A 119,190-nucleotide genomic window follows, 5' to 3' on the forward strand; every position below is an offset into this window, starting at 1 on the left:
CCTTCCAGTTCTAGGAGATTGGTATATCTCCATTAATTCATTAATTTTATTTATTTTTACTTGTTTTTTAATGATCTATCTCTAAATTTTGCAAAAATAAACCCTTCCTCCCTGCCCCACAGCATCCCTGATCCTGCCCCACAGCATCCCTGACTCTTCCATGCCCCACCCCACAGCATCCCTTATCCTGCCCCACAGCATCCCTGACTCTTCCATGCCCCACCCCACAGCATCCCTGATCCTGCCCCACAGCATCCCTGACTCTTCCATGCCCCACCCCACAGCATCCCTGATCCTGCCCCACAGCATCCCTGACTTTTCCATGCCCCACCCCACAGCATCCCTGATCCTGCCCCACAGCATCCCTGACTCTTCCATGCCCCACCCCACAGCATCCCTGATCCTGCCCCACAGCATCCCTGACTCTTCCATGCCCCACCCCACAGCATCCCTGATCCTGCCCCACAGCATCCCTGACTCTTCCATGCCCCACCCCACAGCATCCCTGATCCCATGCCCTGCCCTTGCCTTGCCCCCTGCATCTATCTGCTGCCTTGTTGGCCTTTGGGAGGCAGCGTGGTCGAGTGGATGGAGCAGGGGGCTGGTATTGGTGCATGTGTGTATCAGAACATCTGCTGTCTGTTCCCAGCTCTGCTGCTATCCCTTCATGTCTCTGTGCCTCCTTCCCTACCTGTGAAAGGGGATACGACACCCAGTCCACACCCCTCGCCCGCCAGCAGCTGTGTGGGTTACTTAGTGCTGTGGAAGACATGGGTGCTAAGCCCCGCTGCTGTTCCCTGCTGGTGGGCTGAGGCCTGGCACGTGCCGGTGCCATGGGAGGGCTGCAGGGGGGGGACAGACGTTGCAGCTCCAAGAGCTCAGGATTCTGTGCACAATCCCTGCTGCCCCTGCTCTCACGAGGCAGTGACTTCTCCCCTCCCCTGCCGTCCCCGGAGAATCCCTGGTGCTCCGGGTGCATCACAGCACTGTGACATCAGTGGTTGCCATGGCAAACGCCTGCCTGCCTCTCGGCATCCCAGCTTTGATCTGGGCCGAGAGGAGCCTGCTTCTTGTGGCTCCTGAATGAAAAGCAAAGCCGGGGAACCTCCTTAGCCCCTGGGCTAGCACCCGGGGCAGCAACAGGAAAGGGCCAGGTGGGGCCGCAAAGGACTAAATGAGGCTGGAGAGCAGAGGAGGGGGTTGGTGCTGTTCTGACACGGTGGCCTGTACTTCTGGTGCATGGAAGGTTGCAGTGCTGCTCAGGTCAGGCTTCTGTACCAGATGTGGAGCGGCTACAAAGCTCCTTCTGAGTGCGATACGCACCAGATGTGTTCAGTGTAAGATCCTTTAATGCTCTGCCAGGTGGGGCTAAGGTTAGTCTAAATACGGGGTGTTACACACAGCGCCACCTAGTAGCCGACCAGTGTAATAGTTTAGCATCGCATTCCATCTTCCCCTTTGTGTTCTGCATTTCTGCCATTGACAAAGTTTATATCCTCACCACCACACTGTCCTTGAGGTTCAGCACGGATCGGTCTGTTAGGCGTCTCTGAATTGCCCTGGTTTTTTAATTACACAAACGGAACGTGTAACAACTTAGCCATCTGCCTGTCCATTAGTTGCCACGACGGGCTGTGGGGTGTTTGGAATCCTTATGTCATCTTTTCTGCACCCGCCATCCGTAGCATTTTCTCTGTTGATTGTTCTTTCTGAGGAACAAGCTGTAGATGTTGATGGTTTCTGTTGAACTCCCTACTGCCAGTTTCATTCGCAGATTGGCCCTGAATTCTTTTTCTGTGTGACAGCTGGAGTTCTCTGTCCTTTTTCACGTGACACACACGTGATTGCCAGGTTCTAGACCTGGCAATTCTCTGAGTGACATCGGTTATAAAAGTGTTCATAATTTCTTTCTGCTTTTCTATCCAATTTGGCTGGTCTCTCACTGTCTGGCCACTTTGGAGACAGATTCTTTTCCAAAGTTGGAATGGTAGTTCTGAGTTGTTTTCCTATCAGCTGTTGCACTGGACTATATCCAGGAACTGTTGTAGATGTTGATCTGTAGCTCAGAAGAGCAAGGAAAGGATCTTCCTGCTGTAGTGTTTTCATGGCTGTCTGTACATCTATCTCAGCTTCTCCATTTGTTCGTGGGTAGTGTGTGCTGCTGGTAACATGATCAAAATCATCTTTCATTTAGAATGACTTAAATTCTGCTGCAGTGAATTGTGGCCTGTTGTCTGTCACTAGTTCTTCTGGAATACTAAAGTGAGCAAAAATGCGTGTCAGTTGTTCAATAACACTGTGTCCCAGTTATGTCCTTCAAATACATTATTTCTATATGCCTGGAAAAATAGTCCACTATGACCAGATGATATCCACTGAATTGCCATCAGGGGCGGCTCCAGGCCCCAGCATGCCAAGTGCGTACTTGGGGCGGCAAGCCGCGGGGGGGCACTCTGCCAGCACCGCGAGGGCGGCAGGCAGGCTGCCTTCGGCGGCTTGCCTGCGGAGGGGTCCGCTGGTCCCGCGGCTTTGGTGGACCTCCTGCAGGCGTGCCTGCGGAGGGTCTGCTGGTCCGGCGGCTTTGGACGCTGCCTGCCGTGCTTGGGGCGGCAAAATCCCTAGAGCTGCCCCTGATTGCCATAAATCTGTAGCTAGTCTCCTCCACGGTCTCTGGTGTTTGTAGGTTCAGCATTGTCTCTTAAGTTAATTTGTCGGGGATCCCCTTTCCAAAGTCCAGTATCATCAAATAATCCACTGAGTCCTTTTGCTGTGAAAGGTTTTTATCTGTTAACCCTATAACCAGCCTGTCCCTGATATTTTCATGTTTTGCCGTCCCCAAATCCCAGTTTGCAGTGAATGCATGGAGAGCTCTTAGAAAACAGTCAACATTTTCCCTCGTTTCTTGAATTCTCTGGTGAAATAAAACGTGCTCTTTCATAAACCACATTTCTCTGAGGTGTAAAGTATACATGAAATGTATCCAGGACCCTGTCCTAGTCACCTCTGTGACTGGTGTCAGGAAAGGGAAAAGATTTAAAGATATGCTCTGCTTGCTTCACCGGCGCATCGAATAAAGAAGATACCTGAATATCATCTGTTTCCTGGTGGCGCTTGGAAGCTGCAAAATCTTGTTTCCAGCCTGTCCACTCTGAAGGTTTCTTGGGGGCACTGGAGAGGGACAGGTTGGTGAGAACCTGCAGCCGTTGTTGCTTTGTTCCTTGTCGTTTCTGTTCTCTGGCCCTAGTTACTTTCAACGCCAGGTCACGCTCCTGTGCCAGATATAGGCGAAGAGCCTTTCATGTTCTGCCCGGTGTGGCTGAGGGCAGCTTAAATAAGGTGTGTTGCACCCAGCTCCACCTTGCGGCTGGACTGTGTAATACAGTTTAGCATTCCATTACTGTACCACGGGTGGGGATTTCCCCGTTCTGTGTTGGGGGGAGACAGGCTGTGCAGGAAAGAGATGTGTGGGCGTGTGTGTGGATGGCAGGTGTATGTGGTGGGGTTGTGCTGATGTGGGTGTGTTTGCGTACATGTAGGTAGCACACAGGCATGTGTCAGTGGCCATGTTGTGAGGGGGGTGTCTGGGGGAGCAGGTGTGAGTGTGTGCAAAGGCCCTAGAGTCATGCCAGTAACTCTGTGTAATTTCACATCTGTGTCTAAGCTGCTGACGGGCTGGGGCAATGGGGCAGTGGGGCTGGAGAGGTGCATTTGTTAGCCCGTTGCGGGAGAGCATGGGAATCTGAGCAGGTGTGGGACTCAGCCTGTCGGGCCTACGGCTGCTGGCAGGGCAGTGGAAGAGGCACCAGCCGTAGCAGGGGAATGTTCCTCGACTTTAGTGCAGGCACAGGCACCCCCGTGTACAGTGACACACGCACAGAACCTGCCACTTGTGCACCCCACCGAACACACAGAGTGGAGCCTGCATCTGCGCCCCTCAGCGCATAGACGTGCACACCCAGATGCAGTTGCACCCGGCACCACCCTCTGATATTCCCAGGGGCCTCCGAAGAACTGACCTTCATCCCCTCATGCCACACGCCAGCAAACAGCTCTTGCAAAAATATTCCCAAACAAGGGGAAAAGTAAAGAGGGCTTGCTGCCCGCTGGCTGCCCCACGCATGCTGTGGGCTCACGCTGGGTGGGTGCCAGGCCTCCAAGCAAAGCATCATGGGATGGGCAGCCTTTCACCCCCAGCCCAGGGGCTGAAAAGCAGCTTTGCCAGCTGCTGTGCAAGGTCACTGTTTTGCTTCCCCTCCCCCACGCGTCTGTCTCCCTCCTGCATGCTGGGGTTAGGGATCTTTGCAGGGAAATGCCACTCGCTGTGCCCGACCTTCTGGGCAAGGGAGGGGATCCGCCAGGGCTCTGCGTTTTGTTAGACGTTTGCGTAGGTGGGTTACACCCGCCGGAGAAGCTGAGAGTGCTGCTCCCACAGGACTCCGAACACGAGGCAGGGTCACCGGGGGCCGATGTTCGACATGGCTAGGGTCGCTTTAAGGGCAGCACCTGTGCCTTGGGGAGAACCCAGACGTGGGCAGCCCAGACACCCGCCCGGGCCACGGCGCCGATAGCAGTCTGACCCCGAGGAGAGGTGACAGACCAGTGACGCAGGAAGAGGCCCAGCAGGGCTGCAGCTTGCCAGGATGCAGGGAGAGCAGAGCTGTGGGATGCTGCAGGAGCCTTCCCCAGCCTGGAGTGAGCTGTCGGTTTGCCCCGGCTCCCTACTCAGAGCCTGGCGTTCTCAGCCTCCCCCGCTAGGCAGAGGGCTGGCTGGCTCCCCCAGACGAGGCGCACGCCTCTCCATGGTGACCCTAGCCTCTTCCGCTTGTGGGTCTCAAAGACCTTCAGAAACCTCAGCCAGTGAGGCCTTACGCGCCCCCAAAGAGAGAACTGTCCCAGACGTGCCCCAGGACCTGCACTGGGCCAGCATGGGAGCGAGAAATAGAACCCGGGAGTCCCCCTAGTCCTGGGTGTTAGCAGCCATAACTCGCCCCCAGCTGCGAGGCTCACGCGGTGGCACCGCTGGTTGGGAGCTGGAGGATGCTGAGCTGCGGCCATTTGTCTCCTCCCAGCTGGCAGAGGGGGCAGGGGCAGAGCCTGTGCTGGGCTGTGGGGTCCGATGCGCTGGCTGGGCACTGTGCCACCTGACGCACTCCCTGCCTGAAATCCCCCCGGCTGCTCTGTGGCTGCGGCAGTCACGGTGCTGGCAGGAGCTGCCATGGCACGGAGGGGGGAGCGGCTCGCTGACCCCTCTCTTCTCTTCCCTCTCCTTGCAGAAGGAGCTGAGCCTGCCCCGCCGAGGAAGCATGTAAGTATGAGCGGACGGGTGCCTGCCCTGCCCTGCTTTTCAGCGTGGCCCAGAAGCTCTGGGACGGGCTGTCTCCTGGGGGAGAGTTCTGGCCCTTCCCTTGTGCTGCGGCGCCCAGCTGGGCCTGGGACGGCACCGTGGTCCTGCTGGAGTCAGGGGAGGGGGGTGCCTTTTTAAGGGTGTCATTTTTCTTTGCTCAACCCCTTTCCCTGCTGGGACGGGCCCTTGCAGTGTGGAGCTCCAGCGACACGCCTCGGTCCCAGCCAGGCCCGGGGCACTACCCGCGTCAGGGCAAGGCTGGGGTGGGTGCAGCAGGGGGCTGTGTTGAAGAGATTGGTGGTGGTTTGCTGTCTCCTTCCGGGCTGCTCTGTGCTCAGGGCGGCTCCATCCCACACTGGCTCCAGCGCAGCCTTTCCATGCCCAGACGGCGCTGAAGGCTCTGGCCGGAGGCTCTCACTGGTACCTTGTGGAGGGACTGACACCAACGGGAGTGACACCGGAGCTGCCCACTCGCCCCGGGCACTTTGCTCTGAGCTGGGGGAGCCTGGGCACTGAGACAAATCCCTCCTGGCATCATGCAGTGGGGTCGATCCAGGGATGGGTTTGATCCTGTGTCTGCAGTGGCACCTCAGTGCAGTGCCAAGGCCTGTGCCAGGAAGCAGGGAGCCCGCGGGGCCGGGCCCGTTGGACTGTGAGCGTGTTTGGCCCCTGTTCTCTTCTGATGCATGGTGGAAATGCTGGTGACTCTGAGGGATGAGTGTGACCCCTGCGCTGACTCCCGCCTGACCAGGGCCTGTGGGGGAGACCCTCACGGGGCTGGTGGCCAGGGGCTGGGAGCAGCTGGCCTCCCGCGGGGGGGCAGATTGCTGTGGGGCCCAGACTCTGGGTCTGTATATGGCCCAGGCCCTGCGGGAGAGCGGGGGTGGGGGGACCTGGACCTTGCACAGCCGGGGGCTCCCCTCAGGTCTGGGGGGGGTGCCACCCCCTGGCCCCCCAGCCGTGCGCGGTGGGTGCTGGGCCTGAGCCCACTCTGTGCAGCGCCAGCTCTGGGCCCTCGGGGGCGGCCCCGGTGCGCCCGGCCGCGCTGGGGGCGGGGAGGGGGGACGGAGCCGGCCCCGCAGAGCGCATCGTCCCTGCGCCGGGCGGGGGCCGCCTCCCCCTGCGGGAGCCGCAGCTCCTGAGCGACGGGCGGGGGCGGCCGGTGCCCAGATCGCTCCAGCGCAGCCTGGCGCCTGGTGCCGGCCGCTGCGCGCTGCTGGGAGCCGGGCGGGGAGGGGCGGCTGCCCCAGCCATGAAATCGCGCAGGGACCGGCTGAAAATCCCGTCCCTGACCTTGGAGTGAGTCCGGGGGCGCGCAGGGTGCGGGGCTGCGGGGCGGGGCGGGGGCGGGGGAGGGGGAGGGGGGGCTGCGCGGTCCGACGGGTCCCCGGGCTGCCCCCCGCCCCCTGCGCTGCGGAGCCGCCTGCAGCCGCGGTCCCGGCCGGGAGAGCGCAGGGTCCGGGGCGCGCTTCCCTGCGCGGGGCCGCCGAGGCCTGGCTGGAGCCCGGGCGGGGGCGGGGGCGAGGGCGAGGGTGGGGGGGACCCGTTCCGCTGCCCCTCGCTCCAGACCCAGCCCGCCCGCTGCCATCCAGCCCTGGGTCCCCCTCCCCCCGCTGTGCCGGTGCCCCCCACTCCCAACCCGCAGCCCCCCCCTTCCCTGGTCTCTTCCCCACCCCCCGCTGCGCCCCTCACTCCCAACCCGCAGCCCCCTCCCTTCCCCAGCCCTGGGCTCCCCCCCCCCGCTGTGCCGGTGCCCCTCACTCCCAACCCGCAGCCCCGTCCTTCCCCCGCCCTGGGCTCCCCCCCCCCCCGCTGTGCCCATGCCCCCCACTCCCAACCCGCAGCCCCCTCCCTTCCCCGGCCCTGGGCTCCCCCGTCCCAGCTGTGCCCATGCCCCCCACTCCCAACCCGCAGCCCCCTCCCTTCCCCAGCCCTGGGCTCCCCCACCCCACCTTGTGCCATTGCCCCCCAGACCAAACCTCAAGCCCCCTCGGTCCCCAGCCCTGGGCTCCCCCACCCCCCCCGCTGTGCCGGTGCCCCTCACTCCCAACCTGCAGCCCCCCCCCTTCCCCAGCCCTGGGCTCCCCCGTCCCAGCTGTGCCCCTCACTCCCAACCCGCAGCCCCCTCCTTCCCTGGTCTCTTCCCCACCCCCCGCTGTGCCGGTGTCCCCCACTCCCAACCTGCAGCCCCCCCCTTCCCCAGCCCTGGGCTCCCCCTTCCCCGTTCTGCCAGTTCCCCTCACTCCCAACCCGCAGCCCCCCCCCCTTCCCCAGCCCTGGGCTCCCCCTCCCCCCCGCTGTGCCGGTGCCCCTCACTCCCAACCTGCAGCCCCCTCCTTCCCCAGCCCTGGGCTCCCCCCTCCGCTGTGCCCGTTCCCCTCACTCCTGACCCAGAGCCCCCCCCTTCCCCAGCCCTGGGCTCCCCCCTCCCAGCTTTGCCAGTGCCCCTCACTCCCAACCCGCAGCTCCCTGCCAACCCCAGCCCTGGGCTCCCCATCTGCTCTGTCCAGGCCCCTCGATCCCTGCCCGCAACCCCCTGCAATTCCAGTTTTGGACTCATTGCACATAAACGGCTGTGCGGGTGCTTCTCACCCCTCGTGATAGTCCAGCCCTGCCCCACCCCCGAGGGGCCTCTTAGTCCTGACCCTCAAGACGCCCCATAGGAAGCCCCACTGGAGGGTCTGTGCAACCTGGAGGAGTGTGGCCTTGAGTGGCTGCTGGCCAGCACCAGGGTGCACGAGGCACTGGCGGGGGCGGCATTTGAATTCACACTGGTCTGGTGCATCTTGCTTTACAGTTTGTCTCCAAGTAGCCAGAGCCCGACCCTGCTGAGCCCTTGCAGCCCCTGCAGCCCCTGCAGCCCGTTACTAACCCTGCATCCCTGGAGGTAAGACCCTGCGGTCCCCTAGCACCACCCGGCACAGCTGGGGCCGGGACATATCTGAAAGGGAGCAGCCCTGGGGCATGCAGCAGGCTGTAAACTCTCTGGCTGCTGTTCCGAGTGGGAGCCCTTCGCACGGGGCAGCAGGGCGCAGATCAGTAACCCTAGCGCCCTCCCGGGCAGGGCAGGCAAAGGAGGTTCCTGCTGCAGCGCTGAACGCGCCTGGCATGTCCGAGTGCCGCCGTGGGCTGTGTTCTGCTGCCACGCAGCATCCCTGGTACCTTGGGGGCCGGGGGGGGGCGTTCCAGCCATGCCAGGACAGCCGGGGAGCGCGCCCCCCCCCTCCGCTGCACCTGGAACCTTCTGCCTGAGGCTGCTCGTGAATGGCCCCAGGGGCGGGGGGTGAGTCAAGGGGGTCCAGCCAAGGGGCCCACTGTGTTCTACCCGGGATCACCTGGGTCAGTGCAGGGCCCAGCGCCCTGCTGCACCCCACTGTCACTGCGCAGTTCTCCTGCCCCCTCCCCTCCAACAGCTGGACGGGGCAGGGGCAGTGAGGGCTGATGGGAAGCCTGCAGCTGGAGCCGTGATCCAGTGTGGCTTGTGCTCCCCCTGCTGGATAACGTGTGGAGCTGCAGGGCACTGCTAGCACTGCCTGTCGGGACGGGCACTGCAGGGCTCAGATGCGAGGGGCCCTCGCCCACTGGGTGCCACCCTCGCTGGTGGCAGGAGACCTTGTTTCTCTTGCTATGAAACGGGGCCAGTGCCCGAGTGCCAGCGCGCCTCCCGGCCCAGTCTGTGCATCTCTGAGGTGGGGGGCAGCCTGCCCCACTGCCTTCTCCAGCCATTCCCACTTGTCAGCAACTCCCCAGCTCTGAGCTCTCCTGGCTCTGGCCCCACTGGCCCAACTCTGCGGGTCGGGCTGGGGGTCCTGCGGGGCCTGGGCTCTGCTCCTGGCTGTGCGGGTCGGGTCTCTTCAGGCTGTGTGGTTTGGAGCATCTCTGTGGGGGGACTGGCTCTCGGCTGTGTGGTTCGGGGCATCTCTGGGGGGGGACTGGCTCTTGGCTGTGTGGTTCGGGGCATGATGGGGGGGCATCTCTCGGGGGGGACTGGCTCTTGGCTGTGTGGTTCGGGGCATCTGTGGGGGGGGACTGGCTCTTGGCTGTGTGGTTCGGGGCATCTCTGGGGGGGGACTGGCTCTTGGCTGTTTGGTTCGGGGCATCTCTGGGGGGGGACTGGCTCTCGGCTGTGTGGTTCGGGACAGGCCGGGGGGGCATCTCTGTGGGGGGACTGGCTCTCGGCTGTGTGGTTCGGGACAGGCCGGGGGGTCTCTGTGGGGGGACTGGCTCTCGGCTGTGTGGTTCGGGGCAGGCTGGGGGGGCATCTCTGGGGGGGGACTGGCTCTTGGCTGTGTGGTTCGGGGCATCTCTGGGGGGGGACTGGCTCTTGGCTGTTTGGTTCGGGGCATCTCTGGGGGGGGACTGGCTCTCGGCTGTGTGGTTCGGGACAGGCTGGGGGGTCTCTGTGGGGGGACTGGCTCTCGGCTGTGTGGTTCGGGACAGGCGGGGGGCTCGGCTGTGCAGGTCAGTCTAGGAGGGGCTGGCCCTGTGGGTCAGACTGGGGTTCCCCGCTCTCGGCTGTGTGGATTGGATTGGGCTGGGTGGGGGGGCAGCTGTGTGCATCAGGCTAGCGCGGTCTCTGCATTATGGGCTAATAGTTCTCCTCCTCCTCTTGTCTCTGATTCCAACGGGGAGAGACTGTTCATGGGGCAATGGGAAGGGTTTTGTCTGACAGGTTAATTCCCACCCGGCCCCTGCTCCATCTGAAATGGGGCATTAATGCTGGACTGCAGCTGGAGAGCCAGGCCGTGCCTGCCCCCCACACGCAGTGGCTGTGTGCTGGAGAGAGACCAGCTGGATTGAGAGCAGTCGGACCCCAGCTGCCATTAGCCGGACAGGCGCACATGTAACAGCAGGGAACTGTACCCTCTGGGTGTCTCTGTAAGTGCCCCGGCTCCCTGGGGTGCTGCTCCCGAAGCCTGCCCAGCAGCAGAGGGGGTGAGGGCATTTCCGGTGGCAGGGGCTCGGGGAGCAGGGTGTGGGGAGAGGCTGGGCAGCTCCTTTTCGTGCCAATGTGCCTGTTTGCACCAGTTCCCTGGGCACCGATGGGTGGCAGGACACAGCCTTGTGTGGAGAGGGCGGAACGTGACCTGGGTATTGCAGCGTCATGGCAGCAGGGACGATGCACCAAGGACTTGGGCTGTTTCCCAGCCGTCTGGCTCGGCTGGAGGACGCTGGTGCTGCTCAGTAGGTGGCAGCACTGGTGGGCCCCATGGATCCCAGTGGTTTTCAGGCACTCCGGGGACCCGCTGCACCCAGGCCAAGCGCTGGTGGCTGACCCGGTGGAGTCGTGCTCACTCCCAGGCTGCAGGGAGCATTTTCTGGAGCCGAGTTCCCTTCCCAGTAGCCGTGTGCCCCCCGGGAAGGCTGGGGGTTCGCGCCGTCTGGCGGCAGCTCCATCAGTCTGACCTGGCAGGGGCTCTGTGGGAGTTGGGAACATGTCAGCCCCACCCCCCCCAGCCAGGCTCACAGCCCCCCAGGGAGGGGCTAGGGTCCCCAACTTTCTAACTGCACAAAACTGAACACCCTAGCCCTGCCCCCTGCCCTGCCCCGCCCACTACATTCCCCCTCCCTCGCTGGCTCGCTCTCCCCCACTCACCTTCACTGGGCTGGGCTTGGGGTGCGGGAGGGGGTGAGGGCTCCGGCTGGGGGTGCCGGCTCTGAGGTGGGGCTGGGGATGGGGAATTTGGGGTGCGGGAGGGGCTCTGGGCCGGCGCATTGGCTTGGGGTGCGGGAGGGGGTGAGGGCTCTGGGCTGGGGGGGTGTTCTCTGGAGTGAGGCCGGGGATGACGGGTTTGGGGTGCAGGAGGGGGCTCCAGGCTGGGGGATGGGGATGAGGCATTCGGAGTGCGGGACGGGGCTGCGGGTTGAGGCATCCTCTCCTCTGAATGCAGCAGCCCCCGCTGGTTTGCGTGCGGGAAGCCATGTGTGCGCTCAGGTTTCTCCAGGCAGGGCACACAGCCTCGTGTGTGCAGGGCTCACATTTCTGAGTCCATCTGAAGCAGCATCATGGAAAAACAAGGGTTGCTTAGCAGTGCTCCCCTGCAGCAAATCCCAGGCCTGGGGAGAAAGGGCTGCGTATGCGCCTCGCACCTCTAGCCTGGATCTGTACTTAGTTCATTCTGGGCACTTGGGAGGGATTTCAGCCCAGGAGCCAGCCAAGAGCTTTGTCTTGGGAGGCAGGGCCTGGCCCCATGGACCGTGGAGGCAGAGCTTGGGGCTGAACTGAAAGCCCAGAGAGCGGACGGTACTTATGGGCCTCTGTCCCACGGAGGTACCTTCCCCCAGACGATCATGCCGGGTCACTGCTGAGCTGAGTGACATGAATTCAAGAGCAGCAGAGCAGAATGAGCACGTTTCAACCCTGCCTCGGCCAGGCAACGTTGGGTGCAGTGTGTCTTGCAGCCGTAGTGAGGGGCGGGATGAAGTCAGGGAGAGCTTCCTCAAGGGCTGCCCCAACTGCCCCGGGCAACGCGGTTTGAGTTCTGTTACTTTCCTAAATCCCAGGATGTGCTCCAAATCCAGCATCCCGTAATGTTGGCGTGGCCGCTCGGGCGAACCTGAGGCTGAGCCTCTGGCCATGGGCTGCCCTGACCTAGGGACCCTGTTCTCTGGGATTCAAAGTTCTCTGGTTTCAGGTTGGCCAAAAAGGGCAGAGAAGCAGGGAATGGCCAGTAGCAGGAAGGGAACCCCTCAGCACAGGGAGCCTGCAGGCTCAGGGCTTGAGTGGCTGCGTTTTTCCTTTGCAGTCTCGTAAAGAGGCACTTTCCTGACTGAGCACCAGGCTGGGAATGAGAAGGGCGGCTTCCAGGGCAGGCTGAAGATCTGCGTTTCTCATGAGGTCAGGTTTGGTGGCAGCAGAGTCGAGGGTCTCAAAACCTTACAGCTGCAGTGGGTACTTGCTTACAGCTAACGGGAACGCTTTGTGCACGTGCGTGTGCACGCTCTCTGCTCTGTGTGCACGTGCGTGTGCACGCTCTCTGCTCTGTGTGCACGTGTGACTTTATTCTGTGCATCCTGTTGTACACGCTCTATCCCAAAGTGCTTTGCTGAATTGATGCATTTACCAAGTGTAACTAAGGACAGGTGGGGAAGGAGAGAGGTTTGGGGCAGGGCCAGGGAGAATGGGGCTGTGTTCAGCTGAGATCTGCTGGGGAACAGAGACGTAGGGAGGCTGATCCAGATGGAGCCTGCTCCTGCCCCAGTGATGGTGATTGTTGAGTGAACAGAGTGACGGCGGAGGGGCACGGAGAGAGACAAGGTCCAGAAGGTGTTGCTGTGGTGGTGAGGTGGGTAGGACCCTGGATCCTGCACACGCGAGAGTGTGGGGTGTTGGCACAGGGCAGGCCTTAGTGATTGGCTGGTCTGCACCAGGAGGCTGCATGTATGTGTCTGTTACACTTGGTGTTATAATTTTCCAGACAAACCGGTTGTGATCCCCAAATCTGGCATTAGTGGTGCAGGATCAGGGCTCTGAAGCCCCTCCCAAAAGGCATCTCTCCTACATTACAGGGTGCAGATACCTGGTGCCAGTGGCACTAACCTGCTAAGCGGGTCTGAGTGACACAACACATGCCATGTGTCAGGGGCATCAGCAGAAAGGCTCATGCTCCTTCTCACCAGGATGTTAGCCTAGGAACCCTTTTATTCCTTCTTCTCGTGCTAATTAGACTTGAGTGCATATTGAGCGCAGTCAATTCGCTGTGTGTGCGTGTGTGGCTGTGCAGACTCCATTTGTGCCAACCAGCCCAGCATATGCTGTCGATAAACCAGAGGCTAGAGGCTTTTTGGTTGAGTGCATTTTTACATGAGCAAAGGTGGGGGATCCATGGTGCTTTGCTCTCTCGTGGTCCAGCAGAGGGAGTTCTGCTGGCTTGCACCATCCAGCATCTTGCCATTTTCCTCCTTGAGGAGTCTCCCAACGTGTAAATCCAACCCCCCACTGTGGGACTGACACTTCTCGTGGGAAGAGCAGGTGTGGGAGTGCAGAGAGCCCTCAGAACATCCTAAGAAAGCAAAATTCTAAACCTTCTCTGAGCTGAACCCAGGAGAGACCCTGGGGTGCTGGTGGCTGTTCGACTGGCTGTGAGTTTCTAAGTGGTTTGTGTTTCTGCATCAGTAAGTTGGCAGTAGGGGCACCAAGGTCTGAAGGGATGAGCTGCCATTTTACAGAGAAGGGATTCAGTGAGGTAACTGCCCAGAAACAGTCAAACTAAGAATCACCTCTTCTCCGCTGAGCTTCATTGTCCTGCTAGAGAGTTTGATGCCAACCTCTGATTCTGCTTCATTATGGCACAGAATTATGCAGGTGCTTTCTCCGGTAGTTATTGTTCTTTCCACCGGGGAAAAGATGCTAAACCAAACCACACTGGGGAGATGCTGCAGTGCCACAAAGCTTATTCCAGATGTCTGCATTCAACTTCTCTCCAGTTTCAGAATGCACTGCAGGGAGATGGGGACTCAGATTGGCTAGTCTGACCTCCCACACATTAGAGCCTGGAACCTCACCCAGCCACTCCTACAATAGACCCCTAACCCCTGGCTGAGTTCCTGAAGTCCTCAGAGCATGGTTTTAAGGACGCCAGGTTATGGAGAATTCACCATTTACACTAGTTCAAACCTGCAAGTGACCTGTGCCCCACGCTGCAGAAGAAGGTGAAAAGTGTTGCTTTCTTGAGTGAAACTTCCATAGGAATAGAATCCTGTGGGTGGCAGGTGGTTGTTTTTGAGGATTTTGTTGCTGATGTTTAGTTCTTAGGCCTGTTTGGTTTCATTCTTATACAAGTAGGATTATGGGACCAAATTCTCTTAAATCAGTGAGGTTGCACCTGTTTACTCAGGCAGAAAATTTGGTCTAGGTAATCTGCAAGCAAGATAGTAGTTCCAGAATGATTCTTCAGTGGTTCAGGCCACGAGCCTGACCTTTCATGGCCAGAGAGAATTCCCTTTAAAGTCTCTGCCCTGCTCTACACCACAGAGTTAGGTAGATGCAAGTTAGCTTATGTCGACCTAACTCTGTAAATGACTACATCAAAATTTCTCTCCCACTAACGAAACTCGCCTGCTACATTGACTTAAGAACTCCACCTCCATGAGAGATGTCGAGTCAATGTCGATGTAGTTAGGGCAACACAGTGAGAATGTAGACACTGCGTTGCTTACATCCACTCTTGCTGGCTTTCAGAAGCCGTCCCACAATGCCCCACACTGACTGTGCAATTGGTGCAAGCGCTCCTGGTGAGGACACGCACCGCCGATGCAAGGAGCAAAGTGTAGACTCACACAAGTAATGTAATCACTGCAGCGGCTGTATGCCGACATGAGTTAGATCAATTTAATTTTTGTAGTGTAGACGTGGTCTCTGTGCCTACAGAGATTCAAACCATGTTGGAAGCTCTCTAGAGAACCTCTGACACTTAACTGCTCTTGTTCATGCTTTCTAGATACTTGCCCTGTTTGCTGCAATGTTTTGATTTGACAGTTGATGTTTAAAAGGCTATAGACTGTGCTTTTCAGGCAGCTGTTGTATATTTTCTGAAAAGGCGGTAACAAGCAATTTACACTTGGGATCACTTAGCACCTGCCCTACTAATCAAGCCAGGAGATGAATTAAAACACGGGGCGGGAGATTATCTCTCTGTTTTTCCTTTCCCTATTGCAGGCTTTCCAATGTAACAGAGATCTCACTTGATTAATATAAATGCATGAGAGAATTCTCCAACTAGGATGACCAGACAGCAAGTGTGAAAAATCGGTACAGGGGGTGGGGGGTAATAGGAGCCTATATAAGAAAAAGCCCCAAATATCGGGACTGTCCCTATAAAATCAGGACATCTGGTCACCCTATCTCCAGCACAAGTATGTGATACTGTGCCCAGAAGCGGCTGTACAAGGCAGGGTGAGTAAGGGAGGTCTCTGATGATAAGTGACCCTGCCAGCCAGTCAGCAACCAGTTTAATCATAAATACAGCAAGAGTCATCCAAACTGCACTTTGCAGGATATGAATGGCTGAGGCATGGAATCTGTCTGGTCTCTCAGGCTGTGGGAAAGCAGCAAGCCTACAAATCTTTTTTGTTGACCTCCACTGTAATAATCAGATTCATGGGTCTCAGGAAGGACATTTATTTTGCATACAAAAAGAAACTTTCTGGGCATGACAATAAAATTGCCACTTGCTTTCTGCACAAAGGTGGGGAAGTGTTTAGCAAGGGCCTGGGCTGCTGAAGTGCAGGCTCTAGACATGTCTACGCTAGGGGCATTCTGTAAAGATTGCTAAAGCCAACTCAGTGCCACAGGTGTTGGCACAGCTGCCTGGGAGACCAGTGTGGATGGCTCTGTGCAGGGTTAGATCATCATAGAATATCAGGGTTGGAAGGGACCTCTGGAGGTCATCTAGTCCAACCCCCTGCTCAAAGCAGGGCCAATCCCCAGGCAGATTTTTGCCCCAGATCCCTAAATGGCCCCAAGGATTGAACTCATAGTGCTGGGTTTAGCGGGCTAATGCTCAAACCACTGTGCTATGCCTCCCCCTTAAAACTCTAGCTGGTTATGTCGAATCTTCTGAGGGACATGAAATTTCCCCAGTGTAGATAAGGCTCAGGAGCCATGTTTGCACAGTGTGGGAGGACTCCCTTCTCTAGGTGCAATTTAATCCAGGTACAGTACTTGCTCCTCTAGCTACCTTATTGCAGGGGAAAGAGTGGTGGTTGGAAATTTACTTTGAAGGTTTTGTCCTCCCCAGCCCTTGAGCAACATACATGAAAAAAGGCAAGCTGAAGGCCATAAGAACGGCCATGCTGGGTCGGGCCAAAGGTCCATCTAGCCCAGTATCCTGCCTTCTGACAGTGGCCAGTGCTAGGTGCCCCAGAGGGAATGAACAGAACAGGGAATCATCAAGTGATCCATCCCCTGTGGCCATTCCCAGCTTCCAGCAAACAGAGGCTAGGGGCACTTCAGAGCATGGTTTTGGATCTCCCAGCTGGAGGCCGCTGGGGCTGGTCAGATCATCATGTGCTAATTGTTCCCTCCCTCAAACTTACTGACATGTTCACTAATAAAAACCCTCCGATGCTTCCCCAGCCTGGCTGCTGAAAACCCATTGCTGGCTCTCAGGAACATGTCAATGCAGATGCTCCTTTCTGCATTAGCGCTCTAACTGCGGCACCAGAAAGAGTGTGATGGAGGAAGTTGTCATGGTGACGCAGTGCTTCCAGCATAAAGGGTCTTGCTAGAAGCACAGTGATGACTGGGTGGGGGGAGGTGGCTTGTATTATATAGGCACAATGTGGCTGAGCTCTGGGTGTCTTGGCAGCCATCAGAACTCCCTTGCTTTAATGACTGTGTGTCTCATTGTTTGCGTTAATTAGGCTGCACCCATACTGCCTTTTGCTGTGATCTTGTCAGCTCTCAAATGAAGCAGGGCTGGGCCTAGCTAGTGCCTGCATGGAACCAGGGCCGGCTTTAGGAAGTGCGGGGCCCAGTTCGAACAGGTTTGACGGGACCCCGGCAGGGATGACTAAAAAAAACAAAAACACATGAAAAAAAACATGTGGGGCTTGAACTCACCGGGCGGTGCTCCGAGTCTTTGGCGGCACTTCAGCGACGGATCCTTCACTCGCTCCAGGTCCTCGGTGGCACTGAAGGACCCGCCACCAAAGACCCAGAGCAAGCGAAGGACCCACCGCCGAAGTGCCGCCGAAGACCCAGAGCGAGCGAAGAACCCGCCACCGAAGTGCTGCCGAAGACCCAGAGCGAGCGAAGAACCCGCCACCGAAGTGCTGCCGAAGACCCAGAGCGAGTGAAGAACCCGCCACCGAAGTGCTGCCGAAGACCCAGAGCGCCGCCAGGTGAGTAAAAATTAAAAAGGCGCCTCTAGCCAGGGAAGGGATTCTCACTGGGCGCGGGGCCCTCTTAGGCACGGGGCCCGATTCGGGAGAATTGGTGGAATAAGCCTAAAGCCGGCCCTGCATGGAACCCTCCAAAGCACCCAGGTTCAAGCGTGTGTGTCCCTTTCCTGCAGTCATGAACAGATGCTCCAACATGCAAAATACTGTTGGGGGTGCTGATTTGGGGATAAGATGTAAACTGAGGTCTTGGCCACTTGTAGTCATTAAAGATTCAGGGGCACTCTTGGTAATTGTAGTGTCCTGGCTAAATTCCAGCATGAGTAATTGCTTCCTGCCTCCCTAAATCCCCTGTGTCATTTTCCTTGGCTATGGTATTCGTCTTCATTTCCTGCCCTGCGAAGTTGTGTAGTGTTGCTCTGTGTTGTTAAACGCGTGCTGCGTCCTGCTCGGGAGGAAACTGCTGGTCAGTCCAGGGCGAAGTAATCCCTATAGGCCCTGATCCGGCAGTGATGTTGGCATGGATGGATTCCTGGGCATGCTCAGCGCCAGTGGGGCCATGGACAAGCAATGGGGTGTGTCCATGTGGTCAAGCCCGCCAGGAGAAATTTGAGGCCCAGGCGCATCGTGTTCGCTGAGGCCTCACCACCTTCAATTTCACCCCAGTCAGATGTTTTGGGGGCCCTCCTGAGTGTAGGGCCCTCCTGAGTGTAGGGCCCCAATACAGTTGTTCCCCTTTGTCCCTGTTTCTTCAGCACTGCATGTGGGTCACGCAGCAGAGTCAAGTCCATGGTTTGTAAAATGCACTGGGAGATCCATCTGGCTGAAAAGCATCGGACACTCTTCATTGTGTGTGATTGTCAAGAAGTGGATTTCTCATTAATGTAGCTATAAGAAGGCTGAGATTGGGTCCAGGTTTCTCTTTTAATTTAGATTTCTAGGCACTAAACTCCTGGTTGTATAGGAGCTAAACTGTAACAAAGGAAGAGATGGGAGGCTACCAGTGTTAATTGTAAAAAGGGAATGGTTGGAACAGACGCCTCGTAATTGGAGAGCCAGACTCGCTTGGCACTAAGCTTCACCGCCTCATCGATCTCTGCCAGTAGGGCTGAGTTTGGCTTGTTGCATGGGGATTGTGGTTCCTCTCAAGGGTGAAATGCAACAAGAGCAGTGGGAAGTTCACAGCTTTCTGGAGGCCTTGTCTAAACACGAAAGTGGTACCCCGTTAACTGTGCCAGTGCAGATAAAGCAGAACAGCTCCCCAGTGCAGATAGCGTATTCCCTTGATGCTAGTATACTGGTACAACTGCATCCACACGGGGATTGCACCAGTATCACTATTCCAATAGAAACTCACACCTCTAGCCACATAGTGACAGACTGGTACAAATGCTGTGTGTAGACCAGGCCTAAGAAAAGAACATGCAAAATCTGTAACGTGCTGGCTGGAGCTCTTCTGCCAATGAAGGAAGAAGCTAGGCAGAGTTAAGTTGCAGAAATGTATTTTTAAGACAATCCACACTATGTGACCACAGAGTGGAAAAGCCTCCTGCTCTTGCCCAACCCAGTTCCCTCGCTGTGGCGGGGATTGCTTTCCTGTGGCTCTGGGGTTCTGTTCCCGCAACGACCCATTTGCTTAATGCCTCCTTCACTGAGCAGACGTGTGCTTAAAGGAGACTTTTCATCCCTAGCAAGCCCAAAATAAGAGAACATTTATGCAAACAGCAGTTTAACTTTCTTGTAATATTCGGTCTCCTCCTCCTACCTTAGTGCCGAAGATCCTGCAGTTGGCCCAGATGGGACGGCTTCTCTTGTGGGAGTGCTGCTGCACTGAGTATTACATCAGACGGTCGCTGTGGAGACAACTGGGATGTCACAGATTCAGTATTAATTAGGATTTTGAGGAGAGGAAAAAGGGAGATTGGGCTTAAATTCTCTCTCTCTCCCAAGTATCTTCACTGACTAAAATCCAGGGACATCTGTGCCAGTGCTGTGGCCAGCTGAGACAGTGCGATTCCTGTTGGTGAGATGATTCCAATTCCTCGATTGTTTTGATGTGGTGATGTTTCAAATGACATTTTGCTTGTGTTTGTATCGTGTGCCCTGCACTGAGGGGCTGAGGTGGACGCTGTGAGCGGTAGAAATATGAATGTTATAGGCATGGCAGCAGCAATACCTGTGCTTAAGGTTCCTTTACATGACCCGTTCTAACCGTTTTTCAGTTGCTTATAACTTTAGCAAACTGATTAAGTTGAAATTTTCCAGGCTTGGTCTCTGCTCCAGGTTGAATTTTTTGTTTTAAGGTTTTTGGAGTTTTGCTCAGTTGCTTTAAAGAACGAGGTTAGTGAAAAATAGGGCTCTGTGTGATAGACCAACGCCCTTTGGAGCCGCTGGGAAGACTGCCATTGGGTTCCGTGGGAGTTGGCTCATCCTAATGGGCCAGGATTTTCAGATGGGCTCAGTATCCACAAATGGGCCCAGCTTTTCAGAAGTTCCCACTGAGAACAGTAGGCGTCGAGGGTCTCTGAAAATCTGGCCCTCAAAGGCAGTACGTGGTTGCCTGAGCAGCCTTCCTTCTGGCATTTCCTAACTGGAGTGCTTGATTTTTGTGCTCTTGTGCGGTCTTCCTGTCACCTGGCAGTTTGTCTGGAATTAATGTCTGTCTGTAAGGCGGGAAGGGCCCTCTTCTGCAGGGTGTCTGCTGGTCCTTGCTGCACAGGGAGAGGCGAGGGCTCCGTGGAATGATGTGCATGGGAGCAGCGCGGAAGTTGTAAAATTTGAATGCACCCCGCTGTGATTTCAGTGGAGTTCCACTAGGTCCTACTGCTGCCTGAGCATGACCCCTGGGCCTGGCTGATTTGCCTGCGTGGGCGAGAGCGCTGAGCAGAATGTGGCTTGCTGTGGTACTTCTACAAATGTGTTTGTTTATATGTGGCTCAGACAGCAGGAAATACACAAACGCCACACGGTGTCCATGACAATCGCTCCGGCTCTGCACATACACCGCAGCAAGGTGGGTACAGCCAGTGGGGCAGGAAGGGTGGATGGGTGTGGGGTGGCGGACAGTGCCTCCAGTGACCCCACTTGCCAGCTCCCCCCTTCCGCAGCCACGGGGGCAGTGTAGCCCCTCCTGGGCGGCAGGAGCAGCAAGCCTATTAGCCGGGGACTGGGAAAGGAAGGGGGCATAAGATCAGCCTGGGGGCAGGAAGGGGACCGAGGGGCTCAATGGGGGAGGAGGGATGATGGATGGAGTCGGGGGGCCTAACAGGGCTCAGTTAGAGGGGGGATACTGGGATGGGGGGGGCTGGGAGAGGCCAGGGGCTCAGCCCCTCACATGGTGAGAGGGAAGCTTCAGCTGTGGGACAGCGTGTGTGTGGCTGGGTCTACATGGGCTGGGAGAGGAAGGGGGCTTAATTAGAGGGAGTCTTAGGGCTGCAGGGGGTGGGTTGGGGCTCAGCAGAGGGGGGCTGGGAGAAGAAGGGGTCTCAGGCCTTCATATGGAGGGGAAGGGGGTTCACTTGGAGGGGTACCAGGACTGCAGGAGGGGCTCTGGGTTGGGAAGGGGCTCAGTGTGTGTGGGGGGCTTGGGGGTAGGCTCAGCCTGGAAGGTGGGGTGTTGTGGGGGGAAGGCTCAGTGGGGGCAGGCCCGGAGGTGGGGGGCGACTTGGAGGCACAGTGGTCTCGTGATGGTCTTGGGGGCAGGCTTCGATTGGGGTGGGGGGCAGAGGTCCTGGGGGGGAGGAAGGGGGGCTCAGAGGGGGGCAGAGGTCCCCGGGGGGAAGGGAGGCTCAGAGCTCAGAGGCGGGTAGAGGTCCCAGGAGAGGGGGCTCGGAGCCCGGGGGGGCAGAGGTCCCAGGGGGAAGGAGGGGGGCTGGGATCCCGGAGGGGAGGGAGGCAGGATCCCGGGGGCTGGCCGGGCGCGGAGGGGCAGAGGTTCAGTGGGGGGGGGCAGAGGTGCGGGGGGGGGCTGGCTGGGCGCGGGGGGCCAGAAACGCGGGGGCTGGCCGGGCTCGGAGGGGCAGAGGTTCGGTGGGGGGGGGCTGGCCGGGCGCGGGGGGCAGAGGTTCGGGGGGGGGGGGCAGAGGTGCGGGGGGGGGATGGCTGGGCGCGGGGGGGCAGAAAGGGCGGGGCTGGCCGGGCGCGGAGGGGCAGAGGTTCGGTGGGGGGGGGCTGGCTGGGCGCGGGGGGGCAGAAACGCGGGGGCTGGCCGGGCGCGGGGGTGGGGCAGAGGTTCGGTGGGGGGGGCTGGCTGGGCGCGGGGGGGGCAGAAAGGGGGGGGCTGGCTGGGCGCGGGGGGGGCAGAGGTTCGGTGGGGGGGCTGGCTGGGCGCGGGGGGGGCAGAGGTTCGGTGGGGGGGGCAGACAGGGGGGGGCTGGCCGGGCGCGGGGGTGGGGCAGAGGTTCGGGGGGGGGGGCTGGCTGGGCGCGGGGGGAGGCCCCTGGCGGGGGCGGGCTCTGAGGCGGCAGGGCCCAGCCCCGGGGCGGGCCGCGCCGCGCTCGGAGGCTGCTGGGCTGGGCCGCGCCGCGCCGCGCTCTGGTGCCGCCCGGGCCCGGCGGGGATGTCGGACCCGAGCTACTGGGGCGCGGCGCCGCCCGGCTACCGGGGCCAGCGGGGCCAGGGCGACCTGCTGCAGCGCTCCAAGAGGTGCGGGGGGGGGGCTGCGTGCGGGGGGGGGTCGGTGCTAGGTGGGGTGACCCGACGGCAAGTGTGAAAAATCGGGACGGGGGGTGGGGGGTAATAGGAGCCTATGTAAGAAAAAGACCCAAAAATCGGGACTGTCCCTATAAAATCGGGACAACTGGTCACCCTAGTGCTAGAGGAGGGGGGGGGGCTGCATGCAGTCGGTGCAGGGGGAGGAAAGGGGGCTGCATGCAGTGTAGGAGGAGGGGGGTGCTGCATGCAGTGGGGGGCAGTGCTAGGTGCTGGGGGAGGAGAATGGGGGAGTGCTGCATGCAGTGGGGGGCAGTGCTAGGTGCTGGGGGAGGAGAATGGGGTGCTGCATGCAGTGGGGGGTGAGGTGTTATCACTGCAACGTGTGGGTGGTGCTCACAAGCAGTGGCGCGAGTTACATGCAGCATTGGGGTTACATGAAGAGGGGGGCTCTGTACCCTGGGGGGTTACATGAATTGTGGGGGGGGGGGGCTCTGTACACGATGGAGGCTACACATAGGTCCTGGAGCTGGGGGGGCTGCCGCACCCCCCCTGGTTTGAAGTAGTTTCTATCACATACAGGATTTAGAGTTTGGTTCAATGGCTCTCAGCACCCCCACTATTAAAAACTGTTCCAGTGCCCTTGGGGCTACATGCAGTGAGGAGTCTCTGTATGCAGGGGGGTTACATGCAGTGGGGGGGTATGTGTGATGGGTGTCTGTGACTCAGGATTTGGGGCCCCTGAGTCTTGCCACCTTGGGGAGAGGATGTTCCAGGTCTCCGGACTCAAGCTCTGGCTCAGGCTGGGTTCCTCTCCTGCTTGGAGCTGCTGAGCTCTGGGCTGGAGGACGTGGGGGCAGAGCAGTGGAGGTAATTGCAGGGGGATTAAAGACACTTCAGGGTGCCCAGCTGTAGAGCCAGGGTGATAAGAAGCAGGATGGAGCTCAGGCTGGGGAGTTGTGCTCTGGAGGGGGAGCCACTTCAGAGTCAGGCCAGTCCCCAGCTAAGGAGACAAGTAGGAGGATTCAGCAGTGGGGCATTTGGTCTGTAAGATCTTTGGGGTTTCCCAGGCAGGACCGTTGCCATCCAGGTCCTATGCACACTCCAGCTGGAGCGGTGCTAGCCACACCAGCATCTCTGTCCTTATCGTCTAGAATAGATTTCAGTGCTTGGGACAGGAATTTCTGCCCAAATTAGGCTGGGTTTAAACCCAGCCATTAAAATAGCCACTGTTAGCAAGGTTCCTGCCATGTGGATAGGGCCTTAGCAGTGCACTGCTCAAGGCAAGTTAACGCTTAAAATGCTGCGTTGGCGCAGCAGCCGCGCTTTATTGAAGACGCTGTACGCCAACAGGAGAGAGCTCTCGCGTCAGCGTAGTTAGCCCGCCTCCCCGCGAGGCGGTAGGTGTGCTGGTGGGAGGAGAAGCTCTCCCACTGACATCGCCCTGTCTACACGTGGGGTTAGGTCAGTATCACTGTGTCGCTGAGGGGTGTGGATTTTTCATACCCCTGAGTGATATAGGTCTGTGGTGCAGACCAGATCTCAGTTTTGCAAGTATTACCCGTGTTCCTGCTCTCTCCCCCAGCCAGCACCCAGGCCAGAGCATTTCACCCCTCTCCCACCAAGCAGGTCTAGTTCACAGACCAGGGGAGCTCTGTTTGCCCTGAGCAGTGGCACTAAATGACTGGCTGCTGCTGGAATGGCCAGAGCTCATTTTTCCCAAAAACATTAATCTTTTTCTGTTGTGTATTTTCTGATGGTCCCCGGGACTAGCCTGTGTGAGGGCCGAGTGGCTTCACCGTCTAGTTAGACAAGCTCAGAAATGCTTCCCTAAAAACATGGAATTCAGATTTTATTCAAATTCAAAAGGGTGATTAATCTACTTTTTAAAATGTTTGCTCCCTAAAAAGGGCTCCTATTCATTATTTGTATTATCTTAGTGCCTACGAGCCTTAGTCAGCGGCTAGGACCTGTTGTACAAACACAGAACAAAAAACCCCACAACCCTGCCCCAACAGTTGGAGCATAAGCCAAGAGACAACATGTGGTTACAGACAGGGGAGTGCAAGGAAACAATGCGACAATAGTGGTCAGGGCGACAGGCAGTGATCTCCGCACGTCATGCCAGCAGCCTAGCCATTGCCAAGTTGTTTGTAGCATCAGGGCAAAGGAGAGCTTTGAGAAGGGGTTTAAGGAGAACTGGGAGGGGGCTTTGAGGATGTGTACTGGGTGTGAGGGGCAGCCTGGAGGAAAGCACGAAGGTGCATGTTTGAAAATTGAACAAGTGAACAGTGGGGGCAACATTTCGATAGTGAGCGAGATTTGAAATCTCTGGTGCCACATTTAATCCAGGAGTGAGCATCTTTGATATGTTTATACAATGTGGGCATTTGACTCACTTGCACACAGACTGAGAGACAACTGTAAAACTGCCTTCCTCAGTCTCAAAATGGCATTGCTTTTTATTATAAAGAGGAATAGGAGAGTGTATTTTCTTAGCAAATTCACTGATCCGTCCGGTTCTAGGGCCCAGTCCTGCAACCCACAGCTTTAAAGACTTTGTCTCTTTGACCCACATGTATAAAACTTGATGAGTGTTTGCAAGTTTGGGGACAAAATGTCCCAATTAAATGATCCGGGGGGGGATGACAATTTCGGGATAAAGTGTCAACTTCAGTTGTATTGGAGGGAGTATGACTGGCACCGCTGTATCTTGTATAATAATAATTGTCCTCATGGAAGCACATCTGTGAAATGAATGTTCCGTGAAATGACTTTTTAAAAATACACATAATCAGAGTGATAATTTAAGGAGTCATGTGCATCCAGCTGAACCTAAGGAGGCCGTAATTCTCCCCAAGGTCTTGGGCAGTGCTCTTGTGGTTCATTGGTATTGCTAGACCCAGAGACACAATTACAGTGCAGTGTATTTTATAATAGCTAAGAAACATACTGTGTTGTTTGGTACCATGAAGCGCCCTGTAATGTTTGAGGAATCCTAGTTTCCTGCCGCGTGGCTGTTGAAATGGCTGGTGCGGTGCTGGAACAGCTCAGCAGAGCAGGAGGGAGCAGCCTCTGAGTGATCTTCGTTTATCTTGATATTTAACTGACCCTTTTTTCCAGCATGGGTGTCAGAACTGCATGTTGGTGTGACGACAGTACAGCACTCTGACATCAGCCTCTCTTATAGCAAAATCTTGCTATCACATCGGAACTCTAGTGTCGTGGGCAGGTGGCTGCAAGATGTTTAGTCGTGCCCGTTGTGTTAGGATGGGGTTTGATTGATTAAGGCCTCGGGACTCAGCAGCAAAAGTAGGCCCTGGTCTTGCAAGCACTTAAGCATGTGCTTTAGCTTTTGTTCAAGTAAGTTTCTAGCCCTCATGGTTGCAGATAAAAGCTTGAAAATGTGACCAAAGTGTGACCTAAAGGCTCTCCCCCTGCCCCCCAGTTAGTGCAAAGAACCTGAAACACATTTGTTTTTAGAATCTCATGAGTTTTAAGCCCATCTCGTGATTTTTGGGGGTTCTGCCTCATAACTTTTGGACAGTTGGAGTTGGTGATGCTGCTGCCTGCTCTGTGCTGTACTCCATTATATTCCAGTAGGCAGTTCTGAAATTCTTTGACCATGCAGACTGTTAAAAAGTAAAGAAGTCACCATGCGGAGGGAATTGTCTGAACCCACTGTTGAGTTAGAACAATGTAGAGAGGAGTGTGTGATTGGGCTGGGACTAAGCACGTGCATCACAGCTGCTGTCTGTAAATTGATCTGAGGTGAATGGCCCAGACAGCATACTTTTTCAGGCCTGGGTAAGCAAGCTAGCATCTTTCTAGTGAGCTACAGTTCGTGCTAGAAGGCGGCTGACACTTTCCCTGAATGGTGTAGACAGGGCCTGAGAAATCGGTTAACAGGGCCAGCTGAGTTACACTGTTCTCTTGAAGGCAATAGTTTGGTTGTGACTGACAGCATTTTGCGATCGTTAGCCATTTAAACCCTGGTCTATACTAGCAACATTACCTGTTGCACCCTGATCTGATTGCCTGATGCCAGTTTCGTTTTTAAAAAATGATCTACTTGACATCGTGCTTTTAGTCCGGCCGTCTCAACGCTCTTCACTTGGATGTTGCCATGTACCCATTTCAGAAGTAAGGACACTGAGGCACAGAGCGGGGAAGTGACTTGCCCAAGGTCTCACAGCGAGTCAGTGCCGGATTTGTGAATCGAACCCAGGAGTCCAGACTCAGCGCCTTGTCTTGTGGTTACAGTGTGAACTCATTGAGACCCTGTTTTTTAAATGAAGGTGTAATTCTCCTGTGATATCAGACTGGACATATTGAAAATGTGCCTGGGTGATTCGTGTGGTTTGTATTATGTCCCATGCACCTATGTGACGCTCAGAGGGGGAGGAGATTGGGCTCATCGGAGTGGGGGCATTGCAGGGAAGCACCTGGGATTACCTTGCAATCCTCATCCAGCAACAGTGCGCACTGTGCCTGCGGAGTCCGCAGTTGGGTCTTGTGCAGCAGATGTGGTTTCACTAACTTGAGTGGACTTGCTTGGCCCCTTGCGTGGCTTTTACTTGAACTAAAAATGTTTGGGTTGAATTGAATGCTGGTGAAATGCGCCAGAGTTAAATCCTCCAATCAGAGTCAACCTGGGCAGCCGCAGTGCAAGCTTCACTCTCTGCCTCATCCTGCACTGGCAGGGCCACCGGTGCGGGAGCTCTGTGTCCAGGGCTGTTGGACCCAGAGCTCCAGGCTGGGCCTGTTTTGAAGGTAGGGCCAGCACATCCCTCGGCCCGTACTGCTTCCCGCAGCCCCCGTTGGCCTGGAGCGGCGAACCGCGGCCAGTGGGAGCCACGATCGGCCGGACCTGCGGACGTGGCAGGTAAACAAACCGGCCCGGCGTGCCAGGGGCTTTCCCTGATGGGCCACATGCCAAAGGTTGCCGATCCCTTGTCTAGACCATCCAGTCCTTTCCCACAGGCCACTAGACAGCAGCCAGCTGATAACAGCTGGTCACCTTGTGACCAGGTTTTGATTTGAGCCCATGTCCAAGGCAAAGGGGCCTGTGTCCTGTTCCTCTGAGCCAGCCCGGCCTTGTGGTGCATTGGAAGATGTTTTTAACCAGATTCTTATTTCTTTAAACATTTAATGGAGAAATGTGACAGGCCCCATCTTAGGCCTGGCTCTGTAGGAAAGGAACAAGACACCTGAACGCATTGTGCACTGATGTTCTAGCTCTCAGACTCTGCTTCCTGTCTCGCTTGCGAGGCAGCCTGGGGTGGGATTGCCTTGCTTATATTCATGAAATAAATCTACTACTGATGCTGTGGACATGGCCTGGGGCTGTGATAATGAGATAGGTCAGATGATGCAGTTCTCAGCTTGCTGCAGTGTTTACTTCCTGTCTTCTGTAGCAGGCTTTCTTGTGCTCTCACAGGTTGTTGTGAGGGGCTTTTGGGTCACAGTTGCTGTAACAGTTTCCTTGTCTGTGAGAGTGCGCTTGATGGTGTGATAGTTGCTGTGGTGCTGCTGGAAGGTGACTTTGGAGATGTGCCGCACTGAGGGTCACATTCTTCTGTAAATAACCTGATTTTTGCTGACTGCTGTTTTCCACTCCATTTTTAGCAAAACTTACAAATGTAGGATTAGAGCCAGGACATTGGGGGCTGGGTTGGTGCCCCTCACTCCTAACTTTAAGAGTAAGAAGCAGTTTTTGCACAAGGCTTACTTGTTTTGGAGGAAGGGAGCCAGATGCAGCTGATACATCGGGCAGGGTTAAAATGGCGCGAGATAGCTGTAGCACCGAGGGTGGAGTGCGCAGAAACAGGAAATATCATCAGAATCTGTCTGTATAGAGATTACTGGAACTAACCTAGCTAAAGGTTTGTGTTCACTTTACAAATAAACCTCCCGAGAGGGAGCGTGCAGGGTGATCGTGTCGCTACAAAAAATGATGCATCGTATTGCAAAAATCAGTGAGTTGTACCAAGCTCCTCAGAATTTACATGCTGCCGTTGTAAAGATTCTTTTGGGGAAGTCCTGTGGCCTGTGTAATACAGGATGTCTGACTAGAGGATCACAATGGTCCCTTCTGGCCCTGGGATCTATGAATCTCTGGAAGATAGCAGTGGCGTTCTGCACATGTTCGCTGTCAGTCTTGATTTGCTGTGATTAACTATTTACCATTTCTCTGGAGCTGACATCTTGACATGAGTTAACGAGGTGATATGAGAGCTTGCTCGTTTATTAATCAAAATCACTGCAAAACATCCATTTGAATTTGTTTTGTTAAGACAAGCATGTTTATTATTCTTGGGGTATCTTATGTATGTCAGTCAATCTTCATCTCAGTGTAGCTACAAATTAGCATTAGAAATTTGCTAACGTGGAGTTACAGTAAAAGTGAACCCTCACCAGTCCATGGGTCAGTATTTCAAACCCTTGGGGGGCAGAGGGGAGGGGTTTGCTATTGTAGCTGCTATAACTTGTTTTAAAAAAATAAAGTCAAATACTAAAACAAACCTACTGGAGTGGGCCAGGAAAAAATGGTGGTGGAGGAAGATGGGAACTTCCAGAGCACCAGTCTGGTGCCCTGTGGCAATCCCTAGCTGCTTTGGAGGAAGGGCAATAAAACTTGTGGCATAGGGTTCCTCCAAGGTTTTTTCTTTACCCCTGTTAACTAGAGGTCAGCTTATGTCTTGCAGCAAGACCCGTAAAGCCATTCCAAACGTCTTCTTTTACCCGCATTTACTGTTGTGACTCTGGATGTTCTCGTTATCCACACAAAGGTCCAATCCTTTTCTTGCATTCTGCTGGGCTCCTGGCCTCCCAGAGCTCTGTGTGGGCTCTGGAAAATGCCTTTACAGCCAGGGGAAACTGTCTTTTTAGGCCAGGCATTAATATGGGGAGCACTGGGGATATACCGGTAGCTCCAGCGAGGTAGGTACCAGAGAGACTGCAAACCCAGTCATCACTGCAGCTGAGAAAAGGCTGCTGATGCCTCACCCCTGGGTAGAGAGGGAAATGCTTAAAGACACATATCTAACCCTTGAGTTAAAGTATTTCTCTCCTTGCATCCCTCAGGGCTGGTGCTGCAGCATTGGCTCTCTATGCTGCATTGTTCCATCAGCTGGGTAATTAAAATATGGCCTCTGATAGGAATGGCAGGCACCACAAGGGATTTGCAGGTGAGAAATGAAGAGAATGAAGTGACAGTGAAGATGCAGGCAAAGGTGTGGGAAGTAGGAAAAGTGGGTAGAGCCTGCGGAAGCTTCCTGCCCATCCTCCAGTGACTAATGAATATTATTCAGAAAACAATGAATGTGCATGGAAAAATATTCACGCAGTGCCCTGTGGGTACGCTGTGTGTCTGCGTGAAGCCACAGCAGGTGTTCCTCCTGCCGGGGGGGTGTTGGGGTCCCTGCATGGCAGGACAGACTAATGACGATGAGGTGACTAGGTCAGCCACTGACGTTCGTTTAGTGTAATCAGTAGCAGATGGAAATTTGGTGGTGCGCTGATGCAGCGAGAATACATACAGCAGTTATGGAGGGTCCGCATGGGGGTTGCTAAACATTAGCTGTCTGGAGTTAAAACATCGTATTGCCTTACTCCTGGTGTAAATAACTTCTCTGCATTCATGATTAGACCCCACAGAGAGTCTTCCCAGGCTCCTTGGTTTTCTTTTCTCTCTTTGGAAGCTCTGAGCTAATGTGGGTACCTCATGATGGTAAACGGAGCTAATTATTTTTAGTGTCCATGCGAGGGTTTCTGTTCCCAGCTTTGAATGGAAATTCTGCACTGCCTTTCTACTGAGCAGTCTAGGGTAGCAGCAATCCCGGAGACACAGCTTGACTTACGTTATTTAAATCTGGCTCTCGGGTGTGTTCGTGTTTTCATGGAAGACGTGTCCTTGGTCTGACATCTATGGAAATCTCCCCTAATTTTAGTTCGTGATGCTGTAGATTGTGTTTTCCTGCTTCCGGTCTGCTCTGAGTGTTTGCTACTTTTTATTCATTGTTAAATAATAAATATTCAGTGTGCCCAGAAATATGGCAGGCAGTCTCACTAGCACGCAGACACGGGTCTGGCCCCCAAGCACATACTGACTGCTTAAGAGGAGAGGAGAGGAGATTGGAGCAATTTATCAGTCGAGTCTGTTTCATTATATGCTCCTCACATCAAGCATCTCTGTCGAGGCACTGAAGGGCAGCTTTTTATGCTGGCCACGCAGGTCTGTGATGCAGCGAGGCATTGGAAGTTACTGATGCTGGAGGTGAAACTCGTTCTCCTGCGTGCAATAGAATATACTGGATTTTTAATAAACCTCATGCAGCTAGCACCTATTGTTGCTGAAAAGGGAAGTTATTTGTTACAGCAGATCCCAAAGGAGACGACTGAGCTAGATCATGCAAATGGATCCTCACAGGCCCAGCCCTCTTGCTGTGTCTGTTATCCTGCTCTCAGTACTCGATACACTCAGGCCTGGTCTACAATAAGGGGGGGGGGGTCGAACTAGGGTACGCAAGTTCAGCTACGCGAATAGTGTAGCTGAACTCGAAGTACCCTAGTTCGAACTACTTACCCGTCCAGACACCGCGGGATCGACGTCCGCGGCTCCAAGGTCGACTCCGCCACCGCCGTTTGCAGTGGTGGAGTTCCGGAGTCGACCGGAGCGCGCGGGGAGTTCGAACTATCGCGTCCAGATTAGACGCAATAGTTCGAACTCCGAGAAGTCGAACTCACCGCGTCGACCCGGCAGGTAAGTGTAGACCTGCCCTCAGATGTTCAGCCCACCACTGGTGGTGTCTCATGTGCCCCTTTTCAGCAAAATGGAGGGAGGCCTGGAAGGAACCACTAATTATAACTGAATTTCAATTTAAAAAATTTACAGCTTATGCACTGCAAGAAACGCTTAAGGTTATGGGAATGGCTTTATATTGCACTGTGTAGAATTTATATCACAACTTTAAAAAAAAAAATAGAATGCATTGGTCGATTGTTAGTAGGCACAAGCAAGATGAGTGAGTAATTGTATCAGGAATCTCGTGATAATTGGTATTCAGACTCCAGCTGCTAGAGTCATGTGAAATTAAATATATATTTTTTTAAATAAGTAAATTTCTAGCTCTTACAGAGAACACCATGAAAATGTGACCTCATGTATCCTAAACACTCAAAAACCTGACCTCAGACCTTACTTCCTCCTGTGCCGCAGACATGTCTGGCAATCCAGTTCCTCCCCTGATTACGGTCAGTCACTAGTTGTGATATTTCCTCCCAGATGATACCAGTGTCTTCAATATCCTCTGGCACTGTCTTCTGCTAGTTCTCCCCTGGCCTTCCTCCCTTTCTCTTTCCCCACTCAGGCACCCAGTTCAAGGCTGGCTTAGCACGTCTCCCATCTTCCATGTGGGGTACGTGTCCCGACGTCCTGAGCCGTCTTTCTTTGATGATATTTTCTAACTCGTCTGGCTCTGACAGCTCCTTGACTTCCATTTGTTGTTTTGTCTTTCCAGGAAATGTGTAGCATCTTCCTCAGCCATCTGTGATGGGCCACCTCCAGCCTCTTCTTGTTAGCGCCTGCCCTCGGCCAGGTCTCTGCGCCGTGCAGTAGCGTGCTCAGCACAGTCGCATGGTATAATCTGACCTTTAGTTTGGAGTGGACACCTCTGCTTGGCCAGGTGTTGTTCATCCTTCCAAAAGTGGGGTTTGCTTTTCCTGATCTCCGACACGTATCTTTATCCCAAATGTCATTGCACTGTACAGAGAGAGGGACTTGGACCTGTTTGTTTTCATTTCCATCCACTCTGTCAGGAATCAGGGCCTGCAGCAGAGCTAATCTCTGGGCATCCCAGCACACCCAGCGTTCCTGTAGTAGGCTGCACACCAGCTCCTGAGCCAAGCAGCAGCAGTTCGCCTGTGATGGTTCTTGTGCGTGCTAGTTCCCAGCCGTGCCCCTTCCTTGCCGCACTCTAGGTGACCTGGCTCTGACCGTTGTCTGATTCCTGACCTCTGTGTCCTGCTCTGACCCTCGGCTCAGAGTCTGGCTCTGACACTGGGTTCCTGTTCCTGGCTTCCGACTCCTACTCTAATCATAGATTCCAAGGCCAAAAGAGACCACAGTGATCATCTGTCTGACCTCCTGTATAACACAGGCCAGAGAACTGCCCCGAAACAATTCCTAGAGCAGCTCTAGGAACCACTAGGCCTGACTGCCCACATCACTGTCTCTGACACATGTTAACCTTCACATCCATTCTCCAGTTTCCTGCCTTCATAATCTTGGTTTTCTCTACATTTACTTTCAGTCCAATTTTTGCTCCTGTTCTACCTCTGATAGAAGGGCAGTCGTTCTGTTCCACGTTGTGCTTTGTAAAGCAGTGTCGTTGGCAAAGTCAACTCATGTACACTAAATGATTTTACTCCTTCAACAATGCCTGTTGTTGTCTGCTTCATCACCCAGTCCATCGATAGTACAAGGCAAATTGTTGATAACAGACACCCTTGTCTAAGTCAAGTCACAATATCGAAACACTCACCCAGGACTGTATCTGATCCTACTGCATATTTGCTTCCATCATATAAACTCCTTATTATGTTGATAGCTTGTCTGGTATCTCATGGCTTCTAGCAATATTTCATGGGACTCTCTATGGACACTATCAAACGCTTTCTTAAAGTTAATTAAGATGGGTTTGCCAAGCAATAGCTTTTTCAGTGATCTGTCGAAGAGCGAATATCCGTTCATAACATGATCTACCTGGACAGAACCCAGCCTGTTCTTCTTGTAGTATGGCATCCACTGTCGTCTTCATTCTGTTCAGCTGATGGTAGCTAATACTTTGCCTGGCATTGATAGCCTTACAATACCTCTCCTGTTCATGCCCTGAGTAAAATTCCCCCCTTTTTTGGCAATGCCACGATGATACCATCTTTCCAGTCTTGTGACACTTGTTCTTTCACCCATGTTTGGTTAGCTTTGTTAACTGCTTAGTCAGAACATCGCCTCCTGCCTTCAGTACCTCTGCTTAAATTCTGTCAGTCCTGGGAGCTTAGACCTGTTTGAGGACTTCGATGGCTGCTATAATTTCATTGGGTGTTACTGGTCCAGCTTCTATTTCTAACTTAGTGTTGGCATTTCTCAAACCGGTGCATAATCATCAGCTCTGTACAGTTTAATATTCTTTCCGTTGTCTGGCTTGTTCTTCAGATGTTTTCAGCATCTGTCCATGAGAGTCCCTGAAGGGCATCACAAGGGATGGTCTGGTTCTTCCTGAGAGGTTTTTCACTAATCTGTAGAGATGCTTGAAAGTTTCCCTTCTGTGCTTCTGCAACTTCCTGACCCCAGACATTTCTCTCTTGCCTGCATCTCTCCTTTATTTCTTGGTCCCTGTCTGTCTTTTGCATCCACCTCTAAGAGTTTTGCCTGTCTTGCACTGTTCCTTTTTTGCCTTCAGAGCTTTGTCAATCATTGCTCACGTTCCAGATGTAATCCACACATCTTCCTTCTGCCTCCTTCGGTGGCCCACTACTTCCTCTGCTGTCTCAACTACCATCTTCTGTCAGTTTGACCATCTGTTTTCCAGGGTTTCATCATCCGGGTCCTGTAAAACACTGGAATGGTTGCTAAGTGCAATCTGATCTGTGTTTCTTTGTCCTTGAACTTCTCTATTGCTGTAGCACTCCTGTTGCCCATCTTTGTGATCTTTTTTGAGTCTACGTTGTAACATGACTACTAAAAGATAATGATCTGAGCAAACATCTGCCCTTCTGCTGATTCTGACATCCTTCAAAGAAGATGCCCATCTGTTAGTTATACACTCGTGGTCTGTCTGATTAACAGTCACGTTGTCTGGTGGTCTCCCTGTCAGCCTCGGAGTACTCTTGTGTTGGAAGAGACAGCCTCCTCTCTTACAGGGGTTTGTGCCACAGAGATTCAAGAGCCGTTGGCCATTATCAGCTTGGATGCCTTCTGCTGCTGAAACCCTGACTTCTTCCCAGCCAGTAGAGTTGTTGCCATTTTGTGCTTGGAAGTCTTGCCTGTCATCAGCTTGATGTTGTGGTTAGGCATGACATCCAGGACTGCTGCACCTGCTTGTAGACTGAATCCTTTTCACTGTTGCTTGCTGTGTGTTTGTTGGTGCACGTCCTTGGATTATTGTTCCCTTGACATGTCTTGTTTCAACCTGGTGGTTGTTCTTTCACTGGCTCCCATGCCAGCAGGATTTTCACTGTGATGTTGTCCAGCATAATTCCAACACTTCTTTTCTGTGTTCCTCCTGAGTCGACTATTGTAGCACCTTCAGATATCATCTTCCCACTCCCTGCCCATCTCGTCCCACTATTACACCAAGTACGGTCAGATGGTATTTTTTCATTTCTCTTGTAACTTGTGCCAGCTTTGCTGTATCATACAAAGTAGGTACATTCCACCTGCCTAGTCTTGTTACAGCTTTGGTCATTAGGATTCCATGTCTCAAGATCTCAGCTTCCTTTTGGCTTTCACTGAGCTCTGTCAGATTTGGGTTTTGAGTGTCCTCTGCACCCACTTCCCCAGGTTTTGGTTTAACTCTTTCTGTGCAGTAAAGTTTTAGCTGAGTGGGTTGCAAACCTAACTGCAGAACCCTCCTCTTTTATCCAGGCCTGGGACCAGCACTGTGGCTAACAGTGGCAAAGTTCTCAAAAAGAAAAACAGCAACAACAAAAAGAATCCCCACATGTACAGCTTGAAAATCATGAGATTTTGTTACAGTCTCATGATTCTTGGACATTTCGTGTTGGAGACTCTCTGTTAAGGGCACTTATGGGGGGATCCCAGCACCCAGGGACACAGCCCATGGGTCTGATTCCAAGATGGTGAGCCTTCCTGGATTTGCAGGCTGCAGTGCCTCTCCTCTGTGCTGTAAGAGCTGATATAGGGATAAGTCAGAAGATTGCCATGGTATAGCCATGGTTATAACACAGTGATTCCTTTGCTTGGATTGGATTCTCGAATGGCTTTCCAGCTAGCAAAGGATTCTCCGCTCCCTCCTGGCCCTGTTGCACCCTTGGTTTCTTGCTCCTGCTTTCCACATCCTTTGTTTAAAGAAGGCTCTCCAGATTTAACCTCTGGCCGGGGAGGTAGTCACCAAAGTCCTAGTGGTTGAATACAGACACGGAGCGCAGCTGAAAGAGGAAATGGATGCTGTAGTTGTCTTTTATGAAGCAAAAGCCAGCATAGCTTCACCAGTGGTGTGTCTGCAGCTGTGGCGATAGGGCATGCTAGTCCATTCGGGCTCACAGGTTTCAGAGCAAAGTGGTTTAAAGTTAGACCATAAACAACAGTGATTTACTGCATTTTTTGGTTACGACGGTGAATTTGGGAACCATCAAACTCTCATTTATGGGCATGAAATCACTTGGCAGTTTCTTCTTTGCTGCCTCTTTGTTAGGTCCTTTTGGCTCTTTTCTATTCTTATTTGCTGGATATTGGCTGTCTGTGAGCTCCATCCTTCCCTAGGTCCAGCTGGAACTGCAAGTGGGACCTGGGGGAGACCAGCTTCCTGTTAAATACAGTCACGCCAGCCCTCTTCAAAAGCATTCGAGAGGCCATGCTCTCCCCTTTTGCTGGGCTCGTCATGCTCTGGTCTGTTATACCAGAGGTGCTGAGCTCGGGGGCTGGTGCTCCTCTGGGGCTCTCCTGCATGAACTGGGGTTCGATGGTTGTAAAGCAAAGCACTTGGACTGTTGAGATGGTTTATAAATCCCAAAGCCTTATAAACTTGTGCACCCCCTTTGCTTTGGGATCTGGGAGCCGTGCAGCAATGACACTGTTTTCCCTTTCTAGCTGCCGGAGCAGTAACAGGAAAAGCCTGGTGGTGGGAACACCGTCTCCAACCCTCTCACGGCCTCTGTCCCCGCTCTCCGTGCCTACAGGTAGGGAAGGTCTGAGCTCTGGGGAGCAGGCTCTGCACCTGCAGTGGTTTTATCCTGGTTCCATGGCCCTAAGGCACCTTGAGGGCAGCTTGCTGGCACCTTCAGTCCTTGCAAGACCCTTCGTTGGAAGGGCTGGAGAGGCAACACCACGTTGCCCTTGTGGGTTTTTTTTCTTATTCAGATAATTATGAAATCCCTTCTCGGTGGTGCATGTGCTGTGTGAAGATGCTGTGTGCCAGCAGTGTTGGTTTCTCTATTTTAGCAGTAACCTGGGTGTCAGCCCCTTGGGACGGGTGTGTGTGTTGGACTTGGGGTTTGTATCTATTGCAGAGTGGCAGCTGCACAGGACATGGGTTAATAAGTAAAGATAGAAGTGGGAGGAGGCCATGTTTTAACTTTGTCCTTGTAGCGGTTGTTGTGACAGTAACAGGGACAGTTACCTTCCCACAGGGTGTCTCCTGTCTTCAGGGAATGGGTTTATTTTCCAATAGGAATATAAGAAATCTTTACATCACAATTTACTTTGTGACCCTGACCTTAAGTAGCCCCTGCTGTCAGAGGCGAAATCCCAGACAACAAGCCAATGGGCTGGATCAGATGTTGCATTAACTTCTCTCTCTCTGTCTGCAGCTGGGAGCAGCCCCTTGGATAGCCCACGAAACTTCTCCACTAGCACGTCTGTCAGCTTTCCCTTTGCTCGCAGGTAAGCTGGGGCTTGCTTCCTTCTTCCCTCTCCTCCCCGCAACAGAGCAAGTAAATACCAGCAGAGTGTTGGACTGAGAGAGAAGTGAAAGAATCCGCTCTCACTTACAGTATTGCTTTCATGGCAAAAGGTGGTGCAGTGGGTAATCGCTGGCTGCTGCCTTTCACCTCCGAGAGCAGTGTCCGCATAGTGCACGTGCTCATGAGTGAGAATGTGCTTGGGCGTCTCATCGTGTTCTTTAATTAATCCGTGGCCCAGCTCAGTATGATAATCTGTCTCTGAACAAGAGTTTCCCATGGGGCCAGGGGAATTTGCAGGGCTTGGACTGAGGAGGTCCAGTGGCAGAGTCACTGCACAAACCCTGCCTGCTTTGCACCTGACTCAAGCCAGAACTAACATAACAGAGGAAAACTCCTTATTTTGGGTTGTGGGCGGGTGTTTAGAGAGAGCCCCAGCTGGGTAGGAAGGGGAGGCCCTCTTTCCTGAGTCCCTTCAAAGCACTTCATCCCCAGAGTTCTGCTGTGTGCAGATTTCCCCCTTAGCTCTTTGGAGACTGCGTGAGCTGTGATGCCTGCTAGAGCTGCCACTGTTCCCACGAACAGAGAGAATACGGTAACCCTTGAGCCTAGGAAACGACAGCAAGCCTGGGAGTGTGGTTCTCGGTTACCGTCTTGTTCTTTTTTTCCTTCTTTTTGTTTGTCTCTTTCCTCTGCCACTGTGTCTCGCTCCCTCTTCCTGGCTGATATTCTCCCACCACCCTGCAGTCATGCTGCTCGGACTGACAGGTAATTACGAGAAGGAACCAAGCCTTTCCAGAGAGAGGTGCGGAATGGAGGGGGCCTGTGTTCAGTGGGTAATGCCTGCTCCACTTTGACGTGCCCCTTGTCTCTGTGTGCTTGTCCTGAGCGTAACCCCCATTGTGGCAGTGCCCGATTTAATCAGGCTGTGACTGGCCTCCATAATTCTCTGTGGCTCCAGGAACAGACCCGGCTCTGTTCCCCTCACGCGGCCGTTGGCCAGGAGTCCAGACCCAAATTCTGCCCCTCTTTAAAACTTCTCACCAGATTATAAACAGTGTCCTGGATTCTAAACAGCTGCTCCTCTGAAATCTACAGCTAGGTCACAGGAACAATCGCCAATGCATGTGCAGGGTGGAGATGGGAACAGCGCTCTCCAGGCCCTGCTGGGCTGATGCCATTAACCTCCCTGGTGTACATAGGCAGAAATAAACAACCAGGAGGTCAGGTTTAATTTCAAGAATCATTAGGGAAAACGGGGAGTGTTAACTCCTTGTCTGCCAAATGGGAAAGAGCTAGGATGGAGCAAAGAGACTTTGTTCTCAAGCGGCTAATGATGGGAAAACAGAAAAATGATAATGCCAGCAACGTACGAGGCTGAGCTGGCTCCTGATGCGAGAGCCCTTGGCACTGCTAAAGGCCTTCCTGTGGGGGCTTGGCCAATTCTCCTAAGTTATCCCGGCGAGCTGCTGGGATAATGCGGGAATGTGCTGTAATATTTTCATGAATCCTATGTGTGCCTCAGTTTCCCTCTGTACTTTGTATTGGTACCCAGTGAAGGGGAAAGGGTCACATCTGCTCTTGGGGACAGCGCAGGACATGGGGTCCCCTTGCTAGCTGGGCTGGAGTGACTAAGCTCCTTAAGAAACTGGTTGAAACTGACCCAAATCAGCAGAGATCCAGCAGGACAATGGAAGCCCCAAGGACAGAACAAAGCTCTGGGACGGGGTGAGGGTGAACTCAGCATGGCCCTGCCTGGAGACGAAGGACTGGGAGGTGACCAGCAGGGGATAAAGAATAGGCTTCTGGAAGAAGCTGGCAGCTCTCACCTGGGACTGGCTAAGGAGTCTGAGAGAGAGAGAGAGAGAGAGAGAGAGAGCCTGCGATGGAATTCGCTGCAGTTTGGCTGGTGGATTGCCCTGGCTTGGCTGGAATGAACTATTTTCACCTTCATTTCTCTGTGCTAATCTAAGGACTCCCAGTGCCGCGTTCCAGTTGACTAATTAACCCTACTGTGTTTGAAAAACACCGTGTGGTGTCCTGCACATCCTGGCTGCAGTGCCTCACTCCCTGGGGCATGTACAAGTCTCGAAGCAGGAGTCTGTCAGTTGGACTCCCTGAGCAGAAGTCCCAGCATGAAGCAGGATGGCTGAAGCCCAGAGGCTTCGTCTCAAAGGCAGTGTGGCTGCATGGCCGTTCCTGAAGGAACAGTGAGAGTCCTTGGGGGTCTGCATACAAAGGGGATCCTCTGAGAGACTGTTTAAAAGCTGGGGCATAGCACCAAGCCTGTGGATCCATGGCAGCTGGGGAAGCTGAGGCCAGAGAGGTGAAGTGACCTACACAGTGAGTGAGTGACATAGGGATGTAGAGCCCTGGGCTGGGCTCCCAAGCCCTTAGTCTACTAGAAAACTCTCCCAGCAAAAATACCCGTCTAGGTTTTAAATTTCTGGCATCTTGTTTATAGCGTGGGCGGGGAGGGGGCGCGTCCATTGTGCGTGTTCACTTTTCATACGCCCGTAGGAATCGTGCTGTTCTGCAGAATAAAATCCCAGGGGCCCAAATTTGACTCTCATTAAAAATCCCAACCTAATGTTTTTCCCCTCCCTAAGTGAATTTGTTCAAGCGCAGTCATGGAAAGAGCACAGACTAGAGCTGTCACATGGAGTTGTCACCCCGCTCGCTGCCTGAGAAGAGCACCAGTTCATAGGGACACGTGCACCAGTTTGTCCCTCTGCTGCAGCAGGGGACATAACCTAGTTTCTAGGATTCTGGCATTACATTCCCCTCAGCCATAAAATGAATTGTACAGAGTCGTTATTACTTACGTGAAGTGATATCAAAACGCATTTGGCATAAGAGGCTTTGGATTGCAGCTGGCTGGGCCAGAGCGAGGTGCCTGTTCCTGCCCACAGCACTTTGACATTCATTGTTCCTTTGTTTGCATTTAAACAAAGTTTTCCCTGTGTGATCTGTGTGTTTCCTATTGCAGGGCTGATGGCAGAAGGTGGTCACTGGCTTCGCTACCCTCGTCTGGCTATGGGACTAACACCCCCAGTTCCACTGTCTCGGTAAAGCTATCCAGTCGTCTGTAACAGGAGAGGGAAATAGTGGCTACCTGGTGTGCCTGCCTCGGTTTCCCCTTCACTTGTTCCCAGAAATAATCTAAACACTCCTTGAATATAAATACAGCCCTTGAAGGGTTAATTTAATACAAACAAAAGCCCTTTGTGTACAGACGGTAACAACACAAGTCCCCACAGTCCATCCACGAACCTCAGCATCTCTCACCACGCTCTCCTCTCTGGTATGGTGCTCGTGTCCCTCCCCATGCCTCGTGCCTGGGCTTCAGCTGCTCTAAGGTCCTCTGGCTTCAGCTCTACAGCCCAGAGAGCCAGCAGGCGTCTCCTGCCTTCTCTGGCATGGGAAGATCCAGCAGGCTAGCCCCATCTGGTCTCTCAGCCCTTCTCAGCTTCCTGGCTCTGGCTCTCTGGCACCGGAAGGTGGGCTGGGTGGCCCCCTCCACTGGCTTCCTGACCATTCCTCCCTCTTCCTCGGGAGGGCCTCATGATCCCAGACACGTTCTCCAGTCTCTGGCCCTCACCTGACTCACCCAGTCTGTCTCCTCAGGCCCAGGTGCCTCTTTTAAGCCTAACTGGGATTCAGAGACTCTGGACTCTCCTCCCTCCGAAGGGGCCAGTGCCACCATGTGACGTGGGGTTTAAATCTCCCCTGAGCTCCGTAGTCTCCATTCCTCAACAGTGCATTCTCTGGGGCTTCTCTGCATGGCCAGATGTTTTGTTCAGATGTTATTTTTACAGTGTGCTTCTGAGTTAGCTGCAGCACTTTGTAGTTGGCGGGTTCTTTTTTTGCAAATGAATCCTGGGGGCTGCATGGCTGGGTTGGGGTGTACTGTGGAGCTGTTTAGGGAGCCCAGAGCTGTAACAGAAGAGGATGCTACAGACTAGGACTGAGGGTCTGTAGGGAGCTCGAATAGCAGAGGAGTCGCAGGTCAGAGCTGACAGTGCCTGATCTCGTGGTTGAGGTGGTGAATGCAATCCATTTTTCACACTTATGTGCAGCAAATTTGGGAGCGTTTGTAAAAAGCAAGGCCCACGGGCTGCCCATCAGTATTTCCAGTCTAGTAAAAGGGTCCGAGGCAGCTGTTTCTAATGAATTCTCTGTTTCCATCCTGCTCCAATGGAGGAATTTAGCTATCTCCTAACTGCTTGCATTTGTTGTTCTATTCAGTCGTCTTCATCCTCTCAGGAGCGGCTGCACCAGTTACCGTACCAGCCCACCCTGGATGAGCTGCATTTCCTCTCTAAGCATTTCCGCAGCACAGAGTGTGTCACGGACGAGGAGGGGCGCCGTTCCCCCTGCCTGCGGCCACGATCCAGGAGCCTCAGGTATCCAAAGCCTCTGGCTGCCCCGGGCTTTCCAAAACGTGTGTGTGTGTGTGTGCGAGATTTTGTGTCGGATGCCTGTAAATGGTGCTGGTGAAGGAGGCATTTCATTGTCCTAGGCACTGCCAGACAGGAGCAGGCCCATCTCTGTCTGACGCAGGCTGGCACGTGCGGCTTCAGAGGAAGGTGCAAGATGCCCCCTAGTGGACAGTTATGGAATAGCCCGGTCACAGATTGGCTGTACCACGAATGCTGACCACGAGTCTGACTCTCTGCTCTCCGTTAGAGTCTGGTAGTGTGAAACTTGGTACTGCTTATGCTTTACTACACAGACACTGTTCTTCAGAGATGCCACTGCTTTCCCTGCAGCGCTTCCACGAATGGAAAATGGCAGGAGTTTGATCCCAAAGCACAGTGCAATAAATCTCACGCTAATCCTTTTGGCGCTCCCAGGCCTCTCGGGAGGCTCTCCTCTGGACTTGGTGTACCGGCCATACACAAGTCTGCTAGCCTCAGGCTTTTGGTACTGGAAACTGTTTATGCCTGAGACGCAGGCTCTTGAAGCTGAGATTACAGAAGCTTTGTTTGAAGTGCCTTGTTACGTTTGTTTTGTGTCCCTCCGTTGGGACTCATGCCTTCACGCTGACCCTTGGGTGGGTCCCAGCACACTGAGAGGTAAATTCTCAACTGATCCTAAGATCAGATCAGGGCATACCTGAAAATCTGCCCTTGCAGACCCTGCTGCAGGTTAGGATCAAAGTCAAGAGGCCAGGAATCAGACTTACCGTTGAAAGATTTAAAAAAATCTGTTTATGTAACTAGATCTAGAAGCATTATGTGTATTAAATAAAAGCTAGGTGCTCTGGGTACATCTGTTTGCAATGCCTTTTTTCTTCCCTCACCCCCGTTCTCCACAACCATTGCTTTTTCAGACCCAGAACCGCAAGCAGGTGTACAGCATTCTCACAGATTTCATGCAGTGTATTTGTGTGTAGATGCATCTGTCTGTTCCCTTCTTATACATAGGCACATTGCATGAAATTCACAAGAAAGGTCCAGCATGGGAGTGCAGCAGAGAAGTACAAGCCAGAGTGCCTGGCAGCTCCTCCTCAGCTTTTGCAACTTAAAATAGACTAAACATGCAGACCTCCTGAGTCTGACAGTGCCCCTTCCTACACTTGCAGTGCATTGGAATGTCACGTTTCCATTCATTGGTTTGTTCTCCAGTTGTCAAGTGCAGCAAGTTTGCATCCTTACAGGGAATATTTAAGTTAAATACTTTTTCCCGTTGTGGAATGTGTTTAGAGGCCTCATTTGTAACCAGGCTTCCCTGGGTTCTTATTGGGGCTGTAATTGGTCCTGGGCTTTGTCGCCTGAAATTTCATTAAAATTAGATTAATTATCTCAAGGGCTTTACAAGTGGATGAATGTTTTACCAAAGAAATGCTAGTTGTATGGCTGCCATCACTTGTACATAGCACGTACAAAGAGTCCCTTGCTAAGCTGTGGCTTACTTCTTAGTCACTGAAATGAGAACGGGGAGAGAGTTGAAACTGGTTTTGAGCTTGGCATTTGTTATATCTTGGTTAACGAGTTGGTGGCTGCTCCCTGTAACTGGCTTTGTGTAGCAGGATTAAGATTCCGGTGGCAGCGTTGTGGCCAGGGGAGAAAGGAGGGTCCGCTGAATTCACTGGTGGGCTAAAACAGATAAACAGTTCACGTGAAGATCCCTCTGTGCCCTGCAAAAAACAAAACTCAGTTGTTTTGCTGCCAGCGGTGAAAAGGCAACTACAGCAGCAGCTCAAGAGACCCCGGGTGTCTGTCACACTGCTGGCCTGCTCACAGTTGGCTGTGGTCTAGGCATCTCTCCAGTGGCGTTATACTTGGCTGGGACTGGGGCAGGAATTATAACCCCGAGGGAAAGCAGAAGGACAAGCCCTTTCTTTAATGGGCGCATTAGTCTCTCAGCTCTGGAGACCTAGATTCAAAGCTACCTTGGCTTATAAATGCCATGAGTTTGGAGGTCGGAGTAGCTTATTGCAGACAGTTATTCAGATCAGAGAGCTGCCAGGCAGTCTCTTCTGTCGGCCAGTCTCTCCTCCTGGAGAGCCCTGCGGTAGGGTAACAGGTAGGGGTGCCGGTGGGGGATGGTCCACAAGTCAGGAATGACGAGCAGTTCCAGAGGGGAAGCTTCAGGGGCAGCAGTGAGTTGTGATGCTGTTGGTGCCATTGAGGTGCGTTGGGGAGCTGTATTTGGGGGTGGAGGTGCCTGTCGGGATGCTGAGTGCTTGGTGTGAATGTGCTTTAGTGGCTTGTGAAACGTGGCAGTTGACTAGAAAACAAAGTGTGAAGAGTCTCCAAAGGCACTTAAGACTGCACAAACCCATAATTACCTGGTTTTCTGAAGATAAACCTGTTCTTTCCCCCCAGCCCTGGACGAACAAGTGGAGCTTTTGATAATGAGATCGTTATGATGAATCACGTCTACAAGGAACGATTCCCAAAGGTAACTGCCCGGAGCTCAGAAAGATGATTCAAACATAATGTATCTTCGGCTTTTCAGCAGTTCAGTCCCCAGCAAAATAATTTCTGTTCTTTGTCCTGGGACACAAAGTGTTCCTTACAGGGGTGGTGTATGAGGGGGCTGGAAACCTGGTAATTCACTGGGGGGAGAGCAGAAGATTCATAATGTCCTCTCCTGGTCACCGTGGAGCATGTGTTACTGCAGCAACATGAAACTGTCTCAGTAACAGTCTCTGGAGACCACTTCTTGGTTAAAACAATGTCCATGTGAACACGTGAATATTGTGCTGAGATTTTCAAATGAAACAATATCAGTGCAGTTGCAGCACAGTCTAAAATAGCAAGACATAATATCACAAAAGTAGGGAAATTCTCATTCCGGCTGTTTGTACAGCTGCACTGGTCCTAGGGTGCCATGGCACAGTTCAAAGTCGCATACATAAGAGGAACATTCTTTCCAGCACATCCCTAATGTGAGGATTAGTACAACTATTTTGTACGCCGCTGGCATGCTGCAGTCATAAAGGACAGCCCCATGCGTGCCAGCCTCTGGTTCTGTGCTAGCTGGGATCCAGCTTATGTGCTGCATTGCTTGGGCAACATAACTTCCAGCAGCAGGCGTTTCCATTTTGTCAGCTGGCAATTTCCCGGCTGCGGGCCTGCCCGGGGAGAGAATAAACAAAGCAACAAGCCCCTTTGTTTTCATCCTTCCTGTGGTTTCATGTGTTTCTACTTAAAGGTTTATGTGGGGAAAGAGCTGGTAACTGCTGAGTGCCAGATCACTTGGAAATGACCCATCTCAGATGCACTGTCATACTGAGAGGCCTGTCCTGCAGCTAGGAGTGTTTGGACCACAAGGGTCTGCTCTGCAATCTTCTCAGAAGGATGTTCAGGAATGGCCGCGCTCTCTCTCTCTAAATGAACACAGGCTTGGGTGTGCACTGGGGCTTTTAGCCAGTGAGGTAGCTGCACCTGTGCAAACCACAGGGCCCCAGCCTCGCCTGGTGTAAACTGCCATAGCTCCAAGTTCACTCCAGCTGAGGATGTGGCCTCTAATGTAAATGTGCTCCACTTATGCAGGTCATGGCTTGCCCCGGGGCAGCGCACTTGCAGTAGGAGTTTGCACGGGGTCAGCTGTGCTGATGGCTAACACCCGGATGTAAGCTCAAGGTCTCAGTCCCACTGTAGTCATCTCCTGCTCTGCCCTGCAGGCCACGGCGCAGATGGAGGAGCGCCTGCAGGGGACCATCACTAGCTGCTCGTCGAGCAGTATGCTGCCCCTTGCTGATGGCGTGCTGGGGTTCATCCACCATCAGATCATTGAGCTGGCCCGAGACTGCCTGGCCAAGTCCCAGCAAGCTCTCATCACATCACGCTACTTCATGGAGCTGCAGGAGAAACTGGAGAAAATGCTCCACGATGTGAGTGTTCGGGTGTTCTCACAATCCCCCCTCCTCCCAACCCTGGCCCCCCACTGACACTGGCTGTTTGGTGACCTGGGCATTTGCCTCGTTCTCTGTAGGCCCAGGAGCGTTCAGAGAGTGAGGAAGTGAGGTTCATTGACCAGCTGGTCAGGAAGCTGCTGCTAATAATATCCCGCCCTGCTCGCCTTCTGGAGTGCTTGGTAAGTAGTACTGCGTGGCCTGCCAGGCTGTGCGCATATGCAGGTCTCTGTCATAGGTATGCCTCATTTGGAAAGGGAAGTGCTCGTTACTCATGGAATAAATTAGAAAGAATCACTTCCCGCAAAACAGCTTGATCCACATTTGTGCACCCAACAACTGAACAGCAGTGCAGCTCCTCTGTTGTGTGCGCAGTAACTGTGTAACCCTAACACAAGCTTGACTGTACTCGCTAACCCAGCCACTGGGCTTCAGACTCACCGGTAAGGAACTTGGTCAGGGACCAGAGAGAGATGATGACGACATTCAGATCTTTAGCTCCATGAGTGTTACAGTACAGGACGGTGCTGGGTTTCCTTGTGAGGTGGGAATGTCTAATCTGTTTTTCTTTTCTTGTCCATCTCTACCTTTTATCCGTTACACTTAACCTCCAGCACACATTCTCCTTTGGTTATTAATCCACCTAGAAAACCTAAAGTGATTGGTGGCACATTTCCAAATCTCTCTCAGTAGGGCTAGTCTGAGAATCATTTACAGCCGGAAGGAATAGTAGGTGTGCCAGCTCAGGCATACAGCCAGCTTGCCCCCTGAATTCTGGGACACGGGCACATGGCTGGATTTTTCAGCCAGGAGGGATTACACTGGAAACGCAGACACAAACCCAAGATCAGGGGAGCTATGGTTCTCCTGCAGAGTTCTGATGCCCAGGTAGCATCCCGTAACTCCAGAGCTAAAGGGAACCCTATCATTGCAATCTATGATAGTGACTCTAATTCCGTTTACGAATACGTACGTGCCTGCCTACTGTGATGCCTGGGACACAGCGTCGTGCCTGGCCTGCTGCTGGGGAAGTGGCCTGTGTGGTGGTGGAGGTGCTGTTATTTAGGGACACACAGGCAGAACTCACTTCTTGACTGCAGTTTTTCTCCTTTGGCTAGGAGTTTGATCCTGAGGAATTCTATCATCTTCTGGAAGCCGCAGAAGGACATGCTAAAGTAGGCCAAGGAATAAAAACTGATATCCCGCGGTACATCATCAGCCAGCTGGGGCTTGCCAAGGACCCTCTGGAGGGTAGGGATGTTTTACAGCTCTTGGACTGTGTCTGGCTGAGTGACCAGGCAGGGGATCAGGAACAGGAGCAGGAGCCTCTCACACATGGCTGCTGCCAGTTAGTCAGAGCTAGCATGTGTTGGAAGGTCTCTGCTACTCCCATGCTTGGAGCTGCCCAAATCCCAAAAGTCACCGCTGCAGTTAACGCTAATGGCAGCTTTGCTGGCATTCTCAGCCAAAGGAGAAGGACCGAACAGGCTCTTCTAAGGGTGGCGCCTCCAAGGCAAAGCGGGGTGGTGGCGTGGCAGCATGGTGTGGAGACCTCTGTGCTGCCCCTGCCTGTGCTGAAAGTGCTCCCGGACAGACCGAAAGCTTGTCGCTCCAGCACATCTCGCTGATGGGCAGAATGACAGAGATGGACCCGCACTATGAAACGAAACCAAAGCAGATGTGGCAGGACTGTCAGCAATCGCTACGCAGCCAGCAGGGCGGGTCTAGGTAGCTGTTGGTGTATCCTCTGGGCTGCCCTTTCCCCTCAACTCTGGTGAATTGACAGTACAGATGTTTCCTAACGTGTGCATAAGGCAGTAACCCCCTCCCAGTCCCACAGTGCAGGTGACTGCTGCAGGATGAGATTTGTGCTTTCTCCCCACGGGATCTTGCTCTTTGGTAAGAGTATAAACATTGCATCCCAAAATCCGTGTTCATGCAGAATTCAGACTGCGATGTTACTTGCCCAAGTGTTAAGGTTCCGATAGCATCGTTAACTCCGCCTCCTGTTCCTTACACATTGAATTGGAATAGATGCTTATGAGGCCAAACAGGAGATCTCTCAGACCAACAGGTAACTCTTTCTTCAGCAAGTTCTGACTGATATTGATTGGAATTAGCCTTGAAGTTGTTGTTGTTGTTGGGAATGTACCTCTCTCCATGCTGTGGTAGCGAGGGTTCAGATTGCTCGTCCAGGGATTAGCGCACAGTGCTGAAGCAGGGATAAAAGTGCATCAGCTTCCAAACTCACCCATGCTTGGACAATGGCAGTGGAGTGGGATGTACATTCCAGGACTGTATCCAAGTCTCTCCATGCCAGAACCAAATTCTCCTTCATTATCGCTTGCTACATATTAAATACAGTAGATTACTTTGAAGAACACTTAATCCATGGGAAGCCAAGGCGTGTGGGGGAACGCAGAAAGGACTGTGCAGAGTAGTTAGAATTATATAAATGTTTAACCCCTTGATGCCAGGACCCTGAATTTCCCTGCATGAATGGGGCTCCAGGCAGGCAGACATCAGAGGTTGGGCCTACAGAGTTGTTAATGGGTGTGTGCAGAAACATCGGAACACAGATGGGGGAGGGATAGCTCAGTGGTTTGAGCATTGGCCTGCTAAACCCAGGGTTGTGAGTTCAATCCTTGAGGGGGCCACTTAGGGATCTGGGGCAAAAATTGGTCCTGCTAGCGAAGGCAGAGGGCTGGACTCGATGACCTTTCAAGGTCCCTTCCAGTTCTAGGAGATTGGTATATCTCCAATTATTACCTTACCTTTTTTTAGAGTGGGGGATGGGTGGTGACACTGTCTACTTTTGGCATTAGTTTTTGTTAGTGGTAAAGGCCTCAATGAGCATGAAGCTTCCATTCTGCTAGATATCTGTGAGTCAGGCTGCCCGCTGCCCGCCAAGCTTCCTCGTGGTGGTTTGGTGCTCCCAGCCCTAGGAGGAACTGAGCCTGGACTTGCAGGGGATGGGTGAGAGACCAGAAGTTAGTCAAGCACTTGAGGATGGCAGAGGCTCGATGTGAGCAAAGTTTTGTATGTGTTCTTTATCCAGACCAGTTTGCCGATCCCACATTTATAGCAGCCCATCTCATCCCGTTGAGCAGTGAGAATATTGGCTGCAGAGGGGTTGTGTGTGCAGCAAACCCAGACAATGCAGTGGGAGTAGGCCAGGAAAAACATCTCTGCGGCTTTTGGTGAAGTTGGCACCCAGTGCAGGTTGCTCAGTGAACTTGTGCGAGGCATCTTTTGTGTGTAGACGGCACCTTCTGCTAGCCCGATGCTAGCTGAGGCAGCAGTGTCAAACCTATGTCTGGAAAAGGTGGTCAATTTTTTAACAAAAAACTTCTCCAGAAGGGAGCAGTGTGCAAATCTCAGTGGAGTTCCTTTAATCCAGGATAGATGGGTTTCAGTTCCTCCTCCCTCTGAAACAGCAGCAGCGTGTCTGTGTAGTCTGTTGAATTCCTGACAGCTAGCTCTTTCCGTTTTTCTGCAGAAATGGTTCAGCTGGATCATTTTGATAGTGGGAATACCATGACCCCAGAGAATGACGACTCCCATGAGGTAAGGCCGTCCAGCCTGAGTTAGTGTTCGCATTTCCCAACCAGCTTCTCTGACACTGAGCAGATTAACTCTTGGCATCCCGTAGAAGGCAATGCCAGGAGGCTGTCTGCATTCCCGGGGAGCTTGGAGTTTGAATTGTCCATCCATAGAGGGTTGCTGAAACTGTGTGAATTTTTGAAGGTACATGTCTCATGGACACCCCTGTTCCTGTACATGGATCCTCCAGTTGGCACCTGGACACGTGGAACGGGCATGTGCTTGAGGCAGTTTTGACTTGACAGTCCACAGTTTGCAAAGTGCAGTTGATTTCTGATGTGGTGGCTTCTGAGGATGCTGAGCAGCAACAGCCTGCTTTGAGTGTAGGTTTAGGTTTGCTTTTACTGGTCACGCTAGCCCCTTTGTGTGATGGGCAGCATAGGGTAGGGAAGGGTGGGCAGGAGCGTTTCCCAGGGCTAGCGAATGGTGGAGGGGACGCAAGCACTGTATTTACAGTCACAGCGCCGGGATGTGCAGAAAGATCAAACACCCCTTTGTGTGTGTCTCACGCAGAGCCGGGCATCAGCTGCCACTTCTCGGAGGAAACCCTGTGAGAGTGACTTTGAGACCATCAAGTTGATCAGCAATGGGGCCTATGGGTAAGTTGGAGAGAGAGCCTCTGCTTCAGTGCAGGGCGCTCAGGAGCTTACCAGCCTGGGACTGCGCTGAGCAATGCACTCATGGCTGCAAACACTGGCTTCTTTTTGCAAACGATCTAAGTGTGAACTAATCACCTTAGTGTTGGGCCTGGTCTGAGCAAGACCAGCTCCCCTGGAAAGAAGGCACAATGCTGATGAGTGCAGAGAGGGACGGAGCAGGCCAGGTATCTTGTTTACTGTGTTGGTCTTGGCACTTTAACGCGACTCCATTGAGTGTGTCGTTACAGCTACTGCACATAAATCCTCCTGGCGAGGAGCAGCTTGTCACGTCTGACAATGACGCCTGCCTCGCTGCTGGGGTTGTAAATAAGGCCAGTGTTCAGTAAGAGTATGCGTCTGGCAGCCTGTTTGCAAATGCCCATTGTAATTGACTTACTTGTCAAATATCACCCTTTGCACGTGAGGAGCGCCGTGCTTGGCAGGTTAGCGGCTAACCTCCCGAAACCCCATGCCAGAGTCCTGAGCGCCTGCTCACTCTCACTGGGAACTGCTCCGGGTGGTGGGAGACGCAGGTTTCTCGATGCTTTACAAGTGTTTTGAAGCAACAAGTCCAGCTGTTCTGGTCGATACACTTGACAGCAGCTGTGGGAGCCCCATGCACTCAGTACTGACCCCTGCGGTGCTTGCAGCGTGGAGGGGGTTATCATCGCTTTCTCCCCTCCTAGGGCCGTGTATCTGGTGAGGCACAAAGAGACCAGGCAGCGTTTTGCTATAAAGAAAATTAACAAGCAAAACCTCATTCTGCGGAACCAGATCCAGCAGGTGTTTGTGGAGAGGGACATTCTCACCTTTGCCGAGAACCCCTTTGTGGTCAGCATGTTTTGCTCCTTTGAAACCAAAAGGCACCTGTGCATGGTGATGGAATACGTGGAAGGTGAGAGCCAAGCTGGTCACCCAAGGGCCGAATGGTGGCTTTATACTGTGGTTGTTAGAGCAGATTTAAAAAAAACAAAACTCTTAACCTGCCGTCCTAGGGTAGGAAAACAAAGATCCCCAAAGTGAAGGCTGCAGCCTGAGAATGCTTTTAGCTGTCATGGCCATCAGGCCCCTCGGTGCTGAGTGTCTCTGTGATGTCCTGTGTGAGCACACGTCACACTGCCCTCTGTTCCCCGTGCCTGTCCTGTTCCTGCAGGAATGGAGAATCCTCCTTCCTTCGCAGAGCAGAGACTCCAAAACCATCTGCTACCTGTTGAGAGAGGAGCTTGGTCTGTGTAAACGACTTGGAGACAGGAGCTCCTTCGTGTTACCCTCTCTCTGCCTCCGTTTCCCTCTCTGTAAAAAATCCTCTCAGGGTTCTGCGTGCGTGCGTGTGTGTGTGTGCAGGGCGAAGTGGTGTTAGCCACTGGCATTGTTTTGGAATAGAGTAAATTAAAAATACCCCCCTGCTTTAATCTAGTCTTTCTGAAGCAGTTCTGTGAATGGTGATTTAATGTCTCTGGTCTGTTCCCTCTGCCAGCCTCTCCTGTCCATCTGCATCCAAATACGTAACAAACATGCATTCGCCAGGTAACCAACGTCTTTGAGCTGCAACAGACCCTCCTTGCTGGAGTGGCCTCTGATGTGTCTCAATCTTAGACCTGCTGTTCTCCGCTTGTACCAGTGCAATATCCCAGAAACTGGAGAGCTGAGTGCTACCTGAAGCAGAGCAGCAGTGGCCACGCAGGTTCAGAAAGAAAGGCTTTTCTGCCATATGGAATTGGCCAGGGATACTGTTCCTCTTTCTAGCATTGGGTTGCGGCCACTCTGAGGCAGTATCCAGGACTTCACAGCTCAGGGTCTGATTTGGTGTAGGGATTCCTACGTTCCTGTTAAGAAGAGGTTGCTTGAAATACATGAGGATGCCCTCAGCCCAGTCCTGCACGCTGCACAGTTGCCTGTGGCTCATGGAGAGTTTGTATGTTTCTGTAGGTGGGGACTGTGCCACGTTACTGAAGAACATGGGTCCTCTGCCAGTCGACATGGCCCGGATGTACTTTGCAGAGACTGTTCTAGCTCTGGAATATCTTCACAACTACGGGATTGTGCACAGGGACCTGAAGCCTGACAAGTAAGGACAGGAAGGGGGCTCAGGGTTGGAGGAGCCTGGGCAAGAGGCTGTCAGATTCTAAAGTGAGGAAAGGGGTGGGGGGTTCCTTTGTGTGTCCTTTCCCCACTGAGAGTGATGGGAGCTGCTTCTGCCTGAGTGATCCCAAGTCATGAGCAGAAAGCAGCCAGCCTTTTCAATGTAATTCTTGGAGTGGGGCCCTGCTTCCTACCAGGCTCGGCTAGGGAGCGAGCCAGTGAGATTACACGTGCATCTTCTCTCCTGCAGTTTGTTAATCACTTCGATGGGCCACATCAAACTAACAGACTTCGGCCTGTCAAAGATTGGGCTGATGAATATGACCACAAACTTGTATGAAGGGCACATTGAGAAGGACACTCGGGAGTTCATGGACAAGCAGGTACGTCCAGGATCTTGGTAGGCTCAGATCCCACACTGTAGTGCGTGGGGCCATTGGTTCAAACAATCTCTCTTGGTCCCCGGGGGAGGGTGGGAATGCTGTATCCATATCTCCCCATCTCGGAGACAGCATAGTTCTGGGCACGCTGCAGCAGTACCTGGGCTGCTGTGGCGAGCAGAGGTTCCAGTATTACCAACACCTCTTTGAATGCAGGTGTGTGGCACTCCCGAATACATTGCGCCAGAGGTGATCTTAATACAAGGCTACGGGAAGCCTGTCGACTGGTGGGCCATGGGCATCATCCTGTATGAGTTCCTCGTGGGCTGCGTCCCCTTCTTCGGAGACACCCCAGAAGAGCTCTTTGGGCAGGTGATCAGCGGTAGGTCTCTAGCAACTATCAGTACCCTGAGCCATCCTCTTGTCTTCGTTCCGGGAGCTTTCTGGGTCTGAGTGTTCCTAGCCCTTCTTTTTCTTGTGTTATATCAGCACCAGGTATGGGGCATTTGGGTATTCGGGTTAGTGCTTCCGGGACACTGAGACTCTGAACCATGCGGGCACCTCTTCCTGTTATAGGCCCCGGAGCACAGCTCATCTGCATATTAACAAGATGAGATTTTGCCCTTCTGTAACCTCTTCCAGCCAAGGTTCTCAAAGGGCTTTACAAACGCTTACCAATGAACATTTGCCTGCAAGGGTTCCTGGGCTTCTCTCATGATTATGGCTGGGTGTAGGAGCAGGTTAGAGTGTGCAGCTGGCTCGCAGGTGGCAGGTACTGGGCCAGGCACATAGTCTTTTGAACTGATTCAGTGGCCCCAAGGAGGTTGGGATCCTCTAAATGAACAGATTCCTTTTTACTCCTGCCTCCTTTTGACTCCAGGCGAAGGAGGAAGGACAATGTATTCCCTACCCAGGACAGGATGAAGAAAGGAGAGATGTTTTGGAAGCTGGCTTAGGAGAATGCACAGCCTAATTGTTGCCTGCACTCGAATGCTGTTCCTTAGCATGGTGTGCTCTGGAATGAGGGTTGGGCCACAGGGATGTTTCATCATCTGATTTAGACATGGGTGTTCTCGTAGTGTAGATGGGCCATGTCTGGTTGGGTTTCGCTTCCCTCCCAGGCTTTGGGGGAAGCATGGCTTGCAAGGCTGTCCTTGTACAGCTGCCATTTCACTTTTCTCTTTTGATTGCTGCTTAATTTTTCTTGTAACAATAACTCTTCGGATTAGGTTGTTGGGCGTCACCCAGGTCTTGCAGCACCCTCACTATATGATTAGTGAATCAGAGAGATAGTTGTGATGTAGCTTTAAAGTCACTGAATGTGGACATGGGAGTCCTAGCTTTCCCAGAGTTAGGCGACTAGCACATGCTTTGCATTATTCTGTGGCATTTTTCTTGTGCAAAAATAACTTCCCTAGCAAAGGTACTTCGCCTTAAGGTTCCAAGTCATAATGACTTTCCTTCAACTCGCTCCTAACGGAGTGGGATGCTCCCTGCAGCCATAAGGGAAGGAGGGCTGAGGTGCTCATGGTGAGAAAAACAGGCCGTGAATCTACAGCTTTCTGCCCCCTCCTATCCCAGCCAGCCTTGGAGTGCCCGCTGCATGAAGTCCCAGCCCACTAGCTATGCGGGGCCCCAGGAGGTGTAGTGCAAGTCATCAGTTACAAGTCTCCAGTCGGTGTGTCTATGATCTGCTCTCTGCCCTGGCTGTTCTGATGCAAACGGCCTTTTGCTCTCAAAGGAAGGGTTCACCTCATCATTTTCCATTTTGTTTCAGATGAAATTATGTGGCCTGAAGGCGATGAAGCTCTTCCTGCTGATGCTCAGGATTTGATCACGAGGTTGCTGAGGCATTGCCCGCTGGAACGATTAGGCACCGGTATGCGCTTACTGTACCCTACTTTTACAGCTTACATCTGCCAGGCAGCACAGGGCATGGTCACCGGCGAGATGGCTGGAGTGGCTCCTGGCTGATCAGCATTTGTCTGTTCAGTTGATGTCTGTCTCACCTTTGAGATGGCTGCCTTAGGCAATTAGAAGTATCCCCAGCATGTTTATAAGAGCTCTTCTTTAGCGTCTGGCTCATGGGCTTTGCTCCCTCATGGTGGTACTGCCCATCTCAGCCTTGAGCACAGCTTTTCTACAAACCATATTCTGCCGTTGGGGTGGAAACATTCCCCTCCCCTCCAGAGGTCCGCTTCCCTGGAGAATCTGGGTAGTGCTGACTGCATGTTGGCACCCTATGTGGGTAGGTATTTGATGGGATTAAAGCATGTTCCTGATGCCCTGTGGCCACCTGGTGCTTAATAACCCACAGCTTCTGCTCCTGGCTCCGGCAGGTGTTGAAATGTTAGTGTGTCTGTCCTGAAGAGCCCTACTTCTCTCTCTGGTTCCCACCTAGTTTTTTGTTTGCCTTTCCTTTCACCTTCACCTTCCTGCATTTGCCGGCTTAGCACAGTTGTTACCCCTCTGTTGGTGTATACAGCCCAGGGCATAGCTACAGTTCTGTGCCACTGTCTTTTCCGGCCTTAGTGTCCTGCTGTCTCCTCCTGTTCTAGCCATTGCTCATTGTTCTCTGCCTTGCTAATGAGAAAACTCCAACAATAATTTTGACAATAGGCCAGATCCTGCCTCTGTTCCTGCCTCATAACTCTGTAAATGTCAAGGAACTACTCTGGATTTCCCTTTGTTGGTGTAACCGAGAGCAGAATCTGTCCTGTTGTTAGAGACGTGCTGGGGAGGCCAAGGCCAGATTTTGGTCTTGTGAACCTTGTTGGTTGGGATTGGGTTTGGGAACCTAAATCCAGGCTGGTTCCATTCTGTCCAAGCCATCTGCCCTGGGGGTTTGTTTCCAAAGTGAGAGCGCCTCCTGGGCTGTGGGGACAGTTCTGGGACCTGAAGTCAGGCCTGCTCTAACCTACGTGATTCTGTGCTGGACACCAGGTGGCGCCCATGAGGTGAAGCATCATTCCTTCTTCCACAACCTGGACTGGAATGGGCTGCTGCGGCAGAAGGCTGAATTCATTCCCCAGCTGGAGGCTGAGGATGATACCAGTTACTTTGACAGTAAGGCCAATTCTTGCTTCTCCTCTTTGACTCCATTGTCCCAGCAGTGAGTCTGGGTAGAATTATCCAGAACAAAGAAACCCTCTCCAGGAAGCTATGGGCAAATTTCTGACAGTGACTTTGCTGTAGAAACGAATGATAAAGTCACTGCTGCGTGGAGTGAAATTCTCCTGGTCATTCCTCAGGCGGCAATGCCTCCAGGTGTGCCAGCTCCTTCAGTTTGCTCAGATAAGCCCTTTGCTGATGGAGCTCTGGCTCACAACCTCCTTGACGCGCTACCTGCCAGGCACGGCGGGAGGGACTGGCAGATCAGGCTGAGTGCAGAGGGCTATGGCCAGAAGGGTTCACTTGTGGGATTTTGCACACAGACACTGGTGCTGCAGATAAGACTAAAAACAGGCACCAGGGTGATGGTTCCTAACGAGCAGTAGAGGGACTTTATGGCTACACCTTGCTTTGCTCCCCTCAGCTGCCTTGGGAAGTGGAAAAGAAACATCTGTGCATCCCTGCTGGGAACCCCCAGCCCTCAGCAATGTGTATAGAGAGGAAAGCTTCCGCTGCTCTGCCCTGCATGCCAGAAGGCATTGCTTTCTCATGGACCTGCGTAGCTGGCAAAAACATGGTGCATCAGGAGTTAAGCTGGAGTTAAATGAGTGCAAGGCTGAGTGCACGGTAACCTGAGGCTCACTGGAGGTCACTTTGGGGGTTGTAAAATGCATGGTTAATTCCCCCACTCCTGCAAGCCTGACATGGATGACCTAATTCTTTAGAAATTTGGTGTGTTTAAAGTATGGGCTGTTCACACGCTGAGGAACATGGGACTTGCTGGACCAGATCAGACCCATGGTCCATCTAGTCCAGGATTTTGTCTGACAGTGGTCAGAACCAGACACTTCATAGGAAGCTGCAGGAAACCTAATCCCCGATTATCTAGAGACTGGCATAAGCCCTGAAGCATGAGCTTTAAGATCCATTCCAAAACTTCCTAACATCAGCAAAAGAAAATAACTTTCACTTCTGTGCCAGGGCTTCCCTGGGATTTAAACCTTAGCCCTCTGGCACTGTAAGCAAGAGGTCTGCCCCTGTGCCATTTGGCCAGCAGGGCCCCTCTGAACGGGTCCCCATGTGACAGTGATGGTATCCCTGCATCGGCCTTTATTTCTGCGGTGAGGGGCTCCGGCAGAGAGCAGGGGAGATGTTTTTATTTTCTGTAAACAGTGAGTGTGGCCAAGTTGGTGGGTTTGTAGCTCCCTGGAGGAGTGACCCACCTTCATGGGAGGACTAGTCCTGGCTGCATTATCACTTCTTGCTTTCAGCTCGCTCTGAAAGGTACCGTCATTTGGGATCCGAGGATGAGGAAACTAACGATGAGGAATCATCTGTGGAAATCGGCCAGTTCTCATCGTGCTCTCACCGCTTCAGCAAGGTACTGGAAATGCCCCCGTGGAACCAAGTGGGCTTGGGGGTTTAGAGAGACCTTCCCTCTCTCGTGGGGCCAAAGCCCCCAGCTGTCACTCTCTGCCAGAGCACCCTGAGAGGGGCTTTCTGAGCTCTCGGGCAAGGGAAAGCCGAGGGAGTCGGCTCACCTGCTGCAGGAGCACCATTGAAAGCTCTGCAGGGAATGCTCTGGGAAAGGCTGCTGGTGATTCACCGGGGGGCTCTTCCAAGTGGGCACTAACCCAGCACCCCAGCATGGTGCTAAGGAGGAAGATGTTGCTAGAGGTGCTGCCCTTCATGAGAACTCAAGTCTGGATCCTGACTTTTCTGGGATAAGGATCCCATGGCACCATGCCCCAGGGTAAGAGAATTAACCCTGGAGTGTTCACCAGGGTCCCATTTGGCTGGTTGCTCTCTAGAATCCTCCTGGATTTATTATTCTTCACTCTGTCCTGAATTGTTTTGTGGAGTTGCTGTGCGCTGTGAGATGTGGTAGCTGTTTGACCTCAGAGGTGGCTGCATTTCATTGGTGGGTGGGTGATTCCTGTAGACGTGTGGTTAGAGTCTCTGCTTCAGTAATTCAACAGACTTTGGTGGAGCCACACCGGCAGAGGCAGGACCGTAAGGTGTAAAGTGCTGTGGGTTCCTGGCTGAACTCTGCCTTCTGCTGGCCTCTTTGCTACAGGTTTATAGCAGCTCTGAATACCTGGCAGCTCACTCCAACTTGAGCTTCTCGTCCTCCGAGCGCAGTCAGAGCGAGGAGAAAGAGGACAGGACAGAGCGGTGGGACAGGAGCTCAGGAGACGAAGAGAAGAGCCGGCTGTCGGGCACAGAGACCAGGTGGTGCATACTGTCCAGATCTCCCTCCATGGAGCACGAGGCTCCTGTGCCTATAGGGGAAAGCGGACTCCCGAAGGCAGCAGGGATGAGCGGGGTGTGTGGACTCTCACACTGTTATGGCTTGGCAGCTCAGCCAGCCCTGGGCACTGCTGCTCATTTGTACTGGGCTTTGCTTCTGCTCTAGGTAAAATACAGGGGTTTGCTCCCAGCAGTCGCCTGACAGAGGGTGGGGGAGTCCCCTTGCTGAGGGGGCGGCAGGAGATCCAGCAGTGGGTGAGTCCTGCTCCTAGAAGACTGGTTGGAACCACGATGAGATGGTGAAGTCCCCAGAGCAGGGACCTTGGCTGCTAGCAGTGCAGTTAGCCCTGAAGTTGGAGAAGTGGCCCAAGGGGGCTGTGCCCTATGGTATGGTGATGGTGCTGTGTCAGTGGTGGTGTCCCCAGCCTCGGTCAGTCTCTTAGACCATCTCTCCCCATCAACAGGCTCCGATCGTGGACGTCCTGCGGCTCGACGGCCTACTCCTCCCGGCATGAGCGAAGCTGCAGCCCTGCCACCCTCACCAGCACCTTCAGCCTGGAGACCATGCCGAAGTTTGCGTTCTCCTCCGAAGATGAGAGCCCCTGCCCAGGCTCTGTAAAGGCTGAGAGGCCGATGTTTGTGCTGGGGGACCCTGAAGCAGGGGCAGGAGGAGCAGCAAAGTCCTCAGCATTATCAGGTACGTGGGCTGTGGATGGCGGAGCTGGGTATTAAGGACACCGCAAGCATCACCTTGGTCATTTGGCAAAGCTCTGTGCTAAGTCTGGGACACAGCGTCGTGTCTGGCCTTCTGCTGGGGACGTAGCCTGTGTACATTGTGTGGGGCATTTACGCTGGATTGGCTGGTAGAGGCCCAGGCCATTGGGGAGCCTGCAGGTAATCCTAGCTCCAGGGCTCCCCGTTGCTCCCCATGGTTCCAGCGCAGGGGAGAGATGCTCTGTATTTATGCCCTGTTGGCACAGCACGCTCTCCTCTCTCCCCCGTCATTTCCCTGCCTGTCTTGACGGGTACAGTTGGAGACCTCCAGAGTAGGTGTGTTAAGCTCAGACCAGCCTGCCCTGTGCAGAGTGGCCGGGCGTTCGAGCTTGCATCACTCGGTGCTAGGGGGCTCCTCACGTGTCCCAAGGGGACGGTGCGCTAGCTCCTCTTTCCTTGATCCCTTTTGGGAGGGACGGGGAGGCAGCGTGTGTGGTCTGTGAGGGTGCTGGGTGTGCCCCACCCACGCCCCACATGTACCCTTGAATGGGCACTGACAGGCTAGGGAGGGAGCAATTGATGGAAGAGGGAGCCAAATGGGGGATGGGCGTCTGGGGAGACAGCCCTGTGTGGGAATAACCCACTGGGCACAAGCTGGCCCTGGCTGGGCATTTGCTTAGCAGCAGAGTCTAAACCTTGCCAGTCCCTGGTTACCTGTGAGGAGGGGGAAGTGACAGTAAGGGCTGTGGCTCTGAGACTTGCTACTGCTCCAGTGAATGATTCAGGATCATCCCCAGCTGGCCAGCAGCAGAATGGCACTGCAGTGGCATCATTGCCCCTAAGAAGTACCAGCTTGCTGACCCCCCTTCCTCCCTATTTGTCCAGCTGATGTTTTCAGTCTGAGCCGCATCCGCCTGCGGAGCAACAGCACCGGCACCAAGAACTCCACCCCAAGAGCCCTGGAGCCTGGGCTGGGCCGCAGGCTGGGGAGTCCGAAGAACACACCGGAGAAGCAGAGAGTGTCTTCAGGAAGCAGAGTGCCGAAATCTGCTTCTGTCTCCGCCCTGTCCCTGATCATCACCTCAGGTCAGTGGGAAGCAGCTAGTGAAGCTGATGCACGGTGTTAGCTGCGTAATTAGCGAATGCATGTTTCCGACTGGGACATCGCTACCATGCACTCCTGCACTTTGGTTCCAGCTGCCCTGCCCCAAAATGGCAGCCCTTTGTAGCTCTTATTGTCTGTGGTACACTTTCACCAGCTTGAGCATTACCAAGAAGGCCTCCCAGGCAGTCCCTGCTCAGTTATGCCCTCTTGGGTTCCTCTGTGCCCCTCGGCAGTGGGACCCATGTAATGATAACACCGAACAAGAGCCAGAAAGTGGAACCAGCTCTTGGTAAGAGGGAAGCTGGCAAATCTGCCCTCTGCCTAAGCTGAGAGAGTAGCAAAGGGAGACAAACTGCACAGACAATGGTAAGGAAGTGAGATTTTTAGGCTCCTTTGTGGGGTGGACTGAGGTGCTCCTCACTCGGGCAAAGAAGTTTCTGTGTCTGGTTGTCTGCCAGGCCAAGTCCTGTTAATAACAGCAGCGCTTGGCAGCCCTGTTACTCTTTGGTGTGAGAGGCCCGACTCCGTGCTGCTCAGAGTGCTGGCAGGCACGGGGGATCCAAGGTGAAATGGACACTGCCTGTTGTTTGCAGATGACTGTGCCAGTGGAGCCCTCATGAGCCCCATCTCCCCACACTCTCTCTCTTCCAATCCATCCTCTCGGGACTCGTCCCCGAGCCGGGATTCCTCCCTCAGCATCACCAGCCTGCGTCCGCCCATCATCATCCACAGCTCTGGAAAGAAATACGGCTTCACCCTGCGCGCCATTCGTGTGTATATGGGGGACAGCGACGTGTACGCGGTGCATCACATGGTGTGGGTAAGTGACTGGCTGGGGATTCTGCACGTGAAGGGAGCAGCACTGTGCTGCACAAAGCGCTACGCTCTGCATGCCGAGCAGCGGTGGTGGAAAGGGACTAATGGTCTCTCAAGAGGAGAGGGAGGTGGCGCCAACAGGCAATGAAGCTTAAACGCTGTGTGAATAATCCTGAAGATCTGCCTAAGTAACATTTCCTGGTTCTTCCGTTCCAGAGCGTGGAAGATGGGAGCCCTGCTCAGGAAGCTGGGCTGAGAGCTGGGGATCTCATCACACACGTGAATGGAGAGTCTGTGCTAGGGTTAGTTCACATGGATGTTGTGGAGCTGCTGCTGAAGGTAAGCAGCCTGCGCTGGATGTAAACGTGACACCGGGTGCTTTGCTGTCTTTGTGCAGCTTCTTCTAACACTTTGCTCCCCCTGCACACGCCTCCTGAGCCCCCAGGAGTGAGCTGCTGGTCAAGACTGAGCAGCAAACTTTTTGTGTAATTGTCTGAAAGAGAGAGAGGGAATTCACAACTCAGCAGGAGTCCAGTGATAACCCCCTCTCTGTTGTTGCTTGGCTTTGCCCTATGCCAGTGTGGCTCTGACTTGCATGCTGTGTCTGCTGCCCTGGAGCAGAGTTCTCAAATGTGGGCTGTACGGAGCTGGCAGGTCACGGGGGCCTGGCTGTTCCTCCGTGCTTCCCACCGGCAAATTCTATTAAAAGAAGCTGAAAATCCAGCAGAATGTAGTCTCCCTGTAAGCACTGGTTGGAATTGGCTTAAGGATTGCGAGGGGAGGTGGGTGGGGCTGCATGATTGCGAAGGGGTGAGAAGATTGTCATGACTGCAGGGCCAGCTGCCCCTCTCTGGTCTCTTACTGCTCCCCTCAGGTGTCGGGCCTCACGACTTTGCCTATCCCAGGGGGTAATTTCACATTTCTCTCACTCTTAGACTTGGCTCTGGGCTAGAGCACCCTGCGTACAGACCAGTAGGTCCAGGTTCAGACACCCAGGTTCTTCCCTTCGGGATTGTGTGACCAGAGCCGTTCAGTGACCAAACAGCCTTCTTAAACCTATTGCTTATTTTAACAGTAGGAACAAAGCTTCTTCAGAAAAGAGGATTTTAAATGCATGTCTGTGGCTTACGACCCCAACAGTACTGTAGCCAGGACTAACTTCTTCAGACGCACCCAACAGGTGTCTGAACTCTGGTTCCCCAGAATAACTACCCTTCTCTTCAGAGCGTCTCCTGTAACCTGCGGTAGTCCTTCTGCGTTCCTGGGCTTTGGCCCTTCTGGACAAAACCCGTCCTGTAAGCTCAGCAGGGTATCGAGCCTGAGTCCTCAGAGCCAATGGCCCATAAGAGCCCACAAGTGTTGGCTGAGGGGCAGTTTCTCTTGAGCCATTTTTTCACTTCCTGCTTCTTTTTCCTTACAGCCCCCTGTTAAACTAGACCAATGTGTGCAGACAGTAATATCCCAGTGACCAGGTCCGCGTACAGTGTGGCTAGAGTATTACAGAACCGCTGCACATCCAACCCCATGCTCTCTAGAAACGCTGTGGAGAAGTTTGAGAAGCCCCTTGCCCTAGAGACCGCCTGGTGGAAATGCAGCTCTCCCTGTGGATGCTGGCTGCCCAAAACACCTGTCTCTTCAAAAGGCAATTCTCGCGGGGTGGTGGGGACCTTTGTGCTTCACAGACTGGGCCCTGAGGAGGGGGGGTCCGCTCCCTTATAGTCCTGTCTCCTCACTCAGCGACCGTGAGACAAGCGTATGTACGTACCGTGGCCCACGGACAAGATATTTAATGGGGTTTACATCCTTCCTCGATATGGTTAATTATGGGGGGACCCTCAGGGCAATGGTGCTGGAGACTCAAGCTTCAGTGAGCGAGCACCATTGAAGCGGAAGCTCAGCCTTCTTACTAACATACGTGTGATCTGGCAGTCTGAGCAGTGGACAGGGAGCCAAGACTACCTGAGTCCTGATCCCAACTCCAACAATGACTCCTGCTGTCGGCTTGGTGGACCAAGTCACTTATTCCGCGGGAGGTCAGACAAGATGATTCTGATGGGCCCCTCTGGCCCTAGAATCTGCTGTAAACATGCTTGTGTCTTGCGCGTCGCAACAACTCGCTTGGTGCATTTCACAGAGTGGCAACAAAGTAGCGCTGCGAACCACCGCCCTCGAGAACACATCCATCAAAGTCGGTCCTGCTCGGAAAAACAGTTCCAAGACTAGGATGGCCAGAAGGAGTAAGAAAAGCAGGAAAAGGGACAGTCAGGACCGGTGAGTAGAAATAGACTGGGAACAGGATGACTTCCATTATTGGGCATCTCTGTGTAGCTCTGACGAGAAGCCGGCATGCGAGCCTTGAAGTATCTTGGGGAGCTATGAGTTTATTCACCTAAGATGGGGAAGGAAAAAGTCTAAATGCTGCCTCAAGCAGGGAGAACGGTACTTCTCAGTGTTAGCCAAAGAGACCAGCGCCTTCTGTGTTTGCTCTTGGGCCAGCATCCCCTTGCTTCACACAAACAGAAGGGGAGGGAATTTACTCAGCTTCTTGAAGCCACAGTGCCTGGTAGTGCCATGTTATAGCATGCCCTGGGGAACAGAGGTCGAAGGCTCAGTGAAACAGGCTGTGGATGTCAAGGGTAAAGAATAGAGATTTTTACTTTAAAAATGCCCTGGATGTTAATGGCTGCAGCAGCTTTTAATGGTAAGGTTCCTGTATGTGCTTGTTGGCAGATCTGGCTCTTTGCAGCTTGCTAAAGAATATTTTTATAAGGCATCCTTTGTGTGAAATGGTGATGCAGTAAATTCCTTTCCCCATTGTTCATAGTATGCAGAATCCTGAAGAGTTGAGTTCTTGGCTGAAAACTCAGCCTGGAGTTGTAGACCTCCCTAGAAGACAGACTTGGGAGAAATCTTGTTTTTTTAATGCCCAAGGGGAATAAAAAGAGGTTTTGTGAAGTTTATTTCTAATGGGCCCTTCCGTATAAACCCTGCCCCTGGGGCTTTTTTCTTCTCAAAGGAGAAAGTGCCTTTTCAAAAAGATCTCCAAGCAAACGACTGTACTGCACACCAGCCGGAGCTTCTCATCTGGCCTCCATCACTCCCTGTCATCAAGCGAGAGCCTTCCAGGATCTCCCACACACAGTCTGTCACCTGGACCTACAACTCCCTGCCGCAGCCCTGCTCCAGACCTCCCACTAGGTAGGGGTTCTGATCACGCACCCAACTATAGCTCCTGCTACTTGTGAGATGGTCTGCCCTGTGCTCTGTCCATTCCAGGGGTGGTGTAACTGGCTGTATAGCGTGTGCCCTCAGGCTGTTCCTGCAACAGGATCAAGGCTGGGAATGCAATTGGGTCACCAGGGTTCACTCGGGGGTTTGTGGATGCTCTAAGCCTGCTCCCCCAGAGGAGAACACGTATGCGAACTTGTACAGATGGGTGTCTCTCTCACTCATGCATTTATGGTGACAGTGCTGTGTGCCAAAGGGCTTGTCTGCCCCAACTGCTGACTTGCCTTTCGAAAGGTATTTTGACATGTTGGAGGATCGTAGTGGCTCTTGGGAATAATCTTCCAGAGTAAAGGAACATTTCCCTGCAAATTCACAGTAAGGGGCAAGGAAGGAGAAATGCAGTGTATAAAGTACAGAGTAGACTGACCAGAGGGAGCACTAGGTCAGCTGCGGTGATTGGAACCTGTGGGTCCCCCTGTAACCTGCAGTGCTCCTCAGAGTAAGGTAGCCAGGTTCCAAGCCATTCAGGAAGTGTCCTGATTTGGCGGATGTCTCATGCAGGCCCACTGTATGTGAGGCTGATGCTGGAAATGCTGACCTTGCCCAAGCCCTGTGATGTGTAGGGAATGTGAGCATAGTATTCCTCTCGGGTGAGCTGATCTCTCTCTCTCTCTCTCTCTTTCTCTGGCAGATTCTGTCTCCCCACAGAGCACCTCCCCATCCTCTAGCACCCCCACCTCTCCTGCAGGACACATCAGACCGAGCTCTCTTCATGGGCTAGTGCCAAAGCTCAGTGGTCAGCGTTACAAGGTGGGGCGCCGCAAGTCCACCAGCAGCATCCCCCCATCTCCCCTTGCATGTACTCCTTGCTCAGTCCCACAGCCGCCTTCTCCTCAGAGGTCTCCATCGCCACTACCAAGTTATACCAAAAACATTCATTCCTTCCAGGGCAAGACCCTGTCTCCCCCCACCATTGTCAGGCAAGTGTCTCGGCCCAGGAGTGCCGAAGGCCCCAGGTCCCCTCTGCTAAAACGAGTCCAATCTGCTGAGAAAATTGCTACCTACCTAGCAGAAAAGAAAACCATCAGCAGCCGGAAGCTCACACTGGAAATGCCTCCAGGAGATGGGATGGGGGAGGCTCTGGGGGAGCGGGAGACTCCTGTCCAGGTGGGAGAGCTCTGTGCTGTGGCTTACCCAGGGACCCCCCGAATGAGAGACTGGACAGGGGAAAGGCACGACCGCGACCAGGAGGTCGTTGTCATGAGGAGGCTGAACCTGTCGGAGCGCAGAGACTCCTTTAAAAAGCAAGAAGCTGTCCAAGAAGTGAGTTTTGATGAGCCAGAGCTGGTGCCTGTGAGTGAGGATGGCACGAAAGCAGAGGCCAAGCTGGACAGGGAGCATGCACCATGGAGACTTGCCCCTCATGCAGCTTCCTGGGTGGAGACCAGACCAAGTTCAGCATCTGGTAGCTTTTCAGAGCCCCCAGACCCAGAGCAGATGCCTACTGTGGTGCCCCAGATAGCAGTTCAAGGGTCAGAGAGTGATGAACAGGAGACTAACACAGCTGAGTGGGAATGCCAAGGGTCCTACCCTATCCAGTTGATGGCCAGGGTCTATACTGAACAAATGGATGGAACTACAGCAGTGGAATACAAGAGTGTCTCCTCCCAGTGTAGAGAGAACCGGGAGCAGAGAGAGCTCTGTGCGGGACAAGAGCCCTCACCAGCTCCTGGGTCCCCGCATAGGACATGTTGTGGTAAGGACATGGTGGGCTCACCCCAGCTGAGCAAAGCACCTCCAAGGCTGAAGTTGTGTGGGAGCTCAGGAATGCAGGAGAATGAGTGCACTAAAGCTGAGACGCTCAGAGCAAATCAACAAAAGATGCATGATCAAGCTCGTAAAAAAGTCAAGGATGAGTAATAGCCACACGTTAAGCAAAAGGAACTGCTAAAGGTGAACAGATGATAAAGTGACAGGGCTTCTTCAGCTCTGCATGAACTCCACAAGGGGTCAGCTTCCAGAAAAAGCACATCTGTGTTGGAGACTGACATATCATCCAGCTGCTGAGATGCACTCTTCAAATTACATACCTGCATTTTGTGAGAGTAAATGCATCTGAAACATTTTTAACATCAGACCTGGCAGGGGGTGGGGAATAATTTGACGAATTTACTTACAAAAGGTTTTTGTACTAACTGGAAAGATGTTAATATTTTTGTAGAGCTAAGGAAGCTGCTCTGTTGTGATGGCATTTCCTCAGCAGGACCCTGTTGTAAATAGAAAGGATTAGACGTGAATCCTTGTAACTAATTTATTACCTTTATAAGCTAAGAGGAGGCATCTGAGGGCATCTCAACTGACTTGTGCTAGAAGAAGCATTACCGCTGTTTTGTAAGTGTTTATAATCCCACCTCTGAAATGCACTATATGTTTTCTGTCATTTCTAAGAACCACTAGTTTTGGCCCTTTTGTTGTTGTCAGTTTCAGGTGGCAATGCACAAAGAAAACAGTTAAGAGACAAGCTTTACAATACCATTTTTGGTAGGGTTATGCACAACAGGGTATGTCTTGGTGCTTTGATCTTCATACAGGTGTCTTATTCCTCCCAGAAGAGCTGGTCTTCATTAAAGGTAAAAGCAGTAACTTCATAATGATGGGATTCCTGTTCTGGAACAGACCAATGGTCCATCTAGTCCAGTACCCTACTCTTGCCAATGCCAGATGTCTCAGAATTAGGCATAAATTTCCCTCTCCCCAATATGTTTGTTTGGGAAGAATTTTTGCTTTGGTGTTTTATGATGCTCCTGGGCAGGGGACACACATGTGATTGATGCCCACCAGGAATGTATGAATCAAGTATTACAAATCCCAGACAAACCTTGTTGAACAGTTTCCATATCCTGGCCTTGTGCTGTCGCTGGCATTGAACATTTCTCTCCCAGAATGTCATATATACATCTCAAACAACAGCTCCTCTTTAGTGTGTATGCTGAACCATTACTCTTCCACTTCTTCTTCTTTGACATGTTGACTTGGCCAATTCTAGGACACAGTGGTACTGATAAAGGGCAGCACGGCTCCAGGCCTCTGTGCGCGTTTGCCAAGATCGGATTGATTTTGTGAGTGAGAGTGAGAACTTCCTTGCTGTGTGTGGCTGGTTCCCATCTATGTTAATTGATGCTGCATATAAGCCATGGTGTTTGGGGTAGAAAATGAATGTTTTAGTAACCTACAGATGTTGCCTCCGGTTCTTTCCACATTGCAGTTATCTTTCTTGGCTTAAGTATCAGAGGGGTAGCTGTGTTAGTCTGGATCTGTAAAAGCAGCAAAGAGTCCTGTGGCACCTTATAGACCTACAGACGTATTGGAGCATGAGCTTTCATGGGTGAATACCCACTTCGTCAGATGCATGTACAAAACGTCTGTTAGTCTGTAAGATGCCACAGGACTCTTCGCTGCTTTCTTGCCTAAGTGAGTTTGGGTGGTAACATATTCAGGGCCTGCCCGTGGCTTCTAGCTCAGCCAGAGGGGTTTCTGCAGAGGGAGGTGAGCTACTCCCTCCTTCTAGGTGCTGATTGTGTTTCCTCCCCACAGAACAAGAGACTCTGCTGAGAATCTTACCATGTCTGCCTCATGGCAATGAGAGGGTCACCAGGCTGACTCATCAGGAGTGATTTTATCATGTGAATCTTAGTTGCAAGAGATCGAGCTTGGGGATCTCCTGGCATTTGGTGATTGATCCAAATTGCTCTTTAGCAGCTGAGGAAGTTGAGGGATTTTCACTTGAGGTGCTGCTGGCAAGGGGGGATGCACCAAGGGATTAGACGCCTTTAAATCATGTGAGCAAGACGTGATGTATTGGGCTAGAATATGCCTTAGTGTGTTAATTTATAAGCCGCTCCAGGATTCCGTCTGTTGGAATCAGAAGATGACGACACCTAAGAAGCAGTTTGACAAAAGCTAAAGAACCACAAAACTGGGATTAGCCCATGAGCAATATCTATCTCCGCATGTCACATTGGTAGGTCCTGTGTTCCCTGGACTGGCTAATGTCTTTCGGTGCTTTCTGCCTTTCCTTGAATCTGCAGCATGTGAGGACTGTCGTTATTCAGCTCAAGGCCCTGTTGTAAAGGGTGAGCCTACAAACCCTGCCCACTGGCTTTACATGCTGAGTAAGCAGCCAAGTACAGGTTACCTCTTGGCACCAGATGTCTAACCTTGTTTAACTGATCCTGTTTTCCAGCTGCTCTTGGCTAGCCTGGTCCCATTCAGATTGTGCTCCCATGTTAAAGGGAAACAAGAAAGACTATAAATTTGACTTGACAAAAGTCACCTTCTTAAGCTTTTTACTGTGAGTAGAACCAGGAATGGAGGGAACATTAAGAGATTTCTTTAGAGGAACTTGCAGATTTGTCCATTTTTCATTTTAAAAAAAAAAGAACATCCCCCCCCCCCCCCACACACACACACAATCCCTCATTCAAACTTCATCACCAACAAAGCTGCTGTAATTATTTAATGTGTTCTCTGCCCCAGGTATGTCCTTTTCCTCTCTTCTATATAACCATCCTCTCTCCCATATAACCTCCCAGGAGTAGGGTAGGGCAGTACCACCTGCCAGTCTAGCTTTTCCAAACTGAAGCTCTCCTAACTCATTTGGAAAGTGTATATTCTTTAATAAACAAAACACAAATAGAATGTATCAGTGGCTATTTCTATTGTGTCAGACTTGTTCAGGAGCTAGAACAGGAACTCAACCCTCAAACTGAAAATAATAGCTGGGGATTTGCATGGTGTGCTGGGTTTCTAGTGGGGGGTTCTTTTTATGACATCTGGGCAGATTATGTGAGCTTTCAAGGACTCACTGGTGCTCCCCTGGCACTTGTGCATTCCTGCCACATTAACAGCAGCTCAAGATTTGACTCTTTTTTTTAACTTCCAATTTTAAACTTTTTAAAGGAAAAGAAAAAGAATTCTCATGGTCTGACTTCCAAAGACTGTTTGAGCTTGGGCACTTCTAAATGTCCATGCAATGGTCAATTTGTACTTTCAGACATGTAGGCAAAACCTAGATAGTTGTAGAGGTTTGTAAGAACTTGTATGATCACCCCATCTGGTATCTCATGCATGAGAACTACAACACTGTACTGCTTATTCCTAGTCTCTGAAAGTATTTGTTTTTTCAGGCTTTGTGTAAGCAATAGGATTGCCAATGAAGATGTAATAAGTAGGCAAGCTATGGGTTTGATAGATCTGTCAGACCTCAAAGCTCATTCAGGGACCTGTGTGTCTGAACCAAATGAAAATTAGCTGAAGGGTTACTGATTACTTGGGACTGTTTAGAAGGGGGGGGACAGGACTTGTTTTCAGACCGCCTGTTTTAGACAAGATTGATTTTTATAATCATATAGAGGGTTTTTGTTTGTGTTTAATGCCTTTTTTTTCTTGTAGCGAGAGATTTAAATAGCTCTGAGCCAAAATAAATTAATCCGTTTGATCATCTTTTCTGAGATGTTCCACATGAGAGGGAGTTGGTTAGGAAAAGCACAACTGGAATTTATCCATCTGTTTCCTTCCTTCCCTGGGCCAGGTTTCAGTATCTTCATGCAAATATTAACAGAGTTTTTGTCTATTTTCAGTGATTTAGTTTCTCTGCTGTATTCTGCATACAGCTAGTTTCTAAAACCTTCCCCAGGATGTGCTTTCAGAACATACAGACATTCCACAGAGGTTTCTGAGTGAACGGAACATTTAATTAGAGCCCTACATTTTTAATAAAAATGTAATAAACTACACTCTGTGTTGTCTCAGTTGTCTTTAGTTGTAATTTCTGAACTCCCTTTCCCTCTTGTGCTGGTGGATTTGTATGAAGAGTCCCTCTGGCATTTTCCAGCATTTCTAAGGTTTTATATGATGTAAATGTTTACATTTGATAATGCATGTGTGTTTTTTCTAACTGCAGTGTTTGCAGAAACTGACAGTGCAAGTATTGGGCTTTTATGTCAAAACACTTATTTATATCCCTCCCTGTATAGTTTGTATTGCGATATCTAACCATGTGCGCAAAGTTGCCAGAAAGGTATTTTTTTATTATTATTTGTATAATGCTAATGTTTATGCCATTTTGTAGCACCAATCCCACCGTAAAGTGATTCCTTTTCCCACCCCAGACTTGAGAGTAACTGGTGATGCTAGCTTTCTATTTTGATTGCTTATTTAAGCAGAATTTGGGGTTTTTTAAGTTTGTGTGGCTGTTTTAAATTGACTGCTTCTCCTGTGTTAATCCTTGTAGTAGTTTACCCAGAAAACAAGCAAACAATAATGTTGGTGGCCAAGAGCATGTATTAATTCCACATCATCAGCCTGTGGAGGCACAGAAGCACTTTCTGGTTTTGGGGTTTAGTGAACGAAATGGTTTTTTGCTAGATGACAATGCAGAATGAAGTGTTTTTGCTTCTGAAATGATGTTGCCAACAATTACTCTCTGTTGTAATCCTGTTTCTGCGGAATCCGTTGTTATTTCCTTTTTTTTTTTAAATTTAATCTCGCTTATTTAGGATAGGTTTTCTGCTTGCTTCCTCTGCCTTCTCTATTAACCACTCAGGAAGTTAGCATTGTTGTTTTGAAAAAACTTAAAAATGGACATCTCCTTTACACTGAGCAGGTGTAAAAGGGTCTCAACAAGACAGTGGCTGAAGAACTATTATGTAAGAATAAAACTCATTTCAGAAGTTGTATTCAAAGGATTTTTATGGAAAATGTCTTAAAAGTAAACAGGACCTTGTCTTCCTGTATTGTACTGAACACTGGTCTTGGTATGAATATATTCAGAAAAAGTTTCATGTTGTAATAAAATTGTTCCTTGAGATGGAATTGAAGTTCATAGTCTTCTGTTCAAGGGGGGGAACTACTTAGTTCAGAACTGCTGATACTGAAGCTTTTAAAAAGCATTTTGGAAATAAATGTATTACTCCTGCATGTTCACTACCCAATCTTCCTGATGTGTAACACGAACTAAATGACATGCAGTGTAACAACTGCTTCAATTCCTTCCAGATTTTGCAATTCCATGCCTGTGACTCCACTGCCTGTTTGTTCCTTTGTGTGAAGATCTTGTTGAATGGCAGTTCACATCCCAACTTCAGCCAGTAGATTCTAGAGTAAAATCCTGAAATTAGCTGAAGCACTAGCTGATGCTGTCAACTTAGCCAGCAGGCTCAAGGCCAGGATTGCATCTGTGGCATTGACAACTGGTCTGCTCAAGTAAAAGGATGCACAAGAGTGACCAGCCCAAGGAGCTAGAGTATAGTACCTGGCACCACCAAATATTTCCCATTCATGACCTCCTTCCCTTCCTTTGCTCTGCCTGTAACAAGCTCACTGCATCCCATGATTTACATCAGGGGTGCACAAACTTTTCCAGTCGTGCCCTCTTTACCATTGGTCACCCTCCCTCCCCCCTATCACTTTTAATCTGAAGTAATCCCTTCTGCGCTGCTGCTGGCGGCGGCGCTGCCTTCAGAGCTGGGCGGCTGGAGAGTGGCTGCTGTTAGGGCATTCATATTTTTTCCAGTACGGGAGGACTATTTTTTTTTTTAAGCCTGCTCCTGTCCCGCTCTGCAATACCTACTCTTTTTATCCCACTCCCGCTATTATGGCAGTGGGTTCTGTAGGATGTATGGGATTCCAGTTCCTTTGTGCCCCCAACCTCTTTCGCCTCCCTGAGGGCATGCCCCCACCCCCAGCTTGTGCACCATTGACCTCCATCTCATTTCCTTTGTCTCCTCACGCTTTCTGAAAACCAGTTCTCTGCCTCGCTGCAGACTCTTTTTGCTTCCCTCACCAGCACTGCTGTCAAGCTTCTCTTTCATTTCCAGCTACTCTCCCATGGCATCTTCTACAACCCAACCAACCTGCCTTACTCTTCTCTCCTACTCCTGTGGGTGGCTGTCATATCTCCCACCCCATCCTCCAACCTCTCTGATTTGATGTCTTTCCCTTTACTCTGCTGAACTGCATAAGGCCTCTTAATCATGGCCTGGACTGACTGATAATCTTGGTGACTCACTTGATGTGGTCTTCATCAAGCACTGCATGCTCTCTCTTTCCCCATCTCCTCCCCTTTCATCTCTGTTCCCTTATTTATTTGTAGAGGCCCCATTCAGGGACCATGGCACAAGGGTGCTGCACAAACAGGAAGATGGTCCCTACCCAAAGAGTTTAATCCCTTTCTCCACTCACTGATTTCTTTCAAAATTGGGCACACTCTTCCACCTCCCCTTGCACAGTTCTGTGACCTCAAGCCTATTTCCCACACCACTGATCCAGTCATTTCCCTCCTCTCCGGCCTTGCTCAGAGCACCTGCGCTACTCCAGCCTTCGGCGTGTGAGATCTTGTCAACCACTTTTTCCCCCAAACCTAAGGAAAAACCCTTCCCTTACTGCCTCCTACCCATTTCCTCTCCTCCCTTTCCCCTCAAACCTCTTTGGGGATGTGTCCTCTATCCACTTTGTTCTGGCTTCTCTCATTGGGGTCAGCACTGACCACCTGGACAAATCAGAAAGCCTGTTCGCTATTCATTCCACTCCAGATGTTTGAGCCAGTGTCTTCCCAGCTTACTCTGTTTATGAGTGGTTGTCATCTGTGGGAGGCCTGAAATTAATTTAGGATGGACAAACGGACTCTGGCAGCACCCTGGATCCTCAGAAACTTGCATAAATGACAAAGTGCTCACTAAACATGGGCCAGAAAATTGGATTTTGTATTTATCCTGGACAAAAATAAAACTCTGCCTCTGTGCATTCTGAAATGTATTTCCAGTGAGCCTTGTCAGCCAGTTCCCAAATCCAGTGTGCTTTGCTGGCAGGTGAGCAGCATCTCATCAGCATTCATTTAAACATGGAACTGGGCCTGTTCTCACAAAATATGTAAAATATGCTTTAGCTGAATCTAGCTGCTCTGCTTTCCCACCCTGCAAGAGTCATCAGCATGTGCAAGACTGAAAAGGCAAATCTTCCTCTTCCATATGTACACAATTACCTGTCTGACACCTACCAGCTGAGATGTGTCTGCACAAAATCACGCTTCCAGCTGCCTGTCTCGCATTGGATGGATTTCAGTACAACTGCAAAAGAATAAAAGACAGGCTGCTCCCACTGCTACCACGAAGCTTCCATTCTGCGGGGAAAAGATGTTACTTAAACCTTTTGGAGCTAATCATGTCTTTTTTTATTTTCCTCACTGCCTTGTGGGATGGTCGCTGAGCTGGGCATGGCAAGACTTGTTGCCATAAGCATCAGTGCTGGAGTTAGGCCAGAGCTGAGCTTCAGTAGATTAAGGAAAAAGTCAGACTAAACAAGAGCCCCAGTATCTCGTGGGCAAAAATGACAAGAACATAAGAACGGCCACACTGGGTCAGACCAAGGGTCCATCTAGCCCGGTATCCTGTCTTCTGACAGTGGCCAATGCCAGGTGCCCCAGAGGGAATGAACAGGACAGTTAATCATCAAGTGATCCATCCCGTCGCCCATTCCCAGCTTCTGGCAAACAGAAGCTAGGGACACCATCCCTGCCCATGCTGGCTATAATTGATGGACCTGTCCTCCATGAACTTATCGAGTTCTTTTTTGAACCCTGTTATAATCTTCGCCTTCACAACATCCTCTTGCAAAGAGTTCCACAGGCTGACTGTGTGTTGTGTGGAGAAATACTTCCTTTTATTTGTTTTAAACCTGCTGACTATTCATTTAATTTGGTGACCTCTAGTTCTTGTGTTATGAGGAGTAAATAACATGTCCTTATTTACTTTCTCCACTCCAGTCATGATTTTATAGACCTCAATCATATCCCCCCCTTAGTTGTCTCTTTTCCAAGCTGAAAAGTCCCAATCTTATTAATCTCTCCTCAGAGAGAAGCTGTTCCATATCCCTAATAATTTTTGTTGCCCTTTTCTGAACCTTTTCCAGTTCCAATATATCTTTTTTGAGATGGGGTGACCACAACTGCACGCAGTATTCAAGATGTGGGTGTAACATGGATTTATATAGAGGCAATATGATATTTTCTGTCTTCTTATCTCTCCCTTTCTTAATGATGTGCAACATTCTTTCACTTTTTTGACTGCTGCTGCACACTGAGTGGATGATTTCAGAGAACTATCCACAATGACTCCAAGATCTCTTTCTTGAGTGGTAACAGCTAATTTAGACCTCATCATCATTTAATATGTATAGTTGGGATTATGTTTTCCAATGTGCATTACTTTGCATTTATCAACATTGAATTTCATCTGCCATTTTGTTGCCCAATCACCTAGTTTTGAGAGATCCCTTTGTACATCTTTCCAGTCTGCCTGGGACATAACTACCTTGAATAGTTTTGTATCATCTTCAAATTTTGCCACCTCACTGTTTACCCCCTTTTCCAGATCATTTTATGAATATGTTGAATAGGACTGGTCACAGTACAGACCCCTGGGGGACACAACTATTTACCTCTCTCTATTCTGAAAACTGACCATTTATTCCTACCCTTTGTTTCCTGTCTTTTAACTAGTTACCAGTCCATGAGAGGACCTTCCCTCTTGTTCCATGACAGCTTACTTTGCTTAAGAGCCTTTGGTGAGGGACCTTGTCAAAGGCTTTCTGAAAATCTAAGTACACTATATCCACTGGGTCCCCCTTGTCCACATGCCTGTTGACCCCCTCAAAGAATTCTAGTAGATTTGGTGAGGCATGATTTCCCTTTACAAAAAACATGTTGACTCTTCCCCAACAAATTATGTTCATCTATGTGTCTGACAATTTTGTTCTTTACTATAGTTTCAACCAGTTTGCCTGGTACTGAAATCAGACTTACCGGCCTGTAATTGCCGGGGTCACCTCTGGAACTCTTTTAAAAAATTGGCGTCACATTAGCTATCCTCCAGTCATTTGGTACAGAAGCTGATTTAAATGATAGGTTACAGTCTATAGTTAGTAGTTCTGCAATTTCACATTTGAGATCCTTCAGAACTCTTGGGTGAATGCCATCTGGTCCTGGTGATTTATTACTGTTTAATTTATTAATTCGTTCCAAAACGTCCTCTAATGACACTTCAATCTGGGACAGTTCATCAGATTTATCACCTAAAAAGAATGGCTCAGGTGTGGGAATCTCCCTCACATCCACAGCTGTGAAGATGGATGCAAAGAATTCAGGTAAAGGGAAGAGCCTTCTGTCCACCTGGGAATACTGAGGAGTCTTTTTCTGCCTGTTAGTTTGCTGATCTGAAAGAAGACAGGATCTTTAACTCTGCCCTTTACAATGACTTGTTTGGGTGAGCCTTGTAGAGTATGCTTCAGGCCCAAAGTTGAGCCAGTAAAAGCTGTATTCAGCCAGTTTCCAGTGCAGTGTGAGTGGTCCCATGTAGTGTGGGAAGTTTGTATGTGTCTAGCTGTGCATGTCTGTGCAGCGCTGCCATTGCTGGTGATGATTTTTTTTTTTAAACCAGTGAAGGGATTTGCTTGGGGCTGGAGCCAGACCCTCCACGATGCATTGAGCTGTTCCAGCCTCCTAGTTAAGTTAACCCTCTTGGGTTAAGGTTAGAGGCGAGAGCAACAAGGGTGATGTCATGGTGGGCGTGTGCTATAGACCACCAGATCAGAAGGATGAGGTAGACGAGGCTTTCTTCGGACGACTAACTGAAGTTTCCAGATCGTAGGCCCTGGTTCTAATGAGGGACTTCAGTCACCCTGACATCGGCTGGGAGAGCAATACAGCAGTGCACAGACAATCCAGGAAGTTTTGGGAGAGTGTTGGGGACAACTTCCTGGTACAAGTGCTGGAGGAACCAACTAGGGGCCCTGCACCTCTTGACCTGCTGCTTACAAACAGGGAAGAATTGGTAGGGGAAGTAGAAGTGGATGGCAACCTAGGCAGCAGTGACCATGAGATGGTTGAGTTCAGGATCCTGACAAAAGGAAGAAAGGAGAGTAGCAAAATACAAACCTTGGACTCCAGAACAGCAGATTTAAACTCCCTTAGGGAACTGATGGGCAGGATCCCCTGGGAGGCTAATATGAGGGGGAAAGGAGTCCAGCAGAGCTGGCTGTATTTTAAAGAAGCCTTTTGAGGGCACAGGAACAAACCAACCCAATGTGCAGAAAGAATAGCAAATATTGCAAGTGACGAGCCTGGCTTAACACTGAAATCTTGGGTGAGCTTAAACTCAGAAAGGAAGCTTACAAGAAGTGGAAGTTTGGACAGATGACTAGGGAGGAGTATAAGAATATTGCTAGAGCATGCAGGGGTGTAATCAGGAAGGAAAAAGCTGAAGTACTCAATGCTTTTGTTTGCCTCAGTCTTCACAGACAAGGTCAGCTCCCAGACTGCAGAACTGGGCAACACAGTATGGAGAGGAGGTGAGCAACCCTCAGCGATGAAAGAACAGGTTAAGAACTATTTAGAAAAGCTGGACATGCACAAGTCCATGGGTCTGGATCTAATGCATCCAAGGGTGCTGAGGGAGTTGGCTGATGTGATTGCAGAGCCATTAGCCATTATCTTTGAAAATTCCTGGCGATTGGGGGAGATCCCAGATGACTGGAAAAAGGCAAATATAGTGCCCATCTTTAAAAAAGGGAAGAAAGAGAACTCAGGGAACTACGGACGGTCAGCCTCACTACAGTCCCTTGTAAAATCATGGAGCAGGTCCTCAAGGAATCTATTTTGAAGCACTTGGAAGAGAGGAAGGTGATCAGGAACAGTCAACATGGATTCACCAAGGCCAATTCATGCCTGACCAACCTGATTGCCTTCTATGATGAGATAACTGGCTCTGTGAATATGGGGAAAGCATGGATATGATATATCTTGACTTTAGCAAAGCTTTTTATACAGTGTCCCATAGTATTCTTGCCAGCAAGTAAAAGTAGTATGGATTGGATGAATGGACTATAAGGTGGATAGAAAGCTGGTTAGAGTGGTGGGCTTAACGGGTAGTGATCAACGGCTCAATGTCTAGTTGGCAGCCGGTATCAAGTGGAGTGCCCCAGGGGTTGGTCCTGGGGCTGGTTTTGTTCAACATCTTTATTAATGATCTGGATGATGGGATGAATTGCACCCTCAGCAAGTCTGCACATGACACTAAGCTGGGGGAGAGGTAGATATGCTGGACAGTAGGGATAAGGGTCCAGAGTGACCTAGACAATTTGGAGGATTGGGCTAAAAGAAATCTGATGAGGTTTTGTGCAGAGTCCTGCACTTAGGATGGAAGAATCCCATGCACCACTACTGGTAGAGGACCGACTGGCTAAGCAGCAGTTGTGCAGAAAAGGACCTGGGAATTACAGTGGATGAGAAGCTGGATATGAGTCAGCAGTGTGTCCGGGTTGCCAAGAAGGCCAACGGCATATTGGGCTGCATTAGTAGGAGCATTGCCAGCAGATCGAGGGAGGTGATTATTCCCCTCTGGCACTGGTGAGGCCACGGCTGGAGTATTGCGTCCAGTTTTGGGCCCCGTGCTACAGAAGGGATGTGGACAAATTGGAGAGAGTCCAGCGGAGGGCAATGAAAATGATGAGGGGCCTGGAGCACATGACTTACGAGGAGAGGCTGAGGGACCTGGGCTTGTTTAGTCTGCAGAAGAGACGCGTGAGGGGGGATGTGATAGCAGCCTTCAGCTACCTGAAGGGGGTTCCAAAGAGGATGGAGCTCGGCTGTTCTCAGTGGTGGCGGATGACAGAACAAGGAGCAATGGGCTCAAGTTGCAGGGGGGTTGGTCTAGGATATTAGGAAACACCATTTCACCAGGAGGGGGCTCTGAGGGATGGACACTGGGGGGGGTCACAGGGGAGTCGGGTGGGGTGCTCTGAGGGGAATGTCTGGAGGGTCACTGAGGGGAGCAGGGGGGGGGCTCGGAGGGGAGCGGTGGGAAGGGGGGGCTGTGAGGGGAGGGGTGGGGGAGTCACTGAGGAGAGCGGCTGGGGGGGAGGGGGGCTGTGAGGGGCGGGGTGGGGGAGTCACTGAGGGGAGCGGCGGGGTGGGCTGTGAGGGGCGGGGTGGGGGAGTCACTGAGGAGACCGGACGGGGGGAGGGGGCTGTGAGGGGCGGGGTGGGGGAGTCACTAAGGGGAGCGGCCGGTGGGGGCTGTGAGGGCGGGGTGGGGGAATCACTGAGGGGAGCGGCCGGGGGGGGCTGTGAGGGCGGGGTGGGGGAGTCACTGAGGAGAGCGGCCGGGGGGGGGCTGTGAGGGGCGGGGTGGGGGAGTCACTGAGGAGAGCGGCCGGGGGGGAGGGGGGCTGTGAGGGGCGGGGTGGGGGAGTCACTGAGGGGAGCGGCCGGGTGGGCTGTGAGGGGCGGGGTGGGGGAGTCACTGAGGAGAGCGGCCGGGGGGGAGGGGGGCTGTGAGTGGCGGGGTGGCGGAGTCACTAAGGGGAGCGGCCGGGGGGGGCTGTGAGGGGCGGGGTGGGGGACACACTGAGGGGAGCGGCCGGGGGGGGCTGTGAGGGGCGGGGTGGGGGAGTCACTGAGGAGAGCGGCCGGGGGGGGCTGTGAGGGGCGGGGTGGGGGAGTCACTGAGGAGAGCGGCGGGGGGGGGGCTGTGAGGGGCGCGGGGGGAGTCACTGAGGAGAGCGGCCGGGGGGGAGGGGGGCGGAGGGCCGGGGTGGGGGAGTCACTAATGGGAGCGGCCGGGGAGGAGGGGGGCTGTGAGGGGCGGGGTGGGGGAGTCACTGAGGGGAGCGGCCGCGGGGGGGCGGGGGCTGTGAGGGGCGGGGTGGGGGAGTCACTGAGGGGAGCGGCCGCGGGGGGGCTGTGAGGGGCGGGGTGGGGGAGTCACTGAGGGGAGCGACCGCGGGGGGGCTGTGAGGGGCGGGGTGGGGGAGTCACTGAGGGGAGCGGCCGGGGGGGGCTGTGAGGGGCGGGGTGGGGGAGTCACTGAGGGGAGCGGCCGGGGGGGAGGGGGGCTGTGAGGGGCGGGGTGGGGGAGTCACTGAGGGGAGCGGCCGGAGGGGAGGGGGGCTGTGAGGGGCGGGGTGGGGGAGTCACTGAGGGGAGCGGCCGGGGGGGGGGGCTGTGAGGGGCGGGGTGGGGGAGTCACTGAGGGGAGCGGCCGGGGCGGGGGGGGACGCTGTCCTTGGCACTGCTGAGGGACTCGTTGCCCTGGGTGGGGGCGCTGCTGGGGAATCTGTCCCGGCGGGGGGGCGGACCCACCCGGGTATAATTTGGGGGCAACAACAACATCCTTCCCGTTTCATTAAAATAAACATAAAAAAATTGATGTGACGTAATGGCGGGTTGTGGGGGGGCGGACTCGGGTGTTTCCGTCCCTGCTCGGGAGTCGCCGTTATCCCCTGTTGGCTCGGGAAGGGGGCGGGGTTATCGCCTCTCTGCGCTCGGGTGTCCCCGCAGCCGCCGAGGGCCCTCAGGTGGCTTCGGGTATCTCCGCCTTCGCTCGTGGGTTTTCGGGAGGGGGCTCGGGTCGTTCCGCTGCGCCTCGGCTGTTTCCGCCTGGCGGGGAGAGGCGGGGCGAGGGGAGACAGCCGAGCTCGCCGCTGCCTGGCTGAGGCGGGAGGGACGCGGGGCTGCGGCGGGGCGGATGGGGCTGGCGCCGGCGGAGAGGTGGGTCGCGGCCCGGTTTGTGTGACTGTCGGAGCGTGGCTGGGAGGCGGCACGTGCCCCAGCCGGGGGGGGGGGAGGCTGTGTGCATTGTACCCCCCCAGCCCCGGGGAGGTGAGCGGGCTGTGTGCATTGTACCCCCCAGCCCCGGGGAGGTGAGCGGGGGGGGGGGCTGTGCATTGTGCCCCCCCAGCCCCGGGGAGGTGAGCGGGGGGGCTGTGCATTGTACCCAGCCCCGGGGAGGTGAGCGCGGGGGGGCTGTGTGCATTGTACCCAGCCCCGGGGAGGTGAGCGGGGGGGGGCTGTGTGCCTTGTACCCCCCCGCCCCGGGGAGGTGAGCGGCGGGGAGGGGGGGGGCCTGTGCATTGTGCCCCCCAGCCCCGGGGAGGTGAGCGGGGGGGGGCTGTGTGCATTGTACCCAGCCCCGGGGAGGTGAGCGGGGGGGGGCCTGTGCATTGTACCCCCCAGCCCCGGGGAGGTGAGCGGGGGGGGGGCGGTGCATTGTACCCCCCCAGCCCCGGGGAGGTGAGCGGGGGGGGAGGCTGTGTGCATTGTACCCCCCAGCCCCGGGGAGGTGAGCGGGGGGTCTGTGCATTGTGCCCCCCCAGCCCCGGGGAGGTGAGCGGGGGGGGGGGCTGTGCATTGTGCCCCCCCAGCCCCGGGGAGGTGAGCGGGGGGGGGGGAGGCTGTGTGCATTGTGCCCCCCCAACCCCGGGGAGGTGTCCGGGGGGGAGGCTGTGTGCATTGTGCCCCCCCCCGCCCCGGGGAGGTGAGCGGGGGGGGAGGCTGTGTGCATTGTGCCCCCCCAGCCCCGGGGAGGTGAGCGGGGGGGGAGGCTGTGTGCATTGTGCCCCCCCAACCCCGGGGAGGTGAGCGGGGGGGGGGGCTGTGTGCATTGTGCCCCCCCCAGCCCCGGGGAGGTGAGCGGGGGGGGGAGGCTGTGTGCATTGTGCCCCCCCCAGCCCCGGGGAGGTGAGCGGGGGGGGGGAGGCTGTGTGCATTGTGCCCCCCCCAGCCCCGGGGAGGTGAGCGGGGGGGGGAGGCTGTGTGCATTGTACCCCCCCCAGCCCCGGGGAGGTGAGCCGGGGGGGGGCTGTGTGCATTGTACCCCCCCCAGCCCCGGGGAGGTGAGCGGGGGGGGAGGCTGTGTGCATTGTACCCCCCCAGCCCCGGGGAGGTGAGCGGGGGAGGCTGTGTGCATTGTACCCCCCAGCCCCGGGGAGGTGAGCCGGGGGGGGGCGGCTGTGTGCATTGTACCCCCCCCCCAGCCCCGGGGAGGTGAGCGGGGGGGAGGCTGTGTGCATTGTACCCCCCCCAGCCCCGGGGAGGTGAGCCGGGGGGGGCGGCTGTGTGCATTGTACCCCCCCCAGCCCCGGGGAGGTGAGCCGGGGGGGGACTGTGTGCATTGTACCCCCCCAGCCCCGGGGAGGTGAGCGGGGGGGGAGGCTGTGTGCATTGTACCCCCCCCAGCCCCGGGGAGGTGAGCAGGGGGGGGAGGCTGTGTGCATTGTACCCCCCCCGCCCCGGGGAGGGGAGGGCGGGGGGGCTGTGTGCATTGTACCCCCCCAGCCCCGGGGAGGTGAGCTGGGGGGGGGGGAGGCTGTGTGCATTGTGCCCCCCCAGCCCCGGGGAGGTGAGCAGGGGGGGGAGGCTGTGTGCATTGTGCCCCCCCAGCCCCGGGGAGGTGAGCGCGGGGGGGCTGTGTGCATTGTACCCCCCCAGCCCCGGGGAGGTGAGCTGGGGGGGGGGGAGGCTGTGTGCATTGTGCCCCCCAGCCCCGGGGAGGTGAGCGGGGGGGGGAGGCTGTGTGCATTGTGCCCCCCCAGCCCCGGGGAGGTGAGCGGGGGGGGAGGCTGTGTGCATTGTGCCCCCCCAGCCCCGGGGAGGTGAGCGGGGGGGGGAGGCTGTGTGCATTGTACCCCCCAGCCCCGGGGAGGTGAGCTGGGGGGGGGGGAGGCTGTGTGCATTGTGCCCCCCCAGCCCCGGGGAGGTGAGCGGGGGGGGGAGGCTGTGTGCACTGTGCCCCCCCAGCCCCGGGGAGGTGAGCGGGGGGCGGGGAGGCTGTGTGCATTGTGCCCCCCCCAGCCCCGGGGAGGTGGGGGGAAGGTGAGCCGGGAGCGGGGGCTGTGTGCATTGCAGCCTCCCATCTCGGGGTGGGACGGTGGGGGGAGAGGCTGTGTCCATTGAATCCCCCACCCCAGGGTGAGGTGAGTACAGCTGGGTGTGTTGCACCCCAACGCTTCAGGGATTGAGTGCATGCATTATGCCAGCCCACCTCATGGGGTGGGTGGAGGGGTAGGATGCTATAAGGTGACTGCTGTCCTCATTGGGCTCCCGGTGCATGGGGGTGCTGGATGCGTTGCAGCCACCCCAGAGGAGTGCAAGTGCCCCCAGCATTCAGAGGAAGATGTGTCCTGGGTGATAATGCTCTCCCCTCCTGGGGCCATTCTCAGTGTGCCTGAGGCGGGGGCTGCAGGACCTTCCCCGCTGCTGTCTGATGGCTGTGGGTGCAGGGTAGGCTGGGGTGGTTACAGGGGGATCTTGGATGTAAAACCCCAAACTCATGTTGACTCCATCTGCCTGGCTTTTGACTTCCTCAGAAACCATGGAGTGTGTCTTGGCTGAGCCTGGCAGTCAGGAGCCTGGCCCTGAGAGGCAGCGTATGTGGAGGGGCTTCTGAAGCTTGTTCCAGGCTCTGGCTGGGGACAGGCAGGCTCTTAGCATGGAGTGGATTTGAAATGGCTGTAAAGTGAACTTGGAGCGCTGCCCAGGAGAGGTGTGTGTGTGTTGGTGTTGTGAGTGGTGCCCAAGAGCCTGGCTGGGATCTGGACCCCACTGCGCTGGGCCCTGTGCAGATTTGAAAAGAGAGAAACCCTGCTGGGGCTTAGGGTCCAATGCACCAAACAGAGTATGGGGATCCGACAGACAAGCAAATGGGTGTGGTGGAGACTTGGCATGGCCCATTGTGGCTCTAGAGAGAAAGTTGGTGGAGTGGGCAGTGACATTTGCCTGTAGAGGCCTGGTGGGGGGTGGGGGATCCTAGCTGAGCTAAATGGCCTCTCCATGCAGACTACATGGAGATTGATGCTTGCAGCTCTTTCTGATTTTCGTTGCCATTTTAGAGGCTGGCTTTAACCCTTTGTGTCAGGCCGCCCGTAAATGGGGATTGTGGGCATCTTCTTTGCAGATGGCAGAATCCTGGAGCCTGATGATAGGAATTCACTCATTCTGGGGGGTCTCCAGGCAGAAAGCCTCTCTTTCTTTGGCTTGTCAGCTGTAGCCTGGCCTCCTGTGTATTAATGACTGCCTGGCTTGGTTTCTCAGTCATGTCTGTTTGGAAAGTTTAACGTTTTTAAAAAAATGGGAATAACGGCCGGGCTGGGAGTGGGGCGCCTCTCTCCCCATCTGTTTGTTTTAGGAAGCTGGGCCATTTTGTGTGTGCTACCCAGAAGTACTGGGACTGACTTGAAATGATTTTGTAAAATGAAAGCTGAGCCCAGGAAGTTGGTGGAAGGAATTAATGCTTTGATATGGATGGCTACTGATGAACACGTCTTAAACTCCTTGCAGCTGGAAGACTGATACAAAAGGATGAGAAATGTAGCAATTTCTCTTACTCTAAACCCAAGCAGTTGTATTCCCCATGTAACACTCTGAAGTCCCAATCTATACATCATATATATATGCCTTCTAAAAGACAGGGGCAGACCTGCAGCGATTCTGACCTGTTTACAGTATATTTTGCAGTTTCATTTATCAGATTGCAGGGACGCTCTCATTCTCTTTGGGAGGAACTTTCTTCTGTGTCCACTGACTCCCAAGGCTGATGTTTAACACTGAGGTGGGGAATAAAATCTTGTGGAGATGCGTGGGATTTGGCTAACTAAGGCCCTTCAATCACTGCCCCAAAATGAGCTCCCCAAAAGTGAGGAGGTGTAAGTACCCTAAAGTGATATGTCTGCTTGCTTACCTTTAATGCTGACACTGTCTCCTTTGGATGCTAAACAGCCTTTCTACTGACAGGAATGGAATAGCGGCCTCCTCTGCTCCCCCGTTAATATATACAGCATTATTTCTTTTATTTTTAGAGCAGTTCTCAGAACCACCAGGGATTTCACTCTGTGACTCTTGCTGCAAGAGCAGAGAACAAAGACAGCTGAGTAAATACAGCCTAAATAATTTCTTTTCTGCTCTTCCCCCCTCTTCCTCCCTCCGCCCCCCCAAGTTTAACATGGGAGGGTAAAGTGGTGTGTTAGCCCACGCTGCAGTCACTAATATCCCCAGGATGTAGGAAAGGTCAGGTGGTGGTTTGGTTTCTTCCGCAATTATCTATTTGTACTCTGACCTGTTGGACTTGCTCTCAGATCCTGCTATGGAACTCAAAGTAGCCATGACTGTGTCCCCAGCTCTCATTTCTTAAGATACATGCATCTTGGGCACTTCTAAGGGTAATTACTCCAAACCCCTTATTTTGAACTCAGAACAACATTCATCAACTTGGCTCTTAGAATGGGAAAAAATCTATCTTCCCTCAGCCAACTCTTGTTGGACCAAAAACTCTGGATTGGGAGAGAAGCCACAAGTCAAATGGAATCCAGTGAAGAATGGACCTGGCTGCCTCAGTGCCTCAGTTGAGGAATTGATGCATGTTTCCAGTGGAAAATATTTATCATATTGGAGGCTCCCTTAGTTCCTGAGAGAGAATCTGGAGCTGCTGCCTGAAGCTGATGTGACTTAAGTAATGGGAGATAAGCTGGGAAGGGAAAAGTGAACTCTAGTTAGACTGTAGCTCCCTCAACTCCGTAACTTGTGCATAATTCCAAATATTTCAGGGAACAAATAACATTATTCCCAGCAAATGTCTCGGCTGAAAGCGTGACTAAAACCTGTTGAAAGATTTTTCTTATTGGCTTTGGAATTGTAGGTGACGAGTGACATGTCCAAAATACAGTTAGTGTTTTACTTCTGAAATTAGGTCTTCCAGGAAACCAAACATGCAAAGAAGATGCTTCTAAAATGGGGGTGATTTACTCTGGCTACTCAGGGATCCAAATTAAGGGGTAACTGAGCAATGGGACAGTTCTAGCATGGGGCACTTTTTTTTTATTCCCTTCCAAACATTTCAGATACCCCTTCACACCCACGGCTTCAGTAACAAAGCAAACATTTACTTGGTAACACTGCAGAGGTCAAGCAGAAAGCAGCCTCCCCTTAGCATGCACACAGAGTAACAGTCGTGGACAGGACACTGGTGGGGGGTCCTTTGTGTCCATGCTGTTGGCAGGAGGAGGCAGCCAGGTTCAGAAAACTTGGTCTAGGAGTATGTCGTCATTGCAAATGAAAGGTGTGTTCCTAACTCGGGTTAGTAGCTTGAGTTCAACCCCAGCTCCCTTACAGGCTTCCATTCGAGCAGCTAATCTGAGTTAAAAGCCAAATTGCTGCTAGTTTAACCCGAGCGAAGCACGCACCACTTTTTGCAGCGAAGGTACTAATAGTCTCTGGTGAGAGATTATGTGAAAGCAGCCAGCGGGGCGGGACTGCAGCCCACACACAACAAAGGCATCCAGAGGAAGAGGCGCTTGTGGTTCCTGGCAAGGAGAACTCACTGCGAAGGCCAGTAATCCTGGACCTGGGTGTATTTCATGTCACGGGGGACCAAGGAGGCCCCCAGCATGCCTGGGAGGGTCATGACTGTCACCTGCCAAGAAACTGGAGAGCCTCAAACAACGTTCGCCTTTCAGTTCCCACTTGTCTGTGGTGAGAGCCAGTCAGGGAGTGTATTCCAGCTTCCTCCTGGCTGTGCAGATACTCCCCAGTACACTTCTCACTTTCACTTAGGTCAATCCCTCCCTCACGCTGTGCCCAGCCCAGAGTTCTCGCCTTGTCTGCTGTCATGTCCCGTCTTGCTCAAACTCTCCTATAAACGGGCTCTTTCCAGCGAGGCTTCCCTGGAACCTCACCCTCATGCTATGATCTCATCCAGTCTCAAGCTAAACAGGGTAATGCCTGGTCGGGACTTGGATGAGAGACCTCCAAGGGAAACCCAGAGTGGTGTCTGTGAGTCAGTACTGAGCCAGTGCCCGGTGCAGTAGTGGGGAAGGGAGCGCTGGGCGGTTTGGCATGTTGTCATTAAGGCAGTTATTGTTTGTCTGTGTTGCAGTACCATCTGGAGGCCCCCATCAGGGCTCTGGTTGCTGTACAGACAATGAAAAGATGGTCCCTCCCGAGAGCGATGGGAGTGAGTCTCCTTAGGTGCCTGGTGGAATTTTGGTGCCTAAAGACCTTTGAAAATGTGGCCCCGTGACCGTCAAGTGTTTAGAATGAATAGAGCTCCTCTCCCACTTAGTTTTCAGTCCTAGACTGGAATCAAGGGGGAAACAAGCTCTCCTGCTGCTTCAGCTCCCAGTTGGTTTCCCAGCTTTGAAGGAACTAGTCCAACTGCAGGCAATGCCCTCAGGGCACTTGCTAGCTAACCTGACTCCCAAAGGAATTGAGGTGCAAAAGCTTTTCCACACAACAAACTGGAAGTGCTCCCAACGGGAAGATGTAAATACCAGCTCTCATGCCATTGTAGTGACCGAAAATAATACAGATACATACCGCAGCACGTGACATTGTTCTGGGTCAGGTTCTGTTCAATATCTTCATCAGTGATTTAGATAATAGCACAGAGAGTACACTTCTAAAGTTTGTGGGTGATACCAAGCTGGGATGAGTTGCAAGTGCTTTGGAGGACAGGATTAAAATTCAAAATGATCTGGACAAACTGGAGAAGTGGTCTGAAGTCAATAGGATGAAATTCAATAAGGACAAATGCAAAGTACTCCACTTAGGAAGGAACAATCAGTTGCACGCATACAAAATGAGAAATGACTGTCTAGGAAGGAGCACGGGGGTAGAGCGATCTAGGGATCATAGTGGATCACAAGCTAAATATGGGTCAACAGTGTAACACTGTTGCAAAAAAAAAAAAGCAAACATCATTCTGGGATGTATTAGCAGGAGTATTGGAAGCAAGACATGAGGAGTAATTCTTCTGCTCTACTCTTTGCTGATTAGGCCTCAACTGGAGTATTGTGTCCAGTTCTGGGTGCCACATTTCAGGAAGGATGTGGACAAATTGGAGAAAGTCCACAGAAGAGCAACAAAAATGATTAAAGGTCTAGAAAACATGACTTGTGGGGGAAGATTAAACAAACCCAATTTTTTCAGTCTGGAGAAGAGAAGACTGAGAGGGGACATAAGTTTTCAAGGTAGTTACAAGGAGGAGGGAGAAAAATTATCCTATCCTCAGAGGTTAAGAAGAACAAGAAGCAATGGCTTAAATTGCAGCAAGGGCAGTTTAGGCTGGACATTAGGAAAAACTTCAGAGTGGTGTCAGAGTGGTTAAGCATTGGAATAAATTGCCTAGGGAGGTTGTGGAATCTCCGTCTAGCAGGTTGGCCAAACACCTGTCAGTGATGGGCTAGATAATATTTAATTCTGCCTTGAGTGCAGAGGACTGGGCTAGATGACCTCTTAAGGTCCCTTCCAGTTCTAGGATTGTGACATTTACAATACCTAGCTTCAGCTGACCTGAACAGCTAGATGTTTTCCTGCAATTCTGTAATTAAAAGAGCAGCAGCACCCTTTACTCCTTACCGCTGGAGATGGGGCTCATTGACACAGTATTGTGTGTTTTGTTTAAAAGGTTTTAGGAGATTACAGGAAGTTTAGGCCTTAACATAGGTTTTCATAGTTTCAAATTTAACATTAAACAGATACATTTTTAAAGAAAAATGTTTAAATAAAAACGAATTTAAAAAAATCCAAATGTGTTTGTTTTATCGAGTGTTGTTATAGCACCGCCCCGCTTGGGGTTTGGGTGGGGAGTTCGGGCCCTGAGGAGCTGGAGACTGCCTGCCCGCCCCTGACTGGGGTGTGTAGGCGGCTTGGTGAAGAGGGGGAGTGACGGGAAGTCGAGCTTTGGTACCCAGATCTGGGAGCCCATACTCTATGCGGTGGCCAGGAGAACATAAGAATGGCCATACCAGGTCAGACCAAAGGTCCATCCAGCCCAGTATCCTGTCTGCCGACAGTGGCCAATGCCAGGTGCCCCAGAGGAAGTGAACAGAACAGGTAATCATCAAGTGGAGTTGCTCCATCAGCTGTTGGGGGTTTAGGACTGGCCATTCTGGAGGTGAGGGTATTGGGGCATGAGGAGACCCTGGCCTGGTGGTCAGGGTTGCAGGATGGGCTAGACCCTCTCCAAGCAGAGGATCCTGGTCTCAGCTGCTGCAGTGTCTCCCCTGGCCTGCTGCGGCCTGTGGTGACCAGGCTCCTCATCACTGTGGTGTCAGGCCCACCCCTCTGGCTGGACAGGAAGCAGCAGTGGCAGTCTGGGCCGGAGTTCAGTGTGGAGCGAGTCAGACCCCTTTCCTGGCCTGCCCCTTCCACGATGGGATCACCCCACTAGCCTCCCCAGCAGAAGCAGGGATGCCCACTTCAGCCTCCCTGCTATGGGACAATCACAGCAGTGCAGCAGGGGCTCGCTGGCCATGCATTTCTCTTGAAATGCAGATGTTCACCCAGGACATTGCCAGGAATTAAAAAAACAAACAAACCCAAAACCTGCAGTTTTTGCAGGGCCTCACCTTTGGGACCCTTGTGCTGTGGCACGGAGTGGCTACTCATCTGCTCCTGGCTGGCCATGTGTTCCCCAGGAGAAGCCTGGTGGTGATGGAGACAGTCAGTGCATGTGTTCAGAACAGACTCCCACCTCCACGTCAGTGGGGGATTCTAGGGACTATGGGTTTTGGGGGGGCTGAGATAACCCCAAGTCCCCCAGGGAAAACAATCACTATCTTTACACAATGTTAAAGCACCTCTGTGCTGAGGGCGTGCTCCTGGGACAGGCGTGTGCATGGCCCCTATCCCTGGCTGACTGCCCTGCTCTGGCACTTCACTCCCAAGCGTTGGAGCTGCTGGTTCCCTCCATAGATCTGTTTATGGGCTTTGGCACATAAGCCCCATCCCCAGCACAAATTCTGTCATCTGCTTTCCATTGGGCGCCAAGGTTTCTTGATCTGCGGTTGCTGCTGCGCGCACAGTTAAGCTGCTTGCCTGGATTTGTGGCGCGATGTAGAACAACTGTTTCCCCTGCAGAGGACAGGCGCAGACACCGGAGATGTAGGCTTGTTTTACCTGCCCTCCTGCTCAAACGGCTGGGTTGGCTGAGCCAAGAGAGCAGGCGGGTAAGGGGGTTGCCCGTGTCTGAATTCAGTTGAGCTTTATTCTTGTGCATTTGAGCAAACGTGTTATTGTCGGAGGCTCTGTGGAGGGGAGGCAGCATAGAACGTGGTCTCCTTCCGAGTGCGTGTGGGAGGGCGTTGGGGGGGAGGGGGAACCTAGATAGAGCGCCACTGTGGAAGAGCAGATCCCCAGGCTGAAGGGAAGATGTCCGAGTAAGCCATCTGGTTAATGGCACCCCCTCACCTTACCCTCATGGAGCCGTGGGATCCTCTGTCCGGAGAGACTCCTTGCACCACTGGTGGTGTTTGCCTCCTTGGGTCCCCTTCGGAAACCAGACGGGGCACCCGTATCCCTCCCCCACCCTGTCTCCTCCTGACTCGAGCATAGAGGCCACAAGAACGCAAGGTGCTTTGTTGTGTCTAGAGCTTTGTGCTGGGATTCCTGGAGATGTGTAGGTGCTTTGTTCCCCCTTAGCAAGAGAGGCGCTAACCCCAGTGCGCCTGTTCTTCATTCTGCTCCAGGGTTCTCTGCTGGGACTTGCCCTCCACGGCAGAGGAGAAACTGGCACATTCCTTGGCAGCTTGTGCCCTTCCTGGCATGCAGTGGCTGTACCGCGCTGCTCAGACCCCTGGGCTGTCCCCCACCCTATCAGGGAGAGTTCAGAGGGGCAGAAAGCTGAATTTAATCCTCTCCTTCTTCATATTGTGGAGTATGAAGTAATATTTTCCTGGCTGGAGCTGACCAAGTTCTGGAAGTGAGGGCTCTGTTGTGAGTTCCGCTCGGCGGCTGCCGTGCCAGGACAGCATGAACTCGCTGTGCCCTTGCCTGGGCCGCAGCACTGTGGTTTGAGATCTGCCTTTCCTTCCACCATACCAGCGGCTTGCTCACATTCAATGTGTTCTTCTGGCATCCAAAACAGGGCAGAGCTTTTGCAGTTCTCAGTGGTGCTGTAAAGCGGCTCCCATCCTACTCTTTATAGCTTAGGATTTCTTGCAAAGTGGGGCAATTTTTAACTGTTTGAATGCTGTGGCCCGCTCAATCAGAGAGGAAGGAGGGTGCTGTGATTAGGGCTCATGCCCTAGGACATGGGAGACCTGGGTTCCAACCTCTGCTCTTCCCCAGATTCCCTGTTGACTAAGCCTCTCTGAGCCCTGGGGATAATGACGCGGATAAATACCTTGAAGATTGTGAGGTGCTCAGAAGCTGCCCTAATGGGAGTCAGGTGGAGCTGGGGCTGGACAGTGGCTTTCCACCCTCCCAGTGCCTCGCGGGGCTCAGAGGAGGATTTCACTCTGGTGTATTCAAGTTGCACTTGTATCGCAGTAGCACTGTAGGGGCCTCGTTGGGCCAGGTGCTGTTCAGACACATAGTACGGGATGGTCCTGCCCACAGAGCTCACGGTCAATCCGTGCAGGTTACAACCTGCTGCTCACTTCACAAAGCTGCTGTGGTCCCACTGCCTGGAAGGAAGCTGTCTCTTCACTCTGTTTCACAGGGGCAGCCAAAGTTACAGGATTACTGCAGGCTTCGCTGGGCAGAGGCCTTGAATCAAGCCGCAGGCAGGGGGCCTGCACTCAGATATTCTGTGTGCCGTTGAACTCCTCTGTGTGTGTGATAGCCACCCCTGGCCAGAGGGGAATAGGCACTGCCGGCACTTTGACAGGGGCGGGAAAAGTCACTCTATCCTCCACTGAAATGCTGCTTGTGGCACCTTAAAGACTAACAAATTTATTGTAGCATGAGCTTTCGTGAGCTAAAGCTCACTTCTTCGGATGCATAGCTTTAGCTCACGAAAGCTCATGCTACAATAAATTTGTTAGTCTTTAAGGTGCCACAAGTACTCCTGTTTTTTTTGCGGATACAGACTAACACGGCTGCTACTCTGAAACCTGAAATGCTGCTGTGCAGCTCCATACCCTGCACCCCGGGGACTCACAAGGGCTCTCCCTCCGCCTGCCACGGTGCCCTGGGAAGCTGCTCTTCCCCTTCTGCCAACGATGGAAACACACTGGGGTGTCACAGGCTGGTTGTGCTATTGCACTGCTCTGGGCTCTTGTGCTTAAAATGCAGTCCTGGAGATGGGCTGCTTCGTGGTGTGCCGGCAGCCTGGGTGTTAACCTGGCACCCAAAGGAAGTGCTGCCTCCATGCAGTGGGTTGTCCCCTCCCACACCACCTGCATGCACAGTCTCCTGGGTTGCAGGTTTGGCACCAAAGCTCTGGCAGGACTTGGAGCTCTGGTTAACATCACAAGCCAGATCCGAACAAATCAGGGTAGCCTTGCAGTAAGGCCGGTCTGCGCGGCTCCGTCACCACCAGCGCCCAGGCTGACGGCAGCGAGGGCTCCCCCACCATTGGGCGCTCAGAACATGCCCATAGAGACGTGGTATAACATGTGGCCCGTGAGGCCAGAGCTGAGGAGACCTTAGGAGAGGTCTCATTAGGGGCTTAAGAGAGCCAGCCGCTGCAGGGGCACACTGTCCTACCACTACACCCATGCCAAGGAGCCAGTGATGGGAATTATACCCAGGAGGGCAAACCCTGAGTGCCTCTCTGGAGCGAGAGGTGTCGGTCCTGTGACAATCTGTGGTTTGATTGGCTTAGACGGCCAGCCTCACCCAATCGGAAGGCCCCCTCGTTTGGAAAAGGACAGCTCCTTTGTAATGAAACAGTGTATGGTGACTTGCCCTGTAGCCCCATGTCTTGGGGGGGGCTGTGGATGCCGCCCCATGGCTCCATGTCTCGAGGGTTTACTGGGTTGCCATGTGAGGGGTCACAATGGGGAGAGAAATGGGAGGTGCCAGCAGGCATCCCTTGGATGGAACTAACGATCCCAGAGGAAGGACTTTCCATTCTGGCATTAGCCCGGCCTAGCTGCTCTTAGGATGAGGTTGGATGTGGGCGGTGGTGGAAACCTCGTTTGGGTTCCTGGGACAGACGTGCTTGCTGCTGGCCGGTGAGGCCAGCTATAGATGCAGTGTGTGTCTTTTGTGTGACCTTTGGCCACTGGTGAATTTTGAGCCTGCAGTCACAGAACCAGCTTCCTCTAGGACCTGCCACTGGGCGATGGCATGGCTGGGGTTTGCATGGAACATCATGGGCCCCTTGAGGGGCATCAGACGAAGGCAGAGCTTTGGGGGCGTGAAATCCTGGACTGTGCCATGCAGGCCGGGAAAGGGCTTCGGGGCCAGACATTAAGGGAGGGAACGACAGGACTCGAGGGTCCCAGACCCTCAGCTCTGCACCAGCTACGTAAGAATTCACCCAAGTTCCCTTGGGGGGGGAGAGTTGGAGGCTTTGACAAGGGCAGTCTCCTCCCCCCAGCTGCACTTGCTGTGATGCAGTGGGGTCATCGCTGGGGAGGGTGGCAGTTTGTCAGCCTGGTTCAGGTTTTGAGTCTAACAGAACCCGCAAGTACCCAGCTCCTGGCTGAGAGGAGCCTTCACTTTGCTGAGCATGAGGAGAGTGCAGATTGCTGCCAGACACGTGAACTCATGGTTACAGACATTCTCCCCCCTCACCTTGTTTGCAGTCTCTTTCATGGCCTGTCACCATACTGTTTCCTACACACCATGTCTCCTCCTTGTGGGTCAGGTCCCTGTCTGGTTCATAACCTGGTGGCCCCCACAGGTCTGATGCTGCAAGTGGGGAGGGCCATGGAGAAGGTAGAAATGGGGTCTCTGAGCTGCATGCCCACAGCCTGTGGGATGGCTCCTGGAGCTCCCTCCCCAGCACGTGATGTTGGAGCGCTCCAGGTAATATCATGCATATGGGAGAACAGATGTTCTGTGACGTTCTGCTGTGGAGATTCTACTGCTGACTTGTTCTTGGGCCTGTGGAAGCTGTTTAACCTCTGTCTAGCTGTCCTCATCTGGGACTCAGCTGCTGTGTTAACTCCCCGTCTGTGTAAAGCACCCTGAGACCCACACACGTGCAGAGGGGTGCTCCAAGGCTTCAAGCCAGTTCCCTCGGGGTTAGAACGAAAGCACTGGGAGCTTTCAGTGGGGCTTGCACCAGAGTCCAGAGCAATATTGTTCAGGGTTTGAGATTTCCTGGGTCCTGGTGAACGTAACACAGAGCTGTCTTGTCTGTTTGCCGACATGGAGCCTGTGGGTGTGATTAACTGAGTGGTTTGTAATTCTGTCTCCCGGGGTTCCCAAAGCTGCCCCGTCTGTGTCAGGAGAGCGCTTGGATTTGGGCAGAGGGCGGATGCCGTTCTGGGGCTGGAGTGGAGTTCACTGCTTTTGAGAGCAAAGGGAAAATGGGGTGTGGTGCTTGGAAAAAGCTGTCTGTAAACACCCCCCTGCCGCAGTGACACCAGATACCCGGGGTGCCCTTGCAGCCACATGATGGTATGTGGGATACCCTATTGGGCTCAGAAGCTGAGTTGTCTTGGGGAAGCTGGAGGCAGCTGGTGTCTGGACAAGTCCCATGTGAGTGAGCACAGAACCCTGAAGGGGAAATGGTAAGGGGTGGACGTGGGACTGGGGCCCATCAGTCTGACCAGCTCCTGGGATCGAAATCCTGACCCTGAGCGGGACTTTGGTGGGTCCAGAATGAGCTTCCTACTCTCACCAGGAGCTTGATAACTGACAGACACTTTGATGTTACCATGTCATTTGTTGCGTGTCCCTTTGTACTAACCTGGCCCAGCTGGGGGCCAATGGCCAGCCCCAAACAGACCCATCTCTCTCGATCAGTAGCAGCTCTGCAAAAACACATGGCTTCCTCGCAGGGCAAATTTAAAAAAAATCGGTGAATTTCTAATTATGGGAAGGAGCCTCCTAGTGCCTCCATCTCAGCAGCATTTGTTTAGTCCTAAAAATAGCCCTGGCTTTTGCTAGCTGGGTTCCTGCTGGGGGCTAATCAGATGCTTGCTGTAGAACAGGCTGGTTCCTGTGACCTTCAGAAGTGCTGCTCCAAATGCTGTCAGCCTGACTCCATGGAGACGGGGATGTCCGTGTGCCATCTGAGTGCACCTCGCACAGTCTCCACTGCTCCTGTAGTACAGCAGCACCTACAGGTTCAGGCAGGGTCAGGGCTCTGTTGTGCTGGGCACTGTGCGAAGGGAGAATGAGGTGTGGAGGTGCATGTATAAGAGATGGTTCCTGCCCGGAATGCCGTGGGCCAGCACCATAGCCATTCTGCACACCCTCTGGGGCAGGCCTCCAAGCCTCTGCGTGGCTCCTGTCTGCAAAGAGAACTTTGCAGAAACTGGGGTCGGAGGGCCAGTGAAATCTGGAACCCTGGCAGGAACTGGACTCCGTCCAGATGGTTGGGGGCTGGAGGAGCTAACTAAGAACAGCAGCGAAGGGAACAGAAATCAGAAGTGTGTGAACACCGCTGAGGGGAAGGCGCTGCTCGGGGCGCTGTGTGAGCTGTGTGGGGCAGTTATTGTCACCGTGTGTTTGCTGAGTGCCCGGCACACTGCAACCTCACCTCACTGCAGCGGCACAAATGTGATGACAATCGATGGGGAGTTTAGACTGGACACTGAGTCCTGCATGGGAGCTGTGCCAGGTCACGTCCCGTGGGACGGCAGGGAGCCCTGTCGCTGCTCAAGATGGCCGCTAGGAATGGAGGGAGCCTGCACTACTAGGAGGGAGGGATGGGCCCTGATAGGAGTCCTCCCTCTCCAGTTTAGCTACTTCAGAAGGTAGAAACCTCAGCAGCCCTACGTGGGGGCCAGTCCCTTGCCCAGGACAGCATCTGGGGGCCAAAGCTACCTTGTGGAGCATGGCAATTAAAGGGCGAAATGTGCTTTAGCTGTGTGGATGCTGCTGGCTGCAGCCCATGAGCCCTGCCACAGCATATCTGGTATCCGGGGCAAACGTTTGCAGCTGCCATACACCAACAGGCTGCAGGTGGCTGGCTTCAGGCTGCTCCTGCGGCCCCTTTGCAGAGCATGTGGGTCCTGTAGGCTTTGTTCTGACTCCTTACCATCCGATCCGGCTTAAAGCCAATTTAGTTAATGTGTGCAAGCCCCAGCATGGACCCAGGGACGCCTCTTTGAAGCTGGTTAGCTCCATTTAGCTTGTGGCAGGAAATGCATTGATGCAGACTCAAGTAGTTGCCCCACCTACTGGGTAGCTGTCCCTCTGCCCCCTCCCGGCTGGAGCACACCCCCTTTGTGGTGGGATCCCACAATTCTGCCAGGCTCACCCAGGCCCTGGGCTGCAGTCCCCCATGATGGCTGGCGGAGACCCGCTGGGAGCAGTGCCAGTGGTTCATACGCTGGCCAAGCACCGTGGCCCTTCGCTGGAACCAAAGCATTTGGGAGCCACCAGACTGGACACGGAGCTGTTGCCTGGCCCCAAGCAGGCCTCCGCTTCCTTGCCTGAGAGGGGCTTTTAACCCTTTAGGGTTCTTCTGTGCGCCAGGCTTCCAGCTTTGGCGAAACCAGCCTTTCCAGAGGCAGGATCCTTGATGCTAACAGCTTCCCCATTGTCTTTAGCTGCTGAGAGCTGCTTATCTAGATCTGGCCTGTTGCTTTCCTGTTAATAGAGTGGCCACACTAACACCCCAGAGTTACGCAGCACTGTGCCTTTACCTCCCTGTCCAGGTTGTGTGCGTGCAGATAAACCAACCTGCTCCTGAGGGTGGCTGCAAGAGGAAGACGAAGCTATTGTCAGATGGCTTCTGGCATGGACCTCTCAAAAGCAGCTTGAGTAGCTAATAGGAATGGCATCCAGACTTCCCAAAGACGTTAAAGACTCGAGGAATTCCGGTTTGAACTGCTCTCGGTAGCTGCAGACATTCTAGTGCCACTGTAGTTTTTGATTCAGCTGCGTGACGTGCAGAAATGCTGCATCTTACCCCGAGCTAAGCTGAGCCAAATGGGAAGCTTGGGCACGTCAAAGCGCTGTGTGTGTGTGGGCAACCGATAGTTCTCCACTGGACTCAAATTATTGACATCCTTCTCTCCAAATTAAAATGCTGGTAAAAGTTTGTTCCTTTTGGCTGCTTTCTGGGTCAGGCAGGCCCCACGTTCTCCTGCTCTTTGTATTTTTGAATCGCTTAAAGGCAACTGGTGGCTCTTAAATTCGAGTAGAGTTGAGGGCGTTAACGATTCATTTCTTCCTAACTCCCTCCTTCTCTCACCTCCCTCTGTCCAAGAAAAATCCCTCCCCCTCCCCCAGCACCATGTCGCCTGCACTCGCCTGCACTAGGCATCCAGCAGCAGAAGCGATTTTGCTTCAATCTAATCTTTGAACCTCTTCTGTGTGGCAGCTGCAAGGCATGTGATGAGCCTGTAGACTCCAGGTGCAGAGACTTAAGCCACGTCTACGCTCTGGGTCCTGCCGCTGGGGTGGTGTAGCACCCTAGCATAGAGAGAGGGGTTTTTCCATCACTCTCCAGGTGGTCAGTGGAAGAATGTTTCTGTTGACACAGTCCAGTCTACACTGGGAGTTAGGTTTGCTGTAGCTGTGCCGATGGAACTTTTCTGTGTAGGCCAGGCTTTCGTGGTGGTGTTCTCCAGAGATTTCTTAGCGCACAGGAAAACAGACATTTGTGAAACGTACTCAGTTTAACACAAAAAGGAAATTGGTGTCAGGTTCTGCTCCGGGTGGCTGGAGGGCTCCTTTAGCTGTTTGTAAATGTTGCTGTGTAAAAGACCCTGCAAACAGGAAAACAATGAATTACTTTCCGCAAAGTGCTGTCAAAGAGAGCAAACTGCAGACATGCAAACAAGGCTCTGTGAGCTCTTTATCTTGCAGTTCCTTGGGTGTTGTAAGTTCCAGGGAGCAGGGTGATCTTGCAGTGAGCCAGCCGGGGCTTCTCTCATGCTTTTGCAGTTTATGGATCAAGTCAGTCCCATGCTCTGATGTTCCTGTGTTTGGGATCCAGGTGTCAATAAGGGACTGACCTGATTGCCTAGTGGGTGGGGTTTGTTTTACTGAAGTGATTAGCACGGCGGGAGGCAGGGGGCGTGACAGGAAGGGCCATGCTCTGGGCATTTGGCCATGAAGTAACAGACCCTCTTTCTTTCCCTTTCCAGGCTCTGGGAAGAGAGAAGCAGCAGCACACGCCATGCTTTGCTGGAAACACACCGTCCCCTCGCCCTGCGGACCCTGAGACACCTACCCCCTCCTAGGACTGCGGAGCCCTGAGCTGCCCCCTTTCTTTGCTGCATGCCCAGTCACGAGTGCTGGATTATGTTCGTCGCATTCTCCCTCTGCTCCATAATTTGGTTGAATCGTGGCTTCAAGTTAAGGAAAAGGGGCTGCACTTCAGCGTGCGGGAGCTTGAGCGTGCACGGGGCCGTCCTCACCAGGCTTCGCTCGTCCTGGCTCGTGCAAAGATGGTAAACGCACAAAGAATGGTGCAGGGCGAGAGCCGCGCCTGAGCCTGCGCCCCACGTCTCGAGCAGTTGGCCCGGCTCCAGCTGCCCTGTGCAGCAGAGATGGGCAGCACCGAGGGCTTTCAGTACCGTGCGCTCTACCAGTACTGCAAAGAGCGTGACGAGGACATCGACCTGCTCCCTGGGGACATCCTGGTGGTGAGCAAAGGGGCCCTGCAGGCCCTGGGCTTCAAGGATGGAGACGAGCAGACGCCCAACCAGATCGGGTGGATCCCGGGCATCAATGAACGCACCAAGCAGAAAGGGGATTTCCCTGGCACCTATGTGGAGTACATTGGGCCCGTGAAAATCTCCCTCCCTTCCCACAGACCCAGGGTGCAGAGACCCCTGCCAGCAACTCCTGGGGCCAGCACCTCCCGCATGCAGGAGGCGCTGGAGCAAGGTAAGCCCTGCCCTGTCCAGCTCTGAGGTGAAGCTATAAGGAAGTACAGCTTCTCTGATGCCTCCTGGCCTGCGAAGGCTCCTCCTCTCCAGTGGGGTTGAGAGGGGAACATGCTATGGGGGTGGGGTACTCTAGAGCAGCAGGCAGGGGGTCAGGACTCCTGGGTTCCAGTCCCAGCTGTAGGTCCTCATGTGCTCAACCCCCTTCCCCGCCCCCCTTAGCAAACTGAGGCTGTGCCTTCCAGGGCTGCTTGTGCGGGAGGTCCATGGCCTCTAATCCCAGCCAGGCGGAGGGATGCAGGCATCCAAGGGGGGCTATGTCAGATGCAAGTCCTGGGATGGATTTCTGTCTGGGTGGAGCGCCCTCCATCCCAGTGCTGCTGCACCTGCAACCCCTACCAGCCGCAGGAGCCATCGTGTGCACCCTGGCTCAGGTGCTAAATAGCCTCTCTGGCCAGGCGGTCCCGAGTGCGCTGCCCAGCCAGTCGGGAGCCATTCCCCCCATGGTTTTCAGCTGGCTTTGAACTTGGTCAACCACAAAGTGCAGTGCAGCCAGCCAGCCCTCAGAGCCCCTCGGCGGCATGTCGTTTGCCCCACGCGGTGTTGTGTCTGGGTGAGAGGACCCTGCACTCTAGGACTGATGACACGCTTGGGGCGTGGGTGTGTTGCGCATGCCCTGGTGTGCAGGGCTGTATGTCCTGACCATGCTGCTCCGTGGCTAGCCAAGAGCAGGGAAGGATGTTTTTCTGTTCATCTCCGCTCGGCACTGAGCACGGCGTCCAGTTCTGGGCACTGCACATTAGGAAAGATGTGGACAAATTGGAGAGAGTCCGGAGGAAAATGGGAAAAAGGAAACCTGACTTACGAGGAAGGGTTAAAACCATGGGGCATGTCCAGTGTAGAGAACAGAAAACTCGGGGGGGCCCTGGTAAGTTTTCCCCGGGTGAAGGGCGGCTCTAACAGGGAGGGGGATCGGTTGTTCTCCGTGTCCGCTGGAGGTAAGACTAGAAGTAATGGGCTTAATCTGCAGCCAGGGAGGTTTAGGTCAGATGTTAAGAAAACCTTTGGCAGGGCGTTCAGCTCTGGACCAGGCTCCCAGGGGGGTTGTGGAATCCCCCTCACTGGAGGTTTAAGAATAGGCTGGACAAATACCTCTCAGGGAGAGGCTCTGGGCTTCGTGCAGGGGGCCGGCCTTGGTGACCACTCGAGGTCCTGTCCAGCCTGACATTGCTACAATTCTGGGATTCTCTCTCCACTTAGCTTTGGGTCTGGAGGCTGGGAGGAGTCTCTGTTCTGGGCTAAGAGCTTTCCTGTCCAGCTGGGTTTCTCTCTCTCATACCCTGGCAGAGTCAGAGATTCAGACTTTCCCCTCATGGCCTGTCCCCCCTACCTCTCCTCCCATGGCTGTTGTGGGGATGCCCCCCGGGCACTGCATGCCTGGCAGCCCTGCGGACGCACAGGATGGGCTGTGAGCAAGACCAGAGCAGTCACTGTCTGAAAAAGCATTTCTTCAAATCGGAGCGACTTGCTCGTGTGCCTGGTGCTGGGCGCCTCCTCCAGCGAGTGCTGTGCTGCACCAGGCGCTGGGCAGCTGGGAGGGCTGGGCGCTTTCCCCCAGGTGTGTCTCACTGGCGGGTGGGTTCTGGGCCCTGGGCACCTGGGACCCGCTCTGCCTCCCTCGGGAGAAGCTGGCCAGGTCGAGGGACAACAGGGTCCCAGATGCTTCTGTGATACAAGTACCCAGTAACTGCCTGGAAAACGCAAGTCTGTGGTTTGTGCAAATCTTAACACTTCTCATGTGTCAAAAAAAAAAAAAATACTGGCTTGAGGCATGGGGGGAGGCGGGGTCTGGGGGAGGCAGAGGAGAGCAGAGAAGGTGCAGTCAGCGGTGGGGCAGGAGAGGAGGACTGTGGGGGGAGGAGGATGGGGAGGGAGGGAGGAGGAGGGGAAGGTGGGGGTCCAGCCGAGGGTCCAGCAGGGAGGGGGAAGCAGTGTGGAGGGAGAAGGGCGAGGAAGGTGGAAGGTGGGGGTCTGGTGTGGGGAGGGAGGGGAAGGTGGGGGTCCAGTGGGAGGAGGATGAGGAAGGTGTGGGTCTGTGGGGGGGAGGGGAAGGTGGGGGTCCAGTGAGGGGGGAGGAGGAGGATGGGGAGGCGGTGTGGGGGGAGGAGGACGAGGAAGGCGGGCGTCCGTGTGGGGGGAGGCGGTGTGGGGGGAGGAGGATGAGGAAGGAGGAAGGTGGGGTTCCGGTGTGGGGGGAGGAGGACGAGGAAGGCGGGGGTCCGGTGTGGGGGGAGGAGGACGAGGAAGGCGGGGGTCCGGTGTGGGGGGAGGAGGACGAGGAAGGCGGGGGTCCGGTGTGGGGGGAGGAGGACGAGGAAGGCGGGCGTCGGTGTGGGGGGAGGCGGTGGGGGGGGAGGAGGACGAGGAAGGCGGGGGTCCGTGTGGGGGGAGGAGGACGAGGAAGGCGGGAGGCGGGGTGGGGGGAGGAGGACGTGGAAGGCGGGCGTCCGTGTGGGGGGAGGAGGACGAGGAAGGCGGGCGTCCGTGTGGGGGGAGGAGGACGAGGAAGGCGGGCGTCCGTGTGGGGGGAGGAGGACGAGGAAGGCGGGCGTCCGTGTGGGGGGAGGAGGACGAGGAAGGCGGGGGTCCGTGTGGGGGGAGGCGGTGTGGAGGGAGGAGGACGAGGAAGGCGGGGGTCCGTGTGGGGGGAGGCGGTGTGGGGGGAGGAGGACGAGGAAGGCGGGCGTCCGTGTGGGGGGAGGCGGTGTGGGGGGAGGAGGACGAGGAAGGCGGGGGTCCGTGTGGGGGGAGGCGGTGTGGGGGGGAGGAGGACGAGGAAGGCGGGGGGCCAGTTGGGGGGAGGCGGTGTGGGGGGAGGAGGAGAGCGTCTGTGGGCCCGCCCGGAGCAGCGAGCGGCATGGGGGAGAACACGCACTGCAGCAGGAATTCAGGTTCCCGCTGACCCTTGGAGCGCTGCCTTTCCGTGTGCTGGGTGCTGCCCCTTTCCTCGAAGGCGCCTCTGTTCTGCAGGGGGCCGTGCGGCTCGGGGTGGCAGGAGAACCTGTATCTTGGTGTGTGCTAGGGAGGGAGGGTAGCTGTGTGGGGCTGGGGGTGGCGCTCCCAGCGTGGCCGTGTGCCCTGCGGGCTCCCATGAGGGTGCAGCGAGGGGAAATGCTCCTACAGGGGGGTGGCTTTGAGCCAGGCAGCCGGGCTGCCAGAAAGACTTGGGCCCGACTCCTCCTGCTCACAAGCTGCAGGTCCAAGGGCTCCCCTCCAGCCCAGGTCGGGTTGTGCTGGCCTCCCTGGCACCCAGCAGGCCTGGCAGAGGAGCGCTCGGGCCGGTTAGCCCAGGGGCACCGGCTGCTGCCGTGTGATGGGGAGGAATGGATGGGACCAAACTCCTGGCCTCTCCTGGCAGGAAAAGGGGCCAGAAACACTGCCTGTGCTTCCAGAACGGGGAATGCTGGGCCCTTCGGGATCAGAACTCAGCCAGCGCTCTGACGCGTCTCCTGTCGCCGGAGGAGAGCGTGTGCCGGGTTCCAGGGAGCGCTGGCTGCTCTCCACAGCTCAGCATGGGGCTGTATTTGAGTTGAGACAGGAAGGTGAAGGGAGGTTCCGGGGAAGCAGCTCTGAAATTCCCCTTGCACTCCAAAGGGGCCGTTCATAACCTCCTCCTCCCCGCAAAGGAATTCCTGGGGAGCAGATCTGCAAAGAGAAACTCATTTCAAACTTGCGAGGGCACTTTATGCCCAGCAGGGCGGGACAAATGGTTGGAGATTGAGACAAACATCTTGTGCGAAATCCCTCTTTAGGAAGAGGCCGTGGTAGGATTGGTCTGTCGTGGCTGCGCTGGGGATGCCCCGTCGTCTGGTCGTTACTCATCTTGGTAATTGTGCTGCGACAGGCTGGGGACTAGGAGCCAGGATTCCTGGGTTCTGTTCCAGCTCTGCCACTGGCTCTGGGTGGATAACCCCTTACCCCCGTGTGCCGGTGTGAGCCGTGGCTGTGGGGAGAGGATAAGTGACTTCGGGTGAAAGGCACTCTGCTGTTGGGCTGCACTCCCGGGCACAGCGGCTTTGGTGGCAGCAGGGAGATAAGGGGATTGTTTTCTTCACACTGCATCTGGGGTGAGGGGCAGCCCGGGGACCCAGGGGGCTTAGCCGGTGTTCTCTGTCTGCGAGGCGCTCCTGTGGAAAGGGCAGCCCGGGAATGTTTCCGCTGCTGCCATGTGAGCCGCCATGGTCCCTCCCCAGCCCGGAGATGCAGGCGGCTGCTGCCTTCTGAAGCAGCACGTTCCAGGCCAGGCTCATGTGGAGACTGCACTGTCGCCCTCGTGAGCCAACGCTGGGAGCCTTACGAGGTCCGGCGGCAGCACCAGCTCTGCCTCTCCCCGGCAGCAGCCTGGGCTGTGCCGAGCTCCCCAGAGTCCGTAGGCTTCCCGCCCTGAGCCCTGCTGCAGCTTGATCCACTTAGAGCACCTCCGGCAGGCTCAATGGTGCAGCCCTGCTCCTAAGCCATCCGGTAGCTTCCCTCCAAGCTTAATAGCCCCAGGGCGTGATTCCCAGTGAGGCCATCCCTGCACTTCAGCAGGGGATGGGATCTTTAACCTGCCTTTCGCTCTCTCCATGTATTCGATGGCTGTGCAAGGCCCGACCCCCAGCAGAGCAGCCCTGAGGGGGCTCTGAGTTACCCTCTGCTTTCCATGGCCCCATAGTGCCTAGGGGAAGCTGCAATGCAGCAGACTGTGGCCATGCCCCCTGCGCTGAGGGCTGGAGCAGAACCCCTACACCAGCTCCATGCAAGTAGGGGAGATCTCTGTGCAGGGGTGGCCTTTGGGGGGCTGTGTGCACCCACTTTAAGGCTCCTTTGTGCTGCCTGATCTCCCACTGCAACCCTCCCTCCTTGCTTTTCACTCACCCTCACATCTGGGATTGGGAGCCTCGGGGACTGGAATCGCGGAAAGCACCAGGCACGCTGTGTGAGCACTGCATCCTGAGGCCTGCCCCAGAGTGGTGGGGTCCCTGCAAGATTCACAGCAGCTTTGGAAATGGTCAGGTGCCAGTAAACGTCTCTGTGGTGCATTGGACTCTTGAGGTCTGCGTATTGGGTCTAGTGGCGCCGTTGGCAGCGTCCTCGTTGTGAGTGCAGAGGGTAATGGGACTTCCTGGGAACCCGTTGGTGTCCCAGGAGTTCAGGTGCTGGGGGCTACAGAGCACAGCCCCCCCTGGGGTCACCACCCCAGAGCCCACTTAGTGCCGCCCAGCCCGGGCACTTGGTCTCTGCCTGTCCCACGTTCTGCCATAGGCAGCTGGCAGGACTGCGGTGCCCTCCTGGACTGGACTAGCCCCTTACAAAGAGCCCTGCAGAGCCGCAGTACTGAGTGACTGGAGAGCTGCGCAGACCCCTTTCCTGGGAACACAGTGGGCATGGTCGGGGGCTACCCCTCTCTCTCCCCTCCTGGCCCTAAAACTGAAGGGTCACAAGCCGTTCCTGGTCTGGGGCGAGGGCTCAGCGTCTGAAATGGGCAACAAGTGGCAGCTGCCCTGTGCCAGGCGAAGGCCAGGGCTCAGCAGGCTCGGGTGTGGCTATGCCCTGGCAGGCAGTGTGAACGTTTATGGCTAGGGACTGTATGTGGATGTGCCCCCCGCCCTTGCAGCAGCGCTGATAGCTGCGGGAGGCAGGTCCTCAGCCGGCTCGGGGTGACGCTGCAGCTCTGCAACTACCCGGTGACTGCGTCAGCTGAATGCAGGGAGCCCGTGGTGCCCAGGAGGGCAGTGACCCTGCATAGCTCCAGTGAATGCAGCCCCGAGCATGAGAGCTTGTAGCCGGGAATGTGTGGTGAGTTGCTGGGTCTGCCTGCATCTCACAGGCGAGGAGCTGAGGCCTTGCCCTGGAATCGTCTCTGCAGCAGCCCCAGGTTGCAGTCTGGACTGCACACTAATGGGCCTGGCTTAGCATCCATGCACAGAACCCACTAGCGTGTCTGGCACTGCCAGTGACCCTGGCCCGAGGGCCGAGGCTGGGCTGGTTCCCGCAGCGTGTGGGTGCACTGAGAGAAGGGGGGTAGTGCTTTAATGCCCTACACCTTTCCCATGGCTCCAAATCTCCCATTTCTAGCCCTGATGCGTCCCAGGTCCGGGAGCGAGGGGCCAGAGAGCTCTGAGAACCGTTCACGGAGCTCGTAACAGGACCAGACTGGGTGAAGCCACGCACTAGCGCACATGGTCTGGACGGGCTGGGAGCCTGTGGAAGTGCGTTCGGGTCTGGCAAGCATCCTGACACACCCTGGTTCTGACTCAGTGACTGCGATGGGCATGCTCCCAAATAGTCACTGTGTCCTTCCTCTGTGACCAGCCTCGTTCCCAGCACAGAGCCCTGCCCATGTGAAGGACGAATCCCTACAATAACTCGCTGTTTGGCCCTGGGATGGCTCTGCCACGCAACCACGGGGCCTGTGATTCAACAGCCTTCTGCCTGCGTCTCTGAGGGGCCAGGCAGTCCAGCAGACGCTGCAGGGCCCAGCGTGCTTGGGGGTGTCACGCTGAGACCTGAAATGTCTGTGGGCCCTGCTTCCTCGCTGAAGAGGAGGGTGCCAGACCATCAGTTCTCTGGGTCCTGGCAAGTTGGCATGATGTGACCCCTCTGTGTACCCAGCAGGCATTGCCATTGATGTGCCCGAGTGTAGCGCTCGAGCAGGGGTTCCTGGCCCGCCTGCTCAGCGCCTGTGTGGAGGCTGGAGGCAGACTCCTGTGAGCTACAGTCCAGACATGAAGCAGAGTTAGGGACAGTCTTGGAACCCTGCAGTGCAGCCGCAGCCGTAGCCTGGAGCAGAGAGAGAGAAAGCAGAGGAGAAAACTCCTGCACCAACTAGCCCAGCCTGGTTAGATTTCAAGCCTGGGTGTGTGTAGCAGGCATATGATCAATTGGTATCTGCGGTTAGGGCAGGGGGGTGGGGGGTCCCCTGACTGATCCTCCAGCCTCTGGGAAGGGTGAGGGGGGACCTGGGCCCGAGTCTCTGGAAGGAGTGCTGAGTGGCAGCTCCTTCCGGGACACTGGCGCTGCTGCCTGGGGGAGGCAAAGGGCCAGCTTCCATGTTTAACAAGCAATCAAGGGCAGGAATGTGCTGACATGGCGTTCGCTCTGGATCTGAGGATTAAACCTGGCTCCCTGCAGCCAGCTCCTCCCCCCCCCCAGTTCCGCCAAGCCCCCCCTTAGCAGCCGCAGGCCCTAGAGCTGCATTAACCCTTCCTGTGCCTGGCCAGGTCAGTCTGGCAGGAGTTCATGAGTCTCTCTTCCCCTTGGCTGGGACGGGGTTAATGCTCGCAGGGCGGGTGGCTCTAAGGAGTGAAGCAGGGGAGGGTTTTATCCTTCCCCCAGAACGTCCCCCTCCCTCCTGCCATTGCATAATTTTGCTAGTTTAAAACTTCCCACCAGTGAGCCCTGGCTAGCGGGAGAGACACAAACCGCACCCTGGGGAGCAGCCTGGGCTGTGCTCAGTGGGCGACTCAGTGGGCTGGTTCCTCTGAGTGTCGCGTCCAGTCCGGTTCAGTCGCGGGGTGCACCACTGCTTCCTAAACGCCTGAGCTTCAGGAAATTATATCCCTTCTTGCAAAAGAATTGTAGCATTGCCCTCTGCCAGGAAGGGGTTGGAGCAACTCTGGCTCCATATGGCCTCTTTCTCCTCCCCCTGCCCCAGTCAGGTCTCCAGCGCGGGCACCTCCCAGGCCCTGGCTCGCTGCTAGCACAAGGACAGCCGGGATCAGGCCCTGGTTGTGCCAGGCCCTGGACAGGCAGGATGAGAAGCTCCCTCTCTCCAGGGCTTGCCCCCAGGGCACTGGGTGGGCTGCGGCACCTTGGCTTGCGGAGTCTCTGCTGAAGGAGCCAGCTGCCGACCTGCTCCTGGGTGCTGGCTCTCCCCAGTGGGGAGGCAGCCTGGCCGTGGGCCCGCCAAGCCTGTGCCATGGATTAGAAGCAAGCCAGGCTGTCAGAATTAGCCCTGTGGCCTCAGCAGAGCCCTCTGGCTGTCGGGTGCTACGTGGGCTCTAACTGCCTGCTCTCCCCTGCTGTCTCCATCAGGATGGCTCCTCCCGGACCTGGCGGAGCAGTTCGCCCCCCCTGAAGTCGCACCCCCGCTTCTGCTGAGGCTGGTGGAAGCCATTGAGAAGAAAGGTGAGAGGGGGAGGGGAGGGGATTGGTGTCCTGAGCCCCGTGTGAGCAAAGGGGCAACATCCATTATTAACCCCTTCTCTGCCAGGCTCCCTCCCGGCACAGCTACTCCGCTGAGCTGCTGGAAAGCTGTGCTGGGAATGCCTAGCAGGTGGCAGGGAGCCATGACACCCCGGCAGCCTGGCAGCTTCTCGTTACCAGGACGGGTCGGTGCCCTGGCAGTCCAGCTGGTGCCACCACAGCGTGAACTCGCCATGGGACTGTGACCATGTGCCTAGCTATACGCAGCAGGTCCAGGCAGTGACCCTTGGCCCAGTTTGGCAACCACTGGTCCAGGAATCCTGTGCTAGTCCAGGGCTGGTGCGTGGCTAGTTGTTTGGAGGCCAGAACTTAGGCTGGGTTTCCTAGTGGTGAGGGACCTAACAGATTGTGCCATCACCTCGGGGAACAGCAAACGCTCTCTCTGGAGTCTGTTAAAACAGCCTGATGGGAGGCTGGTTAGCCCTGGCGCAGCTGACGTGACTAAAGCCCTGATCTGCTAGGACGTGGCTGGTGGGCAGGGAATGGAGCTAGCGTCCCGTCGCAGGGCTGCAGCTCTGTTGGGTTAATAACTGCAGCGGCTGCAGCTCGGAGATTCTCAGCACTGCTGAAGTGGCTGCCTCTGTTCACAGAACTAACATAAACTGTCCTGCACTTCCCACAGGCTTAGACAGTGAGACGTTATACAGGACGGCTGGCTCGGAGTTGAGACAAGCACTGAAGACCGGTAAGAACCAGTTCTGTACAGAGGGGAGGCGAGCTGGGTCAGATGGATGAGATTAGTGGATGTGACAGCGCCAGCAGTAATGAAATCCAGGCCAAGCTCGTCTTCTGTCCTCAGCGAGTCGTAACTCCCCAGCAGCCGGCTGCATGGGAGAGGACGGGCCCATCTTGCTGTGTTGGTGTAACTGCACGTAAGGGAAGCCAGCAAGTGTCGCTTTCAAGGCGGTTGCACTTTCCTGCAGCTTGGCAGGAGGAGGAGGAGGAGCCTTGTGCAAGGGAACGTGGACACGAGTTCTGCTCGTCAGTCGCGGGGCCTGGAGCTGATGTCGCAAGCCAGCTCCTCCTGGATCTCCTGCTACATACGGAGTGTGGTGGGCCCTGTTGATGGCCATGCTCCCACGCTGCCCTGGCAAAGGTCTAAGTGCTGCTTCCTCAGCTCCAGGCTGTCCCAAAGCACGACTAAGCCTGGGATCAGCTCAGCCATGGCACTTGGGTTCCCGGCTCATGATGCCGTTTGCTCACTTCCTGCACATGCAGCTGCAATGGCAGCTGATCTCACTGCACCAGCTGCCCTCTTGGCTGGGCCCTCGGAGTCCAGGTTCAGGGTGATGGTTCCCTGCCCTCCCCCGGACTGGGGTGCAGCCTCCTGGGGGTCGCTGCTGCTGTGCTTCCCCAGGGCTGCCTGATCCTCCTTGTGTAGAGAGCTAACAATGCAAAGGCCCTAAAGCAGCTGGGGCTGGCAGTCTCTGGCCTGCCTGGCGCTCGCCCTGCCAAGCAAAGCCAGGCTCCGGGGCTCTCTGGTGGCAGTGAGTAGAGCAGCAGCCGTTTGTGCTCATGCCAGTGGAGTTGCACTGGGCCGCATGGAATTTGCGGGGCTCCTATCCGGGCTGGGGCGGCACCGCTGCAGTCTGTGTCGGAGCGAGGCCTGGAGCGGGGAGCCCCTGGGGGGGGGGATCGGAGAGCATGTCTGTCCTTGGCAGCTCTGCCCTGTGCCGGGCCCTGAGTCCGACCCCTCCCATGTGCCACCCCCTTGCTGTGCCCCAGCAGCAGCCACTGCTGTGGATTCTGGGGCCTCTCGTGCCCACAAGTTCCATGCTGGGGAAACTCTGGGTACATCCTCTAAAGCTGAGCTGGCCAGGGAGCCGCCAGGGGCTGCCGTTGTGAGGGTCTGTTTGCTCTGTGCAGATTGGGTGCTGGGTGACGTGGAGCCGTTCGACGTGCATTCCCTGGGCGAGGCACTGCGGGGCTTCCTGCAGGATCTGCCTGCTCCCGTGGTCCCGGCGTCTGTGCATGGCGAGATCCTGCGCATCCTGCAGGGTAAGGGCTGCGCTGCGGGGGGAGGGGACGCTAACGGGCAGGAAGCAGGGGAGGGCATTGATGGGCTCCAGGGCACTGGTGCACCAGAGGCAGGTGGATTGCAGTGCAGCCCGCGGGCACTGGGAGCACTGGAGAGTGAGGCAGGCCTGGCCCCTGCCCTTCCAGCACGTGTCTTGCTTCTCTCCAGAGATCCCGCAGCCAGAGAGCTGCAGGAAGCAGCTGCTGCTGGCGCTGGAGTCTCCTGCGGTCCCTCTCCAGAACCTGCTCACATTGCAGTTCCTGCTCCGCCACCTGGGGAAGGTGTCCCAGCAGGCCGAGAGCAACGGCCTCCACCCTCGGGCCCTGGGCGAGATCTTCGGCCCTCTGCTGCTCCGGCTGCCTGGCACCAGGTACATGGGCTGGGGGCTTGCATCTCACCTGGGGGCAGATGGGCGAGAGCAAGAGGTGGCTGGTGGTGCTCTGCCCAGGAGCCAGCCTGCCAGCTTGGCTCATGCTGCCACGGGCCGGGTCTCTGAGTTAGGGGTGTGCAGGAGCCTGGGATGTGGATGGGGGACTGTACTCAACCCCCGGCATGGTGACGCTTTGCAAGCAGTGACCCCTGACTTTACCCCGTCACACCCAGACCGCGCTGCCTCCGGCACCAGCAGCAAAGGGAGACGAATGGGGTCGGCCCCTCGCTGGTGGTCTGTAAAGAGACCCTGACTTACCAGCAGCTCATCTCCAGCGGGGCTGTGAGCCATGGGCGCAAAGCCCAAACTGTAACAGCCAGTACCTCCCCCATAGCAGCTCCACCCTGCAGCTGGGTTCCTGTTCACCCCCAGAGTGGAGAGCTGTGGGCAGAGATGGGACTAGAAAGTGGGGCAGACCCTGCGTCTGTCTGTCAAGGAGCTTGCACCTTGCTAGCTTGGTGAGTTGGGAGCAGTAGGGATACTGCAGCATGCTGCACTGCTCACCTGAGAGCACACCCCAGAGCCAGTGCAATGAACCCCCGCCCCCCTCTGGCTCAGGTTACAGCCCAGCACCTGCCGCCATGCCTCCTTCCCGGGTCTGTTGGCATCTCTCCCAGGTGCTGATTTCTGGTCCCTGTCTCCCTGCAGTGCAGAGCTGAGCCCCGATTTCTCAGGGCTCTTCCTGGAGACACTTCTGCAGGGGAAGGACTCGGAGCCGGAACAAGTGCCGCCAGGTACTGAGCCCCACAAGCTGCAACCCCCAGGGGCCCTTCCAGACCGCTGGTCACTTCCTGTGTGGCTTGGGAAGGAGGCGGCTGTTCAGCCTCCCGCCAGGGCTGCGTGTTTGGCTCGTTCCCGTCAGCCTCGTCACAGAATGAGCATCGCACGGGGCACTCACTGAACTGGCCCGAGTTGGGATGGGCGCAGAGACGGTCTCTCCGGCACGCTGGGAGGCGCTTGGGGGGGCATTCAGGAGAGTGGGTGCTGCTGCAGGGCGCCGCTTCGGGGCTCTCGAGGTGGCACCTTCGGCACACCCAGGACCAATGCGGTTTGGTGCCCGTTTGGAGCTGTGCCGGGGCAGCCTGAGAGCAGGGTGTGTGGCGCAGTGCCGGGGCTATGGCAAGCAGATCCTGGCCGGAGCGGGGCCCCAGTGCAGCCCAGCTCCAGTGCTCACCCGGCTTTCTTGCAGCTCTGCCTCCGAAGCCCTCGAAGCCGAAGCCCGGTGGAGCCAGCCTGGCCAATGGGAGCAGCGCGCCCCTGCAGGAGGCGGAGTGGTACTGGGGTGACATTTCCAGGTACCAGGCTCTCCACACCATGTTCCCCTGGGCAGCGGGCCAGCGAGAGTGGCCCAGCCCGGGTAGCCGGGAGCTGCTAACCATGGGAGGCCCCCCTGTTTGGGGATGTGTGGGGCAGGGCTGGGGTCGGGCAGGGTGAGATTGACGAATCCCTACGCTCCAGCCCCCCACGGGTGAGGGTGGGTTCTGTGGTCGTGCCCTGGCGGCGCAGGGGCGAAAGAAAATGCAGGCCTGTTATTTACCAGGCTGCACGTGGCAACAGACTATATTGGTAAGGGATGCAAGGAGAGTGTGGGTCACAATGCAAACTGCAGACACACACACACACTAAACTTAATCAATTTAAAGTTTTATTGGGGATAATTACAAGGGGTAAGGGAGCAGCGTATGATTAGCTAATAGAGTTAATGAAACTTAAAACACACAATGACTAAAATATCTACTAACAATATTTATAAACAAAGATGCAGCATTTAGTAATAACTGATACTTACAAATACAAACCAACGCATAACGACCGGCAAACGTAGAAGCTCTGTTTGAAACACGTGAGCTGAGAGAGAGGCTTCGAGGTGATCAGGCTCGGTTACGGGCATACACAGGATACACGGGCATACACAGGATACACGGGTATACACAGGATTCGTTTTTCTTTCTCCTCTCCCTGCCTGCACATGGCAGGCAGGCCATAAAGTACCCACTATGACATCATAGAAGTGTCGTAGGGGACGGGGCCCAAAACCTGTTTGTGTTCGTTTCTGATTGGCACAAGCAAAGTTAACACCATGTAGGGGAGCAGGTGCCTTAAAGTCTGGCTTCGCCCCCAAAAGGTGAGGAAATGCATATTGTCTTAGAATGTGTTCAACACTGAATGACAAACGAAGAGGCCAGGGCAATACCGGTATGGGCAAGTTTTACAGGATGCAGACAGGAACTCATCTCAACAGCCGGGAGCTGCTAACCATGGGAGGCCCCCCTGTTTGGGGATGTGTGGGGCAGGGCTGGGGTCGGGCAGGGTGAGATTGACGAATCCCTACGCTCCAGCCCCCCACGGGCGAGGGTGGGTTCTGTGGGTCGTGCCCTGGCAGCTGTGACCACTGGCGCCCTGTCCGCTCCCCAGGGAGGAGGTGAACGAGAAGCTGCGTGACACGCCGGATGGCACCTTCCTGGTCCGCGATGCCTCCAGTAAGATCCAGGGGGAGTACACGCTCACGCTGAGGTACGTGCGCCCCAAGCCTCTTAGGCTGGGCTGGGCTGGGGCAGCAGGGCCGCTAGCCGTACCCCTAGGTAGAGCCGGGTGGCTGGTCGGGCTCTGCCCACTGTGCGCTCCTGGCCTGAGGAGGTTCCCAGGCACTATAGTTCCCTCTCTGTCTGGTGCTTCACTGCCCCAGGACGAGGGCCCTGAGCCCCGTGTCCCCCCAGCTTGGACGCAGGGCTGCAGCCCCGATAGCCTGCCAGCTTGCAGACCAGACAGGCTCGCCCGCTCCCCGGGTGTCTGTGAGGGGCTGGGGGCGAATGATGCCGTGCAGGGGGGTGGGGGAGGGTGTCCTTGGTCCATGCGCAGCCTCCATCGCTCCCTGGTGCCGGACTGAGGGGACGCCTGTTGGGTGCTGGGTGCTCCAAGCCCCAGCGTGAATGGCCGGAGCACGGGGGCCGGTTCCCCCGGGGATGTCACGAGTGGGTCTCTGCCTGGCGCTGAGCGTGCTCCCTGCTCCCACTTCCGCCCCGCAGGAAAGGTGGCAACAACAAGCTGATCAAGATCTTCCACCGGGAGGGGACGTACGGCTTCTCGGAGCCCCTGACCTTCGGCTCCGTGGTGGAGCTCATTAGCCATTACCGGCACGAGTCGCTGGCCCAGTACAACGCCAAGCTGGACAGCAAGCTGCTCTACCCCATCTCCAAGGACCAGCAGGTCAGGCTGGGCGGGGGCTGGCGCTGATACGCAGGAGCCGCCCCCGCCCTGCTCCCCACACTGAGCACGGGGCCAGCCATGCCTGTGGCAAGTGGGCGTACCCAGGGCCTGGGAACAGGGCAATGCTGGATTCCATGTCCCTGGCTGAGCTGGCAGCAGATCCTCCCGCCTCTCTGGAGCGTACGAGGCCCGGCGGCCCCGGGGATGCTCCTTGGCCAGGGAGCCAGCGAGGGGAAAGGGTGTCCTGGGACGCGCTCCTCCCAGCCCAGCTGCATCCCCTGAGCTGCGAGGGGCCCGGCCCCAGCCTGACGCTGACGTCCAAGGGGCTGTGGCCAGGGTGGGGGAGACAGGTGCCCAAACCGTCCCCTGGGCAGGGGCATGGCCTGGAGAGTGGGACGCCGGTCAGCGGGGGCCATGTCACAGGTGGGGCTGGGGGCTGGGCCAGGCTGCTGAGGGGGGATGTGTGGACGGGCCCTAGGCCCCAGGGCTGCCCATGGGGCCTCTGGGGGCCTCCCACTGCCAGGTAATTCTGTCCTGTCCACGGGGTGGAAGAGGCAGGGCTTGGCGGTGGTGGGCACAGGGCCCCTTGCTGGACTGGACTGCGGTGTCTCATCATTCCTGGTGCCCCGGGAGCTCCCCTGATCCTGGCCCTGCCCCAGGCCCCTCCCCACCTCCTTCCCTCTACCTATGGCCCTCTCCCCCCTGGGCCGGCCCCATGTCCTGCAGTGAGAGTGCAGCGGTGCCCACACAGCTGGTGGGTGGGGAGGGAGGGCAGTGCCCAGCTCTGACTTGCCCTGGGGCCTTCTGTGTGGCAGGACCAGCTGGTGAAGGAGGACAGCGTGGAGGCCGTGGGGGAGCAGCTGAAGGTCTATCACCAGCAATACCAGGACAAGAGCCGGGAGTACGACTTGCTGTACGAGGAGTATACGCGCTCCTCGCAGGTACCCTGGGCCACACGCTTCCCCTCCCGCCCCCTCGCGGGTCCCCCGGGGCCGTGGGTCCCCCAGGGCCACGCAACCCCCTTCTCCTCCCCCCTTGCAAGTCCCCTGGGGTCACGCGCCCCCCTTCTCCCACCTGCTCGCGGGTCCCCTGGGGCCATGGGTCCCCCTCCTGCCCCTCGTGGGTAGTTCGGGGCCACAGGTCCCCCGGAGCAACGCGCTCCCCTCTCCCGCCCCCTTGTGGGTCCCCCGGGGCCACACGCTCCCCTCTCCCCCCCCTTGTGGGTCCCCCGGAGCACGCGCTCCCCTCTCCCCCCCCTTGTGGGTCCCCCGGGGCCACACGCTCCCCTCTCCCGCCCCCTTGTGGGTCCCCCGGAGCACGCGCTCCCCTCTCCCGCCCCCTTGCGGGTTCCCTTGGGGGGCCCCCTGCCCCCTCGCAGGTCCCCTGGGGCCACGCACCCCTATCAAAGCCCCCCAGCGGGTATCCTGGGGCCACGCATGCCCCCTCCTCCACTGCCGTTCTACCCAACACTCCAGCCAGCACAGGGGTGTTACCCTGGCCGGCTTGCCCTGCTCTGTAGGTGAGCCCTGGGAGAGCCGCGCTGGGGTGCAGACACCCAGCCTGCTGGTGAAGCGGGAGGAACCGGCAGAGTCGCCTCGCTGAGGGGCTGTAGCTTCAGGCTGGGGGCTGAGGAGTGGCTGGCAGGGCTGGGCTGGGGATCAGACCAGGAGTGGGGCTGGGGCTTTGCTGGGAAGCCAGGGGACTGGGCGGGGCCCCGATCCTCGGCTCTCACTCGGCGTGCCCCCCACCCCCAGGAGCTGCAGATGAAAAGGACGGCGATCGAGGCCTTCAACGAAACCATCAAGATCTTTGAGGAGCAGTGCCAGACGCAGGAGAAGTGCAGCAAGGAGTACATCGAGCGCTTCCGGCGGGAGGGCAACGAGAAGGAGGTGCAGCGGTGAGGGCACAGGCCTCAGGGCAATCTCCGGCCCAGCCGTGGGCTCTCTCTGAATGGAGCCGGGCTAGTTCCTTTGCAAAGAAAACTGCTTGCCTGATTTTCCTGTCACCCAGCATCCCTCCCATGCTGCAGCTGCCCCCAGTCCTCCCCCCACTCCGCCAGCCGGCTCCAGCTGCCCGGCAGCCCTTCCCCTTTGGCTCCAGCATTGGGCCCAGGTTCCCCCCCCAGCCCGTAACTCCTGTGCCCCCCCACCCAGGATCCTGATGAACGCCGAGAAGCTGAAGTCGCGCGTCACTGAGATCCACGACAGCAAGATGAAGCTGGAGCAGGACCTGAAGAAACAGGCCTCGGAGAACCGGGAGATCGACAAGCGCATGAACAGCCTCAAGCCGGACCTCATGCAGCTGCGCAAGCTCCGGGACCAGTACCTGGTGTAGGTGCTGCTGCCTGCCCCTTCTCCCTGCCCCGGGTCCCGGCTCTGGCCTGGGAGGGACGGAAGAAGCAGCCCCTGGGCCCTGCCATCGCCTCCGTGGCCCAGTCGTGATCTGTCCTTGCTGCTCGCTGGCTCCTGGCTGGGCCTCCAGCCGTGTCTGGGGCTGTGGCCCCCGTGCACCCTCCCCGTGCCCTGTGGGACTCCGCTCAAGGGGCAGCTGGGCCCCGATCCTGCCTGCTTGGCTCATTCCGTGGGGGAGGCTGCCCCCTGCTGGATCCATTTGTGAAGGAGGCGGGATGAAAAGCTGCCCTGCAGGTCTCTCAGTTCTCCTCTTCCTCCCCCAGGTGGCTGACGCAGAAAGGGGCCCGGCAGAAGAAAATCAACGAATGGCTGGGCATCAAGAACGAGACGGAGGAGTAAGTGTCCCGGCGCTGCGGGCTGCTCGGAGAGTCCTTCCTTCCGGCCTGGCCTGGGTTTGAGTGGAGTCGCCCGAGCGTTGCTTCCCCCTCGAGGCCTCGCTGTGCTACTGCCGTGCAGAGCCCTGCACACACAGCCACCCCCGGCGCCGGGTTACAGAAGGGGGGACTGAGACGCAGGGCGGGGCAGGGACTCGCAGCCAGACGATGGCTGGGCTGGGAGCAGGGGCAGGAGCTCACGGTCCCCAGCCCTGTGCTCACCCCAGGCTGGCTGTAGAGCTCCTTCTCACGGGGTATCGAGGCGTGATGCAGCTGCCCGTGTCGGCACTGAAGGCGCGTGGGCAGAGCCAGTGGCTTGTGGGCTGCAGGGGCTGAGGGCTGCAGGCTCAAAGCTGATACCAGGCCCTGAGGCTGTCTGCCTCCCTCAGGTTACCGTGAGAGCTCCCTGCATGCCTCGGGTGCCCGGTGGAGCAGGGGGCTGGGCACTGAGCCATGGGGAAGGTTCAAAGGCCCAGAGGGGTATTTGGGAGGGTGCTGGCGCTGGGGAGGCACCGCTCTAGGCCGGGGGCTCCTGCATAGCGACGTAGCTGTGTGTGCGGGAGCGGAGCTGGCCGAGCTTCCCCCAGCGGCGGGCGCACCCCCTGCTCAGCCCCCGGCTTGCCTTCCAGCCAGTACTCCATGATGGATGACGAGGAGGAGCTGCCGCACCATGAGGAGCGCACCTGGTACGTGGGGAAAATCAACCGTGTGCAGGCGGAGGAGATGCTGTGTGGCAAGCGCGACGGCACCTTCCTGATCCGGGAGAGCAGTCAGAAGGGCTGCTACGCCTGCTCTGTGGTGTGAGTTCCCTCCCCCTCTTGCAGGGCCACCGCGGTTCTCCCTCCGACTGCCAACCCCAGCCCGGGGGAGGTGGGGAGTGGGGGCCGCGCTCGTCCTGCCTGGCTTGCGGGAGGGGTCCCTGGCGGCTCATGTCCCCATCTCCTGGTGGCAGCCCCAGTGACTCGTGTGGTTCTGCTTCCCCGGCAGGGTGGACGGAGACACCAAGCACTGTGTGATCTACAAGACGGTGACCGGTTACGGCTTTGCCGAGCCCTACAACCTGTACGCGTCCCTGAAGGACCTGGTTCTGCATTACAAACACATGTCCCTGGTGCAGCACAACGACTCCCTGAATGTCACGCTGGCTTACCCGGTTCTCTCCCAGCCACCTGCCAGATGAGCCTCTGACGCAGAGCACAATGGCTGCCTCCGCCTCCTCCCCAGCCTCTGGCCTCTGTCCCTTGTCTAGACGAGTCTCCTGCCCTCCAGAGCCTGGGGGATGTCGTGACCGGTTCCTGGTGTCCCGCTTGCTCAGCAGTAGAAACCCAGCTGGACGCTGGTCGATGGGGAGGCAACACCATCAGCTTGGGATGGAAAAGCCGCGCGTGACTTCAGCCTTTCTGAGGAGGAGTCCAGGCGCAGGCTAATTGCTAGGGGGGGCTTCGTCTCTCCCGTTGCAGCTCCCCAGGGGTGGTTTTGCGCCCCCCTCCCCCCCCGTTGTGTGTCACTGTACAGCTCGGTTCCTAGTTCCCGTGTGTGCCGTGGGGTCGCCGGCCCAGCGGCCACAACTGAGGTGCCACGTCTGCCCCGGCGCTCCGGTGGGAGCAGCCCTGCTGGGGCGGGGCGGGCAGCGCTCTCTCCTGAACTACACGTGGTCGTTGCTAAAACCGTTCTCTCCTTTCCCTTCCCTTCAGGAATCCTGCGGCCTGGAGTGAGTGCCGGCCTGTGGTCCGAGGGTGCCAGCCTCACCCAGAGAGAGAGCTAGAAAAGGGGGTTGGTGAGGGCACGGCACGCTGGCTCCTTGGCCAAGATGCCAGGTGTTCGCGGCACTTTCCACAGTCCATGTAACTCCTGTGTGTGGCTTGCAGGGGAGGCTCCATTCGATTAGTTAATTACTAACCCACCTGTCTCGCCTTGGTTGTGCCAGCTAAGCTGTGAAATCCGTGTTGGTACCAGTGCTTCCCTGGGCTGCGTCTGGGGGATGCACAGCTGTGCTTGTCCATTGCTTCTGGGGAGTCTCCTCAGTCACTGGTCAGAGCTAACTGTAGCCATGTAAATACGGTTATTTTATAATCAGCTGCTTGCTAGTGCCCGTTCGTTCGTATGCAGAACCCTTGTTATGATATGCAAGCCCCAGGCAGCGACAGACCAAGCGCATCCCTCGGCCTGGGAGAACGTGAAGCCAGAGGTGCTGGAATGTCAGACACACTGCGAGCCCTATGCAAACGGGGGCCCTCTCTGCAAGGGAAGGGTGGGGACTAGCCATGCCCCTCCGGCCCCAGGGCCTCGGCACGGAGCAATGTAGATGTGTGAGATAGAACTATGTATGCGAAGCACTTCTACTCCTGAGTACTGTACGGAGCCGGCACAGAGCTGAGCCCTGGGATTTCTGTAATATTTCCAGTCGTGTCTGTTTTAGTACGAGGGAGCAGGAGAATTGCTGTGTGTTTCCTGATGATGCCTGAGCAGGGCATGCGTCTGACCGTGTGGGGCCAGTGTTACCTACCGGGTGAGACGGGGGGGTTCTCTTCGACAGAGCAAAATGGTTTGGGAAGCGTTCGGGGGCGGGGATGTGGTACCTCTCCCTCCGTGTCAGGCATCAGTCGGCACCAGCACCTGGCAGTGCCTGCCCCTCTGCCCCAGCATGACTGGCAGCGCCAGGAGGGTTGAGGGGGGATGCTCAGGATCCCATGGCTCTCTCCCCTCGGCACTGTGCCTGCCCAGCTCTGGGGAGGTGCCACTCGCCCCTTGATCCGTCCCAAAGGCCCCGTCCCAGCTGGAGGCGGACGCTTGGTCTGTGTCGTAGCAGCAGGGTGGGAGATCTCAGCTGACAGTGTAGGGAGCACGTGTGTGATCTGCTGGGGGGGGTGCGGCTGATAGTGTGTGGGCGATGCTGGGGCGTGGCACAGGCTTGGAGGCTCTTGGTTGTCACGACCACGGTACTCCTCACACCCTTCCCACGCCTGCACCATCGGCCCTGCTGCTCTGGCCTGGTTTCCTCTCTCGGTAAACGCTGGGGCTGTCTCCAGCGTGGGTGGAGCCAAGTGCGGCCTGCCTCGGGCGCCCGTGGCACGGGGACTTGCAGGGGCTGACGTGTGTGGTGTGAGCCTGGGGCTCTGTTCTCACCTGGGTGCACGTGCTCTGTGGCATTGGTGCCTGCGCTGGCTGGAATGGATTCGGGGCTCAGCGAGCGAGTGCTGGCGTCTCCTCGCCGGGTGGAGCTCAGCTGGCTGAGCGCCCTGGACTCTGCGCCGGTGGGGTGAAGTGGCTGGAGGACTCACGGCTGGGCCAAAGCAAGCCGGGGTGGTGGGGGGGGGGCAAGAAGGCTGAGGCTCCTTCTTCCCCCCCGCCCCCGGCACAGGGGGACACTGAGGTTTGGATCTGGGCAATGAAGGGGCAGAGCCAGTGAGTTTAGCCCAACGTGGCGGCTGTCAGTTGGTGGAAGGCGCAGGGTGATGGTGACTCGATTGGTCAGGAAGTTCACCCCCAGCTTTCGGCTGGCTAGAGTCCATGTCCCTGCACCAGGAGACCCCTGAGAAGCTGGGGCAACCCTACCTGCTCCCCCCAAAGCTGACTTACTCTTTGAGAAATTAAGCCATAAAAATTGACCCCGGTATTGTACGTATTAGTATTAATACTTAGCCACTTACTTCCTCGCTCCATGTGCCCTGCCTTCCCCACACCGCAATGTGGTCACTTGGCTCACAACGGTCTGAAGCCTGAGCCACCAGAGGGCGGGATTGTTGGGGTAGGGGACAGTACCTGGGCTGTGAGGAGAGGCGCACAGGCTGGCAGGTGTTACATACACTACATCCATTTCACAGCTGGGGATGCTGTGTTCCGGCTCCTTGCTCCTCAGCCATGCTGTGCAGGTCTCCTCCCGTGTTTGGAAGCACCTTGTTAACTCCACCAGCGTCGGGTGTTGGGATCCTGCTGAGATTCGGAAAACCTCTCCCCTCTGCTTCTAGCCTCACCCTTGTCTCGCTGGTGGGCTCACCTGCCTCTCCCTGCATGGACGATTCTAGCTCCTTGGGAGAGTCTCACCCTCTGCCCACTTTGCCTGGTCTCTCGCTGCCTGACCCAAGCCTGCTTCTCCTCAGGGGAATTTGAAATTCCCGCTTTGCTCCCTGGGAGCTGAGCTGGCTCCATGTGAATGCTCTGAGCGGTGGTTACACATGGCTTTACTTCTGTGCATCTGATAGCACTGCCCTTTCTGAGTTGCTAGAACACTACTGAGGATGGAAACGTGGTCTGTGGCTGCACCCTGTACCTGTTGCAGAGGGAAGGCTCTGCTCTTCTCCAATCCAGTATGCAATGAATAGGAAACCCCCCCCGCTCCCCCCGGTTACTTTCTCTGATGGTGCCTGACTTGGCGCTTAGAAACTTGGCTTTTTCTCCTCCTCCAGTGGAAGAACAAGCCCCTTGAATCTTTTTTTTTTTTTTTTTTTGACACGGCTCCTTTGGAATAAGCCAGTTGTGATTTGGTCTTTGCTTTAGCTGTTGCTGTTTACGTCTTCTGGGTTAATCCGTGAGAACATTATCTTTGGATCCCCTTGGTTGTGCTCTGCTGCCTGTGATCTCATCTGCAACGTCGGTCAAGGTGTGAACCAGAACCTCTTGTGATACTAGGCCCATCTTCTGCGTGTCCTCGGCCCACCTGGCAAATGTAAAGCTGCAAGCCAGGGAGTCAGCGAGTTCTGCTTTGCGCCCCTGCAGGCTGCCCAACATGAAATAGCACCCAGCCAGCCTTCCCCTTTGGTCGTGGCTGCCGTGGGGGGGGTGGAAGAAATTGACCATATCTCCTTGAAATGGGGCTTTGATTCGAGACCAAGTGCCCAGTTCCTGGCCAGGCCCTGTGCTAGTTCCCTTGTTTTCTCCACTCCTCCATCCGTTGGGCCTCCACTATGGGCCTGGTGACTGCGCTGCCAGCGTTCTGGTTAGGAAGGAAAGTGTGAATCTTCCCCCACCATCAGGGCAGAGGAGATTTGGGTGTGGGGAGCGGGCAGTGTCACAAGGGAAGGGGGGAAGCTGCTCTGGGGGGGCCTGAGCCACTCCTGCTGCTTCCTGGCTCCATCCATTATACTTTGTGCAGCACTTGGAAGCTCAGGGGCAGGAGCACACATGCCAAATGCCCAGAGTCACAGCCTGGTTGGGAGGGACAGCAAAGGAAGCCCTGGTCTAGAACCCCCCTCTTGGCCCCAGGACCATGTGGCTTTGTGCAGGATGCTGAAATTCTGCTTGTTCTGCGGGAAGCTCTGGGCTGCATTAGTCAGAGGCGGATTGTTTTAAGCCTGCAGCCTAATTTCATTGGAGGAAAGAGCGTGTTTGGGTTGTGAGCAGACCAAAGCCTGATTCCTTGCACGGGTCCCTGCCTGCTTGGGGGGGGAGGGGGCTGGCTGACACGCCGGGATTTGCACGCAGTCCGAGAGGAACTTGGCTGGTGAACACTCCTGAGGTTTTAGCTCTTACGAGATATGCAATAATAAATACTCTAATCGCCATTTCTTCTGTCTGTTAGCAGAAGTCGTTCTCTGTGCTCTTTCTGTGTACGTTTACTAACGTAAGCCCAGGATTTGTTACTGTCAGATCATTTTTGTACGGTACTTTAAACAAAGGGAGAAATAAACTGAAAGAACTAAGCTGCTGGATGAGGGGGGTTAATTCTTTTTAAACATTCTTGTAATTTCAGGAATTTTTTCTGTGACTCCTGCCTTTTCCCCAGAGGGTTAAATGATCCCACGGGGGAGCTCTCGAGCAGGAGCCGGCTGGTTACCTGTGCTGCAGAGAACAGCAGGTAAAACTGGGCCAGCGTGGGAGTTCCCCACCGCTCGCTTTCTGGCAGGCAGCACCCACCGCCTCTGCAGGGCTCCAGGTGCTCTTTTTTTTTTTTTTTTTTTTTTGAATCTAAAATCTAAAGGTTTATTTACAAAGGGAAAAAGGTAGAGATGACAGGTAGAATTGGTTAAATGGAATCAATTACATACAGTAATGGCAAAGTTCTTAGTTCAGGCTTGCAGCAGTGATGGAATAAACTGCAGGTTCAAATCAAGTCTCTGGAGAACATCCCCCGCTGGGATGGGTCATTCAGTCCTTTGTTCAGAGCTTCAGTTTGTAGCAAAGTCCCTCCAGAGGTAAGAAGCAGGATTGAAGACAAGATGGAGATG

The 119,190-nt window shown here is 54.8% G+C and overlaps 2 protein-coding genes and 1 long non-coding RNA gene across 6 annotated transcripts; 2 read left to right on the top strand and 1 right to left on the bottom strand.

Annotated features, from left to right (window-relative positions):
- Nucleotides 1-6,519: 6,519 nt before the first annotated feature.
- MAST3 (microtubule associated serine/threonine kinase 3) lies at nucleotides 6,520-69,643 on the top strand. Of its 4 annotated transcripts, XM_044998641.1 has the most exons (28): nucleotides 6,520-6,643; nucleotides 8,142-8,231; nucleotides 35,667-35,755; nucleotides 36,386-36,458; nucleotides 37,223-37,243; nucleotides 39,465-39,543; nucleotides 40,724-40,881; nucleotides 43,309-43,384; nucleotides 44,613-44,822; nucleotides 44,924-45,025; nucleotides 45,962-46,094; nucleotides 48,343-48,410; nucleotides 48,960-49,045; nucleotides 49,771-49,979; nucleotides 51,014-51,152; nucleotides 51,417-51,549; nucleotides 51,763-51,928; nucleotides 53,324-53,425; nucleotides 54,490-54,612; nucleotides 55,929-56,038; nucleotides 56,735-56,889; nucleotides 57,372-57,604; nucleotides 58,507-58,707; nucleotides 59,320-59,546; nucleotides 59,759-59,881; nucleotides 61,677-61,813; nucleotides 62,559-62,740; nucleotides 63,462-69,643. In XM_044998641.1, the coding sequence occupies exons 1-28, from the start codon at nucleotides 6,597-6,599 to the stop codon at nucleotides 64,688-64,690; spliced, it is 4,701 nt and encodes a 1,566-aa protein (XP_044854576.1). In that variant the 5' UTR covers nucleotides 6,520-6,596; the 3' UTR covers nucleotides 64,691-69,643. The 4 variants fall into 4 exon arrangements, with proteins under 4 accessions (XP_044854576.1, XP_044854577.1, XP_044854578.1 ...); XM_044998642.1 differs by lacking the exon at nucleotides 37,223-37,243; XM_044998643.1 differs by lacking the exons at nucleotides 6,520-6,643; nucleotides 8,142-8,231 and adding an exon at nucleotides 21,733-21,829.
- Nucleotides 69,284-71,950, bottom strand: LOC123355855. The gene is made up of 2 exons (XR_006575214.1): nucleotides 71,826-71,950; nucleotides 69,284-69,925 (listed from the first exon to the last, which is right to left on the bottom strand). It is a non-coding gene; the product is annotated as an uncharacterized LOC123355855 (long non-coding RNA).
- A 6,307-nt stretch (nucleotides 71,951-78,257) lies between these two features.
- On the top strand, nucleotides 78,258-118,665 carry PIK3R2 (phosphoinositide-3-kinase regulatory subunit 2). The gene is made up of 16 exons (XM_044998645.1): nucleotides 78,258-78,371; nucleotides 95,597-96,341; nucleotides 104,417-104,509; nucleotides 105,210-105,272; nucleotides 106,454-106,585; nucleotides 106,773-106,974; nucleotides 107,683-107,768; nucleotides 108,224-108,329; nucleotides 109,450-109,548; nucleotides 110,061-110,241; nucleotides 111,057-111,182; nucleotides 111,996-112,138; nucleotides 112,395-112,571; nucleotides 112,916-112,987; nucleotides 113,656-113,826; nucleotides 114,014-118,665. The coding sequence occupies exons 2-16, from the start codon at nucleotides 96,002-96,004 to the stop codon at nucleotides 114,204-114,206; spliced, it is 2,184 nt and encodes a 727-aa protein (XP_044854580.1). The 5' UTR covers nucleotides 78,258-78,371; nucleotides 95,597-96,001; the 3' UTR covers nucleotides 114,207-118,665.
- Nucleotides 118,666-119,190: the final 525 nt, after the last annotated feature.

Source organism: Mauremys mutica, chromosome 24, assembly GCF_020497125.1.
Source record: "Mauremys mutica isolate MM-2020 ecotype Southern chromosome 24, ASM2049712v1, whole genome shotgun sequence".
NCBI classification, from domain to species: Eukaryota; Metazoa; Chordata; order Testudines; family Geoemydidae; genus Mauremys; species Mauremys mutica.

Coding starts and splice junctions, on each gene's coding strand:
- MAST3 (XM_044998641.1), top strand. CDS start 6,597: ATGAAATCGCGCAGGGACCGGCTGAAAATCCCGTCCCTGACCTTGGA. Junction 51,153..51,416: donor AGGGACCTGAAGCCTGACAA/GTAAGGACAGGA, acceptor TCTCTCCTGCAG/TTTGTTAATCACTTCGATGG. Junction 51,929..53,323: donor CTTTGGGCAGGTGATCAGCG/GTAGGTCTCTAG, acceptor ATTTTGTTTCAG/ATGAAATTATGTGGCCTGAA.
- PIK3R2 (XM_044998645.1), top strand. CDS start 96,002: ATGGGCAGCACCGAGGGCTTTCAGTACCGTGCGCTCTACCAGTACTGC. Junction 109,549..110,060: donor GAGTACACGCTCACGCTGAG/GTACGTGCGCCC, acceptor TCCGCCCCGCAG/GAAAGGTGGCAACAACAAGC. Junction 110,242..111,056: donor CCATCTCCAAGGACCAGCAG/GTCAGGCTGGGC, acceptor TCTGTGTGGCAG/GACCAGCTGGTGAAGGAGGA.